Source organism: Urocampus carinirostris, chromosome 6, assembly GCF_059441175.1.
Source record: "Urocampus carinirostris isolate Australia breed hairy pipefish chromosome 6, RoL_Ucar_1.0, whole genome shotgun sequence".
Classification (NCBI taxonomy): Eukaryota; Metazoa; Chordata; class Actinopteri; order Syngnathiformes; family Syngnathidae; genus Urocampus; species Urocampus carinirostris.
Window position 1 is genome coordinate 39,387,360 of NC_142354.1, and position 124,511 is coordinate 39,511,870.

At 39.4% G+C, this 124,511-nt stretch overlaps 3 protein-coding genes and 1 pseudogene across 8 annotated transcripts; 1 reads left to right on the forward strand and 3 right to left on the reverse strand.

Moving 5' to 3' along the window:
• Positions 1-1,968: 1,968 nt before the first annotated feature.
• On the forward strand, positions 1,969-19,897 carry LOC148364773 (protein phosphatase 1 regulatory subunit 12B-like). Its single transcript, XM_088337259.1, has 7 exons — positions 1,969-2,239; positions 12,493-12,509; positions 12,596-12,734; positions 13,834-13,935; positions 13,994-14,047; positions 15,482-15,532; positions 19,660-19,897. The coding sequence occupies exons 1-7, from the start codon at positions 2,135-2,137 to the stop codon at positions 19,744-19,746; spliced, it is 555 nt and encodes a 184-aa protein (XP_088193385.1). The 5' UTR covers positions 1,969-2,134; the 3' UTR covers positions 19,747-19,897.
• A 5,419-nt stretch (positions 19,898-25,316) lies between these two features.
• Positions 25,317-70,334, reverse strand: LOC148364774 (synaptotagmin-2-like). 3 transcript variants are annotated; one of them, XM_088338973.1, is made up of 9 exons: positions 70,235-70,334; positions 45,481-45,709; positions 45,243-45,403; positions 40,498-40,629; positions 38,916-39,083; positions 36,884-37,051; positions 33,744-33,861; positions 31,157-31,290; positions 25,317-28,821 (listed from the first exon to the last, which is right to left on the reverse strand). In XM_088338973.1, the coding sequence occupies exons 2-9, from the start codon at positions 45,680-45,682 to the stop codon at positions 28,606-28,608; spliced, it is 1,299 nt and encodes a 432-aa protein (XP_088195099.1). In that variant the 5' UTR covers positions 45,683-45,709; positions 70,235-70,334; the 3' UTR covers positions 25,317-28,605. The 3 variants fall into 3 exon arrangements, with proteins under 3 accessions (XP_088195099.1, XP_088195100.1, XP_088195098.1); XM_088338974.1 differs by lacking the exon at positions 70,235-70,334 and adding an exon at positions 54,474-54,658 and having other exon boundaries at positions 40,498-40,620; XM_088338972.1 differs by lacking the exon at positions 70,235-70,334 and adding an exon at positions 54,474-54,658.
• A 4,946-nt stretch (positions 70,335-75,280) lies between these two features.
• On the reverse strand, positions 75,281-75,422 carry LOC148364775 (U2 spliceosomal RNA; annotated as a pseudogene).
• Positions 75,423-87,366: 11,944 nt separating this feature from the next.
• Positions 87,367-117,784, reverse strand: mybphb (myosin binding protein Hb). 4 transcript variants are annotated; one of them, XR_015850786.1, is made up of 13 exons: positions 117,475-117,784; positions 108,227-108,295; positions 108,023-108,157; positions 105,481-105,648; positions 100,799-100,887; positions 100,540-100,735; positions 98,165-98,304; positions 97,925-98,084; positions 96,792-96,928; positions 92,047-92,233; positions 91,923-91,973; positions 87,648-87,679; positions 87,367-87,554 (listed from the first exon to the last, which is right to left on the reverse strand). XR_015850786.1 is itself a non-coding variant. In XM_088338976.1 (12 exons), exons 1-12 carry the CDS (start codon positions 117,737-117,739, stop codon positions 87,531-87,533), a joined length of 1,602 nt encoding a protein of 533 aa, XP_088195102.1. In that variant the 5' UTR covers positions 117,740-117,784; the 3' UTR covers positions 87,367-87,530. The 4 variants fall into 4 exon arrangements, 3 of the variants coding, with proteins under 3 accessions (XP_088195102.1, XP_088195104.1, XP_088195105.1); XM_088338976.1 differs by lacking the exon at positions 91,923-91,973; XM_088338978.1 differs by lacking the exon at positions 87,648-87,679.
• Between the last annotated feature and the right edge of the window lie 6,727 nt (positions 117,785-124,511).

Sequence of the window (124,511 nt, forward strand, 5' to 3'; positions counted from 1 at the left end):
TTGGGTAGGGTTACTTTAACTGGATTACTTTCAATTACTTTTGGATTACTCCAATACCAAATATGCTAATAAAAGACAAAAAAAACTAAATATGAAAAAAATGTTGACTCACAACACGTGGTAAGCTTTCTCTCCTGGCTTTGATCTCTTCGATCTCCGGCAAAACTAACATAAAATGCGACAGAAACAAAATGAAAAGAAATCCAAACAGCTTGCCAACATCATTTTTGCCATTCCATGTATTCCGTTACTCCCAAAGCCTGCACAAAATTTAGTGATTTTATTCATATTTAGCTTCTTTTGTCTTTTATTAGCATATTTGGTATTGGAGTAATCCAAAAGTAATTGAAAGTATCCAGTTAAAGTAACCCTACCCAACCCTGCCAACGACGATACAGACGATGCCCTACTTATAAACGAGATAAGTTCCGGACAATTGTTCGTGAGTTGAATTTTTCCGTAAGTTGCTTTATTGCTATATTTTGTATGTTTAGGGTTTGTATAAGAATGTTTAAGGATTGTATAAGTAACCTGTTTTGTTTTATTCTAAGAAAGAGAAGTATGCCTCTGAAAAAACAGTTGGTACTAGGTGCAAATCAACAAAACATTGGTAATTTCTTCAGTGTCGGTAATAAGTCAAAACATAACACAGAAAGTGGTGACAACGGCAATAATTCCGGCACGAAAAAACGGCGGAGAAATTCATCAAAAGACCGTGAAGGCAAGGAAAACACGTGTTTTGAAGCGAACGATTCGACGAAAGAAAATAAACAAAAGAATACTAGCAAGAAAATGACTTTTCTGCCATAATTGACTAAAGTATACTTCTGGTTACGCTATGAGGAGGATGATAATAGATTGGACCTTGAAAAGGCATTACAACTATGGTGGGACAGCAAACCACGAAGAATATATGAACTGAAAAATTTGAAGTTATAACTGCTTTGTATTACCAATTAACTGTGATGATTAAAACTGCATGAATATATATATATTTCAGCAATATTATTTTGTATAGTGTACAATATTGTGAACTGAAAAATCTGAAGTGATAACTGCTTTGTATTACCATTTAACTGTGATGATTAAAATGGAATGAATTTATATATTAATATAATTATTTCAAAAAACATGCATTTCGGGTGAATTGGCCGGTCCAAATTGTCCCTAGGTGTGAATGAGCGAGCGAGTTGTCTGTCCCTGTGTGCCCTGCGATTGGCTGGCAACCAGTTCAGGGTGTCCCCTGCCCACTGCCCGATGATTGCTGGGATGGGCTCCAGCACCCCCGCGACCCTACTGAGGATAAGCGGTGCAGCTGATGAGATGAGATGAGATGAATATGTTAACCCATTTTGTAACAATGACAATAAAGGTCTATTCTATTCTTTTCTATTCTATTCTAATTGCAACATCCTTTTGCTGTCTGGTAATCCTGAAAGGGGGATACCACATGTGCGGTCGTTTCTCAATTATTTCAATAATAATATTTTGTATAATGTACAATATTGTTGTGAACTGAAAAATCTTGAAGTGATAACTGATTTGTATTACCAATAAACTGTGATGAATGTATAGATTTCTATTATATATTTCTCGCCCATTTACAATTTCAACCTCGATCACACTAAATTTTGGGGACCCATAGATCTCTGTTGGGACCCATAAATTTTTGAGCATGCGAGTCCCTGGAACCCATCACTTTTCAGAGGTAAAATGAACACTGTGTGCTGAAACAGGCAGTAAAGGGGCTGGGCGACAGTTTAACTAATCAGAACCAAGAGCACAATGCATGAATATATTTTACAAAGTAGTGAAAGCGCAAAAAGTAAATGCGATATGGCAAGGGATTACATCACATAATACTAAGATTCAATCATTTATAAAGCTCATTTTCATTCCTGTTGAAAACAGTCAAGCATGCTGAATAAGACCTGTCAGATGCACACTGCACAGACGTTGTCCCGCCCACCCTACTATCCCACCAGAGAAACCAACTCTTCTCTTTCAGCATACCAACATAACAGACCCCCTCGCCATTCATGAGGAACTCCTGCAAAATAAGGTTTAAGCCCTCAATCTTGTTTGGCATTTTAAGTAGGAATATTGGCAACGCATGATTTAGAAACCCAAAGCCATGTCGTCCCAACTGTCTAACAGAGGAGATCATCCTTTTGTCAGGAAGTCACCTTCTGACTCTTCTTCTTCGTCTTCGTTTTCCACACCCAGCGGGAGGCAAAGGGTAAGCTTTCAGTTTGTTTTTTGTGGTATATTTACTGTAACAATTAGCCAAAATTTATTTGTATCCTGTGTGGACTGTATTGAAATACATACCCTTTTTGTTGGCCAATAGATTTATACAGATGTGGTGTTACATTGATTGTGTTACAACTGGGTAAGCTTGGTTTAGATAATATTTTGGTGTGTGGTTGGCAACAGGTAAAGCTAAAGTTGGAAAATTGGTTTGTGTGCCTTTTAACCAATGTTCCCTCTAAGCTGCGTGTGTGCGCACTACCCAGAGCTTTTCCGCACACAAGAAAATCTAGCCAGCTCACAAAAATCAGGGCTCGAAATTGCTAATTAAGAAGCGAATTAAGTCAAAGTTACAGTGCATGAAGGTAAAAATACACGGGTTCCCCTGACTCTGTGTTCTATTTGTGGTATTTTGAAGTCAATGTCGAAATAGAACAAAGTTGGGTAAAGTCAGTAGAGGTTTTCAAGAACCGGCTTCTTCGGCTCGGCTCACTAAAAAGAACCGGCTCTTTCGAGTCCCAAACGGCTCTTCAGGTTGTTTTTGCTTCTTTAATCCCTACACGACCAAATATTATGTAAAATTGTGCACAAAATGACTTAAAGGGTGGGGGATATAGAAAAAAAATACCAAAATGAAAAAGTAGTGAAAAGCTGAGAAGAAAACGAAAGAAAAGGTGAGAAAAAGAGCAGAAAAAAATCAGAAAAAAAGCCAGAAGAAAAGAAAGAAGCAAATAAAGGGAAAAAAGTAATAGAGAACAAAAAAGCAAGAAAAATGTAACAGCTAGGAAAAAATAAACACAATGAGATTTTTTTAAAAATGAATTAAAAAAGGAGAAAAAAACATGGAAAAGAGGAAAAAGGTTGTGTTGCATTCAAATAATTTCCAATTATATCAAGTTAATCTTGTTGCCAACATTGTACTTCCACTAAAAAATGTAATTAAAAACAGTTCTGTATCATGCAACCGACACAATAAGCCGCCAAAAATGTTAGTATTATGCGACAAAAGATACCAGGAATAAAAGAAATGGAAAACTTGTGAAAGAATTGTAAAAACAAATGACGTTTGTAGGCCCTGCAACCTTTGCAATCGTACATTAGTTAATTCATTCAAAAGAGAAAAATAATTTTGCATTGCCGGAAACTCAGCAAAATGTAACTTGATGTCAAGTTTTGGACATGTTTGATAATGATTTAGTTGCCACACTGGGGATTATGGTTGCTCACTGTTGTTCCAAGCGTCGCTCACCGACTTTGTGTGATCGCTCAGACCCGTGGAAAATTACAGGGAACATTGCTTACAACACACATGTAAGCCTGGCATTGATACCTGAACGAAGACATTCTATTTATTTATTTTTTATCATTATTCATATTTGCACTAACAATGTAAAAATTGAATACAACAACATTGAAAGGTGTTGAGTTCAAGTTAGTTTTGAGCAGACCGAAACCTTTTTTCCATGAAAGCAAAATATATCACAACAAACGAAGCAAAACCATAATGATAATCTATCGTTATAAAAATAATAATGAACGCCACCCTTGTGAGGAAAAGCGATTGGAACATAAATAAATGAATGAACAGAAATAACAATACAATTGATGATAATAAAATAATCATACAGCTCATGGCTCTAAGGCAGGGGTGTCGAACTCATTTTAACTCGGGGGCCACACGATGAAACAAACATTATGTCGGGTGCCGGACTAGTAAATTAAAGAGAGGGAAAAGGAGAGAGGGCAAGACAAAGACAGAAAAAGAGAGAGAGGGAGAGTACGTGAGAAACAAAAAAGATAAAAAGTCATGAGAGAGGGGGAAAAGAAAGGGAGAGGAAGAAAGAAATCCAAAGAGAAATAGAAAGACAGAAGGAGAGAAAAGAAAGCGCAAAGGGTAAGAAGAGAGAAAGAGAAAAGAGAGAAAAGGAAAAAAGGAAGTTAGAGCAAAAGAAGTTAAAAGACACAGAGAAAGAGAGAGACAAAGAGCAAGAAAGGAAGAGAAAAAGAGAGACACAGAGAGTGAAAGAGACAGAGAGTGGGAGAAAAAGGGTGGAAAAGAGGGAGAGAGAGAAAGAAAAAGAAATACAAGTACAGTGTCTTTGTTCGAGGCTCCTTTCTTTGGCAACATCAAGTTGACATATTTTAACCTGCTGCTTGGCCGGATTCAATCCCTTAGCGGGCCTGATGTGGCCCGCGGACCGCCTGTTTCACACCTGTGACTTAAAGAATTGACAAATAACATAGAACTTCTATGAACCATATTGGAAAGCAAACAACGAGACGTAAAGAAAGTAAGATCGCAAGGCAGAGAAAATGAAGAGAAGCACTTGGATCCACTTGTGGGAACTCAGTGTCCATATTTATGGATGTTTATCTTTCCCGCTCGTCTTGCGGGAAACTCACATTTTCCACTAGGGAATAAACGGTCAGGGGTGCAGTGGTCCCGACGGAGGACGAATCATGACATCTAGGCTTTTTTACAATCAGTCTGTTTATACGTGATATTACTCCCTGTCTGCTGAAGCTTCCAAAGTCCCTTAAACAGCAAGCGGAGATCTTTGAGTGTTTACGCAAGTCGGTTTGTAACTTTATGAGCCGTTTCTTTTTGACCTGCTCAGGCGAGCTCTCTGTTTTTGTCACCATTGAGGGGAATTACAATTTATCTATGCTGGTGATCTCAAACTCAATTTACTAGGGGGACGCTGAAGCTAAGGCCTGGGTGAGGTTGGGCCAAATCAGGTTGTCAACATGTTAACCCCTGAGGAAACATCTCACTGTTCTCAAAAACCTTGTTTTTCAAACAAAATACTACACAAAATAAGATCTAAAATAAAAAAAGATTTGATATGAAAATAAACCGAGCAGCACGGCGACGCAGTGGTTAGCGCGTGTCGGGCACAGTTCTGAGGTCATGGGTTCAAATCCAGCTACCAGACTTCCTGTGCGGAGTTTGTATGTTCTCCTCTTGTTTGCGTTGGTTTCCACCAAACATGCATTTCAGATGAATTGGCCAGTCCAAATCGTCCCTAGGTGTGGATGAGCGAGCGAGTTGTCTGTCCCTGTGAGCCCTGCGATTGGCTGGCAACCAGTTCAGGGTGTCCCCTGCCCACTGCCCGAAGATAGCTGGGATAGGCTGCCCCCCCGCGACCCTACCGAGGATAAGCGGTGCAGATAATGGATGGATGGATGGATGAAAATAAACCAATCAATCAGTAATAAATGAATTCACAACAATCATGGGCTATACTTACGTTAAAGGGTGTGTATTAATTAACCACTAGATATTGCTGTATGGTGTAGTAAAGTCGGAAATCAGTGCTACAAAGAAGAAGAAAAGAACACAGACTACAGCGACTCAAAGTGACCAAACTGCCCTATTTTCTGTTCTCTGTATTTTTGCCCAGCCTTTCACAAAGTTTTTGATTTTTGAATATCCATAGTAGCAAGATGTCGGACAATTCTGTCAGCTCCCTCTACGTGAGCCTCATGTTAATTGTCTTGGGATCAAGGGATCCCAGTTCGAATCCCGGCTCGTCCGTGTTACATGTCGAAGTGTCCTTGGGTAAGACACTGAACCCCTAATACCCCCAATAAGCAGGTTAGCGCCTTACATGGCTGCAAGGCCGCTATTGGGAAATGTAAAGCACATTGTAAAGCGCTTTGGGAAGTCATTGACTTGAAAAGCGCTATATAAATGCAGATCATTTCATTTCATTTCATTAATTATATTAAATGCACATTTCTTATCCTATGAGTGTTTTAAAAAAATGCACATTTATATTATGGTTCATGTATGTTTGCTTAAGTAAGTGGTGTGTTTTTTTTTTTTTTTTATGAATGTGTTTTTCTACCACTATGAGGCCTTGACTAATACACCCTGTTCTTTTTAAGATTTCATATTAGGGTAGGGGCCTTCAAATTATCATCCCGTGGCCCTATGCTATACAATAAACATGAACATTTATCTATCATCAATGACAGCATTTTCAAGAAATTCTGACCTCTTGGCTTTGTCAGGAACCAGAATGGAATCTCGGACCCAATTGCGTTCATTTTAAAGGGATCTTTATTGGATTGAGCTGACAGAGCTTGCTTAGGAAGCCGATGATTGTCGGTCGCTAGCAGCGTTAGACGGAATGGCAGCTCTGTGACAGGTAGGCAGAATCGATACGGCTTAGCCGGCAGGTCGATGGCCAGGGCAGGAGACCAGGTCGTAATCGTGGGGCAGAAACAGGTTGATACCGAAGGCAGGCAGGAATCAAACAGGAAAGGTTTTTGGTACTGGAATCTGGCAAAACACACAAAGAGACACAAGTACGGTCTGACACTCTCCTCTGGGCGCTGACAGCTTAAGAGGAGAGTGCCAGCCAATCAGAGAGCGCGCTCCTGCGTGCCAAACGATTGCCAAAGGTGTCTTCATTTTGGCAATCATGACAGGCTTTGAGTTTGAACTTTGGTTTTTGTGCGTTGGGGGGGGTCTTTTCGGAGGCATTTCATTCAAAATCAGGTGTGTTTCTGTGGTTTATGCCAATGGCTATCTTGTTTTAAATTCAATTAAAAATCATACAACTATTTTGTTAATGTTTTTTATTTTTAGTAATTGCTGTGGTATTATTTAAATTGAGTTCACAATTTAAAATCCACAACATATTACAAAAAAATAAAACCACTATAACATTGGCATATCAGTGAAAAAATGCACGCTATCAGTAAAAACTGGGGTAAAATCAAACACATTGCGCTAAAAAGATGAACAACAAACAAACAAGTATAAAGATGAGTCTACACTTACAATCAAAACATGTGTCATATGAAAAATCTATCTTTGGCCTTTTTTAATAGAAAGTTGCCTTATTCACAGATTTAAAACAGTTTATGCCTAACTTAAAATGACTCGTAAACAACCATTTTTTATTCAAAATAGTGCAACATTCAGAGTGCCATTCATGAAAAAATATATTGATACTGTCATGTCCTGCACGGTTGTCATGGCGCCCAGCTGGCCCCGCCCCTTGACACCGGCTGACCTGCATTTTCCCGATTACTCCTGTGGGTACTTAAACGCACCTTTTCGAACTGCCCGTTGCCAGATCATTGTTTACACTTGTTTGAACCTGTTTATGCTTGTTGTGCTTGTTGGACTTTGTTGCACTTCGGTGTAACATTCTGTGTGATTGCGGCAAGTTCTGTTTAATCCTGTTAAATGCCTAGTCTGTAGTTTTGAAATGAAATGAAATGATCTGCGTTTGTATAGCGCTTTTCAAGTCAGTGACTTCCCAAGGCGCTTTACAATGTGCTCCACATTTCCCAATAGCGGCCTTGCAGCCATGTAAGGTGCTAACCTGCTTATTGGGGGTATTAGGGGTTCAGTGTCTTACCCAAGGACACTTCGACATGTAACACGGACGAGCCGGGATTCGAACTGGGATCCCTTGATCCCAAGACGAGCGCTCAACCTCCTGAGCTACTGCCGCCCGTTTTGACTGCATTTGAGCCTGCTTTGTTTTGTTTTTGGTCCGTTTGTGTGTTGGACAACTTTTCTTTCTCAAATAATGTGACAGATCGTCTACGCAAATGAGGTCCAACTTCCTGCTTCCCGACCCGTTTCGTGACAGATACGTTTAGTAGCTACCCAAAATAAGGAGAGAAGGCATCAACAGATTTTGAACTTGCATGGAGAACAGGAGAGAACTGCACAAAAATACCCACCAATGCAAAATTTCAAATCTGTTCTGAAGGTCCTCCTCCAAGCGGTTACTTTTTGTCAAATATCTTGAGTTACAAAGAGCAAATCAGCCTTAAGGGGTGTGAAACTCAAAGAAGAGCAACATGATTGGCATATAGCAGGGGTCGGGAACCTATGGCTCGCGAGCCATATATGACTCTTTCTATGAGTGTCTGTGGCTCAGAGACAAATTTGATTGCATGCAAAATGTCTACATCTTGTTCAAAACTTGAGTCTTCTATCCTGTTCAGGTACACGCAAAGCCAAACCAAAGCTAAATAATATGACATTACTTCGCAATATATATAGGGCACGTTTTTCACTACAATTTACAGTCAAGGTGTCACACAAAAAAAGGGGGAAAAAAAACTCTTTTGGCTGTACAACGCCAAAGAATCCTTTATATAAAAGTTCACTATATAATCTGTGTTCAGTGTTCAGATACCTTATGATGAATCCACAGAACTGTAAATACGCCAAAACACCGGATGAGAACTTTCATTTGATTGGGTGAGTGGGAGGGATGGGTGGAGCTATGCAAAAAGTGCACTCCCTCCCATCTCTCGCCCTACTCCGTCTGCGCCAAAAGTGAGCTCATCAGGCTCCCTATTTGCAGAATGTTGTGACGTTTTTACACAATACCTGCTTGCATCTGGTTTTGAAACCAATATGTATGAAAAAAGGGTCAAAAGGAGTTTAACCGATCTTGAGTAATTGCAAGAAAGAGACAAGTTTAAAGTGGTATGTTTGTTGATTTTGGGACAGAGGCTCTGGCATTATTCTCTTTTCATAATTTTTATCAAATCATCAAAAATAAATGTGCTGAAGAGTAAGCTTTTGTCTGGGGCGCGGGTTTAGTAATTTAATAAATTTGTCTCATAATATATGGTGTGGCTCTTTCCAAAAATAAAATTAATATTTTTTGTTTTTATGGCTCTTTGAGTCAAAAAGGTTCCCGACCCCTGGCATATAGTGACAAAGCAGCATGCAACAATGGTCAAAATGGTCAAAAAACACTTTTCTTCAATGTGTTTGCTCGTAAAAACAAATCCAAACATCAAATGATTTGCTCCTTCACATGCCACAGAAATAAATTTTAAGCTGTGTTTATTTTCAATGACAAACACAAAAGGATTTCTGTAATATAAATTTTACGACAACTCAAAGTAAGGGCCAAGATGAAAAAGCAGTTTATCTTACTTAGATTCTGAGGTTTAAGACTTTCATTTTCAAGCATCTAATACTAACATCTGATGGTCCTTGGAGGGAGGAATTTTAGTGTTGCACTTTCTTTTTATACAACTGAACGTAGTTGGCCTTACTTACTAGGGAGGCAAAAACATAAATCCAACAGTGAAAGCCACTAGTGCAGCTATGGCCTTTTTTGGGTGCGTTTGCTTCGGGTTTATTTAAGGGATTGTTTCCTCTTGGATGCCTTCGCAGAGCTCGTAATTTTCAAAGTTTTACATCGAAGGAAAGGAGGGGTGAAGAGTCTCGTTGTGTTGAATTTTTGAAGGGACACTAATGCAGATCATTTGTCATAGTGAATACTCTATTAGTTCAACCAAATATGAGGATTACTGTATTTTCCGCACTATAAGACGCACCGGATTATAAGGCGCTACAATGGGAACGTCGACAAAACAGTCAGATAGTTCAGTCAAACGTATTACCCCCTTAACATTCCGAAAGCTTGCAAAGAAGCAAATACGTGTCTCAGACATGTACGGAAACAGTGTCTGTACGATGTCACCAATCACTCAAATGCATCGTTTCAAATATCATTTTTTAGTTTCCATTTTATTTTTTGCTGGCAACTGTGTGGACAGCAAAGTAAGAATTTTATTGTGCAAGGAAACGGAGTTCTTTACTGTGTATATGACAATAAACACTTTGAATTGAATTGAGTTTAAAAGTAGACTCATCACAGAAACATCAAGATCGTTCTAAAACAAGATACCGGGAAAATATAAAGCCGCATAGCTCACCTAAGTTCTCTTGCAGCCATCACGTTCAATAATGATACGTAACCATGGTCTTCTTACAACCGTGAGTGTAGTAAATCCAGGAGAGTAAAATATTTACACATACAGAATAGTAATAAATGTTCTCTCTATGCCGTAGTGCAACCCAACGTGTGATTCACATTCATCTTTTTCGGCCAATTGCAGGCTTTGTTTCGCCCCTTTAGCCTATGCGAGCCTGTAAATGATTAAAAGGATCCGCCCCCTTTACCTCCGAATAACTTTAGCCAATAGTGACTGATTCAAATGATGATTGACACATTGGTTAGGAAATGAAACGCCGGTATATAAATCCCAGCATACACAGCGGACGACTTCGCCTTCGGGGCAAAATCTAGTCGGCGGCTGCTTGCCTTACTTGCAAGACTTTGCGACTTAATATTGATCCATATATAAGGCGCTCTGTATTATAAGGCGCATGGTCAGCTTTTGAAAAAAATAAAGGCTGTTAGGTGCGCCTTATAGTGTGGAAAATACGGTTATAAGAAAAAAGAAATCGTGTTTATTATTCCTTTCTTATTTTTTGGGGGGATTAAAATAACCGTGTGTGTTATTTACCGCCTTCTAGTGGCAAAAAAGACCTCCCCTTCATTGAAAAATGTGTTTTTAAATAGTAAGAAAAAATACATAATATAGCATATGAATATGTATATTTAAAAATAATTAAAACATTCCAGCGACATCTAATGTACACACTGTCCCTTTAAGGTTACCTTAATTAAAAAAAAAAAAAAAGCAAAATGAAAAGGTATTCCCGGTAAAATATACACAAATTATGGTTTAATTTCAAATGTGTGCTGACCAAGTTAAAACTGTACTATTTACTTTAGAGTTAACTTTAAGTTAAAGCTTTAACTCCAGGGTACAAGTTTGGCGCAGTCAAAAGTTCTGGTTTATTTAATTTTTGTTTGTCTTGCTGTATGGTGGGTAACTCAACCCTCTGTCGAAGTGTGTGTGAGAAATTAAAAAAAAAAAGTTGTGTGATTAACTCTGAGCTTTAATGGTGCGAGAATCAAGAGTGAAAGCAGCATTAAAGCTTTAACTCAATGGGTAGACATGTTAAAGCTTTAACTCCAAAGTTAAAGTAATGTGTTCACGCTACTACTTGTTTTAAAGGGAGAGTTTTTGTTATTTAACCACTAGATGTTGCTGTATGGTGTAGTGCACATGTGTCAAACTCCCGGCCCGCGGGCCGCGTCCGGCCCGCCCCGTAATTATATCCAGCCCGCAAGACTATTCTACATTATTGTTATTAATGGCCCGTCAATATGAACAACGTCGTCTCATCCCTGTCTCATCCATTCTGATGTTTTAGTCACTGTACCTATTCCTTCATATATGACGTATACTATACTATATACCAGCTGTCGGGAACCTATGGCCCGCGAGCCAGATATGGCTCTTTCTATGAGTACCTATGGCTCAGAGACAAATTAAATTGCATGCAAATTTTCACTACAATTTACAGTCAAGGTGTCACACAAAAAAAACTTGTTTTGGCTGTACAACGCTAAAGAATCCTTAATGTAAAAGCTCACTATATAATCTGTGTTCAGTGTTCAGATACTTTTTGATAAATCCATGGTACAAATTGTAAATACGCCAAAACACCGGAAGATAACTTAAAGTTATTTGATTGGGTGAGTGGGAGGGATGGGTGGAGCTATGCAAAAAGTGCAAGCACTCCCTCCCATCTCTCGTCCTACTCCGTCTGCGCCAAAGGTAAGCACATCAGGCTCACTGTTCTCAGAATGTTGTGACGTTTTTACAAAATAATTTGTGTAGCATTTTCATATTTCTACTTTTGACAGGAGATATATTAAGGAGAGCAAAATCTTTTAGGATATTTAAGTTTTTTTTAATATATACATTGACATAGGAGAAAAGGTATTTGAATGTTATTTTAATGTTAAGTTGTTTAAGTTAAGTTCTAAGTTGTATCATTTAACAAGATGTTTGTATTTACAGCAAAATAACAAATACTGTATAAGTGATTTAAGGTTTAAATTTATTATTCTTGTCTGTTCTTATTCATATTTATGTTCCAAAAACATTCAGTTTAAGTGTGTTCAATAAATGTTTATCCTGGTTGGCCCGCCGACCTTAAGTGTGTTTTGAATTTTGGCCCCTTGTGCAATTGAGTTTGACATCCCTGGTGTAGTGGAACCAGTGAGTGCTACAAAGCTCAAGAAAGAATACATACTACCAACACTCAAAAGGCAAAAACACACCAACTTACTTCTCGGTTTTTTTGACCCAGCCTTATTGAGCACCCGTAGAAACAAGATGGCGAACAATTATGTCACCTCCTCTTAAGTCAATCAATATTGTTTTTTTTATTTGATTAAGTCTTCTTCACCACTGGGAGGCCCTAATCAATGCATATTATTTTAAAATTATGGATTAGACCTAACCGTTTATTTCACACATTTGTCATGTTTAATTCTTCCAAGAATTTTAACACCATCTTAACATTTGTGTCATCTATTTCAGCATGAGCGACTTTCGAGGTAAGATTTCTTGGTTGTAACTCTCTCAAAATCACATTTAATTTTAAAATTTCAGTCCTGCAAAAATAAGTGTTTTGTTTTTGTAGTCTGAACTCATCCAATGTGTCGGACGACTCAAAGGAGGCGACCAAAAACCACGCCGAGTCTTATTTTTCACGTCGGGAGAACAGATTGTCAGCAAGAAAAAAGGCAGAGGAAGAAATATCACGCAATGATTACAAAAAGGCAGGTAGTCCTTTTTTAAGTTTTGGTTTTGTTTTGGTTGTGTTCAGTTGTTGGCCTGCAACACAGGGGCGATTTCTGTCTGCCATTGATCAGATTCAGATATACTTTACTGTCATTCTTGTACACATGTATGCAGAACGAAATGTCGATACATCTGACCCGCACAGTTTCCTTGAATGTACAGATATAAATAAAATGTTTTATTGAGTTGGAGTATTGAAATACTAATAATATACTAAATAATTATCGCTATGTATAGTATTATACAATAGTGCAAAGAGTCCAAGAGTAGCAGCTAACCAGATGTGCAAAAATGGGCAGTCAGGTAAACAAGTCGCTATACAATAACAATAACAATGGAGTACGGTAGTGCAGAGGAGAACAGATGTGCAAAGGAGTGGCTAGGTATAAGAGAACTGCCAGTAGTGTTAAAAAAACAAAACAAACAGATGTACAGATTAGCAGCTGTGTAGGCTTACTGTGTGTGTGATTGACCATTTAACAGTCTAATGGCCAGGGGGACAAAGCTGTTGCAGAACCTGGTGGTCCTGCACCGCACACTGCAGTACCTCTTCCCAGAGGCTAGCAGAGTGAACAGTCCATGATGGGGGTGAGAGGGGTACCTATTGATGTTCTTGGCTCGGGATAGGCAGCGCTTCTGGCCAATGTCAATAAGCATCTGCTTCTGACTACCCCTTTTCAAACATGTTATGTGACATTATTTTGTTGTTGACTTATTGTTTTTGTCCTGTTTTTGTTTTTATGTTCGAAATAAAAGTTTTCATTCATTCATTCATTCATTCAATGTCCTGAATGGAGGGGAGAGAAGTCCTGATGATTTTCTCTGCTGTCCTCATCACCCTCCTCACACTATCCCAGTCGGAGGCACTGCAGCCTCCACACCACACAGAGATACAGCTTCCCAACACTATTTGACGATGAAGTAATAAAGTACATACAAATTCAAATTCATTTGCAATTGTTTCTCACGCTTCAATTCATTTTAATGCTTTAAACATGTTCACCAAACAATTTCCCATGACTTCGCATGATGACACGATGGAATAAAAAATAAAAAACATCAATTCACATTTTGCAGATGTATGAAAAAGCCATAGCCACAAATCAGAGGCTCAAGTCTCGATTGGAAACCAGTAAACAGGAATTGGTGGTGATCCAAGAGCAGCTGCAGAGAGCTCAGGTAACCTCCACACAAACATAAATACTGCAAAAAAATACATTTTTTTTTTCTCTTGCAGCAAAAGGAGAGGAAGAGTGAACAAGGTGCTAACATGTTTGAAACAGAAAAAAAGGTACCGGATATACCGAAACGCTGATGTGAAGCCATGCCTGGATTCCATCTTTCAAATTATTAAATCGTCCTTTAAGGACATTGGGGTTTTGATTTGAGGGATTGTTAACTTGACTTCCCAAGGTAAAAGCTAAAAATGTTGCACAAACACTACGCAGCTATGTTTTTTTTTTTGTTTAATTGTTAGTGAGCCATTAGTGTGAGATTTATTTGAAGGTACAGTATTTCCAAAGAAAAAATGACCCTTTTCCTATCAACTTATGTTTTTAACTTTTTTCCCCATTGTTAGTTTTACTCTATATACTTGTTTATGAGCAATGTTCCCTCTAATTTTCCACGGGTCTGAGCGTTCACACAAAGTCGGTGAGCAGCGCTTGAAACAACAGTGAGCAACCATAATCCCAAGTGTGGCAAGATAATTCATTATCAAACATGTCCAAAACTTGACATCAAGTTACATTTTGCTGAGTTTCCGGCAATGCAAAATGATTTTTCTCTTTTGAATGAATTGACTCATGTACTATTGCAATTGCTATTGTCGTTTGTTCTTTCACAAGATATCCATTTCTTTTTATTTCCTGATATATTTTGTCGCACAATATTAACATTTTTGGGGGCTTAGTTAGACGGTTGTAAAAACCAGAACTGTACTTAATCACATTTTTTAGTGGAAGTACAATGTTGGCAACAAGATTCACTTGATATAATTTGAAATTATTTGAATGCAACACAAAGTATTTCGTCTTTTTTCCATGTTTTTTTTTTTCTACTTTTTTAAAATTCCTTTAAAAAATATATCATTGTGTTTATTTTTTTTCGAGCTGTTACTTTTTTCTTTTTGTTCTCTATTTACTTTTTTCCTACATTTCTTTCTTTTCTTTTTTTCTGGCTTTTTTCTATATTTTTTCTCTTCCTTTTGTTTCTTTTTTTCTCAGCTTTTCTCTACTTTTTCATTTTGGTATTTGTTTCTTTTTTGTTCCATTTCCCCTGCTTTTGAGTCATTTGTGCATAATTTTACATAATATTTGGTCATGTTTGATTAAAGAAGCAAAAACAACCCGAAGCGCCGTTTAGTACCCGAAAGAGCCGGTTCCTTTTAGTGAGCTGAGCCGAAGAAGCCGGTTCCCCGACAAACTCTACTAACTTTACTCAACTTCGTTCTCTTTCGACTCGACTTCAAAATACCGCATTTAGGACACAATGTCAGGTGAACCTGTGTATTTTTACCTTCATGCACTGTAACTTTGACTTAAGTCGCTTCTTAGTTAGTAATTCTGAGCCCTCATTTTTGTGCGCTGGCTAGATTTTCTTGTGCGCTGAGAATGTGCGAGCAGTGCGCAATTGCGCAAGCGCGCAGCTTAGAGGGGAACACTGTTTATGAGCAGAATTTTTTGGGGGGATTACTCAAGTTTTTTCATATTTTTTCTACTCACAGGACAGTCGGAGTCTTCGGAAGAAGATATCCGACATGGAAGAACAAGTAAAGGTACCTTTATTTAATCACCCTCATGTATTGTAGAGAATATTTGAATGATCACAGACGATCTCTTGACTCGAAATAGATGACCATTTTCTCAGAATACTTTCATACTCTCAGACCTACTTGTTGTCGACCACAACATTATTGTTCTGACACGGCTTGTTACCATTGTCCTCTTGCTGGATCGGTGGCGCAAAAAGCCCCCAGGCTCCCTGCAACTGTCTTCAACATCCGCCATACAACCACTTCTGTGTTCTTATTTGAATCAGACATACGTGGCAGCTCTGGTCTGAGAATAGGCTGGATAGACAGAGATGCACTGTCAGGGTCCGAAGAACGTAATGTGGTGATGTCTCAATTTCCCCGCATATTTTCCGGAGGACCTTACTTGGAACAATGAGAAGACATTGGTGAATGCTACAGCTGTCAAATTCTATGACAGCAGCTGATTAATAAAATGCATCTGTCCTAACCCTAACCCTAACCCTAAAAAAGATCGTACGGATTACAGTTTACTATTACACCAGCCCCTGATCTAAAACCTACAGTAGGGCAAGAAAAAACTAAAAAACCTCAGTGGTATTATGTTTTTTAACTTTGTAGGTATTACTCCACATACTCGTTTGTGAGCTGCATTTATATTTATATTTTGTGTAGCAATCTGTAGGCAGCAAGAGGGCGGGAGGGGGGTCATGAAGAGGAACAGAAGACTGATATTGGAAAACCAATGTGGCAAACATGAGCAATAAACTATGCCTGGAGAAATACAGAAAACTGTTTTATACTGCTGAGTTCAAGCTAATAGGGATTAAGGTCGCTGTATAAACAAGGAACCTGGAACAAGCAAGAAAGTTTGGCCTGTTTTTTTAGAATAAATAGAATCAAACAAACTATGTTTATATCCTTTTTAAATGCACATCAAACCTGTGGTTACTGTGATTGTTAAGCAGATGAAGTAAGGTACCATAAATAGCCTAGTAACAGTATGATAGATAGATAGATAGATACTTTATTCATCCCCGTAGGTAAATTCACACTTTCAGCAGTCTACCCCGTTGTTTATTAACAGATTAACATGATGCCCTAGGGGTGCTTGTAGCGGAGTGGATGACGTCACACGCCAGTCCAAAAGTTCGACATCCCTGCGGCAGATGGAAATCTTTTCTTTGTGTCCAGGGATACACCACCTCGTGTCAGCAAGTCCGCCTCCTCTCCGATTCCCCCCGCAGGCTTTCGTGTCTCTGTATAGCGGCGCTGAAGCCGGATCGCTCCGGGTAGCTCCGGATGGCTACACGTTAGCGTCTGGAATGCTAAACGTGAGCCACGTTTCCGCAAAACACAGCAACTGCGCTCCCTGTGCGCTTTGATGTTTTCCACCAGCACTCGTTGGTCTTATTTGGTAGTGAGTTCACATTTACCATGATTACGGATGGTACCGAAGACTTATAACGCAGCTATTACAAAGCAGATTAGGTGTCATTAGGTGTTGACGGACCCAAACGTGGGAAAGAAGAGACATGGTCTAACCCCACAAGGTGGACGTTTATTTAAACACAACAACAAAAGTATTTACAGGGTGGTGTGATGGGGGTGGGATTGGGATAGCAGAGGAGGGAAGCTTTAGAGGGGTTTTTTGCCTGGCGAGAATTTCGAAAAGGAGACATGGGAATACATTTAAGAAGACGGTTGGAGTGGCAGGTCTTGGAATGAGGAAGTAGAACTTAAGAGGGAGACTTGAGAGGGTATCTTTGGGTGGAGAAAATCTTGAAAAAGGGAGTTGGGAATATGTTTAAGAAGAAGGCAGGTCATGGAGTGGAGTAGGAATTGAGGGTGGAGGTTGTGAGAGGTGAAGCTTGAGGTTTTGGTCGGTGAAAGTCCTCAGGATTCAAAATGGTTAAGCAAAGTGAGGTGGGAGCCCGAGGTATTTATAGCAGAGGTGACTAAATATCAAAATGGAAATACCTATTTCTATCTATCTATCTACCATGGTCATATCCCTCAAGAGGGGTGACCGACAGCAAGACACACACATACAATAACAAAGAAAATAAAAGGGAAATAAATTAAAAAAAAAAAAAAAAAAATTGCCCAAACACTCAAACAAGTTAGGCACCTCGGCACCCAAGTTGGTCATGCTTTCGTCCCTCCAGATGAAACGGAATATATATACTGGACTGTCTCAGAAAATTAGAATATTGTGATAAAGTTCTTTATTTTCTGTAATGCAATTAAAAAAACAAAAATGTCATACATTCTGGATTCATTACACATCAACTGAACTATTTCAAGCCTTTTATTATTTGAATATTGCTGATTTTGTCTTACAGCTGAAAAAAACTCAAAAATCATATCTCAAAATATTAGAATACTTCCTCAGACCAAGTAAAAAAAATAATTTTATAACAGCAAAACTAAATCAAACATTTGAAAATGTCCATTGATGCACTCAGTACTTGGTTTGGAATCCTTTTGCACGGATTACTGCATCAATCCGGCGTGGCATGGAGGCAATCAGCCTGTGGCATTGCTGAGGTGTTATTGATGCCCAGGATGCTTCGAAAGCGGCCTTCAGCTCATTTGCATTCGTAGGTCTGGTGTCTTTCATCTTCTTCTTAACTATACCCCTCAAATTCTCGATGGGGTTCAGGTCAGGGGAATTAGCAGGCCAATCAAGGACAGTGATGCCATGGTCAGTGCACCAGTTACTGGTGGTTTTGGCACTGTGGCCAGGTGCCAGATCATGCTGGAAAATGAAATACTCATCTCCATAGAGTTTTTCAGCAGATGGAAGCATGTAGTGCTCTAAAATCTCTTCGTACACAGTTGCATTTACTCTGGACTTGATGAAACACAGTGGACCAACACCAGCAGCTGACATGGCTCCCCAAACCATTGCTGACTATGGGAACTTCACACTGGATTTCAAGCAACTTGGATTTTGCTCTTCTCCAGCCTTTCTCCAGATTCTGGCGCCTTGACTTCCAAATGAAATGCAAAACTTGCTTTCGTCTGAAAAGAGGACTTTGGACCACTCTGCAACTGTCCAGTGCTTCTTCTCCATAGCCCAAGTCAGACGCTTCTTCCGTTGTCTTGAGTTCAGAAGTGGCTTGACCATGGGAATACGGCTATTGTAGCCCATTTCCCGGACACGTCTGTGAACTGTGGCTTTTGATACCTGGACTCCAGCTTCAGCCCACTGTCTTTGAAGCTCCCTCAAATTCTGGAAGCGGCTCTTCTTCACAATTTTGTTAAGGCTGCGGTCATCTCTCTTGGTTGTGCAGTGTTTCCGGCCACATTTTTCCCTTCCAACAGACTTTTTGTGGATATGCTTTGAAACTGCACTCTGTGAACAGCCTGCTCTTTGAGAAATTTCTTTTTGTGTCTTACCCTCCTGATGGAGGGTATCAATGATGGTCCTCTGGACAGCAGACAGATCAGTAGTCTTCCCCATACTTGTGATTTAGTTTACTGAACCAAGCTGAGTGATTTTAAGGCTCAGGAAACCCTCGCAAGGTGTTTCGAGTTAATTAGATGATTCAGGTGATTAGTTGAATAGCCTACTTGTATACTTTTTCATGATATTCTAATATTTTGAGATAGGATTTTTGAGTTTTCTTAAGCTGTAAGCCAAATTCAGCAATATTCAAATAATAAAAGGCTTGAAATTGTTCAGTTGATGTGTAATTAATCCAGAATGTATGACATTTTTGTTTTTTTAATTGCATTACAGAAAATAAAGAACTTTATCACAATATTCTAATTTTCTGAGACAGTCCAGTATATATATATATATATATCTATATATATATATATATATATATATATATATATATATATATATATATATATATATATATATATATATATATATATATATATATATATATATATATATATATATATATATGTATATATATATATATGTGGTCTTCTAAAATCACTTTCATTTTCAAAAGTTCAGATCTTTGCATGTGCAGAAAACTTTTCAAATATAAATGAGTGATTGGTTATGAAACAGATTTCTGGAGACCCTGAAGACCTTTTGTGCCATTTTAAATGCAATTCCTGATATTTTCTCTGAGCAACTGAAAAAAAAACAAGAATCCATTGTTTCCCACATGTTTTCTCTGCAGGTCAAAGCAGAACTCAGCACGGAAAACCAAAGACTGAAGGATGAAAATGGAGCGTTGATCAGAGTCATCACAAAACTATCCAAGTGATTTCATCTCTAAGGATCACGAACTTCCTGTTATGACTCATGAAATCATCATGGGCAATCCCTCGGATTTAGATGAGACAACATTGATTAGCGTACATAGTAAAGATTAGCATTACTCATCATTCAAACATAAACTTAAATGCATTCCTAGACTTAAAGTGTTCTTCATTCATCACTATGGAAACTGTGACTTATTGTAGTTAATTGAGTCCACATAGAAGCTATTATAATTTCTGTGTGAATGGGATGCCAGAATTTCCCTACACTCTGCAACCACTGACGGAGCGAACAAAGGACATTTATTTCTCATGCAAAACACAAACTAGCTTCCTGCATCCGTGTGTTCTTTAGTTCAGGATTGTAGTACAGTAATCCCTCGGTTATCGCGGTTAATAGGGACTGAGACCACCCGCGAAAATTGAAAATCCGCAAAGTAGCGGCCCCCCCTTGTATACAGGTATACAGCTTTTGGTATAATAAAGTAGAACTTGAGATGAAATGTGACAGAAGAGAATATACTTACGTCGCGTCGCCGAGTTCCTACATGATAAACTGAGCGCCACATAAGAAAGGGGTGCTGTGGGAGGAGTTGAAGGAGGGCGTGAGCGAAGCGGTAACTCACCATGACTAAGCATTGTATCAGGGCCTCCCCCTCCCCTTCACAATAAGAGTGTCCACACCGTGTCCTCAGTTGACATAAGCTTGCACTCAATGGCGTCAAGTCAATAAATGCGTTTATTGAGAAGGTTAGGTATATTTTTTAGACCCACGAAGCTCTGAACCAGCAAAAGTGGAACCGCGAACTAGCGAAGTTCCACTGTATTTGTTTTCTATGTTTTCCATCATTTTAGTATAGCCATGTTGTGTACTATGTAGGCCAGTTGTGTCGAAACCTTTCGGAAAGCAGGCCAGATTTAGAAAGCTGAAAATGTGTGCGGTCCGACTGTTCAGCCTGGCATTCTATGATTAGTCTTTAATGAATTCACCCTCTGTGAAAGATTTGAATTGCTTTGCTATCGGTGTTGCAACCTCGTAGCGTGCTTCTGTAGCATTTTCACTTGAAAAATTGTTGCTGTGCCGTTAAAACAGCTTCCTGTTGCTTCACCCTTTCACAGCGTTTATTGCCAGTTTTCTATAGTCAGCATGTTTTGCTCGGCAGTGCCTCTCTATATTATTCATCCATCCATTATCTGCACCGCTTATCTTCAGTAGGGTCATGGGGGTGCTGGAGCCCATCCCAGCTGTCTTTGGGCAGTGGACGGTGGACAGCCAGGACTGGTTTTCAGTCAATTGCAGTGCACACAGAGACAGACAACTCCCTCGCTCATTCACACCTAGGTACAATTTGCTCTCAGTCTTACCAAAAAAAGCCTTTTTGGCTCCATTGCCATTGTTACAATAGATTAACCGGTCTTTGTTTAGGAATGGGTGCACTTTTTGGTTGCAGCTCGTTGCTCTTTCTGAGCTGTCTTAGGGGCAAGTGAGAGAGAAGGTTGCGCTATCTGCTCAGGAGAGCAGCGCTTTGAAGAAATTTGAGTAAAGTATCGATCAAAACACAATAGTATTGGTTGGACCAAGTACTTGCCTGGTATCAATAATCTTAAAAAAAATGGATCGATCTGCCCACCCAGAGGTGTCCACACGACTTTTCTTTGTGTTAAGTGACAAAAAAGGATGCTAGCTAAGGTCACATGAAAATTGTATGAATTTATGAAATACACTAAATTCAATCAACCCAGCATGTAAATAATATCTCTTTATTCTTTTATATTAAAAATGTTTGATAATTAAAAGCAGAGGCATAAAAGACAATTGTAGAGTAATAGGATTGATTGTGTTGCAGAGTATAAATCAGCCAGTGAATCGTTGCACGATTTCTTTAGAGGTTTTTATTATATAAAAAAATGACACAAGGACACAAAAACAACTTGAAATCATGTTACTGGCACCTGAAAACATGCAGCTATTTACATCATCTTGTACATGAATACATGCATGCTGTAGCTTATTACCAAGTGAGCTTGATGGTTGAAGAACACGGACCTCCTTGCCTGTTGAGGAAAGTGTTTCCGTGACAACAATATAACGCTGCCAGGCAAACTATATTCTGCCTCTTCTTGGAGTTTTCTTTTTGTGACTGAGACCAAACAGGCCAGGACAAATATCACGTTAATTAAAAGTTTGACCAACTCATTGAAAACCTTTGCGCTTGAAAAGATGATAGCTAAACCGGAGCGATAGCTAAACGACATTTTTCTGATCCTATTTTCTTCAAACGTCGTAATTCTAGAGATTTGCTGTTCAACAATTATCAGAAATTCAGCAACATACTGTTTTGTTTTCCTTTTCTCTTTTTCCTTGCGCCTCTTTTTGTTCTACAAAAAAAAGCAATGGGACATGGAACCAATGCTGCATAGCATCTGAGTTAGCTCAAGGTGTCTTTGAAGCCTCCTCAAACACATGAAAACAAAATCTTCAAAAAATTCCTGGATATTCTCATCCAGAATTCGTAGCCTAGATGGTAAGGCGCCCGCTTTGAGACTGGGAGGTCGGTGGTTCGCGCCCCGGCCAAGTCATTCCTAAGACTTAAAAAGTGGTCGGCGGCGCCCTCTGTTGGCTGCGGCTGCATCGGCTCGCTACAACGGGTCAGGTGCAATCGACATTTCGTTCTGTGTACATTGTTACACAGAATGACAATACAAGGAAATTATTATTATTATTATTATTATTATATTGTAATTTAATCCAGCAATGTTTGTTCCCTACTGGTTGGCATCGGTATTGTCACATATTTTCATGTAAACTCCAAGGTTAAGCAACTTGAAAACAATGTATCCTATAACTGTGGATGATTGTGTTATGACCACTGCCCCAAGCATAGGAAACATTAAAGTAAACCAATTGTAACAAGTATAGACAAAGAAGAAGTTAAGAATTTAGTAGTACCTTAATTTAAACATGTCATTTGAGTTGCAAGTGATTGGATCTTTAAGAAAAAAACAAACAAAACCAAAATAATATAAGAAGCTACTTAGAAAACTAGAAAACTAATCATATACCTAATTGGTAAAATGGCGGCGCCCTCTGTTGGCTGCGGCTGCATCGGCTCGCTACAACGGGTCAGGTGTATCGACATTTCGTTCTGTGTACATTGTTACAAAGAATGACAATACAAAGGAAATTATTATTATTATTATTATTATTAAATAAAGTGAAATATACGTTGAAAGGGTTGTTCTATCTTCAGAATGTGATACCATCTTGTTGCTGGCAAACAGTGGGAATACACTAATGCAGGGGTGTCAAACTCATTTTAACTCGGGGGCCACACAATAGAACAAACATTCTGTCAGGGGCCGGACTAATATATTGAAGAGAAAAAAAAAGAGAGATAAAGAAATAAGAGAAAGAGGGAGGGAAAAGGAGAGAGGGCGGGACAAAGAAAAAAGAGAGAGAGAGATGGAGAGAGAGATGGAGAGAGCGTGACATACAAAAGATAAAAAGTCGTGAGAGAGGGGGAAAAGAAAGGGAGAGGAAGAAAGAAAGACGGAAGGAGAGAAAAGAAAGCGCGAAGGGTATGAAGAGAGAAAGAGAAAAGAGAGAAAAGGAAGTTAGAGCAAAAGATGTTAAAAGACAAAGAGAGAGAAAGAGACAAAGAGCAACAAAGGAAGAGAAAAAGAGACACAGAGAGTGAAAGAGACAGAGACAGAGTGGGAAAAAAGGGGTGGAAAAGAAAGAGAGAGAGAGAGAGAGAGAGAAATAAATACAAGTACAGTGTCTTTGTGAAAGGCACCTGGCTTTGGCAACATCAAGTTGACATATTTCAACCTGCAGCTTGTTTTTTTCTTGCGCTTCTCTGAGTGTCGTCTCGCGGGCCAGAATAAATCCCTTAACGGGCCCGATCTGGCCCGCGGGCCGCCTGATTGACACCTGTGCACTAATGCATCCAGCATCAATGCTGTTGTATTTTTACCTTTTAATTATGTACATGTGAGTTGGACACATGCTGACAACGCAGAAAACACGATTTTTGGGTGTAAATTTATAATAAGGGTTGGGTAAGGTTACTTTAACTGGATTACTTTCAATTACTTTTGGATTACTCCAATACCAAATATGCTAAAAAAAGACAAAAGAAACTAAATATGGATAAAATGACTACATTTTGTGCAGGCTTGGGGAGTAACGGAATACATGGAAGGGCAAAAATGATGTTGGCAAGCTGTTTGGATTTATTTTCATTTTGTTTCTGTCGCATTTTATGTTAGTTTTGCCGGAGATCAAAGAGATCAAAGCCAGGAGAGAAAGCTTACCACGTGTTTGGAGTCATGATTTTATTCATATTTAGTTTATTTTGTCTTTTATTAGCATATTTGGTATTGGAGTAATCCAAAAGTAATTGAAAGTAATCCAGTTAAAGTAACCCTACCCAACCCAGCTCAGTAGCCTAGATGGTAGTGTGCCCGCTTTGAGACTGGGAGGTCGCTGATTCGCGCCTCGGCCGACTCATACCTAATTGGTAAAATGGCGGCGCCCTCTGTTGGCTGCGGCTGCATCGGCTCGCTACAACGGGTCAGGTGTATCGACATTTCGTTCTGTGTACATTGTTACAAAGGATGACAATACAAAGGAAATTATTATTATTATAATTTATCACTAATTCTAGTTAAGTCAGCCATCCTGCCATATATTTCTCAACAGAATGTCTGTCCCCTGGTGGCCAAAATGGGAACTTGACAGAGCGAAAATGTATTTGGAATCAATAAACTACATTGAACATAAATGAATACAGTGATAAAAAATATCTCCCCCTGTTGCTGGAAACACCTTTCTAAAGTGTAATTTTTTGTTTCATCGCGCTGTATCAATTAAGTCCTGCCAACCAATTTACCAATTCATTTCTAAAGGGCATACCTGACCCCTAGCGGCCAAATGCGGAAACGCAGGTATTTGGGATGACTGAACTGCAATGCTTATAAATTAATAATTTGATAAATAAATATCTTGCCCTGTTAGAAAATAATTTAATCCACGTAATTTCTTGTTTTATTCCTCATTTTACAGTATATGTTGAATAAGTGTCCGTAGAGTCATGAAACCCTCCCTTTCAATTTAATTTTAACTCTTAATCTCAAACATTGGTCCATATGCCTGTGGAACTAATACTGAGCTCTTCAACAGTGCTAATTTTAAAATGGACATTATGAAGAAGGGAATTAGCGAGTGGGGCTAGGTGATTTATAGGCCACCATTTCCTGAATTTTGGTGGCTTAATGATCAGCTCAAAGAGACGGATTTTTCCCACTAATTGAATCGCTGATCTAATATCTCTGAAAATACATTATTGAACAAAATACTGATTAGCCTGCAAGGATTTCTTTGCAGGGTCTTACATTTAAAAACATATTTTTATTGTAAAGTGCTACTTTTATTATTCTTAAACTGCTAAGATGGAATGACATTTTTTTCTTCAATTTTGAGAGATGTTATGAGATAGAAGTTTTTTTTTTTGTTACAAGCAGGGTTGGGTAGGGTTACTTTAATTTGATTACTTTCAATTACTTTTGGATTTCTCCAATACCAAATATGCTAATAAAAGACAAAATAAACTAATTATGAATAAAATGACTAAATTTTGTGCAGGCTTGGGGAGTAATGGAATACATGGAACGGCAAAAATGATCTTGGCAAGCTCATCTCATTAGCCGTACCGCTTATCCTCATTAGGGTCACGGGAGCCCATCCCAGCCATCTCCGGCAGTGGGCAGGGGACACCCTGAACTGGTTGCCATCCAATCGCAGGGCACACGGGGACCGACAACGCACTCGGCCATTCACACATAGGGACAATTTTTGGACCGGCCAATTCACCTGATATGCATGTTTTTGGAATGTGGGAGGAAACCGGAGTACCCGGAGGAAACCCACGCAAGCACGGGGAGAACATACAAACTCCGCACAGGAAGTCTGGAGCTGGATTTGAACCCACGCAGGAGGTTCCCAAGACCTTAGAACTGTGTCGCACACGCGCTAACCACTGCGCCGCCGTGCTGTTGGCAAGCTGTTTGGATTTATCTTCACTTTGTTTCTGTCGCATTTTATGTTAGTTTTGCCGGAGATCAAAGAGATCAAAGCCAGGAGAGAAAGCTTACCACGTGTTGTGAGTCATCGTTTTATTCATATTTAGGTTTTTTTGTCTTTTATTAGCATAGTTGGTATTGGAGTAATCCAAAAGTAATTGAAAGTAATCTAGTTAAAGTAACCCTACCCAACCCTGGTTACAAGTTTGACCAAATAAATTAACTAAGGCACCCCTGTACTAAAACATTACAAATACTCTTTGTTACTTTCCATGCGCGTTCTAGTGGTTTGGATCATTTGAATAAAACGAACCTCAGTGAATGTCAAAGCTGCTGGTGGATCAAGGGTTGGTTGTATGTGATAACGTGATGCAGGAGTAGTTAGTTGTCAGGGCACACTGTAAATCCATTTCTGCATTCAAAATGTAGTTGAATAACACAGTGTTGCACCATTTAGTTGAGTAACTGACAATATAAAGAGAAAAGGCTCTCCTGGAGTAAATTTACCTTGACATTGCTGCTTTTACCTGCCGCCTTTCTCAGTCTGAGGCTAAGAGACTGAGAGAAGAGGCCCAGGCTGCACCATGCTACTTCTGAGACAAGGGAATGAGAATTTGGCCCACAAAACACGAGATGTATTCACCCTATGTTTCTGCCCACAGCTTTTGCTCAGAAAATGCTGGTCTATAGGTGTTCCCAAGAGACAAGAAGAAATCCTCAGGTTCGAGAGCCGTCTCTCGGATTCCACTTTAGCTTCAACCTCAGTGGAACTATTTAAATCTAGGCTTAAAACACTAATATTCAATTGCTTCTGAATGACCTTTGTTTCATGTTGATGATGTCTGTGTATTGTTTGTTGATGCTTTTTGTTTTCCCTTGCCTTCATGTAGGTTTTGGATCAGGGGATGGTGTAGTAATAGTCTAGTCTGTACAGCCCTTTGGGACTTCTCGTGATTAAGGGCTACACAAATAAGCATGACTTGATTTGACTGGACTATATACATTTGATGTACGCATTAACAGTGTATGTTTCCTTACTTATGTTTTCCCAATATTAAAAAAAAAGAATGGAAATCACAGAAACCAGTTTTTTACTCTTTTCAAGATCACTATTCTATAATGACAAATTATTTTGTGACATACTCGACTTGCCAAATCCAGTCCCTTCATTTCTTATGCTAACTAAAACCCAAATCAAGCCCAATCGAAAACACTAATATTGCACATTTATAATTATGCTCGATTTAAGGTGAGTCGGGTTTTTACATCCATGCGGTCGTTTCGATTGGCACAATTTCAGTGTCCTAGTCTACATGTCACTGATATTCACTCAATCCTGGAAGCGCATCTCAAAAACATTGGATTATCCCCCGTTGCATCCAGATGCATAGACTAACAAGCCACCTTGGGTGACTTTTAATACCCCATCGTAAAGGAGGACTACCGTAAATTCCGGACTATAAGCCAATACTTTTTTCCCAAATGTTCAGCCCTGCGGCTTATCCGGTGAAGCGGCCAATTTATGTAATTTTTCTAACGGCCGCTCATGACGAGGAAGACTTGAACTCCTTAGATTATGCAAAAAATGTCTCTATGACGAATCTTTCAGATGGCGAAGAGACCTTTTATAGCGACAGTTACAGAGAGGAAGATGAGGACGGAATGCCGCGAACTTAACAATTACAGTATGCTTTTTTAACAGATACGTTTGATATGTTGCGTGCGTGTTAATATTAGCGTGTTGGTACCTTTCAAAGGCACAGTTTGGGATGAAAGTTATATTATTATTATTAAAGCTATGAAAACTCTCTCGGTGTACCGTCTTTCTTTGTAAATATGTGTAACCATATATAATATGTATTTGCAACTGTATATTTTTGTAATGTATTTATTTGTATTTATTTGAGACACTTATGCTGATTTTCACGAGCGAATAAGAAAGAAGGAGCGGAGCAAACGCGGGCTGATGGGAACTGGGGACGGGTAAAGGTGAGTGTTTGTGAACGCAGGAGACAATAGTGGATATATATTTTTCCCAGCCTTACCTTTGGAAATATACACTTTTTTTCCTTGGATTACTTTCAATGGGTACCGTGACTCTGCAGGTCTGCATCAAATGATAAGTAGCTTGCTCTGTTCACTCCTAGGATCAGCCCGGTACAGCAGTATCACCAGGAATGATGCAATAGCACTGATAGTTTCTTGGATCTTGGACTAGGATCTTTACTCAGTTCCTTGATTGGGACCAAGCATCACGGTCTGTTGGTTTTGTAGAATATCATGAAATGACCAATAGTAGAGAGTAGACGGTTGATAAAAAACATGTGTCAATAAATGTATATAAAGTCCCCCGTCATCAGAATGGTGTACCAGTGCGGCTTATGTATGTACTAAGTCGGTTTTCCTCCCGAAATGCAGCTTGTGTATTTACTAAGTCGGTTTTCCTCCCGAAATGCGGTGGCTCCAGCTTATAATCAGGTGCGCCTTATAGTCCGGAATTTACGGTATGTCTTTTATTAAGCCTTCATAGAGCCAATTTTCTTCGGGAAACGTGAGGTGTGCAAAGTTCTTTGTCTAGTGGGCGAAGCATGCTCTACAAACTAAGGCAAACTTTAAGACTTCTGTCTAGATGAATCACTGCAATCTCATGTTGGGTAAGCAGCCGACACTGATGGGATAGCTTGAAAACCCAAACTGAAGCATTCGGTTTCATGTCGGGTTCAGTCATGCAAAGTTTCAGTAATTGAAGGACGGGCTCGTGTGTTTTGGGATTCTGCCGGTTACTTCTTTGCCGCCAAGGAAGCCAGCTGGCCATCGATGTCCTCCTCTGGTTGCAACGCGTGCCATTGGGCGATTGGGCGGCGCGGGTTGGCAAGCATGTCGGACCAGTGTTTGAGACCCAGCCCGGTGGCCTTGCTGCCCACGAAGATCTTCCCGATGGCATCATTTTTTCCGATCTTGTCGTAGTCAAACACCGTGACAGCGACCAGGATTTTCTGCAATTGTTATAATTGTATTGCAACATTAGAACAGCAAACCAGACACCCGTGCCGTTCTCATAACGGTCCATCTAAATCTATCTAAATTTAGTTTTTCAGGAAATCCTGCAACACTTATTTGCATCCGCAGAGGCTGAACAGAGGCAACTCAATCTTCTTGTTGCAATTTTGAATCGGAAATACTTTTTTAGTACTAAATAAAAGATTGAATTGGATAAAATGATCAAAACAACCAACTGGGACTAGAAGGTTGCTGGTTTGAACCTCGGCCGAGTTATACCTAGGAATTACATCATTTGTACCCATTGCCCTATAAACACAATAGTATTGATCGGACCCAAGTACTTGCCTCGTATCAATAATCTTAAAAAAAAAATGGATACATCTGCCCACCAGTAAATATAAATATAGAATCAATATGCAGTACTTTTCAGAAGATATAGGGCACGTTTAACTACAATTTACAGTCAAGGTGTCACACAAAAAAAAAACTCGTTTTGGCTGTACAACGCTAAAGAATCCTTTATATAAAAGCTCACTATATAATCTGTGTTCAGTGTTCAGACACTTTTTGATGAATCCACGGAACAAATTGTAAATACACCAAAACACCGGAAGAGAACTTAAAGTTATTTGATTGGATGAGTGGAAGGGATGGGCTATGCAAAAAGTGCAAACAATCCCTCCCATCTCTCGCCCTACTCCGTCTGCGCCAAAGGTAAGCACATCAGGCTCCCTGTTTTCAGAATGTTGTGACGTTTTTACAAAATAATTTGTGTAGCATTTTCATATTTCTACTTTTGACAGGAGATATATTAAGGAGAGCAAAATCTTTAGGCATATTTAAGTTTTTTTTAATATATGCATTGACATAGGAGCAAAGGAATTTGAATGTTATTGTAATGTTAAGTTGTTTAAGTTCAGTTCTGAGTTGTATAATTTAACAAGATATTTTTATTTACAACAAAATAATAAATACTGTTTAAGTGATTTAAGGTTTAGATTTAATATTCTTGTCTGTTTTTATTCATTTTTATGTTCTAAAAACACTCAGTTTGTGTGTTCAATAAATGTTTATCCTGGTTGGCCCGCGACCTTAAGTGTGTTTTGAATTTTGGCCCCTTGTGCAATTGTGTTTGACATCCCTGCTCTAAAACATATCTCAAAAGGGCTGCCACCAACAGTTGAACAGTGGTTATTAATGTATATTCCACATTCATAAATGCTTTAGAACTAGTAGGGCAGGGGTCGGGAACCTATGGCTCGCGAGCCATATATGGCTCTTTCTATGAGTATCTGTGGCTCAGAGACCAATTTGATTGCATGCAAAAGTTCTCCTTCTTGTTCATAACCGGAGTAATCTATCCTATTCAGGTACACGTAAAGCCAAACCAAAGTTAAACTTGAAAGTAACACTTCGCAGTATATATAGGGCACGTTTTCACTATAATTTACAGTCAAGGTGTCACACAAAAAAAGGGGGAAAAAAAACTCGTTTTGGCTGTACAACGCTAAAGAATCCTTTATTTAAAAGTTCACTATATAATCTGTGTTCAGTGTTCAGATACTTTATGATGAATCCACAGAACTGTAAATACGCCAAAACACCGGAAGAGAACTTAGTCATTTGATTGGGTGAGTGGGAGGGATCGGTGGAGCTATGCAAAAAGTACAAGCATTCCCTCCCATCTCTCGCCAAAGGTAAGCACATAAGGCTCCCTATTCTCAGAATGTTGTGACGTTTTTACAAAATAACTGCTTGCATCTGGTTTTGAAACCAATATGTATGAAAAAAAGGGTCAAAAGGAGTTTATCCGATCTTGAGTAATTGCAAGAAAGAGACAAGTTTAAAGTGGTCTGTTTGTTGAATTTGGGACAGGGGCTCTGGCACTATTCTCTTTTCATAATTTTTATCAAATCATTAAAAATAAATGTGCTAAAGACTAAGCTTTTGTCTGGGGCGCCGGTTTAGCAATTTAGTAAATTTGTCTCATAATATATGGTGTGGCTCTTTCCCAAAATAAAATTAATATTTTTTGCTTTTATGGCTCTTTGAGTCAAAAAGGTTCCCGACCCCTGTAGTAGGGGCTTGTGTAACATGATACTGTCAGAGAAGCCTCTGTGTTAACCTCCGCTTTAAAGTGTAATAAATCTGAGTAAAGTAGGATTTTTACAATCATCTTTTTAGAAAAACTGCCTTGCCATCTTAAACTTTGACTTTTTTAATAAGTAAATGTTATAAGTCAGTACTGCGCTAATCACTAGCAAGTCAAGCTCATCGAATTGTTCAGTGGATATGTTACAAAAGCATCAAGTTTGACTTTGACTGTACCTGCATCTGCTCCAGAGGTATTTCAAAGCTGAATGATTCATTATAGTATGGGTTGAGAGTATTCTTCTTCACCGTTGTTTTCTTCTTTTTCAGGCGCTTACCACCCTGCAGCAACTGGATCTTCACATAAGGATCTATGAAAGATGGTATTATAAATAAGGCGTCCTCAGTGTCCACTTGTTTCAGATAATCACAGAAGTAGTGGTCATTTGACCAAGAGTGATGCTTCCTTTGCTTGTTTCCTATTCTTGGACTAGGAACATGTGACCCTCATCTAAAATTGCAATTCTTGACCCTAAGTTTTAAAGGGGAAGTGCAAAAAAATGAAATCCAATGAAACTGAAAATTCTGTCTAGATTAGGATTTTCCAACCTTTTTAAAACTTTTTGAGTTTCCCAAATTAGCACACAGTTGCCTCTCGTCTCAATAAAATGGTGAGGAAAGCGAGCTCTATTTTGGGCACAGAGCTGGACAGCCTGACAACAGTAGCTGAGAGACGGGCACTGGAAAAGCTGCGGTCAATCATGGACAATTCATCACATCCACTACACAGCATTAACTCCAGACAAAAGAGAAGCTTCAGCGACAGACTGCTGTCACAGTCTTGTACCACGGACAGACTGAGGAGATCTTCTTTTCCTCATGCCATGAGGCTCTTTAACACCACCTGGCGGAGTAAAGGCCCACCTTAAACCACACACCCCACATTGCATATTACCGTATTTTTATTGCAGTGTACATTCTGTGTAGCACTATCTAGATACTCCATATAACACATAAGTGTGAATTTCCCTGTGGGGATGAATAAAGTATCTATCTATCTATCTATCTATCTATCTATCTATCTATCTATCTATCTATCTATCTATCTTTCTATCCATCCATCTATCTATCTATCTATCTATCTATCTATCTATCTATCTATCTATCTATCTATCTATCTATCTATCTATCTATCTATCTATCTATCTATCTATCTATCTATCTATCTATCTATCTATCTATCTATCTATCTATCTATCTATCTATCTATCTGTCTATCTGTCTATCAGTTGTATATGCATTTCTAAAACAACATTTCGACATGTTATTACTATATTGTTACTATGTCATTACGAGGTTCATTGCTGAAGTAGAATAGACTTATTCAATCACTAAAAAAATGATTTTACTAGAAAATCCTGATGACCCAGCACTAGTAAGCTCTTTTCCCACAGGTCCGCGGGTATCTCAGCAGTCCTTAGGGAGGCATCCTACTTTGGAGAACAGTTGTCTAGATACCTTCTCAAAGTTTCTTCATTTTCCTCATGTTGAGGTTTCGAGTTTTTCCTTGCCCTCATGTTGGTTCCAGATCAGGGGATGGTGTGATAATAGTCTGAAAAAATAGTCTGTGTAATAACCTGTGAAGCCCTTTGAGACTCTTTGTGATTAAGGGCTATACAAATAAAAATGACTTGATTTGACTTGACTTCATCTGTAACCATTTCAAACAATTTTTTTGAAAATCACACTTAAAAGAGTAGGACCTTCTTTCAAATGTAATCTAAAATGGGATGTTTGAAATGTTTGACAATAAGACAAATAAATGTGACAGAAATACATTAGCTCATACCGTATTTTCCGCACTATAAGGCGCACCGGGTTATAGGGCGCACCCCCAAAAAATAGTTTATGGTCGTATATTTTCCATACATAAGGCACACCGGATTATAAGGCGCTACAATGGGAACGTCGACAAAACAGTCAGATAGTTCAGTCAAACGTATTACCCCCTTAACATTCTGAAAGCTTGCAAAGAAGCAAATACGTGTCGTAGACACGTGCGGATGCGGTGTCCGTACGATGTCACCAAACAAACATTTCTTAGTTTCCATTTTACTTTTTGCTGGCAACTGTGTGGACAGCAAAGTAAGAATTTTATTCCGCAGGGAAACGGGGTTCTTTACTGTGCATATGACAATAGACACTTTGAATTGAATTTAGTTTAAAAATACACTCACCTAAGTTCTCTTGCAGCCATCACGTTCAATAATGATACGTAACCATGGTCTTCTTACAACCGTGAGTGTAGTAAATCCAGGAGAGTAAAATATTTACAAATACAGAATAGTAAAAAATGTTCTCTATGTCGTAGTGCAACCCAACGTGTGATTCACATTCATCTTTTTCGGCCAATTGCAGGCTTTGTTTCCCTCCTTTAGCCTATGCGAGCCTGTAAATGATAAAAAGTATCCGCCCCCTTTACCTCCGAATAACTTTAGCCAATTGCGACTGATTCAAATGATGATTGACACATTGGTTAGGAAATGAAACGCCGGTATATAAATCTCAGCATACACCGCGGACGACTTCGCCTTCGGGGGACAATCTAGTCGGCGGCTGCTTGCTTTAGTTGCAAGACTTTGCGAATGTTGATCCACATATTAGGGGCACTGTATTATAAGGCGCATGGTCAGCTTTTGAAAAAAAATAAAGGCTTTTAGGTGCGCCTTATAGTGCGGAAAATACGGTACCTAAATACACATTGAAGCTAAAGCATGGTAATGGGTAAGTGTTATATTTTGTTTCTGATATAATCTCTTTTTACCTGATAATCCGCAAGCATCCATTTTTTTCAGGTTCTTGGCCTCAAGGATGCAGACGGTGAGCTTGCCAGCAGTGGGGACGTAACGCAAGGAGATGCAGATGTCTCCGAGTTTCTCAGGCTAAAAAAGTACAGAGGTCCCACTTGTCAGGTAAGATGGTCTCTAATTGAGAATATTGAAGAAATAACGGAAATGTTGTCATTGCTTTCAGCAGCTGTGTTACTTCTCCCTTGACGGTTCAACTAATATTTTTGAAATCTTCCATATAGTATGGTGATGACCAGTGTTCCCTCTAAGTTGCGCGCGTGCGCAATTGCGCACTGCTCGCACATTCTCGGCGCACAAGAAAATCTAGCCAGCGCACAAAAATCAAGGCTCAAAATTACTAATTAAGAAGCGAATTAAGTCATAGTTACAGTGCATGAAGGTAAAAATACACGGGTTCCCCTGACGTTGTGTCCTAAATGCGGTATTTTGAAGTCGAGTCAAAGTGGAACGAAGTTGAGTAAAGTTAGTTGAGAACCGGCTTCTTTGGCTCGGCTCACTAAAAGGAACCGTTTTTTTCGGGTCCTAAACGGCTCTTCAGGTTGTTTTTGCTTCTTTAATCCCAACATGACCAAATATTAAGTAAAATTATGCACAAAATGACTTAAAGGAAGGGGGGAATAGAACAAAAAAGAAAAAAAAAAAACACCAAAATGAAAAAGTAGTGAAAAGCTGAGAAAAAAAGAAGGAACAATTTAGAAAAAAGCCAGGAAAAAAAAGAAAGAAATGTAGGAAAAAAGTAAATAGAGAACAAAAAGGTAAAAGTAACAGCTCGGAAAAAAATAAACACAATGAGATTTTTTTTAAAGGAATTAAAAAAAGAGTAGAAAAAAAAACACAGAAAAAAGAATAAAAAGTTTGTGTTGCATTCAAATAATTTCCAATTCTCATTTCGATAAATAGATATCGGGCAGAGCCGTGTAAATAAAAAGTAAATCTTGTTGCCAACATTGTACTTCCACTAAAAAATGTGATTAAGTACAGTTCTGTATCTTACAACCGACTAAATAAGCCCCCAAAAATGTTAATATTATGCGACAAAATATATCAGGAAATAAAAAGAAATGGATATCTTGTGAAAGAATTGTAAGAAGCCCTACAACCTTTGCAATAGTACATGAGTCAATTCATTCAAAAGAGAAAAAAAAATTAGCATTGCCGGAATCTCGGCAAAATGTCAAGTTTCGGACATGTTTGATCATTAATTATCTTGCCACACTTGGGATTGTGGTTGCTCACTGTAGTTTCAAGCATTGCTCACCGACTTTGTGTGAACGCTCAGACCCGTGGAAAATTAGAGGGAACATCGGTGATGAGATCAAGCAAAAAGCAATAAAAAAAAAAAAAAACATACTAACCTAAATAAATAGTTGAGTATTTTAAGAAGAAATTCAAGTCTGTTGCTTATTTTTTAGAAGATTTTCTGTGAGTAACCCCTTAAGTGTCACCGGATTGTAAGAGGGGGACATTTGCAAAACACTGTTTATAGAAATTAAGGTATGCTAAATTGTGATTTTAGTATAATGTCTCAGTTGGTAACAGTATTTGAGAACTGTCTCATGATGCATGTTGTAAAAGTACTTTCCCCCTCTTGTAATTATCTCTTCACTTATATTTTTTGGGGTGGAGAGTGTTTCGCAACATTGTTTGAGCCAAGGCGCACACACTTTCCAGATAAAATTCTAAGCAGGCCCTCCGTCAAAAATCCCTCAAATTATTCAGGCATTTTTTTCCTGGTTTTTATTTTTCGTTTGTGTGTTTTTGTTTTTTTGTTTAATATTAAATATTATCTTGGCTAAATTGACAGTATTAAGTGTTCATTTGTGGTGTTTGTGACTTAGGAGTTAATACAGGTTATTGATTTTTAAGACCTTTCCTGATATTTTATATTTTGCAACATTTTTACTTGTTTTTCAAGTTTAAATATTTTTTCCCTAGGAAAATTACAAAGATAATATTTAAAATGTGCAAGAATAATCTGCCAGTGGAACAATATTATCTTTTTTTTAAGTAGAATAATCAATAATAATAAATACATAAAAATGGTGTATAAATAATAATAACATAAATAATAATGGTTTAATTATGTGCAGTATTTTTTACTTTTTTGATTTCTTGTTTTTTGCAGTGCAGTCTTTAAGAGCCCCATCAAACCTAAAAAGCTTTTGAATAAATTTCCCCTCATGAGCAGATAATTATTATATATCGTTATAAAAATATTTATTTATATCTATATTCACATATTTAATTACAAAAAAGATCTACTGTCCTCTGCTGACATGAATAATTGTTACAATTTTTTGACAGATCACCGGAAGACACTAAAAGATGGCATGCTATTTTGCAATGATAAATTTGTCATTTTATGTGACACATGAGACAAAGTTTCAAGGCACACTAGTTGAAAAACAATGTTTTGGTAGATACTTGTCATGTCCTGCACAGTTGCCATGGCGCCCAGCTGGCCCCGCCCCTTGTCACCGGCTGAGACGCATTGGACTGATTGCTCTTGGAGTACTTAAGCGCGCTCCTTTGTACTGTGCGTGGCTGGAACGTTTCTTAAACCTGGTTAAACTCCGTGAGACTTCTTTGAGACTTCTGTTAAAAGCTGTTAAATGCCGAGTTCTGTGAATCTGCCCGTATTTGATCCTATTTTGTTTTTGGTCTGATCCGTTTGTTTGTTTTTGACAACTTTTCTTTTGTTTGGATTTCTAATCAACTCCGTGACCATCGATCCCCGGATCGAGTGTGCACACCCTCCTCATCCTTCACCCAATAGATTGTGAGTACGTCTATGCGAATGGGTCATTTTTTGGGCTCCGCTTCGTGACAATACTTAAACACACGCACTGCACGGAAATTTAAAACAAGTAGCTGGTCACTTGGTTGAATGGTTTTAGCTCAGCCGCAAATTAAACTGAAGTTATTCAAGGTCAGCCCAGTTCAAGGTCATTCTAGACAGTTGTTAGCGTAAACATATTAAGTGCCATTGACCTCAAAGCTCTGTTTTCATTCTGAATAACCTGGCTGTGAATTTTTTCATAATTTGATGTCAAACTTTGAAATCCAATGACAAGATTTAGGTTTAAGTGTCCACCTCCTCTTGATCAGCACTCTCAAGGTCCCGCCACTCCTCTATGGGGCGCCCAAGGTCGATGGTGTTCATGGGCAGCTTTACTTCACCAATGATGTCGTGCTTGGAGAACCGGTCATAATCGAAAACGGACATCACCAAAGTTTTGCCGCCGAGTTCTTCATAAGGCACCTAGCAGGATCAACAAACATCTGGAATCAGGAAACATTGTTTTGCCTCTTACCCAATCGCAAAAGTAGCCTTTTGATAAGCCATTTTGTTTTATTCTAGGAATTGGACAATGTAATCAATTTTTGAAAATGCGAGGAACCCAGAATACCCGCAGAAATCTATTCGAGAGCATGCCAACTCTAAACTGGAACCCCAAAACTTATATCAAAACACTAGCCCTGTGACAGCGAGGCAGCTACAAATCAATAGATCAATTCCTCCACTTTTGTATGAGTGCTTGACCTAATTTACTCATTTACAGCCTGCCCAGCCATATATCTTGGCTTCTACAGTGTTCATTTCACCTGTGAAAAGTGATGGGTCCCGGGGACTCGCATGCTCAAAAATCAATGGGTCCCAACAGAGATCTATGGCTCCCCAAAATTGAGTGTTATCGAGGTTGAAATTGTATATCTGCGACAAATATATAAATAAATATATGAATCTACATATTCATTCAGTTATAATCATCACACTTAATTGGTAATACAAAGCAGTTGTCACTTCAGATTTTTCAGTTCACAAAAATATTGTACATTGTACAAAATAATATTGCTGAAATATTAGTCTTTATATTCGTGCAGTTTTAATCACTTCAGATTTTTCAGTTCATATATTCTTTGTGGTTTGCTGTCCCGCCACAGTTGTAATGCCTTCTCAAGGTCCAATTGCAGAAACAGAATTTCCATAGCTAATTTGTGGTTTTCATTGTCGTTGTGCCGATCCAATGTGCTTTTCTGAAAGTTCGTATTGCGAAATGATTTATGCAATCCAGTTTTTTTGTCACGCTGGGTGCACGCATCACAGAACATGTAGCCTCCATTATCATCCTCCTCATAGCGTAACCAGGAATATAATTGAGTCCATTTTGGCAGAAAAGTCCTTTTCTTGCTAGGAGTATTCTTTTGTTTATCTTAATCGTTCGCTTCAAAACACGTGTTTTCCTTGCCTTCGCGGTCTTCTGAAGAATTTCTCCGCCGTTTTTTCGTGCCGGAATTATTGCCGTTGTTACCACTTTCTGTATTATGTTTCGACTTATTACCGACACTGAAGAACTTACCAATGTTTTGTTGATTTGCACTGAATACCAACTGTTTTTACGGAGGCATACTTCTCTTTCACTCGACAAGTGCCACAACCATGACGAGATCACGAAGCAACGAGATCTCGTTTGCCGAGATTGGCGCGAGACCAAAACAACAATGGCGAATCTGCCTGACGAAAATTTTGGAGTGCGATAAATCTTTGTTAAAAAAAAGAAAGTAATCGGGTAATAATGACAATTTGGTGTCAAAAAAGTTCCGTCCCGGGGAAGCACGTTGATTTGACACAATGCGTCCCCAGCAAAAATGATGCGTCTAGGACGCAGGGACGCAGGCAAACCAGAACACTGCTTCTATAGCTGAGTCTTCTGTTTACAGACATGGGACACAACACATTGACATTTCTGACAAGAGGGTGAGTAAAACTCCAGCTTACACCATAATGGACCACAATAAGAAATAAAGGAAATGCTTTTGGGTATGTGCAATTATTCTATCAATTTCTTTGTTCACCCTTTAGTTCCTGTGAAAGACCGAGCTGCAATACTCCAAGCGCATCACTAAACATTGAACGGGGAAAATGAATTGATGTTCCTCTCACAAGATTAACTGCAGTAATGTAATGTCAGATTGGCTCTGCATCTGCAGCAAATGCGCAAATAGTCACATATTTCAATCAAGTCCCTGCAGACCTTATTAAGCAGCATAAGAAACCCAGCATAGCCCATTCTTAATTGACATTGGGTCTCTCATCTACTTGGTAATTTACAAGCCTACAGTACCTTGAAGACGAAAGTCTCATTGAAAACTGGGTTGAGTGTTTTCTTATGGACTTTGGTGTCAAACTTCTTCTTCTTGTCAGGAAAAAGCAGGACTCGAACGTACGGGTCTGACGTCCCGCCCGAATCCATGGACAAAAGGTCTGCCGCTTGAAGGATACCGACAGTGAGCTGTGAATGGAAATAGAAAGGGAGCCGTGGCTTGATTTAGGCCATTTTACTTTGTGGCAAAAAGTATTTGAGGATGTCCACAAAGTATTACAATTTGTCAATAATTGACACTCTCAACTGTCAGGGGATGCATTAAATTATTGCTGTGATAAACTGTAGAAAAACAACTGTCGCGGCACATCCTTTCCTTTTTTTTTTGCCTGCCATGACTTGTTAGACCCATCCTAAATTATTATTTTAGTTTGTATTTGGATATGACCCTGGTTAGGCAGTGGCGAATAAGCACTCCATTATCTTGTCATCTCCTGTCCAATCTCATTACTCAGCACACGCCGCTACTCACTACTCATGGATTACAACCAGGGTCTCCAACCTTTTCCCAGCTAAGAGTTACTTTTTGCTACTTATTAGTGCAAAGGGCACCCAGCTTGATAAACATTTCTAAAATAATAACGTATCTTGTACTAATTACTATGTTGTTACTACGGACAGACTGAAGAGATCTTTTCTTCCTCATGCCATGAGGCTCTTTAACTCCACCCGGCAGAGTAAAACCCCACATTAAACCACACCACCTACATTGCATATTACCGAATGTTATTGCAATATGTATTCTGTGTAGCACTATTTAGATATTCTATATAACATGCTACAGTGGGCATTTGCACGTCACACTGGGTATTTGTATATTGTATTCTTTTTGCTTTTTTATTGTATTGTTCTCAGCTCAGGGATGCTGCTGGAAATGTGAATTTTCCTCCGGGGATGAATAAAGTATCTATCTATCTATCTATCTATCTATCTATCTATCTATCTATCTATCTATCTATCTATCTATCTATCTATCTATCTATCTATCTATCTATCTATCTATCTATCTATCTATCTATCTATCTATCTATCTATCTATCTATCTATCTATCTATCTATCTATCTATCTATCTATCTATCTATCTATCTATCTATCTATCTATCTATCTATCTATCTATCTATCTATCTATCTATCTATCTATCTATCTATCTATCTATCATTCTATCTATCTATCTAATGCCTTGTAATTTGTAGTCCCCACTTTAGTGGTAAATTGTCAGCATTAGTGTTTTTTCTTTAGATTCAGCCATGCAAACTGAAAATACAACTCCGAGCAAAAAGTATGGAATCGCCAATCTTGGGCAAGCCCTCACTCAAACATTTTGTTCTATAGAAAAAAAATAGATAAAAATCATGAAACAATCAGTGGGTCATCCCAAAGTGCAACATTTTGGCATTCAGAAACACTAAAAGAAATAAAGAAAAACATTGCAATGGTAATTGTAGTCTGGGACTAACCCATAATTGTACATGTATTGAAATTTTACCATGAATTGAATCAATTAGACCCTAATTCAAGGACTTAATAGAGTGCAACGGACCTTAGTGTTTTCAAAGTCGTAGTCAATAGAATACTGCAGCTTGCCCAGCTTTTCTTGCTCTTTCTCCTCTTCCTCTTTCTCCTCTTCCGTGAGGCCAGTCTCCCCTTCATCGTCATCATCGTCCTGCAGTTTCTGCAGAGGAAATAAAGTGATGATACAAAATGTCAAAGGAATATCAAGCTCAATGCACTGGGGTCCCCCGTAAATTGCTGGCATGCTGAGGGTTTGTGTTAGTCTGTAAACGTGATTACTCTGTATGAACAGTTTTTTGCCTTTTTCGTTTTTTCTGGCATGCTAGTGCAGGACAGGGGCAACCAGTCAGAGGAGGCATCGCATGCGCGTTTCATTTGCATTCCATCCTTCTCCTGAGCCTCCTGTTCAAGAGGCTCAAGGTGTAACGTTTAACAGACAAGTGGTTAACTTGTTTCTTTTCACTGCAAGGAGATGATTGTTAGGCTAATCTCCAGGGTGGAGTTGTATGGTTCATGCCACGTTTCCACTCCACAGTACTGGCAATGCTTAACTCATTAAGGAGCCATTTTGTTTTTAAAGCTCAAAGTAGGTAAGAAGCGAACCTCACAACCCTGGAAACATCAAAGTACCATATTTTCCGCACTATAAGGAGCACCTAAAAGCCTTTATTTTTTTCAAAAGCTGACCATGCGCCTTATAATACAGTGCGCCTTATATATGGATCAATATTAAGTCGCAAAGTCTTGAAACTAAGGCAGGCAGCCGCCGACTGGATTTTCCCCCGAAGGCGAAGTAGTCCGCGGTGTATGCTGGGATTTATATACCGGCGTTTCATTTCCTAACCAATGTGTTAATCATCATTTGAATCAGTCACTATTGGCTAAAGTTATTCGGAGGTAAAGGGGGCGGATCCTTTTTATCATTTACAGGCTCGCATAGGCTAAAGGGGCGAAACAAAGCCTGCAATTGGCCAAAAAAGATGAATGTAAATCACACGTTGGGTTGCACTACGGCATAGAGAAAACACTTTTTACTATTCTGTATTTGTAAATATTTTACTCTCCTGGATTTATTACACTCACGGTTGTAAGAAGACCATGGTTACGTAACATTATTGAACGTGATGACTGCAAGAGAACTTAGGTGAGCTATGCGGCTTTATATTTTCCCGGTATCTTGTTTTAGAACGATCTTGATGTTTCTGTGATGAGTCTATTTTTAAACTAAATTCAATTCAAAGTGTTTATTGTCATATGCACAGTAAAGAACCTCGTTTCACTGCAAAATAAAATTCTTACTTTGCTGTCCACACAGTTGCCCGCAAAAAATAAAATGGAAACTAAGAAATGTTTCGCATCTCTTGAATCCCAAGACTTTAACCTTACGAATGATATTTGGAACGATGCATTTGAGTGACATCGTACAGAAACTGTTTCCGTACATGTCTGAGACACGTATTTGCTTCTTTGCAAGCTTTCGGAATGTTAAGGGGGTAATTAGTTTGACTGAACTATTTGACCGTTTCCATTGTAGCACCTTATAATCCGGTGCGCCTTATGTATGGAAAATATAGGACCAAAAACTATGTTTTGGGGGTGCGCCCTATAACCCGGTGCGCCCTATAGTGCGGAAAATACGGTAATTGTAACCAACAAAGCCTATGGATGGGTCCTCTCTATTTTATTCTGTTAGCCCTATTGAGAATAAAAACATTTCCAAAAGCGGAAGCAGCATGTAAAAGAAGATCACGGCAGAAAAGTGGAAACCATGGAGGGGACGTATTTCTCTTGTTTTGACTTAGAATGGAGATTGTGGAGAATAATCAAATTTTACTGCATTTATTAATGATAAGTAAGAGGCACAACTTATAAGGTGACTGGGTGTAACAAGAAACCTGATGGCCCCAGCTATGTTAGGACAATAAGCTGTGATTACTTCTCCTAAGGTACAAAGAAACAAAGAAAACTAAGGGGGAGGGGGATTTTGTAGAGGTTTATTGTTCTATATTTTTTATCAATTATCCATTATCCATTATCGGTCAAATCATTATGCACTACAAAGCCAATAGGCCGAGACACTTGCTCCCAGCCAAGAGGCTGAGTCAAGGTCCCAGCCCACAAGGGCCAAGAAGCGATCAGTGCGAATGCACCGTCAATCACAACCGACACTAGGGAATAGCTCTAGCTTGCCTGGCTGGGAGCATAGGTTTGCAAATGGTCTGACAAAGAAAACTAAGGGCAACAAGAAAATGGATTGTTGCAGTCAAAGGGAGACTGCGAAGGAGTTTAAGAATTGATGGCTGTTGACCATATGGTGTACCATTTTAACAGCACCACAATTATGTTGCAAAAGTTAGTACGCATATATGTTCTGGTATTTCTAGCAGTGATCCCCAAGATATAAACCTGCACCATAGACGAAAAAATGAGCTGCTGAGCTCTTTGAACTCGGGTGACTAAGTACTAGAAACAGCATGTGACGGAATAAAGGCTTCAGATAAACAGTTCTCCACTTTGGTGTTGTAGGACCACAATGGGAACGCGTGCATTCAGATCACCAATATTGATTGAGACAAAACTTTTCTTGGCAGAATTACTTTTTTTAACCATGGGCCCTTTCCAGCTAACTTTTGGTAGGATGCAGGTTCAATCAGAGAGTAGACTTTGTATTCTAAAGATAAAGCTTTAATTGTTGTTAATGTCTTAGTAAGTGGTTGGGATTCATGCAGTCATCTTCATAATGTCCCATAAATCCACCAAAACATGCCCTGTAGCACATGCATTGACTAATATTGTTAGACTGTCTCTCTCTGGTCCATATACAATGAAAATGTTAGACAGACTCCTTCTTTGGAGCAGGCCACAACCTTCCCAGGTATTAAAAAAGGGTGTCAAAATAAAAGAGTAGCCATTCCAGAGATCCAACCAATCCCCCCCACAGCAGCCAATCCACCTACCGTAAAATGGCGGTCCACCATGGTCAAGAAACACAAGGCAGACACATGGACACAAAACAGGAAGGAAAGCAAAGAGAGGGAGAGATTCAACTCATTTTGGATGATGGCAAACTCATCCATTACATCCGTTGCTTAGAAAAATGACACACTCTTGTAGGAGCTTCATTGAAGTAAATTAAGTGGTTTATCTAAGGAGCCATGTTCAGTCAATGTGGGCGTTGGTTAATTGGGGCCTGGATAAATTAACATGTATGGTATTCATTTATCAAATGCAGCATGTTTCTGTCCCCCACGTGACAGTCGTAACCAAGGATGTACCGTAAATTCCATACTATAAGCTGCTACTTTTTTCCCAAACGTTCAACCCTGCGGCTTATTCAATGATGCGGCCAATTTATGTAATTTTTCTAACAGCCGCCAGCGGCGCTCGAGTACAAAAGGTAAGATTTAGACCGGTGGATTATATGCGCCGAGGAAGACTGCAACTTCTTAGCTTGTGCACAAAATAAATTACCGTAGACATACCCTCATCATGCAAATTGCAAAAAGAAAGGCACATGACGCAGCTTTCAAGCTAAACGCAATCGAGCAGTCCGATAAAGAAGAAAACAGAGCTACTGCACGTAAACTTTACTTTGCGAGCGTGTTGCTAGCGTGTTTTTGAATAAGGGAGCGTGGGACGACGTCTATATGACAAAGTCTCTTTCCCATATTGAAGAAAGACGACTTTGATGACGTCAGTTATAAGGAGGAAGATGAGGACAGTTTACCGTGATTTCTACATGTACGGTATGTTTTTTTCAAACATACCCATTTACTGTGTTGCGAGCGTGTTGATAGTAGCGTTTTGCTATCCTTCACAGGCACGGTTTGGAATGAAAGTTATAATATTATTATTAAAGCTTTAAAAACTCTCTCGGTGTACCGTCTTTCTTTGTAAATATGTGTAACCATGTATAATATGTATTTGTAACTGTATATTTTTGTAATGTATTTATTCTAGAGACTTATTCTGATATGTTTTCCACGGGCGAATCAAAAAGAAGGGGCAAAAACAACGGGGGCTGACGGGAAGTGGAGTATAGGTGAGACGTGTTTGTGGACGCAGCGGACAATAGTGGATGTATATTTTTCCCACCCTTACCTTTGGAAATATACAATTTTTTCTCCTTGGATTATTTTCAACGGGACCCGGACTTGGTGGGTCTGCATCAAACCTTAAGTACCGGTATCATTTTCCGTTCATTTTGCCAGCTGTGGTTTTTGGACTGGGTCCAGTTTGGGTTAATTGTGATTGTGTTACAAGTTTTAATGTGGGCGCATGCGGCTTATATACAGGTGCGGCTTGTGTAAGTACAAAAGCGGTTATCCTCTTAAAATGTGGTGAGTGCGGCTTATAATCAGGTGCGCTCTATAGTCCGGAATTTACGGTAATTTATTGTTGTGACGAGCGAATCAGTGAAAAGTAAGGTTGAGTCCTCTGAACTACTACCAGACAAGCAAAAATGTGGTAAATTACTTGATGGCTAACACATACAATACGTCATAGCATTATTGGGTTGTGTTAAGTGTGGTGTAGTAAGGGTTTGGCGTGAGTGTTGTTTTTTTTTTTTTTAATTGGGGATTGAGATGGATGTTCCAATCCTGGATTATTATTGAAAACCCGCTTACAGTTAAAATGAGGGGGAGCATTATGGTTAAAAAAATAAATTTAGTCTTGAAGTTGAGAGTAAGACTTGGAGGTCAAGGATTGTAAAATGTTTGGTCCAGGTTTAACAAGATGGGTGGGTGTTGGTGTTATTGTCAGGAGTCATACCTCACCACCCTCCATGTTCTTCATGTTAAAGCCATCCTTTCCCTTTTTGCCCTTCTTATTTTTCTTTTTTTTGCAGCAGCATTTTTTGATGATGCAGAAGCAACAGGTGAGGACCAGTAAGGCAGCCACTACGGCAATGGCGATCAGAGCCCAAGGAGGCACTAGGGCCACAAACAAAAACGTTAGACTAAGCATATGTCAGGTAACAACTTTGGAATAAAAATAGTCCCTCACTTACATGGGATTTTGTCAATTTCATTCAAAAACTTGCTCTTGATCTCCTCAAACATGTCATTTTTGCTGATCTCCGTGTTGTTGCCGGAGCTTTCGGCCACCGTGGAGATCACAGCAGGAGTAGGGGCCATAGTGGCGGCGGGTGTGACTCCAGTGGGTTCAGCAGGGGCCACCGGCTGTGGCCTCCTGAAAAGGTTGAACTTCATTGCCACAGGAGAAGAGTCACAACGTCCCTGGGTGAAAAAGTGGATAGATAACAAGGATGTGACAAATGGACATGGACGGTTTTTGTAATGGGTCTAGCTCAGGAGTGAAGGTTGTGCAATGTAGTTACAGCTACTAGGTTAGTTATAAGCAGGGTTGGGTAGGGTTACTTTAACTGGATTACTTTCAATTACTTTTGGATAACTCCAATACCAAATATGCTAATAAAAGACAAAAGAAACTAAATATGAATAAAATGATGACTCACAACACGTGGTAAGCTTTCTCTCCTGGCTTTGATCTCTTTGATCCCCGGCAAAACTAACATAAAATGCGACAGAAACAAAATGAAAATAAATCCAAACAGCTTGCCAACATCATTTTTGCCGTTCCGTGTATTCCGTTAATCCCCAAGCCTGCACAAAATTTAGTAATTGTATTCATATTTAGTGTCTTTTGTCTTTTATTAGCATATTTGGTATTGGAGTAATCCAAAAGTCATTGAAAGTAATCCAGTTAAAGTAACCCTACCCAACCCTGGTTATAAGTACTGATTTTGGTGAGGGATCTTATTTTTCGGATGAGTAAGGATAATATTTAGGGGTTGAGGTATTGGGTTTGGCTATGCGACACTATTAGAATAAATATTGTGTTAATTGTCATCGGTAACAACGTAGTCAACATCATAAATGAATCACCAGGATAAACAACGTAATAAAGACTCAAAAGAGAAAAATTTAAGGATAGCAGTAAAAAATATATACAAGATAGTGCTTGTAGACTGGCCTAAGTTGTAAGTGCATCATGCTAATAGTGCAATTTAAAATAGTGCAGCATAATAATAGTACTATGAAAAATAGCTCAATTATATTTAGCAGCAACAAAATTTCCAAATAAGTCGATATATAACAAAGAATACCCGTTTGTCTCCACAATACCCGTTTTTTTCAATGCAGCTGGCAAGTTAAATATTTTTTTACAGTCGTGCACTCTTGTTTAGGGTAGTGATGACCCCGGGGAAGAAACTGTCTTAGAGCATGTCTTCGTGTTAAGGGACCTGGAGCACCTACGAAAGGGCTGAAGATCAAAGGGACACAAAACAGGAAAACCTAATACATTTCCGGGCTGTGTTCATTATTCTCTGTATAGTTAATTATAGGTTGAGCTTAGAGTTGGATGAACTCGATTAAAAATAATACGTCAAATTTTTAAGAAGCAATTACCTAATTTGAACTGATGAAGCACTTTCAATACCAATGTTATTGTGGCTTACGACATTACATGACTGAAGTCCAGAATCAAGAGTCTTCAGCTGGTACAAAATGCTGCAGCGAGGCTTTTAACTAGGACAAAATAGTCCGATCACATCACACCGATTTTGGCTAACCTCCATTGGCTTCCTGTTAGCCCAAGATGTGATTTCAAGGTTCTCTTAGTATTATACAAAATCATACATGGACTTGCTCCCTCATATCTTTCAGATTTGATTTCCCCCTATGTTCCGGTCCGAAGCCTTCATTCTGAAAGCGCCGGTCTACTGGTGATCCCAAGAACCAAGAAGTGTTCCGCATGTTCGAGAGTGTTCTCCATCCGGGCACCGGTGTTGTGGAATGCTCTTCCCCCTGAAATCCGATCTGCAACCTCAGTGGAAATGTTTAAATCAAGTCAAGTCAAGTCAAGTCATTTTTATTTGTATAGCCCTTAATCACAAAGAGTCTCAAAGGGCTTCACAGGTTATAACACATGAGCAGTTTAGGTTATTCATATGCTATAGAGTAGAAGTGAGTTTTAAGCTTAGATTTAAACATTTCCACTGAGGTTGCAGATCGGATTTCAGGGGGAAGAGCATTCCACAACAACGGTGCCCGGATGGAGAACGCTCTCGAACCAGCGGAACACTTCTTGTCTCTCGGGATCACCAGAAGACCGGCGCTCTCAGAGCGAAGGCTTCGGGCCGGAACATAGGGGGAGATCAGATCTGAAAGATATGAGGGGAAATGTCCATGTATGATTTTGTATAATAATAAGAGAACCTTGAAATCACATCTTAGGCTAACAGGGAGCCAATGCAGGTTAGCCAAAATTGGGGTGATCTGATCGGACTTTTTTGTCCTAGTTAAAAGCCTCGCTGCAGCATTTTGTACCAGCTGAAGACTCTTGAGTCTGGTCATCGGAAGACCGGAGAGTAGTGCATTACAGTATCGAGACGGGAGGTAACAAACGCATGAATTATAATCTCCGCATCCGACTGAGACAGTATAGGACGAATTTTAGCAATGTTACGAAAATCTAAGCTTAAAACACACTTCTACTCTATAGCATATGAATAACCTATACTTTTGTGGACAATATCTCTGTATCATTTGTAATTGCAACATCCTTTGCCTGGTAATCCTGAAAGGAGGATACCACATGTGCGGTCCCTTCCCAAGGTTTCTTCATGTTCCTCATGTTGAGGTTTTTGAGTTTTTCCTTGCCCTCATGTTGGTTCCAGATCAGGGGATGGTGTAATCATAGTCTAAAATAATAGTCTGTGTAATAACCTGACTTTACATTTCAAACGTTTCTTCAGTGTTAAAAACAATCCACTAGTAAGGATATCCAGAAAACATCGATGAATAATAATTCGTACAACACATTATCACAAGTGATGGATCAAAACAGATACCCGAGTGGAGCATGAACACACGTTCTTCTTTTGGATGATCGCAAACTCATCCATTACATCCGCAGATGGGAGAGTTTACTGTCCCGGTGACGAATGGCCAGAAAGTCGCAGCCTACCCGGGCATAATGTTCCAGAAGAGATGGATGAGACCGACTCAATCATATAATTAAAGAATCCTATGGGTGCAGGTGAGGTGAAGACAGGGAGGACAGCCATATACTTTAATTTGAGACTTTTCATCATGATGAGGTAGCACCATAGCTGAGTTGAAAGAAATGGCTATCGGTTAAATAGAAGTTTTCAGGGGAGTTTCTCTATGCAGGGTTGATTTCCCAGCAGGCAGACGAAAGAACAGGGCAGAAATTGAGGGTCCTTGAACTCTCAAATATAAGAAAAATCAACACACTGGACAGAAAACCTTCAAAATCTCTCTGAAATCTAAGGGGACTCTGAAGAGAAGAAAGTAAAATAAAGGAAATGATTGGAAAGAGCCCAGAGACGATGGCTCATTTCTGTTGTAATTTTCATTTGTTTAAAGTGAACACCAATGTTCCCTCTAAGCTGCACGCGTACGCAATTGCGCACTGCTTGCACATTCACAGCGCACGAGGAAATCTAGCCAGCGCACAAAAATGAGGGATCAAAGTTACTAATTAAGAAGCGACTTAAGTTAAAGTTACAGTGCAAAAAGGTAAAAATACACGGGTTCCCCTGACGTTGTGTCCTAAATGCGGTATTTTGAAGTCAATGTCGAACGAAGTTGAAAAGTAAAGTTAGTAGAGTTTGTCGAGAACCGGCTTTTTCGGCTCGGCTCACTAAAAGGAACGGGCTCTTCCGTTCCTAAACGGCTCTTCGGGTAGTTTTTGCTTCTTTAATCCCAACATGACCAAATGTTATGTAAAACTATGCACAAAATGACTTAAAAGAAGGGAGGAATAGAACAAAAAAGAAAAAAATACCAAATTAAAAAAGTAGTGAAAAGCTGGGAAAAGAAGAAACAAAAGGAAGAGTAAAAAGAAGGAAAAAATTTGAAAAAAGCCTGAAAAAATGAAAAGAAAGAAACATAGGAAAAAAGTAAATGGAAAACAAAAAAAAAAGTAACAGCTCGGAAAAAATAAACACAATGAGACTTTTTCTAAAGGAATTCAAAAAAAGTAGAAAAAAAACACGGAAAAAAGAAGAAAAAGTTTGTGTTGCATTCAAATAATTTCCAATTGTATCAAGTCACCGAGTTTGTGTGAATAATCAGACCCGTGGAAAATTAGAGGGAACATTGGTGAACACCATGAATAGCTCTCAACCTCGGCCAATTTCTCCACTTATTAATGACTGCAATTCCCCTTATGAATTGGAAATAAATCTTACAAACACAACACGGCACCTATTTACTTACAGCAAGACGAAGACGAATAAAAATAATGCACAAATTGTTTTTGTGTAAAAATGTTTTATTATTATTACTATTTTTAATCTTATTTTGTTTTATATACTACACATCACTATAAAAGGTTTATTGGTTTATCACAAGACGTACTGTACTAATTTCTTGCATATTTGGCAAAAAAATCCAGGACCAACAGGAGAAACATTGAGAAAAACAGCCAATAGGAAGTCTGATGACAAAATATTCAAATTGCCAAATACTCAGCACGTCAGCTTGTCACGGTTTTAACGACGTTCTGCATCAAAATGCTTTACAGTTCCAAATATGCATTTTTCAAGTCATGATTTTTGGACCGAGGCTGAGCTGAGTCATTTTAAAGACGTACGATAAATATGGTTTTGTCATAAAAACTAAATGCATTAAAAGCAATATAAAACCCCTAAATACTTTGAATGACTGCTCCATTCTGTTTGTTTTGTTTTGTACGTGATATGATTATTCCTCTGGTCGTTCTCATTGATGCAAAACATAAACAGTGGGAGCGAGCAATAACTTGAGCTGCTGGGCTCCATTATCATGCCTATTGAATTGAGTGATAAGCAAAATATGCAAGGTAAACATTTTCATCAAAACTCATACAAAAATCACATTCACTGAAGTGTAAGATTCATTTCGAACTTTGTCACTCGTCAAATAAGAAGTGAACGCCTTCAAGGCCTCTTCTGTTGACCTTGATATCTGAATCTATCCATCCATCCATTTTCTGCACCGCTTATGCTCAGTAGGGCCGCGGGGGTGCTGGAGCCCATCCCAGCTATCTTCGGGCAGTGGGCAGGGGACACCCTGAACTGGTTGCCAGCCAGTCCCAGGGCACACAGAGACAGACAACTCACACCTAGGGCCAATTTGGACCGGCTGATTAACCTGACTTGCACGTCTTTGGAAAGTGGGAGGAAACCAGAGTGCCCTGAGGAAAACCCACGAAAGCACAGGGAGAACATGCAAACTCCGCACAGGAAGGTTTGATCCCATGATCTCAGAACTGTGCCGCACACGCGCTAACCACTGCGGTGCCGTGCTGCCCAATATCTGAATCATGTGATGTTATTTATACATACCTGTCAACCTCCACGGCTCCATGCCCGTACAAACTGTTGTATTTTCCCATACAAAATACAAAATAATCGTACACCATATTCTTTTTTTTCGGGAATGATGCATGATGGGAAATCCCTAGGCGGCAGATGCATGCGCACAGTAGCATCAAACCGCTCGCTTCGTTTGCAACGAAAAATATGACACCGAAACTCCTTTGACTTGATTGATTTGCCGTTTCGTGGTAGTCGGTTAATACCGGATGGTACCCATCATTGACAAATTTGCGTTTTTCCATACAAATTTTCTTGTACGTCGTACTCGTCTTAAAATGCATACAAAACGTACTTTGTACGGCAAAACCGTACAGGTTGACAGGTATTTTAATATTTTGTCCATCAATACTTATTAAATGATTCCAATTCGTCTATCAGGATACTTTTAGTTGTTGCTGAGCTCAGAAATCTAGCCAGAGGCCTTCACAGAAAACTCTGAAGGCCGTTTTTGAAAAAGTTGTTAGTTTAGCCAGTCAGGTTTCAAGTTAGCATCAGAACGCTTTCTCTAGATGGCCTTGAAAAAAAAGTGCTAAATAGCACAATGAACACAAACTATGGAGACTCAAAGTGACCAAAACACACCATTACTTATTTTAATTTATTTTTTGCCCAACCACTGATGTTTTTTGGATACGCTGTTGCAAGGTGAGCCTCATTTTATTTAAAATAAATGCTAATTTAAGAATTGTACAAAATGTTTCAATAACCCATATGTTTTTATGATAGGTAATGTATTTTTGCTTATTATTTAAATTAATATTGTTTTTATCAATGAATTAAGTTTTTTTACTACTAGAAGGTGCTAAAAAATACTCAAAGTCTCTTTAAAATATATGCTCTGTAACGACATAAGTTACTGCAATGTACTACTCTACGGTCTCCCAATTGCATCAAAAGTTTGCAGCTAATTCAAAATGTTGCAGCGAAGCTTCTAATGAGGACAAGAAAGTTTTATCATATTATTCCGATTTTAGCTGACCTGCACTGACTCCCAGTCAGTTTTAGATGTGATTTTAAGGTTCTGTTGGTGACGTATAGCATTTTGCATGGAATTTCCTCCTTAAATCTTTCTGATTGAATTTCCCCATATACTGTTGCTCGGAGGCTTTGCTCAAATGCTGGTTCCAAGAGCCAAAAAGAAGTCCACAGGTTAGAGAGCTTTCTCTATTCGTGCCCTTGTGCTGTGGAATGTGGAACCTCAGTCTCAGTGTTTATATTTTGTTCTATGGCTTATGCGTGATGTTGATCTCACATTCTTGTCTTCTTGTCCTTATGGGAGAAGGAAGAGCCTGAATGTTGCACGGTGCATTCCTTCTGAGCTATCATACCCGCATTTCGGCCGGATGTAGAACCTGCTACATCAATCAAGAATTTGGGGCAGGAAGTTGTTAACTGGACCTTCTGTTAATATCTGTATTTAATGTTGATTATGACTGTGTATTGTCTATTGAGTTCATTGCAACATCCATTGCATCTGGGTCATCCAGGAAAGCCGACGTCTTGTGCAACCTCGTGCTGAGGTTTTTGAATTTTTCCTTGCCCTGATGTAGGTTTTAGATTAGGGGAGGTTATAATGGTGGTTTGCAACCCTTTTATGATGTTTGCGGGCCAAACAAACAAACAGGACTTGTCCAAAAAGCACCAAACGACTATGAGGAATCACTTGACACACTATTATATATCCTATGAAAGACCTATATTTCCTGTTGATGATATCTGTGTATTGTTATTACAACATCCATTACTGACCGGTCATCCCTCTTGTCGCGGTCCCTTCTCAAGGTTTCTTAATTTTCCTCATTCTGAGGTTTTTGAGTTTTTCCTTGCCCTCATGTAGGTTTTAGATCAGGGGATGGTGTAATAACTGTCTGTGGTTTGCAATACAGTGGAACCTCGCTAGTTCGCGGTTCCACTTTTGCTGGTTCAGAGCTTCGCGGGTCTAAAAAATATGCCTTACCTTCTCAATAAATGCATTTATTGACTTGACGCCATTGAGCGCAGGCTTATGTCAACTGAGGACACGATGTGGACACTCTTATTGTGAAGGGGGAGGGGGAGGCCCTGACACAAGGCTTAGTCATGGTGAGTTACCGCTTCGCTTTCCCCCCCTCCTCTTGCTCCTCCCACCTCACCCCCTTCTTATGTGGCGCTCAGTTTATCATGGAGGAACTCGGCGACGCGACGTAAGTATATTCTCTTCAGTCACATTTCATCTCAAGTTTGACTTTATTATACCAAAAGTGAGCGGTTGTTTGTACTACCTAAACACGGCTAATTGTGTGTGGTTTTGTATTTGTTGTAAAAGCCGTTCGATGCCGCTAGCTAAAGTATGTTGTTATTGTCAGAAAGTAGCTCTTTCACTTTCATTAAAGTGAACACAGACCATTTTTTTTAACTGTTGTTTCCCAAAACGCTTCACAAACACTCATCAAATATCACATTTTCACAGTTTTTATTTTCAATATGTAATCGGTAGTGTTAACAAGCGAAATAAACTGCGATTGCTGCATGTGGTTGAGAGCGGTTAATACAATCATACTGAATGGTTTGTAGTGGTTTCGCTCCAGTCCTATTGCGTGTACATACAACATATCTTACAGGTTTTTTTGTTTTGTTATAACATGAATTTCACTCTCTCTCTCTACCCGTATTCTAAATGGTGTACTGTATACAGGGGGGGTATACTGTATACCTGTATACATTTTTTAAGCACTTTTGAAGGGGCGCCGCTACTTTGCAGGTTTTCAGTTTTCGCGGTAGGTCTTGGTCCCTATTAACCGCGATAACCGAGGGATTACTGTAGTCTGTGGTCTGTGCTGCCCTTTGAGACTCCTTGTGATTAAGGACTATACAAATAAACATGACTTGACATGACTTGACTTGACTTGACATAACTTGAAAGAAGCAAAATGCATATGACATTCATATATGTTAAAAACGTCAAAAACAACATCAACATGCAATTCACCTCCATGTAATCTAATCAAAATTCATACCACTGATCACGCAGAGTCAGTGAGACATCAGGAAGTAACTGGAACACTATTGTCACATTGTGTGAGATTCATATGATTCCCTGGGGTCCAATCAAAGATCCAAATTATATTAACACCTGATAAGGACAAATCTTTCCTGATAAAACTGCTGTTCCACTACCATCAACGCTAATCATCCCTGAAGATATTGTGATGATTTCTCATTGTGAATTCAATCCCACTTTGGTCCAGTTATCGATAAAAATACGAGAGAGACGCACCCGCATCGTCAGCAGGTGCCGCCGTCCAGCCACCGGCCTTTTGGTTTTGTTGCTAAGCAATCCTGAAAGTAGCCGTCAGCCTCGGGTTAGCCAATTACCCGCAAACCCCTGTGAGCTTGCCAGCCAATCGTCTCACTGCCGAGTCCAATCATTAAAACTACAAATTTAAGTTCCCCTTTGCTATTTTTACTTGCAACCAACAGTCATAGCCAAACATAAACCTCTTAGCTGCAAACATGTCAACTTCCATAACTTGGGTCTGTGTGATTAAAAGCATTTCCAAACAAAGAGTTGTACAGATAGGTACACACATGCATATGCTAATCCAACTCACCAGGTAAATGTAGTGGTAGCGGTGGTGCAGGCCCCCACTTACTCCTGTCCCCAGCAGTTAGGGGCTATACTTATTCGCAAACATAGTCGCATTCCTTCTGTCAAGCGTAGACTGCAGTCGACTCTCACACTTTGCTCCACTGCAGCATCACCACCACCCTCACCCTTTCCTCTCCCTCCTCCACCTCAGGATCCACCAATACGCACCATCTCCTAAGACACGTACACATAAACACACAAAAATGCTCTGCGACTACACTTTTACCTCACTTTTACGCTAGGTTTCATTGAGATGTAGTTCACACACAATGCAATGTGTCACTTTTGTTTTAGATTTTTAAATCAATAATGCCACAAAGTGACATCCATGTAGTCACAGCTCCCTGATGGAAAGAGCAGGCCCATTAGGTTGATGGGTTCTTAAACTCATTCTGTTTTCGTGCCAAAATGCGTCACAACAGAGCATGTGCGGTGGCTTTCTTCTATGATTGGCCGCGGCCGACGTAGGAATGAAGACCATCACAGTCCTTAATTTTCCAGTAGTTTTAGATTAATTTTAGTCTAAGGTAACGGGATACACCCGGAACTGTTTGCGAAGGTTAAGGCACTAATAGGCAATCTGCAGGGTTGGGTAGGGTTACTTTAACTTGATTACTTTCAACTACTTTTGGATTACTCCAATACCAAATATGCTAATAAAAGACAAAATAAACTAAATATGAATACAATTACTAAATTTTGTGCAGGCTTGGGGAGTAACGGAATACATGGAACGGCAAAAATGATGTCGGCAAGCTATTTGGATTTTCAAAGAGATCAAAGCCAGGAGAGAAAGCTTACCACGTGTTGTGAGTCATCATTTTATTCATATTTAGTTTCTCTTGTCTTTTATTAGCATATTTGGTATTGGAGTAATCCAAAAGTAATTAAAAGTAATCCAGTTAAAGTAACCCTACCCAACCCTGCTTATGAACGGTGTTGGGAATAACGCAGTTCTAAATAATGCTGTTACGTAACAGTATTCTACGTATTTTTTTTTTGTAACCAGGTAATGTAACCAATGGTTTTGTCGGACGTTACAATGTCAAAAGCGGTGCTTTAATTGGGTTGTAGAACGGCAACGGTGGCATATGCCCCTTGGCACACCTGACGCGTTTGGCAGCACAGTTTTCTGTACTCCTCTGAGTTGTCTTTTCAGATCACGTCACCATTGAAAATAGTGACTACCATACACAGTGAAGTCTCGGTTATTGCGGTAAATGAGGACCGAGACCACCCGCGAAAACTGAAAATCCGCGAAGTAGCGGCGCCCCTTCAAAAATGCTTTAAAAAACGTATACAGGTATACAGTATACCCCCCCTGTATACAGTACACCATATAGAATACGGGTAGAGAGAGAGAGTGAAATTCATGTTTTAACATTAAAAACAAAAAACTGTAAAAAAGCACTACAATTAGTTAACATAATTAGTCCGTCATTTTGCGCAACAAATTAACATTTACATTTTCTATTTCTGGGGGTTTAAGATTACAGTAATACCTGTACATGAATAAAATTGTACCATATATATATATATATATATATATATATATATATATATATATATATATGTATATATTGTTTTCAAATGAAATGAAATGAATCTTGTAAAATAAAGTCATTTCTAATTTTAATTGAATATTTTCCATTTTTACTGTACGTGCATTTCTTTGTGTATTCTATCAGTAATAATAAAGATTAGAACCCAACATTTACTTGATTTACTTAACTCCTTCCCTTGTGTATGACAATTCAGTGAAAGGAAGGTTGAATTTGAATTGTTTGATTACACTGTTTTCGTATTTACTCAAAGTGTCACGTTGAATATTATCGGGGACCATGGACTGTTCACTCTGCTAGCCTCTGGGAAGAGGTACTGCAGTGTGCGGTGCAGGACCACCAGGTTCCGCAGTAGTCTAGTCCCCCTGGCCATTAGACTGTTAAATGGTCAATCTAACATATAGTTAACCTAAATCTAAACGGCTGCTAATCTGACTTTTTGCACTGCTGGCAGTTCTACATAGCTTGCCACTCCTTGCACATTTGCTCTCTGCACTATTGTACTTACAGCGTTATTGTTACAGTGTTAATGTTACTGTTTACCTAACTTGTTAACCTGACTGCCCATTTTGCACATCTGGTTAGCTACTCCTCTTGCACTATCGGCACTATGGTAAAATACTATACGTAGCCATAATACAATACAACTTTTACTTATATCTGTACATTCAAGGAAACTGTGCGGGTCAGATGTATCGACATTTCGTTCTGTATACACGTGTACTAGAATGACAATAAAGTAGATCTGAATCTAAATCTGAATCTGAATGCAAACAATGCTAATGATGACATCACAACAAAACAAGGCAACCTACTAAAAAGGAAAGCATTTTTCTTCCTCGTGTTCATCTACATTCGTGCTGTGAGAGGGGTGAAAAAAAAAGCACTGGTGCTGAGATGAGGACGTTTTATTAAAGCAGAATATTCTGGGCACAAAAATGAACTACAGGAAGATGACTTTTAGGATTCACAAGTGCGCCAACAACGTTGCTGACACTTACTTTTATCCTGGAAATGCAGGCCATGACAAAAACTAAACTTTTGAGGTAAATAAATAAATAAATAAATAAATGCACATCCTGGGCAGCACGGCGGCGCAGTGGTTAGCGCGTGTGCGGCACAGTTCTAAGGTCCTGGGAACCTCCTGTGTGGGTTCAAATCCAGTTACCAGACTTCCTGTGCGGTGTTTGTATGTTCTCCCCGTGCTTGCATGGGTTTCCTCCAGGCACTCCGGTTTCCTCCCACATTCCAAAGACATGCATTTCAGGTGGATTGGCCGGTCCAAATTGTCCCTAGTTGTGAATGAGCGAGCGAGTTGTCTGTCCCTGTGTGCCCTGCGATTGGCTGGCAACCAGTTCAGGGTGTCCCCTGCCCACTGCCCGATGATTGGTGGGATGGGAACCAGCACCCCCGCGACCGTACTGAGGATAAGCGGTGCTACTTGTAAGTCTGGGTACTAAACTTAGCGTCTGAAATACAATTTGTTTCCCGGCAAGCAAAAAAATATAGATGAGAATGTCACATGACTGTGAATATTTTGAACATCCTGTTCCTTTTTGTAAACGGTGACCAGGATTCTGTTGATTATTTGAGTGTCTACATGTGTAAATTCAGGTTGCTTATCAGTGCCTTAATCTTCACAAACAGTTCAGGGTGTATCCCTAGCATTTGGGCCTGGTTTGGGAACATTGAATTCAAACCTAACCTATATTCAAGACAAATCCTGGTGTGAGAATATATAAATTACTCGCATCACAGTAGTCATTTGCCATGATTGCATGGATCAGTGTTTCTTAACTGGTGGGTCGGTGACCAAAAGTAGATTGCGGATCTAGAAAGAAGAAAAAAACGGAGGGTCAATTGCACAGTAGATTGCGATATTGGCCCGTTCGTTCTCTTCCTGTTTAGACAATTGTTTCAGTCGTGTTTGACAGGGATCATATCTAATTTCATTGTGATTTTGTTTGTTTTATTTCTCTTTTCTTCCCATGAAAATGGGTCCCAAGAAGGCTGGTGATAAGGGGAAGGAAGTATCTGCATTGAAGCACAGCTTCAAAGTACAATAAATAATGTTTTATTTACTAGCTTTTTTTTTACCAGTAAATTAATTTTATCATCCACACAAGTATGTAATTAATGTTTTTTAGGGACAAGATTTTTTTGATGGTTGGGTACGAATGTCACTTGACTGTGAATGTTTTGAACATTCTGTTCCTTTTCATAAATGGTGACCATGATGGTCGATTTTATTTTTTGACTGTCTACATGTGTAAATGCAGATTGCCAGGGTTGGGTAGGGTTACTTTAACTGGATTACTTTCAATTACTTTTGGATTACTCCAATACCAAATATGCTAATAAAAGAAAAAAGAAACTAAATATGAAAAAAATATGACTCACAACACGTGGCAAGCTTTCTCTCCTGGCGTTGATCTCTTTGATCTCCGGCAAAACTAACATAAAATGTGACAGTAATTTTATATATATTTAGTTTCTTTTGTCTTTTATTAGCATATTTGGTATTGGAGTAATCCAAAAGTAATTGAAAGTAATCCAGTTAAAGTAACCCTACCCAACCCTACTTACAAGACATGAATTTGTTTGACTGCAGTGGAAATTTACAACCTGGCACTGCACATTCTAATCCGAAAAAGGTTGTTCAGTTGTAGTTATTCAGTTTTATATTTCTACAAACTACATACAAGTTGTGCTACCCAATCATAATGGTATCACATAGACACCATCCTCTGAGCAACCCCCAAGACTCATGACTCAACAGTTTTGGTAATGATAGAAGCAAAGTTGCCGCGTCACCACATACGCACTCACCAAGTACAATAAGGTTGAATAATTTAAGTGCAATGCATTGTGGGATATTGACCTGCATCTAACCCATCCCCAAAGTCTTCGGGGACACATCCGAGAAGTAATACGTCTCCCAAAATCTCCCCGCCACCACCGAGGCCGGAGGACAAGTGGGGGTATCATAGCTCCAGATGAGTGGGTGGGTGAGTGTGTTAGTGTGCAGCGAGGCTGCGGGATGGATAAAAAAGACTGCACCCTCTGTGCTGCAATGCAGGGGAGCAACACGGCAAGCAAGTAATAGTGAGGCAATCGGGCCAAAAAGCCCACCGACCTACGTCGTCCTGCTCTCTCTCATTCAGTCGACACAAATGACGACAGGCCGTTTGAAAGACTTCTACGGTACATTCCTTGAAAGACTATCGTCTGTATTTGTTGATACCATATCACTTATCTCTGTTGAAATTGAAATTGATACTGGTGTGACTGGATCAATACGTGTCTTTTCCTTTCCACTCTTCTGTCGCCTGTGTATGGGTTCTGTTTTTTTTTTTTTTTAATCAAATGTTATACATATGGCAGCACGGCGGCGCAGTGGTTAGCACGTGTGCAGGCACAGTTCTAAGGTCTTGGGAACCTCCTGTGTGGGTTCAAATCCAGCTACCGGACTTCCTGTGCGGAGTTTGTATGTTCTCCCCGTGCTTGCGTGGGTTTCCTCCGGGCACTCCGGTTTCCTCCCACATTCCAAAGACATGCATTTTAGGTGGATTGGCCGGTCCAAATTGTCCCAAGGTGTGAATGAGCGATCGAGTTGTCTGTCTGCCCTGCGATTGGCTGGCAACCAGTTCAGGGTGTCCCCTGCCCACTGCCCGATGATTGGTGGGATGGGGTCCAGCACCCCTGCGACCCTACTGAGGATAAGCGGTGCAGCTAATGAATGAATGTTATACATATAACTTTACGTATTAATATGAAGGTCAGGACTACAATCAGACCATCAACAAAATAAGTATTATTTTTGTACTAACTTGAAAGCAATAGCCAGGGTATGAGCTATGGCAGAGGTTCTCAAGTGGTCTGACTTGCTGTTAAAAGTGTCGATAAATACCGATAAAAATTGTTCAAACCTCATATTGTTAGAATATGATATAATCAAACTGTAAATGTATTTAATTGCTGTTAAAAGTGTCGATAAAAACTCATATTGTATTGAGATGTATAAGGAAATTGTGTGTTTAATTGCTGTCAAAAATGTCGGAAAAAAATGTTAAAACGACATTGTCAGATATAACGAAATAGTGAATATGCTTAATTGCTGTTAAGATTGTCGAGAAAAATTGTTCAAACCTCACATTGTTTATTTGCTGTTAATAGTGTCAATAAAATTGTTCAAACCAAAAAAAACAAATAAAGTAAAAAAAGTCCACTTCTCATATTTACCGCATGAAAGAATTGCGCAGTTTAAAGCCAAGATAGTAGTATGTATTCACGTCCTTTTTTTTTTTTTTTTCAAAAAACATAAAAAAAAAAAACTAATTGTACATACTCACATATAAGCCTATATCACTTAAGAAACCCCCTAAACCCGTTCTGAAAAAAAAACAAGGACTAAAAAGCGTTCATATCCAAAATATTAAAAAGTGGTGTATCAAAAAAAAAACCCTACTTACATAGGTGTTTGGATAATACAATTAATATACTGGTAAAAAAGCTGCATCAATGGCAGATACTTTCTTCCCCTTATCACCAACTTTCTTTGGGCCCATTATCTTGGGAAGAAAAAGGAAATAAAACAAACAAAATCACAAAAAAACGAGAAATGTTCCCTTTCAAGCTCGACGGAACGAATTGTCTGAACAGGAAAAAGAGATTGAACATGGCATTATCACCATCTACTCTGTAATGGTCCCCTATTTTTTCATCTCCCTCGATTTATTTTGCCAGGGCAAAAGCCTGCCACCCACCGAAAACGGATGTAGGACCCACTTTTGGTTCCCAACCCACCAGTTGAGAAACACTAAAGCATGGGACCATGACCAATGACTACTATGATGCAATTAATATATAATATCCAACCTCTCACACCAGGACATTTATCTACGTTAGGATAAAATCAAGATCCCAAACCTGTCCGAAAGAATGTCCTAAAAGCCCCAATCTTAAGGTTCGCATTTCGAAGTTTACAGCTAGGTCATTTCAAAAACTGGGGTGGAATTTACATTTAAGACTAGTTTCCAGACAATGAGTCTCCAACATGGTGCCTGCGAGCTCCAGGGTCCCCCTCAGGATATCTAAGGTACCCGCCGACCTATTCTGAAATTAGCTCACCAGTGCTGGGTCAATGTGATTTTCTAGTCAAATGTTTTTTAGTGGTTGACTGAGTCTATTTACCCTACTTTCAATATAAACATGGTCATTAAATAGTAAAAACATAGTAACAGCATACTAATAACATGATACCTTGTTATTCAAGAAATGCATACAAGACATGTTGCCCTCTGCAGTGATTAGTAACAAAAAGTAGCTTTTGCCTTAAAAATGGTTGGAGAGATCTGTTCTAGACTAAGGTTAGGCAGAAAGCTAACACTGATGATAAGGGCTAAATTTGATTCCTGGTGCAAAATCTTTAAACGACGGTCTGTAGACAGTGACAGATCAGGAATAAGTCACCTTCCCTTAGAACAAAACACTCGACAAGGAATAGGACAGGGTTTTGAGCCGATGACTTAGACCAAGTCATTCAATTCAAAGAGTGGTTACATTAGCAAACAACACATATTAAATGGATGGATGAATGGATGGATTAATGGATTGGTCTCTCAGGAAACATCCTCTTATGGTTCAGATCCTACCTCTCAGATAGGACGCACTGTGTTAAATATGGCGAAATGACATCTGAGCCCTTTAGTGTTACCTGTGGTGTTCCGCAGGGTTCAGTGCTTGGCCCCCTTCTTTTCAGCATCTACATGCTTCCATTAGGTGATATTATTCGCAAGTATAATATCAGTTTCCATTGCTACGCAGATGACACTCAACTATACCTCCCGATGGAAGAATCTGCCACACTAAACTGTGCAAATTTGGAGGCCTGCCTTACTGAGATAAAAGAGTGGATGTCACTCAATTTCTTGCGTCTTAACTCTGAAAAGACCGAAATGTTAGTTTTTGGTCCATCTAAATGCCGCGACTTATTCTCTAAAACTGCTGTGAACATTGACAAATTCAGATTCAGATTCAGATCTACTTTATTGTCATTCTAGTACACGTGTATACAGAACGAAATGTCGATGCATCTGACCCCCACAGTTTCCTTGAATGTACAGATATAAATAAAGTTGTATTGTAATTGGCTACGTATAGTATTTTACCATAGTGCCGATAGTGCAAGAAGAGTAGCTAACCAGATGTGCAAAATGGGCAGTCAGGTTAACAAGTCAGGTACACAGTAACATTAACACTGTAACAATAACGCTGTAATTACCATAGTGCAGAGAGCAATGTGCAATGAGTGGCAAGCTATAAAAAACTGCCAGTAGTGCAAAAAGTCAGATTAGCAGCCGTTTAGATTTGAGTTAACTATATGTTAGATTGACCATTTAACAGTCTAATGGCCAGGGGGACTAGACTATTGCGGAGCCTGGTGGTCCTGCACCGCACACTGCAGAACCTCTTCCCAGAGGCTAGCAGAGTGAACAGTCCATGATGGGGGTGAGAGGGGTCCCCGGTAATGTTCTTAGCATGGGATAGGCAGCGCTTCTGGCCAATGTCCTGAATGGAGGGAAGTGTAGTCCCGATTATTTTCTCTGCTGTCCTCGTTACCCTCCTCACACTACCCCAGTCGGTAGCGCTGCAGCCTCCACACCACACAGAGATACAGCTGGTCAGGATACTCTCTATGGTGCCCCTGTAGAATGTGATGAGGGAGGGTGGGGGCAGGTGGGCTCTCCTCATCCTCCGCAGGAAGTACAGGCGCTGCTGTGCCCTCTTAACCAGTGATGCAGTGTTCACGGACCAGGTGAGTTTGTTTGTAATGTGCACCCCTAGGAACTTGATACTGCTGACAACCTCCACAGCCTTGTTGTTGATGCAAAGTGGGGCATGGTTGGGCTGGTTTTTCCTAAAGTCGACAATGATCTCTTTAGTTTTGTCAACATTCAGGACCAGGCTGTTGTCCCTGCACCAGCCCACCAACTGCTCCACCTCCTCTCTGTAGGCTAGGTCGTTGTCATCCCTGATGAGGCCCACCACTGTTGTGTCGTCAGCATACTTCACGATGTGGTTTGTGGCGGACCTAGGGACGCAGTCGTGTGTCATCAAGGTGAACAGCAAGGGGCTTAGGACGCAGCCTTGGGGGGAGCCCGTGCTGAGGTAGATGACATCTGAACTGTTCTGACCTATCCGCACTGATTGGGGTCTGTCACAGAGAAATGCCACATCATACAGAGTGACTCACTTAAAAATGTAGGTATCACATTTGACCCCGATCTGTCCTTTCAAACACATGTGAAGAAAATTACTAGAACCGCTTTCTTCCATCTTCGTAACATTGCTAAAATTCGTCCTATACTGTCTCAGTCGGATGCGGAGATTATAATTCACGCTTTTGTTACCTCCCGTCTCGATTACTGTAATGCACTACTCTCCGGTCTTCCGATGACCAGACTCAAGAGTCTTCATCTTGTACAAAATGCGGCAGGGAGGCTTTTAACTAGGACAGAAAAGTCCGATCACATCACCCCGATTTTGGCTAACCTGCATTGGCTCCCAGTTAGCCTAAGATGTGATTTCAAGGTTCTCTTATTAGTATACAAAATCATACATGGACTTTCCCCCTCATATTATTCAGATCTGATTTCCTCCTATGTTCCGGCCCGAAGCCTTCGTTCTGAGAGCGCCGGTCTTCTGGTGACCCCAAGAGCCAAGAAGGTTTCCGCAGGTTCGAGAGCGTTCTCCATCCGGGCACCGGTGTTGTGGAATGCTCTTCCCCCTGAGATCCGATCTGCAACCTCAGTGGAAATGTTCAAATCTAAGCTTAAAACTCACTTCTACTCTATACCATATGAATAACCTAAACTGCTTATGCGTATTAACCTGTGAAGCCCTTTGAGACTCTTTGCGATTAAGGGCTATACAAATAAAAATGACTTGACTTGACTTGACTTGATGAATGGATGGATGGATGGATGGATGGATGGATGGATGGATGGATGGATGGATGGATAGATGGATGGATAGATGGAGACAGAGTGGCATTAGCTCAGGAGGTAGAGCGCTCATCTTGGCATCAAAAGGTCGCAGGTTTGATTCCCGCCTCATCCGTGTTATATGTCGAAGTGTCCTTGGGCAAGACACTGAATCCCTAATGCCCCCAATAAGCAGGTAGGCGCCTTGCATGGCTGACTCCCTATCGGTGTGTGAGTGTGTGTGTGTGTGAAGGACATTGTAAAGCGCTTTGGGTGGTTGAAAAGCGCTATATAAATGCAGACCATTTACATTTAGTATGTCTTATTTTAACATCCATACCTGTTTTTATGGGTTTATTTAAATGTCACAGATATGCGTAGGTTTTAAGTCTTGTATAGCTGTTGTCCCCAAATTTTGTCATGATTGCTAACTCTGGTCACCTGGAGCAATCATGTGGAAGCCTTCTGATTGGCTAACGCTTCTTTCTTTAGCGCGCTGCGCCCAGACCTCTTCGTCAGAGGATATGTTTGTAACTCTGTGTGACTCTCCTGATCACCCGTTCTGTCTATAACTCTGTTTACCTGTTTCTGCCTGCCTCCGATCTGACCCGCTTCCGTCCCACGGTACGAACTTCTCTCCTGCCCCGGTAAACTTGACCTGCTTGACTTCCGCACTCCGATTGGCTACTTGATCCGAAGCTATCTTCCCGCCTCGCTGCTGACGTCTGACAGACATCACGTCTCCCGCAAGCCCTCAACGCTTCCCTAATAAAGAACTGTAACGAATACTCTGGGGTTTCCTGGTCTGTTCTGGTCTCTTGATACTTTATGTATACCACAGACTAGTTTAATGTCTGACATGTTTTCATTGCCTGGCCTAAAGTCTACATAATTAAAAAAACACCATAAGTAATAATAATGATAGCAAGTATAATAACCACAATAATTAAAATATACGTAAATCCACTGTGCAATCATGTGCACTATTTTGGTCTATAATATCACTTGACATTGGAAACTCTGAGCTAACACTCTGGTCGCTATGGTAATGTTTAACGGAAAATGACACATCACGCAGTGTACAAAGTTATCAAAAATACAAAGTTGTCAAATAAAGTGTGTTGGTGTTGCGTGGTCTCTATGTTGTTCTTGAAATAGGGATCCATGCATCCTTGAACTGCAATGATTATCTTTCCTTCATTGCCGAACGTTTTCCAATGGCCATTAGTATGTGGTCCTATCTTCCAACAGTTCCCCATTCTCCACAAAGATTAGCTATAACAGAAAAGTCATATTTGATTCCTCCTTTGCTGTGTATTTGACAGGCAGGGATCCTCGCTTTCAATGTGACAGTTGCACCACCCACCAAGCAACTGTGCCCGCCCAGGCCACATTCAGTGTGACTGTAGTGGTGACAATAAAATAATAATAACCCAAAAAATAATGGAACCCATTTTCCTTTCTGTGCGGCCCTGTACCAGTCCTTGACCCAGTGGTTGTGGAGCACTGTTTTATAGGACCAAAACTATGGCTGGGCCAAAATTACTTGCAAGATCTACAGCTTGGAATATACCCAAGGTCAAGGACTATGACCAGAAATCTTTTACGATTCTTCTTTTTTTAGAGTTTTAAAAATATCGAACCAACAATAATTTCCATCATACATATACAGAGACCCCTTGCTACTCTGCGCTTGGTTATTGCTGCTTCACTGCTTCGCAAATATTGAATTTAAATGATTTTGTCATTATTGTCATTGATATAATTTTATCATGCATAGTGTTATGATAGACTGCAGAGAGCAGGGGCAGATTAAGAAGAGTGTTGGGTGTAACTGTCTGTGTGTGTGGCTGTGATAGGCTGGTGTCAGTTAAACATCAGACAGGCGCTTCTTCCCAACTCCGGAGCATACCGACTGCTCGCTTTTAAATGCTCATTACATTGAAAATAAATTCATCAAGTAAATCGGACTCTTAGGAAAGCCATAAGAACTCATCAAAATAGTGATCACCAGCGGGTGGTTCGTGGATTATTATCGGGTTCCAGAAGCAAATGGGGCTGCGTCGGGGAGAAGTCAGGAGCGTTGCTGCTGGTCCGACCTAATGCTAACGGCTCTGCTAACAAAGCTTAACGCGGGGTCCATTAACCATCAACGGATGGCAAGGAGCTACAACTCATGGAAAACCGCTACATTCGGGACAGTTTTCCTTTAATGATCGTGGAGACCTGACTCAATTCAAGGACAACCGATGCTAGCGTACAAATAGCCAGCCACTGTCTAAAAAGCTTTCTTACACTGAATGGAGGAGCCCTCCAATTTTGTCTTCTTTTATATAATGAAAATACAACCATTCACTCAACTCCAATTCTGTGTTGTGTGCTATAATTTGTAGATTTATAATTCTTATTTATTACAATTGTATACAATTGAGGGTTTTTATGAAGGTGTGATTCTACTTCCCGGATTTTCAATTTTCGCAGGTGGTTGTGGTCCCCATTAACCACGATCTCTGGACCACTGAAAGCAATTTGTTAGTAAGAGTAATAGAAATGTCTGGCTGTTACAGTGTATACTATTCTGCAGCTCTATAAGCTTTGTAAATATTCTTCAGTTCTCATTATTATTCACCACATTCACTACACAGCATTATATCCAGACAGAAGAGCAGCTTCAGCGACAGACTGCTGTCACAGTCTTGTACCACGGACAGACTGAAGAGATCTTTTCTTCCTCATGCCATGAGGCTCTTTATCTCCACCCGGCGGAGTAAAGGCCCACATTAAACCACACCCCCTACATTGCATATTACTGTATTTTATTGCAATGTGTATTCTGTGTAGCACTATTTCGATACTCTATATAACACTCTACAGTGGGTATTAGCACGTCACATTGGGTAGTTGTATATTGTATTCTTTTTGCTTTATTATTGTATTGTTTCTCAGCACAGGGATGCTGCTGGAAATGTAAATTTCCCTGCGGGGATGAATAAAGTATCTATCTATCTATCTATCTATCTATCTATCTATCTATCTATCTATCTATCTATCTATCTATCTATCTATCTATCTATCCATCTATCTATCTATCTATCTATCTATCTATCTATCTATCTATCTATCTATCTATCTATCTATCTATCTATCTATCTATCTATCTATCTATCTATCTATCTATCTATCTATCTATCTATCTATCTATCTATCTATCTATTAAGCACACATGTGCACACCTTATGTGGCTGACATCAACACGTACACACACTGATACTGAGTTGTGATGTCTGCTGGGAATTCCACATGCTCTGGCCCAATTCCATCACCGAGTGTCATTCCAGATATCAGGAAAACACCTTTCATTTGAAAGCCAATGAACTGCTTTGACAAAGCACCATGTGGCTCATGGACTTTGCCGGGGTTTATGGAGCACAACTAGAATTAAAGTTAAGGCCGGGATAAGGGACTAAAGGAAGAGAGGATGAACAAGCTAGGATCAGCAGGGGGGTAAAGATCAGGACAGGGGCTGGTGATCCAAAGAGCCAAGAAGAAAACCACAATTCGAGAGCGTTCTCCATTCGGGCCCCAATGTTGAGGAATGCTTTGCCCCCTGAGATTCGATCTGCAACCTCAGTGGAACTTTTAAAATCCAAGCCTAAAACACACTTGTATTCTCAAGCTTATAAATGAACTATATTTCCTATTGAAAATATCTGTGCACTATTTATTATTGCAACATCCATTGCAGCCTGGTCATCCTGGAAGGGGGATTACCTCATGTGCGGTCCCTTCTCAAGTTGTCTTCATTTTCCTTATGTTGAGGTTTTTGAGTTTTTTCCTTGCCTTCATGTAAGTATTAGATCAGTTGGTGTAATAATAGTCTGTAGTTTGCAATAATCTGTGGTCTGTGCAGCCCTTTGAGACTCTTTGTGATTAAGGGCTATTCAATTAAACATGACTTGACTTGAGTTAATAAACTAAGGTGCAGAGAAAGGACTAAGACTAAACTATAGACATAACTTATACTGACTTTAGTCAAAGTCTATGGCGAAGAACCACAGATAAACCTGAGCTAAGACCATTATAGTCAATAGAACTAGAAAAGTGATTATAATAAGGTCTGAGAACTACATGAAAGGACGGAGACAAGGGGAAATTAAAGACTGTGATCTATTCCTATTATTGGAGGCAGGACTCTTGGTACATCCATCTGCTTTGCTATAAGGTCCAAGCTGTTAACAAATATGGTAGGTTGTCGAAGTAAGCAGTCATGCTAAGGTCTGAGTGGAGGAGGTAGACTGATGTCAAAAATACAAAACCCTGCTGCAGTCTGGCCCCAATCGGCACCAAACACCTTCACTAAAGCTAAACTTTTAAAAATTGTAATTTTATGGACCTGGATGTGCCACCTCTTTGACCGAGGCAACATGTCAATGTTTGTAATTCATCAATGTCAAGGGACACATTTAAGGTTGAAGGACTACATCTGTCCAGTCCATAATTCTTGGACCCAACAAATCAACAGGGTTGGGTAGGGTTACTTTAACTGGATTACTTTCAATTACTTTTGGATTACTCCAATACCAAATATGCTAATAAAAGACAAAAAAAACTAAATATGAATCTACCACCATCTCGGTGGCCTTGGGGGTATGGCGCCCGCCCCGAGACTGGGAGGTTCAAGCCTCGGCCGAGTCATACCTAAGACTTAAACATTGGTACCCGTTGCCTCCCTGCTTGGTGTTCAGCATTAGGGGTTGGAATTGGGGGGTTTGGTCACCTAATGACTCCCAACACCTTAGTTGGGTTGAGCGAGGGGGCTGGGAATCCCCTCCTCTGAATCAATCTCCCAAAAAGAGTCAGAAATGACTCTAGCCACCTCCCACTAGGGAGATATGGCTGCGGTATATAATAATATACTTTTGGATTACTCCAATACCAAATATGCTAATAAAAGACAAAATAAACTAAATATGCAGGCTCGGGAAGTAACGGAATACATGGAACGGCAAAAATGATGTTGGCAAGCTGTTTGGATTTATTTTCATTTTCGTTTCTGTCGCATTTTATGTTAGTTTTGCCGAAGATCAAAGAGATCAAAGCCAGGAGAGAAAGCTTACCACGTGTTGTGAGTCATAATTGTATTCATATTTAGTTTCTTTTTTCTTTTATTAGCACATTTGGCATTGGAGTCACGTAAAAGTAATTGAAAGTAATCAAGTTAAAGTAACCTTACCCAACCCTGCAAATCAAGACACCACAATGACAACGAAATAAGCATAAGGGCAAGGAGTGAGGACCAATACAACGACTTTACCGAAAATCCAAAGTTGACAAACAGGACTCGATCCAAGGTCCAACCAATGTTTCTAATTCATACTATAACGTTACTGGATTTTTGAATAATGGACACCCTCATGTTTGGTCATCACACATTTACAATTACTGGCATGTACTGGACTAGTGGGCTGCATCAAGTGTGACGTAGGCCGTCCTTTAGTAGATGCTTGCTAAGCACATTTGACATCTGCAGACGCATATCACAATGAAGCAAATCTCCTTTTATGAAGTTGATTGAAACAACTCAAAGTACTCAATTCATCCTCTCCCTAACACATTTGCAGGGTTGAGTAGGGTTACTTTAACTGGATTACTTTCAATTACTTTTGGAAACTAAATATGAATAAAATGACTAAATTTTGTGCCGGCTTGGGGAGTAACGGAATACATGGACCGGCAAAAATGATGTTGGCAAGCTGTTTGGATTTATTTTCATTTCGTTTCTGTCGCATTTTGTGTTAGTTTTGCCGGAGATCAAAGAGATCAAAGCCAGGAGAGAAAGCTTACCATGTGTTGTGAGCCATCATTTTATTCATATATAGTTTTTTTTGTCTTTTATTAGCATATTTGGTATGGGAGTAATCCAAAAGTAATTGAAAGTAATCCAGTTAAAGTAACCCTACCCACCCCTGCACGTTTGTCTTTGTTATGTAACATTACACTGCAGTGGGCAGCACTGTGAGGCTACGCAGGCACTCCCCCGCCTCATCCCCCACCCGCCAGCCCCATGCAGCAAAAGTTCCACTCATGCAGATGAAAGTGTAATCTTCTATAATAACGTCCTAATTCTGTCTCATTGTGACTTTAATGAGGTTAGGAGCCTCTGAGACTCGTCTTACCTGGGATGTGTGTTGAGAGGACAGGAAAAAAGGAGAGACCACCCCCCTCCCCTCAAAAAAATAGACAAAATCAAATAAAACACCGTCCAAGCATCACCTGCCTTTTTTTCAGCTCTCAATTGACGCTTTGCAAAAACTCAAAACATTTTCCCGTCCCACTGACAGAACGCCGGCGTTGTTCCTCTGCTGTATTTCCCGGCACTCTTCGCTCATTGGCCCATCGGAGAAGAGTGGGAGGGGTCCACATCTGTATGCTGCATTCACTACTGTTCTCCTTCTTCATCGTCCATGCAAATGATGCTGAGCTGGGACAATTGAGGAGAGAGACAGAGCGTGAAAGGGAGAGATGATAGGAGGAAGGAGGTCCAGCTGGTGCCTGTGCGGGATGCATGTACCCATCAACATGAGATCCCTGATGTGTAGTGAAGTAGAGAGTTGGTGGCTGCTGGCCATGCTGCGGTGTTAAACATTTCCCACAATAAATATTTCCTGTTGTTTCCACCAGAAAAAGGCATTTTCGGGTTTAGAGACAAGGACTAGGTTCAAAGTTTAGGCCAGAGCCAGAATTACGGTTTAGCTTACGAGAACTTGGACCAGATATCAAGCTTAATATTTAACCAGTAATTGAATTAAAAGTAATTGAAAGTAATGAAGTTAAAGTAACCCTACCCAACCCTGTGATTGGGACACAGGGTTGGGTAGGGTTACTTTAACTGGATTACTTTCAATTACTTTTGGATTGCTCCAATACCAAATATGCTAATAAAAGACAAAACAAACTAAATATGAATAAAATGACTAAATTTTGTGCAGGCTTCGGGAGTAACGGAACGCATGGAACGGCAAAAATGATGTTGGCAAGCTGTTTGGATCTATTTTCATTTTGTTTCTGTCGCATTTTATGTTAGTTTTGCCGGAGATCAAAGAGATTAAAGCCAGGAGAGAAAGCTTACCACGTGTTGTGAGTCATCATTTTTTTCGACATGCATTTTCAGGTGGATTGGCCGGTCCAAATTGTCCCTAGGTGTGAATGAGCGAGCGAGTTGTCTGTCCCTGTGTGCCCTGCGATTGGCTGGCAACCAGTTCAGGGTGTCCCCTGCCCACTGCCCGATGATTGCTGGGATGGGCTCCAGCACCCCCGCGACCCTACTGAGGATAAGCGGTGCAGCTAATGAGATGAGATGATTATATTTTGTCTTTTATTAGCATATTTGGTATTGGAGTAATCCAAAAGTAATTAAAAGTAATCTAGTTAAAGTAACCCTACCCAGCCCTGTTGGGACATAAGCACATAGGCTCAACCGGGAACACAAGTCAGGCATTTTCCACTATAATGACTGGTTCCTGTTTTAACTATTTAATTTTAATCACATTAAAGAGTACTTTACCACATTAAAATGAAGAAAACTGTCTTGTGTGTCCTTTGATGCAAAATGTCAACGGGTATAATTGCTTTTGGCAGCCTCTAGCGGCAAGGATGGAAATTCAGTGTTGGAGTTGACATCCCACTTTCATACAAACTTGCTCTGGACTTCTGTGCAGGAGAGAAAAAACAACGTAGTTAAAAAATGAGATGATTAATTGATCATTATTTTCAGTAAAATGTCCCTTCAGATGCAGATTATTTGGTTCAATTAAAAAATACCTCCGGTTGACTGCATTTTTCAACGAACATACTCCTCTTTCAAATAAATCCTTCACTTCCTATAAACAATACGCCATTTAGAAAATTACTCCGTACATAAACACACTGTAAATGTATGAGGAAATAACATTCTCTTTCTTTTTATTTTCATGCATGTCTCCTCTTTCTTATATTCTGAGATGCAATTGATTGAATCTTGAATTATGTCTGGTTGGGATGGAGAAATACTCATACTAAGTATTAGTATCAATGCAGATACAAATAAAAATCAGGAACCTGAAATTAAAGGAATACTAAATTGACTTTAAATGCAATATTGAGGGGGCATTGTGTCTTATTTTGCGCCTTGCTATAAAGCAGGGGTCGGGAACCTTTTTGACTCAAAGAGCCATAAAAGCAAAAAATATTAATTTTATTTTGGGAAAGAGCCACACCATATATTATGAGACAAATTTACTAAATTGCTAAACCCGCGCCCCAGACAAAAGCTTAGTCTTCAGCACATTTATTTTTGATGATTTGATAAAAATTATGAAAAGAGAATAATGCCAGAGCCCCTGTCCCAAAATCAACAAACAGACCACTTTAAACTTGTCTCTTTCTTGCAATTACTCAAGATCGGTTAAACTCCTTTTGACCCTTTTTTTCATACATATTGGTTTCAAAACCAGATGCAAGCATTTATTTTGTAAAAACGTCACAACATTCTGAGAATAGGGAGCCTTATGTGCTTACCTTTGGCGAGAGATGGGAGGGAATGCTTGTACTTTTTGCATAGCTCCACCCATCCCTCCCACTCACCCAATCAAATGACTAAGTTCTCTTCCGGTGTTTTGGCGTATTTACAGTTCTGTGGATTCATCATAAAGTATCTGAACACTGAACACAGATTATATAGTGAACTTTTAAATAAAGGATTCTTTAGCGTTGTACAGCCAAAACGAGTTTTTTTTCCCCCTTTTTTTGTGTGACACTTTGACTGTAAATTGTAGTGAAAAACGTGCCCTATATATACTGCGAAGTGTTTCCATTACATTTAGTTTTGGTTTGGCTTTACGTGTACCTGAATAGCATAGACATTCCCGGTTTTGAACAAGATGGAGAAATTTTGCATGCAATCAAATTGGTCTCTGAGCCATAGGTACTCATAGAAAGAGCCATATATGGCTCGCGAGCCATAGGTTCCAGACCCCTGCTATAAAGTAATTCTCACATGGGGCGGCAGTGGCTCAGGAGGTAGGGCGCTCGTTTTGGGATCAAGAGATCGCAGTTCGAATCCCGGCTCCTCCGTGTTACATGTGGAAGTGTCCTTGGGTAAGACACTGAACCCCTAATAGCCCCAGTAAGCAGATTAGCGCCTTACATGGCTGCACGACCGCTATTGGGAAATGTGAAGCACACTGTAAAGCGCTTTGAGAAGTCTTGACTTGAAAAGCGCTATATAAATGCAGATCATTTTATTTCATTTCATTTACATGAAAAAAAAAAACAATATATATTTGAATAAAAAAATCGAAAATACATCAGCTACCACATCACTGTGCATTTATTTTTTTAAATAACATCTGGTTGAGAAATTTGTATTTGTTTCACATATTATGAGCCTCACCAGGAGGGAGCAACAGATTTCAGCCATATATTTGCTACGGGTACCCCCAAAAACCAAAAGTCTTGTGAAATTGTGTCCAAAAAAAAGGAGAATAAATACAGTGTGCTTTGGTCACTTTGAGTCGACGGATTTTGTATTCCTTCTTGTGCTTTGTAGCACTCATTTTCTGTTGCATACACAGTACAGCAACATTTATTGGTCAAAGATGACATTGTGTCCCTTTAAGGAAAACATTTGTGTTGGGATTCAAGGGTATTTTTTAAATTTTATACCGTAAATTCCGGACTATAGAGCACACCTGATTATAAGCCGCACCCGCCACTTTTTGGGAGATTTGCCACGTGTGTACTTACACAAGCCGCACCCATGTATAAGCCGCCTGCATAATACTTGTGACATGATCACAAGTTTAGCCCAGATCAGGATGTCAGATCCACGATCGTAACTTCATAGATACACCATTCTAGAACCACAGTTGGCATCATAAATGGAAAATGATACCCATGATTAATGTATGATGCAGACTTGTAAAGTCCGGGTCCCGTTGAAAGTAATCCAAGGAAATACCCCCAATAAGCAGGTTAGCGTCTTACATGGCTGCAATACAAGGCCGCTATTGTAAAGTCCGGGTCCCGTTGAAAGTAATCCAAGGAAACAGGATGTATATTTCCAAAGTTAAGGGTAGGAAAAATATATATGCACTATTGTCCGCTGGGACAACAGACAGATCTACCGGTAACTCAGCTTTCAAATCCCGGCTTGTCCGTGTTACATGTCGAAGTGTCCTTGGGTAAGACACTGAACCCCTAATACCCCCAATAAGCAGGTTAGCGTCTTACATGGCTGCAATACAAGGCCGCAATTGTAAAGTCCGGGTCCTGTTGAAAGTAATCCAAGGAAACAGGATGTATATTTCCAAAGTTAAGGGTGGGAAAAATATATATCCACTATTGTCCGCTGCGACAACAGACAGATCTACCGGTAACTCAGCTTTACCCCAATTCCCATCAGCCCGCGTTTGCTCCGCCCCTTCTTTTTTATTTGTCCGTAGAACACATAACAGAATAAATCTCTAAAATAAATACATTACAAAAATATACAGTTGCAAATACATATTATACATGGTTACACATATTTACGAAGAAAGACGGTAGTAGTAATAAAGCTCCAGCAATTCTGCTCTTTCTCAAAAACGCTGCCTTTAGAATTTTTGTTTGTCTTTACTTCTTTAAAGGTTAATAAACAGTTGACTGAAAAAATGATAATCATTTGTCTAAAGTGTTGCTACGCGCGGCAAAATTCATTCCACTCATGACATGGAAAACATCCAATTTCTGTCCCATAAACCCCATTGCAGATCCTGATCTTTGATCAGTTTTAAACCTGTTCTTCAAAATGTTGAAAAACCTTTTATGAAAAGAAGTAAAATTGTGCTCGATATGTGCATGTTTCAAATGTACCGTAAATCCCGGACTATAGAGTGCACCCACCACATTTTAAGAAAACCGATTTTGTACTTACACAAGCCGCACCTGTATATAAGCCGCATGCGCCCACATTAAAAAAATGTAACACAAACACAAAGTTAACCAAAAACCCGACTTTAAGTCCCGCGATTAAAACTGAATGGGGTTTGGGGTTTTTAAGGGTTATTGATCTATCTTCGTTATTCATTATCCATTATCCGTTATCGGTCAGTTCATAATACGCTACAAAGCCTAGGAGCCGGGACACTTACTCTCAGCCAAAAGGCCAAGCTAATGTCCTAGCCCTAAAGCCTTGCTGCGATCATTGCGAAAGCACCGTTCCCGGAGGTACTGCAATACCGGGCCGATGCGTGGAGTGGACAGAGCAAGCTCATATTCCATCTCCGAAATGCAAAAATCAAAGATAGTGACTTCATAGAAACACATTTCACAAGTCAAAAAAGCTTTTATTAGTTAACAACCCTAGAACAATGTCCTACATAAAAGTACACAGTCCAAAAATCACAGCCGGCAAAATGAACGGAAAATGATACCGGTACTTAAAGTTTGATGCAGACCTGCAGAGTCCAGGTCCCGTTGAAAGTAATCCAAGGAAAAAGGTCTATATTTCCAAAGGTAAGGTTGGGAAAAATATACATCCACTATTGTCCGCCGCGTCCACAAACACTCCCCTCTACCGGTCCCCACTTCCCGTCACCCCACGTTTGTTTCGCCCCTTCTTTTTTATTCGCCCGTGCAAAACATACAAGAATAAGTGTCTAAAATAAATACATTACAAAAATATACAGTTGCAAATACATATTATACATGGTTACACATATTTACAAAGAAAGACGGCACACCGAGAGAGTTTTCAAAGCTTTAATAATAATAATAATATAACTTTCATCCCAAACCGTGCCTTTGAAAGGTACCAACACGCTACTAGGATCACACTCGCAAGGTATCAAACGTGCCTGTTAGAAAAAAGCATCCCATAATTGTGAGATTCATGGAAGATCATCCTCGAATTCTTCCTCATAACTATCGCCATCAAGGGCGTCCTCCTCACTATCGGAATGTACCTTAACTTTACAGACAACGTATGCTTAAACTTAGAAGTTGCAGTCTTTCTTGGCGCACAAATTCTACTGGTCTTAATCTTACCTTTTACACTCCAGCACCACTGGTGGCCGTTAGAATAATTCCATAAACTGGCCGCTTCACTGAATAAGCCGCAGGGCTGAACATTTGGGGAAAAAGTAGCGGCTTATAGTCCGGAATTTACGGTACATATCTTTAAATAATATAAAAATATAAAAAATATAAATATTTTTCTAATGGAGAAGGGCGAGAGTGAGAGCAATGATGCGACGAATAACATGCTGGCAATTTTCCCATGTGGGGCTTTAATACGCGTAATGGCGCAACTGGCACTAGCAGCGAGCAATGCGTCATTGAGTCTCATTGATTGATGTTTAGCTCGGGCGGATGGCCTTTCACTTGGGCCAGACTGGGACAACTGTCACTTTGATGTCTCTTTAGAATTGTACTGTGAGGGGCACCCATTCAAGAAACCAGTTTGGCATTTGGAACAGAAGGGCTGTCGACAGGGCTCTCTGCTACATTTGGTTTTATGATGAATACAGTTGAGTCACGGTCCAAACTGGTAAGTGGGCTCGGAGTTGCTACACGCTCTGTCTAAATTTGAAAGAAATCTCCACCAGAAGAGGTTTCATTGTTTTGCCATAGTCTGATTCTATGGACTGGTCACACTTCAAATGATAGAATAGAATAGAATAGAATAGAATAGAATAGAAGCACGGCGGCGCAGTGGTTAGCGCTTGTGCGGCACAGTTCTAAGGTCTTGGGAACCTCCTGCGTGGGTTCAAATCCAGCTCCAGACTTCCTGTGCGGAGTTTGTATGTTCTCCCCGTGCTTGCGTGGGTTTCCTCCGGGCACTCCGGTTTCCTCCCACATTCCAAAAACATGCATTTCAGGTGAATTGGCCGGTCCAAATTGTCCCTAAGTGAGAATGAGCGAATTAGTTGTCTGTCCCTGTGTGCCCTGCGATTGGCTGGCAACCAGTTGAGGGTGTCCCCTGCCCACTGCCCGGAGATGGCTGGGATGGGCTCCAGCCCCCCCGCGACCCTAATGAGGATAAGCGGTACGGCTAATGAGATGAGATGAGATGAGATGAGATGAGAATAGAATAGAATAGAATAGAATAGAATAGAATAGAATGTACCTTTATTGTCATTGTTACAAAATGGGTTAACATATTGTGTCAACGAAATTGGGCATGACACTCCAGTTTCACACATTCACAGTGAGGTAAAGAGCCAAGAAGATAAAGGAACAGAGAAGATAAGGTTATAAAACAAGGAGGATAAGGCTATAGTTATAATTTACATGATATTTACACAAGAAATGTCGGCATGTAGAATGTTACATAAAGTTGGTATCGTAATACAGTTGGTATCGTAAGGGTTGTGCAATTTTGCATTTGGTGCAAAAGTAATCATAGTGCAAAAAAAATGGTCAACATATGCATTGGTGCAAACAAAGTCATCATAGTGCAGAAAAAAATTGGTCAACATTGTGCAAGGTGAGCAGTAAACATAGTGCAGTCAACATGTGCAAGAACATAGACGTGAGTACCATTTTACATTCGTGTGAGGTAGTGTTTTTGCAAGAGTTTTTCAGTTTTTTGTGCGGTGTCTGTTTAGGGTGGTAATGGCAGTGGGGAAGAAACTGTCTCTGAGTCTGTTTGTTTTTGCTTTGTGTGACCTGTAGCGCTTGCCGGAAGGCAGCAGGTCGAAGAGGTGGTGGCCGGGGTGAGAAAAGTCCTCGATGATGTTTTCTGCTCTGCTGAGGGAGCGAGAGCAGGCAATGTCCTCCAGACTGGGCAGAGAGCAACCGACGATTTTCTGGGCTGTTTTGATGACCCTCTGTAGCGTTTTCCTGTCTGCTGCTGTGCACCCAGCATTCCACACCGTAATGCAATATGTTAGCCACTGTGGCTTTGTAAAAGGACACCAGCAGCTGCTGTTTTAGATTATTTTTCCTGAGCACTCTCAGGAAATGCAGTCGCTGCTGGGCCTTCCCTACCACCGCTCTGGTGTTTGCAGACCAGGAGAGGTTGTCGGAGATGTGCACACCCAGAAATTTGAAGGAGTGGACTCTCTTTACACAGTCTCCTTTTATGATGAGTGGTTCTGGATTCCTGCCATTCCTTCTGAAGTCCAGTATCAGTTCTTTTGTTTTTGTGGTGTTCAGTATGAGGTGGTTTTCGAAACACCACGTTGACAGTGACTCCACCTCATCCCTGTATGCCGCCTCGTCCCCTACATACAGTTTCAATGTACGTTGCCTGATCATGTTTGCCTGCAGTCTGAGCAAGTCCCAAGACAGACGGTTTTGTGTTAGGAAATCAAAAAGAAAACCTTTTTTTTAAACAACTAAAGCTGGTTATCGGTTATCTTGCAAAGGAAACAGCTTGACCGAGTGTCCTTATGCTTAATGTGTACTAAATCCCCCTGAGGATGCTGCAGCTATAATGGCTCTCTTCAGCCAAAAAGCCCGAGCTGCGCATTGATTTCAGATCCCACAAAGGATGAATGCCACCTCATTGCATCCATTTAATTAGAACGGTTGCATGGATTGCTCAGAAGCCAGTGATAACCCATGATTGCTTGCTCTTCTCAGTAAATCAGGGCTTATCCAAAATAAGATTTGTTTATTTTATGTACAGTTTTTTTCATTTGTAAACCCAGTTTATATGGGCCACAATGCCCTTAAATCTTCTGTTTAGCATACAAGCTAGCCATTTAGAACTTGTCCAGAAGGGTGTTCTGACCAAAGCAAAGGCCTGAACATCTCGTGTGATTATAGATAATGGCAATCGAAGACTATGGTTCCATGATTGAAAAAAGACAGCTCATCAGCAAGCTCTTCAAAACCTGAAAACAATATTGAAATTTCATTCAGGAGTGTTGAACACAGAAAAAAGCATCTTAAACATTTAGACTTATAGATCTTGAGCCCAGTGAAGGCAAGTCACATTTATTTATACAGCCCTTAATCACAAAAATGTCTCAAAGGACTGCACAGGATTACAATTACAAAATTGCACAATTACCTGATCTTAAACCAGCATGCGGGCAAGGAACAACTCAAAAACCTCAGTGTGAGGGAAAAAAGTGAAAGGACCTCACATGTGGTAATCCCCTTCCTGCAAATATTAAATGTTAATAAGAGAACCTTAAAGTCACATCTTAAGTGGACTGGGAGCCAGTGCAAGTTGGCCAATACAGGAGTAATATGCTCAAACCTTTTGGTCTTAGTCAAAAGTTTAGCTGCCGCATTCAGAACCAGCTGCAAACTTTTAATGCTAGACACCGGGAGACCAGAAAGCAATACATTACAGTAATCAAGCCGAGAAGTAACAAACGCATGAATTAAAACCTCTGCATCTGATTGGGACAGCATCAAGCAAATCTTCGCAATATTACGGAGGTGGTAGAAAGCTATTCTAGTAATATTTTTCACGTGTAACTGAAACGACAGATTAGGATCAAATATAACACCTAGATTTTTGACCGAGTCACTATGGGTGATATTACATTTGTCTAGGTTCCGGGTAGTGTTTGAAAACAACTGACGACAGTGAGCTGGACCAATAATCAACATTTCAGTTTTTTCTGGGTTAAGGTGTAAAAAATTAAGTGACATCCATCTTTGAATCTCAGTAAGGCAAGCCTCCAGATTTCTACGACTTAAGTGTCCAGATTTTTCCAGTGGCACATACAGTAGAATGTCATCTGCATAGCAATGGAAACTAATATTATACTTGCGGATAATGTCACCAAGCGGGATCGTATAAATACTAAAAAGAAGGGGGCCAAGTACAGAGCCTTGAGGAACACCACAGGGGACATTAGATTGTTTAGAGGTCAGATTGACATAGTTAACACATTGCATCCTATCTGACAGGTAGGACCTAAACCACGAGAGTACAATTCCTGAGATACCAATGCGTTCTAGACGAACCAGTAATATGTTGTGCTCGACAGTATCAAAAGCAGCGCTAAGATCCAGCAGCAGTAACATTGATGAGGCACCGGAATCTATTGCTAAAAGGAGATCATTGGTTACTTTAGCAAGGGCTGTCTCAGTAGAGTGATTTGCCCTAAATGCTGACTGGACAGTTTCAAAGAGGTTATTTTCTGACATGAAGTCATTTAGCTGCTGTGCAACGTCTGTGTTCAAATCTTTATTCTTTGTTGTTTTTGTAGCACTAGTCTAAACATAAATATAATTCTTGTCTTTCCTTGAGATTCAGGATCAGGCCCAAGTCTTAAGCTTTGTCAGAATTTAGGCCTGGACCAATATAATACATAATAATAGCAATGGTTAATCATAACTTTCTGTTTTAATAGACCCTAGAAATAAGGAGAGAAGGCATCAATGGATTTGGATCTTGAAAGGATATTAGTAAACACAGCCCAAACCTCGGATACGAAATTACAACCTGTTCTAAAAGCTCTTCTCTAAGCCCTTTCTTTTTTCTTAAATCTCCTTGGTTACAAAAACAGATCCACCTAAGAGGGATTGGGAATCAATCACATGATTGGCCGATAGTGACAACGATGAAAAAAGTGCATCATAGTCAAAACAACAAACAACAGTGCACAACCATAGTAAAAATAACGAACTGCCATCTCGTGCTTTCCCCGTGTACAATTTTAAAAACAGACTACCGTATTTTCCGCACTATAAGGCGCACCTAAAAGTCTTTTTTTTTTCAAAAGCTGACCATGCGCCTTATAATACAGTGCGCCTTATATATGGCTCAATATTAAAGTAAGAAGACCATGATTGCGTATCATTATTGAACGTATCATTATTGAACGTGAGAAATTAGGTGAGTTATGCGGCTTTATATTTTCCTGGTATCTTGTTTTAGAACGATTTTGATGTTGCTGTGATGAGTTGAGTGAATTAAACTAAATTCCAAGTGTTTATTGTCATATGCACAGTAAAGTTGCGAGCGAAAAAGAAAATAGAAACTAAGGAATGGTTGCCATTTCTTGAATTCCAAGACTTTAACCTTCCGAATGATATTTGAAATGACGCATTTAAGTGACATTGTACGGACACCGCATCCACACGTGTCTACGACACGTATTTGCTTCTTTGCAAGCTTTGGGAATGTTAAGTTGGACTGAACTATCTGACTGTTTTGTCCACGTTCCCATTGTAGCGCCTTATAATCCGGTGCGTCTTGTGTATGTCAAAAATAGGACCAAAAACTATTTTTTCGGGGTGCGCCCTATAACCCGGTGCGCCTTATAGTGCGGAAAATACAGTAAATGTATCAAATAGCCTTGGCCTTGTATTGGCCTAAGTTAAATACAGGGTTGGGTAGGGTTACTTTAACTTGATTGCTTTCAATTACTTTTGGATTACTCCAATCCCAAATATGCTAATAAAAGACAAAAGAAACTAAATATGAATAAAATGACTAAATGTTGTGCAGGCTTGGGGAGTAACAGAATACATGGAGCTGTTTGGATTTATTTTCCATTTTGTTTCTGTCGCATTTTATGTTAGTTTTGCCGGAGATCAAAAAGATCAAAGCCAGGAGAGAAAGCTTACCACATGTTGTGAGTCATCATTTTATTCATATTTAGTTTCTTTTGTCTTTTATTAGCATATTTGGTGTTGGAGTTATCCAAAAGTAATTGAAAGTAATCAAGTTAAAGTAACCCTACCCAACCCTGCCCAATCATCACTATGCCGAGAAGTTGAAGAGTGCATAGGGACATGCACACGGTTACGTGATTCTAAAATGAGAGCCAGATGCCAAACTGCTTGGTGCCCTCACAGCAATGCAGTCAATTTACTGCCGCTGCGTGCTCTCGAATTAGTTGACAAGCAGATTGGTATGAGGAGATTGTGAAAAGGTACACTGTAAAAATAACACAAGGGCAAAATATTACTCACATGAGAGGTTGGCAAACATTTTCTTAGCACGGGTCTCATTGGGTTAAAAAATGTGGATAAAGAAGGACCGGGAGGAAAAAAATATTGATTTTTTGTTTCTAGAGATCAGAGGTAAGATCAGGCTTGGATAATCTAGCCCGACCCGACCCATGCTGAGAGTATCAAAGCCTGAGCCTGAACAATTAACAGGAATTGCAGGACCAAGCCCAAAGCAAACACGAAATTTCTGATTCATTTGTGAGGACTCAGGAGGAGGAGAGATAATTTATGATGAAAAAATTAAAGCCTATCTTTTGTAAAGAAATCTAAGTTAATAAGACCGTATAAACATTTACATCTTTTTTTATATCTGTGTCTGCACAGGTTATGTTAACCAACAATTTTCCATTATTGTCAGTTTTTTTAAGAGTTGATAGGAACATTTTAGGACCGTATGTCATTTTGAAGGGTTAAAAAAATTGGGCCATGAACCACAGTAGCAGTTTGTTCTTAAAAGGTACAGTGTGTAATATTTTTTGCTTACAAGTGCAAAAAAACTTTCATCCAGTAAAAAAAACAAAAGATTGATGTGAATACTGGGAAAATATACATGAACAATCACACAAATGTGAAAAAGTTATTAAAACAACTATAGCTTACTAAATTGTATTTCTTTTTCACCGTAGAATCCTTTCTTTAACCGGGCCATTCTTTTAAGGCTCTGCTGTGTATTACTGGCCCTTGCTTGTACCAGACAACAGAGTGCCATCTAGTAATAATACACATTGGAGCTTTGAGAATCTACCACATCACTTGAGGAGAGAATGAGGCAGAGAGACAAATATGAACCGTGGTGGGTGGGGAAAAAAGGCAATGAGAGAGAAGACTGGTCCAACCCAAACGTAATGATTGACATTTTAGGCCCAACCAGGTCTGGCTCAGGCTTAAAATCGTACCCATGCTACAGATACAGTCAATCTGATTCATTAGCAAAACATGAGGGAAAACAATAATGTAGACCTATCTTTTTTGTGGGCATTTTTTAGATATTTTTTTCATGTTTTTTGCAGATTATATCAAATAAAGAAGGCAGAAAAATGTCAAAACGTCTTTTCAGAATATCAGTGACAATATGCATTTGTGAATGTACAAACATGCATACAGTTACAAATACAAGGTATATTCATTTTGTTTTGTCCATAAATAAACCATTTCATCAAATTGGTTTTAAAATGCTCGGAATTAAAACAAAATTAAAAAACTCCCTTTTTGAAGAACTTAACTTGATAGTATGCATTGAAAAATTCCAAATGATATACAGCTAGTACATAAGTTTGTGTTTTGTTCATTATATTAGATTGATATAACGATCAATTAAAAAATACATGATAGAAATAGGGTAGCACGGCGTGCTTAGGTGGGTTTCCTCCGGGTACTCCAGTTTCCTCCCACATTCCAAAAACATGTATGTCAGGTTAATTGGCCGGTTCAAATTGTCCCTAGGTGTGAATGAGCGAGTGACTTGTCTGTCTCTGTGGGCAACCAGTTCAGGGTGTCCCCTGCCCATTGCCCGAAGATAGCTGGGATGGGCTCCCGCATCCCTGTGACCCTACTGATGACAAGCGGTGCAGATAATGGATGGACAGATGGTACAACTCTGAGTCCTGAGTCCTGCCACGTGCAGAAGTTTGCTGATGACACTGCTATCGTGGGATGTATCAGAAGTGGGCAGGAGGAGGAGTACAGGAAATTGATTCAGGACTTTGTCCAATGGAGCGATGCAAACCACCTGCACCTGAACACCAGCAAGACCAGGGAGATGGTGGTGGACTTCAGGAGAACTACAACTCACCTGGTTCTTGTAACCATCAAAGGAGAATGTGTAGAATTTGTCCAGACCTACAAATACCTGGGTGTGCAGCTGGATAATAAACTGGACTGGAATGCCAATACAGAAGCTCTATGCAGGAAAGGTCAAAGCCGACTTTACTTCCTCAGATGGTTGGCGTCCTTCAACATCTGCAAAAAGGTCCTACAAATGTTCTATGAGACTGTTGTGGCAAGCGCCCTCTTCTATGCGGAAGGGTGTTGGGGAGGCAGCGTCAAGAAGAAGGATGCCTCTCGTCTCAATAAACTGGTGAGGAAAGCGAGCTCTATTGTGGGCACAGAGCTGGACAGCCTGACAACAGTAGCTGAGAGACGGGCACTGGAAAAGCTGCGGTCAATCGTGGACAATTCATCACATCCACTACACAGCATCATCTCCAGACAGAAGAGCAGCTTCAGCGACAGACTGCTGTCACAGTCTTGTACCACGGACAGACTGAGGAGATCTTCTTTTCCTCATGCCATGAGGCTCTTTAACTCCACCCGGCGGAGTAAAGGCCCGCATTAAACCACACCCCCCACATTGAATATTACCGTATTTTTATTGCAGTGTGTATTCTGTGTTGCACTATCCAGATACTCTATATAACACGCTACATTGGGTATCAACACGTCACATTGGCTATTTGTGTATTGTATTCTTTTTGCTTTATTATTGTTTTGTTCTTTAGCGCAGGGATGCTGCTGGAAGTGTGAATTTCCAAGCGGGGATGAATAAAGTATCTATCTATCTATCTATCTATCTATCTATCTATCTATCTATCTATCTATCTATCTATCTATCTATCTATCTATCTATCCTTCTGATAGAAATAGAAAGTAAAAACAATTGTAGCAAGCTATTACACTGCCGATGTCACCAGGGGACAAGAGTGGCACCAAATCAACACGCTTTTATTATCTTTTTAATTAATTTCACACATATAATCGTTATAATTTTAACATGTTTGTTTGGCGGAACAGATGAAAAATCTTAACAGGCCGCATGTGGCCCACAAGCTTTAGTTTGCTCACCCCTGACTAGAATTTGGCACTGTGGGTTCAAAAACATATTTTGATCTTAAAGCAGATTCAGTGATGTGTGTTTTGATAATCTGTAACAGAGGATGGTCATTAAAAGGCGGGGTATGTTGTTTGAGGTGTTGTTAAAATGTTAAGTTAAATATGTTTTCGATTGAGTATGTGTTAACAATGCTCAACTGTGTTTAAAGAGCCCTTATGTTTTATTCTCCATTTGCACCTATTAACTTTCATCCCACTTTTCACAGAGCACAAACACATGACGGCATGCTCGCCCCGCAGTTTTTTTTTTTTTTTTCTATTTGTTAGTGGAGCATACAAATTGTGAAAGTAAGAAATTGTCTGCTTCTAGTAGAAGTACAAACGCCAAACCAAACCCCCAAAAAGATGAAAAAGGGAGTTTATTTGAGCACGCCTGAGAAATTCATTCATTTTTCATTCAGGCTTAATAAGGCTAAATCATGACTTTCAGCCAGGAGATGGCGACAGAGAGTAATAACGTCTTCAAATTCCACCTTTACCAAAATACATAAAGTATCTGGCTTGTATTCTAATACATTATACATTTAAGAGCTAGGTTTATTATGCAGGGTGTTTCAAACTTGTTGCTATATTTTGAGACATTAATATCATAGACATTAAATTAATAAAGCTGATCAAATACAATAGTATTAATGTTAAAGATCAGATAATGTAATCTGAATGAAAATTTCCAAAGCATGTGGATGATGTGAATAATTACAAAATAGTTCAATATGCACACAGATTTATTTTCATTTTGTTTCATTTTATGACAGTTTTGCCGGAGATCAAAGAGATCAAAGCCAGGAGAGAAAGCTTACCATGTGTTGTGAGTCATCATTTTATTCATATTTAGTTTATTTTGTCTTTTATTAGCATATTTGGTATTAGAGTAATCCAAAAGTAATTGAAAGTAATCAAGTTAAAGTAACCCTACCCAACCCTGCACACCGACTGAGACACGGCATGCGTCGTGTCAGTATTCTTCCGCCAAACACACTGAAGCATCTTGGGTGACAGTTTCTAACAGATTATTTTTCTTTTTATACGCAAATTATCTGCTCCTGAGTTAGTGCAGGGAAACACAAATATTTATCCTAATAAGTGTTAATATATAAAGGATATCACATTTTTTTGAAACACCCTGCATATTAGTTTAGTTCCTCAAAAGCAGACAGCTCTCAAGTATTTGTTTGGACGAGGCTTCTAAATAGGAGAATATCGTCCATCTTGTTGCTATGGAGACCTGCGACCAATGTTCCCTGTAATTTTCCACGGGTCTGAGCATTCACACAAAGCCGGTGAGCAACGCTTGAAACAACAGTGAGCAACAGCAATCCCAAGTGTCGCAACTAAGTCATTATCAAACATGTCCAAAACTTGACATCACGTTACATTTTGCAGTTTCCGGCAATTCAAAAAATATTTTCACTTTTGAATGAATTGATTCATGTACTATTGCAAAGGTTGTACGGCCTACAAACGTAGTTTGTTCTTACAATTTTTTCACAAGATATCCATTTCTTTTGATTTCCTGATATATTTTGTCGCATAATATTAACATTTTTAGGGGCTTATTGAGTCGGTTGTAAGATACAGAACTGTACTGAATCATATTTTTGAGTGGAAGTACAATGTTGGCAACAAGATTCACTTGATATAATTGGAAATTATTTGAATGCAACACAAACTTTTTCTTCTTTTTTCTGTGTTTTTTTTTTACTTTTTTTAAAATTCTTTTAAAAAAAAATCTCATTGTGTTTATTTTTTCCGACCTGTTACTTTTTTGTTTTTGTTCTCTATTTACTTTTTTCCTACATTTCTTTGTTTTCTTTTTTCTGGCTTTTTTCTAAATGTGTCCTTCTTTTTTTTCTCTTCCTTTTGTTTCTTTTTTCTCAGCTTTTCACTACTTTTTCATTTTGGTATTTTTTTTCCTGTTTTGTTCTATTCCCCCTTTTTTTAAGTCATTTTGTGCATAATTTTACATAACATTTGGTCATGTTGGGATCAAAGTAGCAAAAACAACCTGAAGAGCCGTTTAGGACCCAAAAGAGCCGATTCCTTTTAGTGAGCCGAGCCAAAGAAGCCGGTTCTCGACAAACTCTACTAACTTTACTCAACTTCGTTTTACTTTGACTCGACTTCAAAATACCGCCTTTAGGACACAACGTCAGGGGAACCCGTGTATTTTTACCTTCATGCGCTGTAACTTTGACTTAAATCGCTTCTTAATTAATAATTTTGAGCCCTGATTTTTGTGCGCTGGCTAAATTTTCTTGTGCGCTGAGAATTTGCGAGCAGTGCGCAATTTCGCACGCGCGCAGCTTAGAGGGAACACTGCCTGCGACCATCTCTTTTGACTGAGCCTGGACTGTGTCATACCCTATTCAACACTAAACACTGTGGCTTGGTTTTTACAATAAGGAACATTTACCAGCATCACAACACTCAGAAAAAAGGATCAGACCAAGTTTATAGGGTACATACATTCTCTTTGCATACATGTGTTAACTTTGTGTGCCCATTTTATTTTCGGATTGGTAAATTACAGTAGAGAGGATAACAAAAACAATAATTTACACCAACATGTGGAGTTTGTTGATAGTTGAAGAAAAATACTTGGATGGATGTGTGGTGATTGGCCATGTGTACTGTACACGTTCATTTAAGGAATCCAGGAGTTTCCTGTAGAGGGTAGAGAAAGAATTTCAATAAAGCAAAGGCGTAGATCATGCGAGGGGAGGTGTAATTTTAGACGCGGCTATAAGTGTCACACACCTTATGCTGCGAAGGCTTCGCTGCCTCTGCTCCTAATTTGGGAAAAGAACACACACGGACGAACCACCGCAAGAACAACAGGTGTTAAACTCGCTCGGCATGGCAACAAGTTCGATGCATGCTTTACTTTGGTACATGAATGAAACAATCCACTGAATAGCCTCAATCTTGAAATCCAGAAAATATCTGTTGAGTTTGCTTAAAACGAGTGGGCCCAGTCATTGACATCTGAGAGGTTCGATTACCAATTTCATGGATGCTTCTCTTCCCAGTTTAAATCCTGTTCTATCTTTGGAAAAGAACAACATGGGGTCACCTGGACCAGAATTACAGCAGGGAGAGTTCATGTCAGGTTTTAGAATAAATCCATATTATAGCACTGAAAATCAACAACTAGGTTTTATGACAATGTACTCCATGTCTACCGATGGGATGAGAATTAAGTTGTTGGATTTGAGTGTGGGATGGTGTCTAGAAAACAAGATTCAACTAGTTTTCATCCGCTTAGCCGCTACTTTTTTCCCTAACTTTCAACCCTGCGGCTTATTCAGTGATGCGGCCAATTTATGTAATTTTTCTAACGGCCGCTAGCGGCGCTCGAGTGTTGCTACCATTAACTGCCCTGTCAAAGCCATATTATTATTATTAAAGCTTTGAAAACTCTCTCGGTGTACCGTCTTTCTTTGTAAATATGTGTAACCCATGTATAATATGTATTTGCAACTGTATATTTTTGTAATGTATTCAGTTTAGACACTTATTCTGATATGTTTTGCACGGATGAACGAAAAATGAGGGGCGGAACAAACGCCGGGTGCCGAGTTTAAGTGGGGACCGCTAAAGGTGAGGGACAGACAAGGAAAGAAGAGGGGGTGAAAAGTTGGTTAAAGAAAAAGGAGTTGTGTGAGTAAATGTGTTCATCTGATATATTTTTCCCACCCTTACCTTTGGAAATATACACTTTTTTCCTTGGATTAGTTTCAACGGGACCCGGACTCTGCAGGTCTGCATCAAACCTTAACTACCGGTATCATTTTCTGTTCATTTTGCCGGCTGTGATTTTTGGACTGCGGACTTTAATGAAGGACATTTAGTTTCAATCGCGGGACTTGAAGTCGGGTTTGGGTTAATTTTGTGTTGTGTTACATGTTTAAATGTGGGCGCATGCGGCTTATATACAGGTGCGGCTTGTGTATGTACAAAATCGATTTTCCTCTTAAAATGTGGTGGGTGCGGCTTACAATCAGGTGCGCTCTATAGTCCGGAATTTACGGTATTCATATTAAGAAATATATTCCAGGGGACACATTTACGCCCTTTTTTGTGTTAAGAAAGGTTTTTAATCAAATAGTTTCGGTCTATTTAAAGAGATTTGTACGTGCCTCAAAAAACACAACAGATATGAATATGAAGTCTGGTTTTGAGTAGAAGTCGACATTAAAATCGAAAAGCAAAACTCCTTACGACAATAAGCTGATTATTGGAGTATGGGCAGCACGGCGACACAGTGGTTAGCGCATGTGCGGCACAGTTCTGAGGTCATGAGATCGAACCTTCCTGTGTGGAGTTTACATGTTCTCCCCGTGCTTGAGTGGGTTTTCTCTGGGCACTCCGGTTTCCTCCCACATTCCCAAAACATGCATGTCAGGTTAATTGGCCGGTCCAAATTGTCCCTAGGTGTGAATTGATTGTATGTCCCTGTGTGCCCTGCGACCTGCGGCAACCAGTTAAGGGTGATCCCTGCCCGCTGCCTGAGGATAGCTGGGATGGGCTCCAGCACCCCCGCGACCCTACTGAGGATAAGCGGTGTAGCTAAGGGATGGCTGGATGGATGGTGAGAGTATTTGAAGCAAGGCAAATATATGACTAACAGGTGATTACTGGATAGCATTTTCTCACGTATATGTCACACAATATACAGTAGTAGCTACTAGCGCTGCTGCCACACAAGATGTAGCAAACATATTGAGTCAGCCTAGTCATGTGTCAGATGTATCACAGGTTCAGGTGGTTACACAGAGAAAGGTTAAGGAACCACCATCATTTATTGGGGATGGCTCAGACTCAATAAATTATATGAGTAGGAAGATCTAATGAGGACATTTATTAAGAAGAGTAATGTGAGGCTTGAAGAGCAGGCCGAGGAAATCATTATGCATTTGAGAGAAAAAGCTAAAGATTGTATATGATGTATACATCTGTTTCAGTGGTAATATTTGCTTTCAAACAGTGAACTGGTTTAACATTTCACCCTTAGAGGTCGCAGTAGGGTGAGTGAAGCAAATGCCGTGCATTCAAATAAGTTACCCTACAGAAGCTCAAACAGATCACATTTTGCAAAATTCTCATGCCAACTTCACAATCTCCATTAATGTCATCAAACATGCATTTTGGTAAGTGGGTGGACATGAACGTTGGTTTGATGTTAACCAAAATCGATAACAAGAGCAGCTCAATAGAGTTGGTCATAGCTGGAGTAGACAGCGGTCAAGAGGTTAACTAATATAAGAAGGCCAGTAACAGCATATAAGAGCCAAGGAGCGGGCCAAATAGGAATCATTGTTGACACTCTTACCCTCTTCAATGAGGCGAGGGAATTGCGTGCCTCAATGTGGATCAGCAGACGCTAAGCACAACACTTTCCAATGTGAAATTCAGATATTTTGAAAAAGAAAATCCCCGAATTGTAAAGTAAAATGAGAAAAAAATACTATCACTAAGTATAACCATATAATATATTTTTAATTTCAAGTTTTATGCTTTGCTTACATCCCCTGACTACACGTCACTGCCTCCAGACAAGTGGCTAACTCTAGCTGTTAGGTAGTAACTTAGCTAGTAAATGAGTGAAAAAAGGCTGGTAAGGGTAAGGTTACTTTAACTGGATTAATTTCAATTACTTTTGGATTACTCCAATACCAAATATGCTCATACCGTGAAACCTCGGTTTTCGAACGCCTCTCAGTTCGGACAAATCGGTGTTCGACCAAAAATGTAGAGAAATTCTTGCTTTGCTGTTCGGTCAAAATATCAGAGTTTGAACGCCGGTACGCTAGGGTGCGATGCTGAGCGGCGTACGGGTGTTTTAGCCCCTAATTAAGAAGGTCGGTGCAAGCAGGACAGGTGAAAAAAAAAAGTTGTTCGTCCAACTATTGCCTTTAAGAAAGACATAATAGCTAAATATGAAAGAGGTGTACGAATTTCCGATCTTGCTAGTGAATACAGCATGGCTAAATCTACTATCAGTACGATAGTAAAGAATAAGGAGGCTTTGAAATCGAGTGATGCGGCTAAGGAAGTTAGCGCTATAAGCAAGCAACTGCCGCAAGTTTTGGAAGAGGTTGAAAAACTTTTGATGATTTTTCTCTCCACACCGTCCACCACAAAGGTAAGAAATCCTATTCATAATCCTTTTTTTTTATTTTTACACGTTCATGTTAGCGTAATCTTTCGTACGGAAGATTACGCTAACGCGAACAAACGATTAGCCTGGGTTAGCTTCATGTTTACGTTCATGGTAAACATTCAGGGTGTTGGAACGGACTAAAACGATTTTACATTACTTTTAATGGGAAAAAAACGATTTCGGTGATTGAACAAATCGGTTTTCGAACAGGGTTCTGGAACGGATTATGGTCGAGAAACGAGGTTCCACTGTAAAAGACAAAGATAAACTAAATATGAATAAAATGATGACTCACAACATGTGGTAAACTTTCTCTCCTGGCTTTGATCTCTTTGATCTCCGGCAAAACTAACATAAAATGCGACAGAAACAAAATGAAAATAAATCCAAACAGCTTGCTGTTCCATGTATTCCGTTACTCCCCAAGCCTGCACAAAATTTAGTCATTTGATTCATATTTAGTTTCTTTTGTCTTTTATTAGCATATTTGGTATTGGAGTCATCCAAAAGTAATTGAAAGTAATCAAGTTAAAGTAACCCTGCCCAACCCTGCTGGTAACATCGTGTAAGTGCAAGTGCCAGATGCTTGAATAACAAACCCTAGCAAAAATCACATGCAGGGCTCAGCATTTGAAGTAAAGGTTAAACCGGGGCTTAAGTATTCTGTTAAAATAATGTTTTTTGGTTTTTTTGGGGGTTCCATTTCAGAAGATGATGATATTTTTTGGAAATAATATACATAAATGTATCAAATGTGAATTGATCGCTTAAGATAAAACCATGCATGTATCATTTACGGTTAAAATAATGTATTTGTGCTACTCTTAATAAACAGTCTTCCCAAATTGCAAGTCAGCAGTACAACTTACCAGCGAGAGAGACAACTGCCTATTTCTTTTCTGCCTCTACAACAATCGGCTCTATTTGCAACAAGGTCAAAGGGTTAGTCTTCACCAGATCTTAACCCCAAAAGGAATGGTGTGATTCACGTACGTCGGACTTCCAGCTTGCAACTGACGGTGACCTCTCCGTGGTTGTTTTTGGCTCGGCAGGTGTAAACACCTCCGTCGAAGCTCACAGGCTTGCGGATCTCCAGGGAGCAGATGCCCTGCACGCAGATCTGCCGAAATTTGGGGTCGTCGCCGATGACCATTTGGTTCTTCAGCCATTCGATCTTGGGCTGCGGGCGAGAGGAAAATGTATTACATTGAATAAAGATTCAGTCTTCACATGTACCGTAAATTCCGGACTATAAGGCGCACCCGATTATAAGCCGCACCTACCGCATTTCGGGGTGAAAACCGACTTAGTACATACACAAGCCGCACCGGTATATTAGCCGCATGCGCCCACATTAAATAATGGATGTTTTTTTGAATGAACTATTCTGTTGAGGGGGCGGGGGATTCTGCATAGGTTTATTAATAAATATTCTTTATTAATCGTCCTCTATCTATTATTAGTCAGTTCATGATACATTTCAAAGCCAATAGGCCGAGACACTTGCTCCCAGTCAAGGAACTGTGTCAAGGTCCTAGCCATAGGGCCAAGATACTATCAGTGCTATTTTTTTTTTCACAATTTCACCATATCATATGGTTTGAATAAATTTATTGACACTAATGACAGAAAACAATACAATCTCAACAGCAATCAAGCACATTCACAATATTGCATCGTTCCCGGGGATTCTGCAATACCGGGTCAATACGTGAAGTGAACAGAGCAAGCTACTTATCATTTGATGCAGACCTGCAGAGTCGGGCTACCCGTTGAAAGTAATCCAAGGAATATGTATATTTCCAAAGGTAAGGGTGGGAAAAATATATATCCACTATTGTCTCCTGCGTTCACAAACACTCACCATTACCCGTCCCCAGTTCCCATCAGCCCGCGTTTGCTCCGCCCCTTCTTTCTTATTCGCTCGTGAAAATCAGCATAAGTGTCTCAAATAAATACAAATAAATACATTACAAAAATATACAGTTGCAAATACATATTATACATGGTTACACATATTTACAAAGAAAGACGGTACACCGAGAGAGTTTTCAAAGCTTTAATAATAATAATAATATAAATTTCATCCCAAACTGTGCCTTTAAAAGGTACCAACACGCTACTATGAACACGCACGCAACGCATCAAACGTATCTATTAAAGGAGCATACCGTAATTGATGAATTCACGGTATACCATCCTCATCTTCCTCCCTATAACTGTCGCTATAAAAGGCGTCTCCTCGCAATCTGAAGGAACCTTTGTCATATAGACAGATTTTGCATAATTTAAGAAGGAGTTTAAGTCTTCCTCGTCATAAGCGGCCGTTAGAAAAATTACATAAATTTGCCGCTTCACCGGATAAGCCGCAGGGTTGAACATTTGGAAAAAAAAATGGCGGAATTTACAGTATTTATTAGATGTAAGGTATTGTCCTTGAGTTGAGGTCTTTGTTTCTCAAACCCACACATGTTTAACTTTCATGATGTCGTGTGATAGTCATTTAAATACAGTGGAACCTCGGTTTTGGAACGACTCACAGTTCGAACAAATCGGAGTCCGAACAAAAAATTTTAGAAATTCTTGCTTCGTAGTTCGAACAAAAATACAGGCAGTTGCAGGACACACAGGGACAGAGAATTCACTCGCTCATTCACACCTAGGGACCATTTGGACCGGCCAATTAACCTAACACGCATGTTTTTGGAATGTGGGAGGAAACCGGAGGGCCCGGAGGAAACCCACGCAAGCACGGGGAGAACATGCAAACTCCACGCAGGAGGTTCGATCTCATGACCTCAGGACTGTGCCGCACATGCGCTAACCACTGCTCCACCGTACTGCCATAATGATATTAAAATCAATATTGTTTATTTTTTCATGAATGCACTTTTTAACCACTAGGGGGGCTTAAATAAAGTACCTTTTAGGCTAACTGAAAAAAATATGTTTCAAAAGTGGCCGATTTTACTCATTTAAATTGGCTAATCTTTGAAAAGCCCTAATTATCTGTAAGAAAAATGAATACCTTTATGTTATTTTGGGTAAGCAATATGCTTATATGGAAAACAAATAATTTATATTGTTAATTAAAGTCAGCCATTCAGAATCGTGATAATCAAGATCTTTAAGTAACCGGATACGAAAATGTAAAGTGCTTAAAAAACATTTGATGATTTAGTTTCTCATTGAGCTGTGGCGTTGAAAGACATTTGCTCAGAGGGTAAAGCACTTATGTACAGATCTTTGTTAAAGTAGAAATATATTAAATAAACAAACTACCGTAAATTCCGGACTATAAGCCGCTACTTTTTTCCCAAACGTTCAACCCTGCGGCGCTCGAGTACAGAAGGTAAGATTTAGACCGGTGGAATATATGCGCCGAGGAAGACTGAAATTTCTTAGCTTGTGCAAAAATTAAATTAGCGTAAACATACCCTCATCATGCAAAATGCAAAAAGAAAGGCACATGACGCAGCTTTCAAGCTAAAAGCAATCGAGCAGTCCGATAAAGAAGGAGCGTGTTGCTAGTGTGTTTTGGAATAAGGGAGCGTGGGACAACGTCTATATTACACTGTTTCTTTCCGACACTGAGAAAGACTTTGAGGACGGTTTACCGTGATTTTTACAAGTATGGTATGTTTTTTAACAGACCCGTATACTGTAATGCGAGCGTGTTGCTAGCATGTTGCTAGCGTGTTGATACCATTAACTGCCCTGTCACAGGCACCGTTTGGGAGGAAAGTTATATTATTATTATTAAAGCTTTGAAAACTCTCTTGGTGTACCGTCTTTCTTTGTAAATATGTCTAACCATGTATAATATGTATTTGCAACTGTATATTTTTGTAATGTATTTATTTTAGACACTTATTCTGGTATGTTTTGCACGGGCGAATCAAAAGGAAGGGGCGAAACAAACGCGGGGTGACGGGAAGTTGGGACCGGTAAAGATGAGTGTTTGTGGACGCGGCGGACAATAGTGGATATATATTTTTCCCAACCTTACCTTTGGAAATATAGACTTTTTCCCTTGGATTACCTTTAACGGGACCCGGACTCTGCAGGTCTGCATCAAACCTTAAGTACAGGTATCATTTTCCGTTCATTTTGCCGGCTGTGATTTTTGGACTGTGTACTTTTATGAAGGACATTCAGTTTCAATCGTAGGACTTAAAGTCAGGTTTTTGGTTAATTTTGTGTTTGTGTTAATTTTTTTTAATGTGGGCGCATGCGGCTTATATACAGGTGCGGCTTGTGTAAGTACAAAATCGGTTTTCTTAAAATGTGGTGGGTGCGCTCTATAGTCCGGAAATTTATGGTACATTTAAAACATGCACATATCGAGCACAATTTTACTTCTTTTCATAAAAGGTTTTTCAACATTTTGAAGAACAGGTTTAAAACTGATCAAAGATCAGGATCTGCAATGGGGTTTATGGGACAAAAATCGGATGTTTTCCATGTCATGAGTGGAATGAATTTTATGATTATTATTTTTTCAGTCAACTGTTTAATAACCTTTAAAGAAGTGAAGACAAACAGAAATTCTAAAGGCAGCGTTTTTGAGAAAGAGCAGAATTGCAGGAGCTCTATTACTACAACCCAGTGTACTTCTGTACACACCCTTGATTTATGAACAGATGCCCCACCCGTTCTGGAGTTTTGGCATGGTGAGACCCCCTGAGAATTCCACGCAAGCCCCTTTCTCACGCCGTTCAAACTAATACATCACCAAGCCACACCCGTCACCTACTTACATACTCTCTACAAACTACTCTCAACCAATGTTCCCTGTAATTTTCCACGGGTCTGAGCGTTCACACAAAGCCGGTGAGCAACGCTTGAAACAACAGTGGGCAACAGCAATCTCAAGTGTGGCAATTAAGTCATGATCAAACATGTCCAAAACTTGACATCAAGTTACATTTTGCTAAGTTCCCGGCAATGCAAAAAATGTTTTTCACTTTGAAAGAATTGATTAATGTATTATTGCAAATGTTGTACGGCCTACAAACGTCATTTGTTTTTACAACAATTCTTTCACAAGATTTGCATTTCTTTTTTTTTCTGGTATCTTTTGTCGCATAATACTAACATTTTGGGGGGCTCATTTAGTCGGTTGCACGATACAGAACTGTATTTAATCACATTTTTTAATGGAAGTACAATGTTGGCAACGAGATTCACTTGATATAATTGGAAATTATTTGAATGCAACACAAACTTTTTCTTCTTTCCTTTCTTTTTTTCTGGCATTTTTTCTGAATTGTTCCTTCTTTTTTCTCTTCCTTTTTTTTCTTTTTTCACTACTTTTTCATTTTGGTATTTTTTTCTTTTTTGTTCTATTGAACCCCCCCCTTCCTTCAAGTCATTTTGTGCATAATTTTAGATAATATTTGGTCGTGTAGGGATTAAAGAAGCAAAAACAACCCGAAGAGCCGTTTGGGACCCGAAAGAGCCGGTTCTTTTGAGTGAGCCGAGCCAAAGAAGCCGGTTCTCGAAAAACTCTACTGACCTTACTCAACTTTGTTCTACTTCGACCTTGACTTCAAAATACCACATTTAGAACACAGCGTTAGGGGAACCCGTGTATTTTTACCTTCAAGCACTGTAACTTTGACTTAATTCGCTTTTTAATTAGCAATTTTGAGCCCTGATTTTTGTGAGCTGGCTAGATTTTCCCACGCCGATCCTAACTCATTGGGTTCAGCTGATGTCAGCAGATTAAAGTCTACCTTGGGGAATCCCCTGACGGAGCACAGCAGCTTGGTACTGTATCCCACCGTGGTGGCCCGGTTGGCCAGAGAAGTTGTGAACTTAGGGGCCTCGGTGAAGTCGTGCTCCTGGTACTCCGGGGCCTTGTACTCGATTCCTGCGTTGGCCAGAGGATAAAATGAATGAGATGCCTTTCATCTTGAATAACCATTTCAATTTTTTAACATCTGGCTCGAAAGAAGGGAAGGGCAAATTGTATTAAGTTGCAGGCAGCATTGGGTTAAATATGTTTGGCAGATTGGAGAGGTTGGGAAGAAAAAAACAATTGATTTGTATCTGCCGATACAGACTCTCTAATCCGATACCGCTGCAATACTTCAGGGATAAAAAAGGGGCACAGATGGTAAGAGTGGCACAAAAACAACTTTTTTTAAATTAGAGGTACTGTATTTACCATTGCTGATCTGCAACCTCAGTGGAAATGTTTAAATCTAAGCTTAAAACACACTTATTGAAAGTGCACCAACCGCAAGAGGAATTCGGTCTCCACGCTTTTGGCAGCAGAATGCCTACAGCGCCATTCCCCCCACACACATGATGTCGTTTTCAGCTGTGCCATTTTCTTTTACAAGTTGTTTACGTTACCCAGTGTTGGGTAGGGTTACTTTAACTTGATTACTTTCAATTACTTTTGGATTACGCCAATACCAAATATACTAATAAAAGACAAAATAAACTAAATATGAATAAAATTACAAAATTTTGTGCAGGCTTGGGGAGTAACGGAACACATGGAACGGCAAAAAGGATGTTGGCAAGCTGTTTGGATTTATTTTCATTTTGTTTCTGTCGCATTTGATGTTCGTTTTGCCGGAGATCAAAGAGATCAAAGCCAGGAGAGAAAACTTACCACGTGTTGTGAGTCATCATTTTATTCATATTTAGTTTCTTTTGCCTTTTATTAGCATATTTGGTATTGGAGTAATCCAAAAGTAATTGAAAGTAATCAAGTTAAACTTACCCTACCCAACCCTGCCTGGTACCAAAACCAAAATACGACAGATATAAGCATTGCTTTAAATGAATACATGTTTTTTTCCCCACGTTGCTTGAACGTAATAATGGTCACACTCAGAAAAAATAACCATCTCACCCGTCTTGAGGATTTTGGCCTCATCCTTGGTGATGGCTGCCTCCTCGCTGATTCCGCACTTGTTTTCAGAGAAGACCCGGAACTTGTACGTGTTGCCCATGATGAGGTCTGAGATGGTGGCGTTGAGTCGATGGTAGTGCTCCATTACGGTGAACCAGTCCTGCCCACAAAGCAACAATCCTTGTCAGGATACAGGGATAAACTCCAGTAAACCCAGCAGAACTCCCGTGCAATTCTTACTCCGGTCTTTTTGTCAGCTTTCTGGATGGTATAACCGGTGATCTCTGTGTTACCGTTGTCTTTGGGTGGGGTCCACTCCAGAGCCACGTTGAAACCCCAAGTGTCCACAATTTTCAAACTGGCTGGAGGCCCGGGCAGTTCTGACAACCATATAAGATTCAAGTTTACTTAGCAGAATATGATTAAATAATTAAATAGAAAAATAATCTATTTAGAGCTATACACTGTATTTTTTGTTTTTTGATTGTATATCTCGTTAGTTTGTGGGATTAAGAGCCTTTTATGGCTTTTTAAAAAATAAATAAATAAATAAATAAATAAAAAGAAATAAATCTCACACACACACACACACACATATATATATATATATATATATATATATATATATATATATATATATATATATATATATATATATATATATATATATATATATATATATATATATATATATATATATATATATATATATATATATATATATATATATATATATATATATATATGTATATATATATATATATATATTGTCACAGTGTCATAATTGCCCTATTTAGAACACCTGTGGCAGCTTGATTGGCGCCAAAAGCCTGGACAAGCTGATTGGTGGCCACACCCTTCTTAAGCCCCCGACTTCAGTTCAAACTTTGTCAGATCGTTGCGAGCTGTTGTGTTTCACTCAGTGAGCCTTCCCGTCCAACTTTGTCCCTGTTAAAACCTGCCTGATTCCCGTTTTTCGACCCGTTTCCGAACCTGAATACGCCTGTTTTGCCTGCCGCCTGCCTACGACCACTATTACGAACTTTATATCGCCTCTGATCTCCAGCCCTGGTCAAACGATTTGCCATTCCCGCCTGTCTTTTTGCGACACGCCAGTCCTCAGATCAAGCAATCAAGCAAGCCTTACTCTCACTGTCTTTCAATAAAATCTGAGAAACGCATGCAATTGAGTCCTGTCTTTGTTCTGGTCTGTGACACACGGTTGCACTGCGCCAAATTGGTCCCGGCCGTGCGGCACCAGGTTCTGTCACGGTTGCCATGGTGCCCAATTGGCCCTGCCCATGGACACCAGCTGAAACGCGTTGACAGATTGCTCCCTGGGAGTACTTAAACGCCTTCCTTTGAGTCGTTTGTTGTCAAAGCGTCTGCGAAACTCCCACTAAACTCTGTTGTGATATGCCAATCTCCGTGAATCTCCATTTTGCCTGTGTTTTGATCCTGTTTTGTTTTCGGCCCCATCTGTTTGATTTTGACCACTTCCTCGTACTGAGCAATTTACTTCCGCAACCATGGATCCCCGGATTGAGTGTGGGCTCATTTCTCTTCTTCCCAATAAACTGTGAGCAACGTTACGCGATTGGGTTTTCCTTCCTGTATCCTGTTTTGGTTTGTGATATATATACATATATATATATATATATATATATATATATGACTATGCTTTACCCAACAAGAAGCTCACTGTGATTGAGACAAGTGTCTTGTTGTTTTTTAAGTTGCTGTTTCAAATAAAGATAAGGAGCAATTAAATATATCCTGAAATCCTACTCAAATGCATATGACTTGAAATAAAACCCCAAAGAGTAATGCCACCTAATTTCCATAGGTATATTTTGATCAATACAGAGTACTATTTTTGCACTATGATGACTTTGCACCAAATGCAATATTGCACAACCGTTACGATACCAACGTTATCACGACAACCCTGTATGTAACATTCCACATGCCGACATTTCTTGTGTAAATACCATGTAAATTATAACTATAGCCTTATCCCCCTTGTCTTATAACATTATCTTCTCTGTTCCTTTATCTTGCTCATACCTCACTATGAATGTGTAAAACTGGAGTGTCATGCCCAATTTCGTTGTCACAATATGTTAGCCCATTTGTAACAATGACAATAAAGGTATATTCTATTCTATTCTACTATGGTGGGGCAGCACGGCGGGGCAGTGGTTAGCGCGTGTGCGGCACAGTTCTGATGTCATGGGTTCAAATCCAGCTACCAGCCTTCCTGTGTGGAGTTTGCATGTTTTTCCCATGCTTGCGTGGGTTTCCTCCGGGCACTCCGGTTCCCTCCCACATTACCAAAAACATGCATGTCAGGTTAATTGGCCCGTCCAAATTGTCCCTAGGTGTGAATGAGCAAGTGTTGTCTGTCCATGTGTGCCCTGCGACTGGCTGGCAACCAGTTCAGGGTGTCCCCTGCCCACTGCCCGGAGATAGCTGGGATGGGCTCCAACACCCCCGCGACCCTAATGAGGATAAGTGGTGCACATAATGAATGAATGAGTACCATGGTTTGATTTGATTTTACATAAAACACAACAAAAAATAACAACAGCAACAAGAAGGCTATGTTGGCCTACCAACAATCTGCAGAGTGATCAAGGCTCTGTCCTCAAAGTCATCCACTTTGACACACATCTCATAGTTGCCGGAGTCTTCCCTCTCGGCTGCCCGGATGAACAAGATGCTGTCCCTGTCCGTGCTGCGAATGTTTACCTTTCCTCTCTCCAGTGGCTGTCCGTTTTTGCTCCAGCTCACCACAGGTTTGGGTTTTCCCTAAAACATGCCAAGACGCCTGAGTCCCGCTTAGGACCATCTCCTGATTTCAAAATGCCTTACTGTGAATGGGATGGTTAGGTTGATCTTGTCGCCGACATTAGCCACATAACGCTGCCTGAGGTAGCGAGGCAGCCGCACCTTGGGTCGATCTTCATAGACGAGAAAGAAGAGAAGGAAAAGCTTTTCAAATTGAGAACAAAGATGGCTTAGCTGAATGTCAAAGTGAATAGAGACAACTCATTCCAGATTATTGCTGTGGCAAAGGTAAAGGTTTTGTAGCACATTATTTTTTGCATTGGGGCGGCAGTAGCTCAGGAGGTAGAGCTCCTCTTGGGATCAAGGGATCCCAGTTCGAATCCCGGCTCGTCCGCGTTACATGTCGAAGTGTCCTTGGGTAAAACACTAAACCGCTGCTACCCCCAATAAGCAGGTTAGCGCCTTACATGGCTGCAAGGCCGCTATTGGGAAATGTGGAGCACATTGTAAAGCGCTTTGGGAAGTCATTGACTTGAAAAGCGCTATATAAATGCATTTCATTTCATTTCATTGCATTCGGAGCTTTCTGTCCGTCTGCTTGTCTGTCGGTCTGTCCGTCTGTCTGTCTGCAGTGTTCTGGTTTGCCCGCGTCCCTGCGTCCTAGACGCATCATTTTTGCTGGGGACGCATCGTCTCAAATCAACGTGCGTCCCCGGGACGCAACTTTTTTGACACAAAATTATCATCATTACCCGATGATTTTTTTTTAACAAAGATTTAGCGCACTCCAAACTTTTCGTCAGGCAGATCCGCCATTGTTGTTTTGGTCTCGCGGTTCGAGTTTTCGTCTGCACGCCGATCTCGGCAAACGAGATCTCGTTGCTTCGAGATGACGTCATTGTTGTGGTGCTTATCGTCGAGTTAAGGTGAATATCAACACAAAATTAGTAATTTCTTCAGTGTCGGTAAAAAGTCCAAACATAATGCAGAAAGTGATAACAACGGCAATAATTCCGGCACGAAAAAACCGTGGAGATATTCTTCAGAAGATCGCAAAGGCAAGGAAAACACGTGTGTTGAAGCGAACGATTCGACGAAAGAAAATAAAAGAATACTCCTAGCAAGAAAAGGACTTTTCTGCCAAAATGGACAAAATGATATTCCTGGTTACGCTATGAGAAGGATGATAATGGAGGCTACATGTTCTTTGATGCGTGTACCCAGCGTGACAAAAAAACTGGATTGCATAAATCCTCTTGCAATACGAACTTTCAGAAAAGCACATTGGATCGGCACAACGACAATGACAACCACAAATTAGCTATGGAAATTCTGTTGCTGCAGGAAGAGAGAGGCAAGTATGAACGGATACGACATCAAAAAGAAGAATTGGCCATGCTTTCACTGCTAGTGAAGATAGTTAAGTGGATGGCAGTATTTTCAGTATTTTGTATAATGTACAATATTGTGAACTGAAAAATCTGACGCGATTAACTGTGATGATTAAAACTGAATGAAAATATAGATTTATATAATTATTTCAGCAATATTATTTTGTTTAATTTACAATATTGTTGTGAACTGAAAAATCTTGAAGAGATAAGTGATTTGTATTACCCATTAACTGTGATGATTAAAACTGAATGAATATATAGATTTATATTATATATTTGTCGCCGATTTACGATTTCAACCGAGATAACACTAAATTTTGGGGACCCATAGATCTCTGTTGGGACCCATAGATTTTTGAGCATGCGAGTCCCCGGGACCCATCACTTTTCACAGGTAAAATGAACACTGCTATTGGCTCACACTTTATGATAAGTTTGTGTAACATATTCTTGACAGAACTTACTCTCCGTCATATTAAATTTACATCCAAGTGGTGAATTATAGCTCCAGTAATTCTTCAAGATGAGTGTCATAAAAAGTGTCACAATTGACAGCAAGACATATGACTTCTCTATGTCGCTACCCGATGTATTTATTGGTATTCTGCCAACAGACAAGATTTATGGCCTACTTTGAGATTTCAAATACAGTATGAACAACTTCCTAAGATTTCATAGGAGGACCCACCTGCTGTGTCACAGCATTTGTCGGGAACTGTATATAGCGCGTGGGGGAGGTTGCAGCATTCATTGGAAGCCACCAAACATCTCCATAAAGCCAAGCAGGGCTGGGTAGGGTTACTTTAGCTTGATTACTTTCAATTACCGTGTTTTCCGCACTGTAAGGCGCACCGGGTTATAGGGCGCACCCCCAAAAAATAGTTTTTGGTCCTATATTTTCCATACATAAGGCGCACCGGATTATAAGGCGCTACAATGGGAACATCGACATAACAGTCTGATAGTTCAGTCAAACTTATTAACCCCTTAACGTTCCGAAAGCTTGAAAGGAAGCAAATACGTGTCTCAGACATGTATGGAAACAGTGTCTGTACAATGTCACCAATCACTCAAATGCATCGTTCCAAATATAATTCGGAAGGTTAAAGTCTTGGGATTCAAGAAATGCCAAACATTTCTTAGTTTCCATTTTATTTTTGCTGGCAACTGTGTGGACAGATAGTAAGAATTGTATTGTGCAGGGAAACGGGGTTCTTTACTGTGCATATGACAATAAACACTTTGAATTGAATTTAGTTTAAAAATAGACTCATCACAGAAACATCCAGATCGTTCTAAAACAAGATACCGGGAATATATAAAGCCGCATAGCTCACCTAAGTTCTCTTGCAGCCATCACGTTCAATAATGATACGTAACCATGGTATTATTACAACCGTGAGTGTAGTAAATCCAGGAGAGTAAAATATTTACAAATACACAATAGTAAAAAATGTTTTATCTATGCCGTAGCGCAACCCAACGTGTGATTCCCATTCATCTTTTTCGGCCAATTGCAGGCTTTGTTTCGCCACTTTAGCCTATGCGAGCCTGTAAATGATAAAAAGGATCCGCCCCTTTTACCTCCGAATAACTTTAGCCAATAGTGACTGATTCAAATGATGATTGACACATTGGTTAGGAAATGAAACGCCGGTATATAAATCCCAGCATACACCGCGGACTACTTCGCCTTCGGGGGAAAATCTAGTCGGCGGCTGCTTGCCTTAGTTGCAAGACTTTGCGACTTAATATTGATCCATATATAAGGCGCACTGTATTATAAAGCGCATGGTCAGCTTTTGAAAAAAATAAAGGCTTTTAGGTGCGCCTTATAGTGCGGAAAATACGGCAAGTCTGCACAAAATTTAGTAATTGTATTCATATTTAGTTTCTTTTGTCTTTTATTAGCATATTTGGTATTGGAGTAATCCAAAAGTAATCAAGTTAAAGTAACCCTACCCAACCCTGAAGCCAAGTTAGTTGCTCACTTGTAGATTCAAACGAGCATGGCCGATGCGCAAAGCAGCGGAAACGCAAGTCATTCTGAGTCACATTATCGTGTCACTTATAGCGGATTAGCTCAGCAAAATTACTGTGTAACAGATTTGACTCTATCCAAAATAAACAGCATGGCTGAGATTTCAAGTGTCACCTGAGAATAGTCAACCCTGTGACTGTGCTCCGGCAGGAATTTCAAGCTCAACACTACCAGGGCCTTGCACCTGCTCGCCCCCAGCTCACTCGACACAATCCATCCCCATTGGGTTACGCTTTGGGGGAACTGTGTTAATGAGTGCCGACATCTCAGCTATTTTTTCCGCGGCTTTGCGAGCGTTTTAAGTAAAGTATTCGTAAATGCTTAAGATTATTCCCGCTCCTGTCCAAACGTTAACCGCAATTGTATTGTTAGTCGGCTCGTCACAGATCATGTCTCAATTTGTAGCCCAAAAATCCATTTGTAGCCAGAAAGTTTTATTCTTTTTTTTTGTGGCCATGAAACTGCTGTATTTTCAAGAATGAATGTGAAGACAATGCAGATGTAAATTTCATATACACAAACACACAAACATTGCTCTTTAAAGCAGTGTTTCCCAACTTTTTTCACTATTTTTAAGTTAAAGAATTTTAAGGCACAACTACCATCGAAAATGCATAAAAATGTATTCATAACCCCCTTTTCTTTTTTTTTCGAAGTATAGCTTAAACTATCATGAAGTCTAAATTGACTGTATAATCGTTCTTATTATTTGTGGTAAACGTTGCTCAGGAGATATTCAGGGTTGGGTAGGGTTACTTTAACTTGATTACTTTCAATTACTTTTGGATTACTCCAATACCAAATATGCTAATAAGAGACAAACAAACTAAATATGAATAAAATGATGACTCACAACACGTGGTAAGCTTTCTCTCCTGGCTTTGATCTCTTTGATCTCCGGCAAAACTAACAGAAAATGCGACAGAAACAAAATGAAAATAAATCCAAACAGCTTGCCAACATCATTTTTGCCGTTCCATGTATTCCGTTACTCCCCAAGCCTGCACAAAATTTAGTAATTGTATTCATATTTAGTTTATTTTGTCTTTTATTAGCATATTTGGTATTGGAGTAATCCAAAAGTAACTGAAAGTAATCAAGTTAAAGTAACCCTACCCAACCCTGTAAACCATTGCAGCCTTGTTCTGTACTCACAAGCCCAGAATATTCAGTTTGATTATTTTCTTAAATGCGTTTTTTATTTCAACAAAAATCCTTAACTGAACTTCTCAACTCCAGCACTTGTTTTTACCATTCTTGTCTAGCGAACCCGATGTTGACTCGATCACGTTGAAATAAAAAAAGTCTGAAGTGTGGAGATCATGTCTTACCGGCAACCTCCTTTACCACAACAGCCTCTGGGAGGGCGACTGGCGGACTTCGGCCTCCAGCGTTTAGAGCAACTACACGGATCTTCAGCCGTTCTCCAGTTGTCAGGTTTTTGATGACGCAACGGGTGGACTTCTGCAGCTCTTCGTTCACTGCTTTCCATTCATCAGCTGGAAAGACAAGTTTTAGGTTCAGAATAGAGTTTGGTCCAAGGCAATGTTCCCTCTAATTTTCCATGGGTCTGAGCGTTTACAACGCTTGAAACAACAGTGAGCAACAGCAATCCCAAGTGTGGCAGGATAATTAATTATCAAACATGTCCAAAACTTGACATCACGATACATTTTGCTGAGTTTCCGGCAATGCAAAATGATTTTTCTCTTTTGAATGAATTGACTCATGTACTATTGCAAAGGTTGTACGGCCTACAAACGTCATTTGTTCTTACAATTCTTTCACAAGATATCCATTTCTTTTTATTTCCTGACATATTTTGTCACATAATATTAACATTTTTGGGGGCTTATTTCGTCGGTTGTAAGATACAGAACTGTACTTAATCAGATTTTTTAGTGGAAGTACAATGTTGGCAACAAGATTCATTTGATATAATTGGAAATTATTTGAATGCAACACAAACTTTTTCTTCTTTTTTTTTTTTTTCTATTTTTTTGTTACTTTTTTTTTCTCTATTTACTTTTTTTCCTAGATTTCTTTCTTTTCTTTTTTTTCTGGCTTTTTTTCTAAATGATTCCTTCTTTTTTTCTCTTCCTTTTTTTCTTTTTTTCTCAGCTTTACACAACTTTTTCATTTTGGTATTTTTTTCTTTTTTGTTCTATTCCCCCTTCCTTTAAGTCATGTTTTGCATAATTTTACATAATATTTGGTCATGTTGGGATAAAAGATGCAACACAACCTGAAGAGCCGATTAGGACCCGAAAGAGCCGGTTCATTTTAGTGAGCCGAGCCGAAGAAGCCAGTTCTCTACTAACTTGACTCAACTTCGTTCTCCTTCGACTCGACTTCAAAATACCGCATTTAGGACACAACGTCAGGGGAACCCTTGTTTTTTACCTTCATGCACTGTAACTTTGACTTAAATCGCTTCTTAATTAGTAATTTTGAGCCCTCATTTTTGTGCGCTGGCTAGATATTCTTGTGCGCTGAGAATGTGCGAGCAGTGCGCAATTGCGCACGCACGCAGCTTAGAGGGAACACTGGTCCAAAGGTATGACAGCAATTTGAGTCTTTTGTCCTCATTTACATAAATACAATAATTTCCAGACTATAATCTTCCTTGACTATAAGCCACACCTAATTTATTTTTAAGGGAAAAACATTTTGCACATACATAATCTGCACCTTACTATAAATCTTATGCGCCTATGTGCACAGTTGAAACACCTTAGCCATCTTCTCTTTGAGCGTTTAAGGAGCCTTCAAGAATGTGTTCTAGTTTGGGTCACCTGCTTTTGTTACCCCTGAAAGCTTTATTTAACTTTTTATTTAACTTTTGACATTGTTCCAGTTCTTCCCGCTGATGTTTCCAGTATTTTTACCCTAAAATGCTTCTGTATTTGAAAGGAAAAAATTGTACTTAGAGTTAAACCCGAACACATCTAAATCTTCTTAGCTACTCTAGCATCAGTCAGGAGCAGGGTTGGGTAGGGGTACTTGATTGGATTACTTCAATACCAAATATGCTAATAAAAGACAAAATGAATAGAGAACAAAAAGAAAAAGTAACAGCTAGGAAAAATGAACAAAATGAGATTTTTTAAAGGAATTTTAAAACATTGAAAAAAAAAACGGGGAAAAATAAGTAAAAGTTGCTGATGCATTAAAATAATTTCCAATTTTACCATGTCAATCTTGTTGCCAACATTGGACTTCCACTAAAAAATGTGATTAAATACAGTTGTGTATCGTGCAACCGACTCAATAATCCCCCCAAAATGTTAGTATTATGCGACAAAAGATACCAGGAAAAAAAAGAAATGGAAATCTTGTGAAAGAATTGTTGTAAAAACAAATTAGGCTGCACAACCTTTGCAATAACACATAAATCAATTCATTCAAAAGTGAATTTTTTTTTTGCATTGAAACTCAGTAAAATGTAACGTGATGTCAAGTTTTGGACATGTTTGATAATAACTTAGTTGCCACACTTGGGATTGCCGTTGCTCACTGTTGTTTCAAGCGTTGCTCACCGACTTTGTGTGAACGCTCAGACCCGTGGAAAATTACAGGCAACATTGCCTATGACACAATTAAAGGGAAAAAAAAGCACATTTCTGAAAATAATCACGAAAAACACTATTCAACTACTCATATAGATGTTAAAACAGAATAAAACAACTCTAACCCTATGAAATATGACTTATTTCTATCTTTTTAATTATTTTTTTAAAGCACAAACCTGTGCGTTGCGCACAAAGACAAAAACAGCTTCCACCACTGAAACGTTCCTGCTAATTGAAGGGTCAACTGAGCTAGCGAACGGTGTATAAATATAACCGGGTGACCTCATAGGGATGGACTCACTTCCGTCCTGACACACCTCCACGGTGTATCCGTCCAGACCGGACGGGCCCACAACCTCGGGCTGACTCCAGATGATTGTCACCGAAGTGTCATTCTTATCCTCTACGAACAGATCCACAGGGGCGCTGGTTGGCTCTACACAGAATAAAAGTCGGGTTAAGGACATTTTTGGAAGAAAATCTTGGCTTTGTGATGCAGACTCACCTTTGGGTGGAGGTGGCGGTGGAGTGGGCGCTTTTGGCTCTTCAGGCTCGGCTGCTTCACTGGCTTCAGCTAAATATTTAGGCAGGGTTGTGAGCAGCAGCAAGAACAAACGGAAACAATATAATGCATACACAGGGTTGGGTAGGGTTACTTTAACTTGATTTCTTTCAATTACTTTTGAATTACTCCAATACCAAATATGCTAATAAAAGACAAAAGAAACTAAATATGAATAAAGTGACTAAATTTTGTGCAGACTTGGGGAGTAACGGAATACATGGAACGGCAAAAATGATGTTGGCAAGCTGTTTGGATTTATTTTCATTTTGTTCCTGTCGCATTTTATGTTAGTTTTGCCGGAGACCAAAGCCAGGAGAGAAAGCTTACCACGTGTTGTGAGTCATCATTTGATCCATATTTAGTTTCTTTTGTCTTTTATTAGCATATTTGATATTGGAGTAATCCAAAAGTAATTGAAAGTAATCCAGTTAAAGTAACTCTACCCAACCCTGGTCAGGAGATATTGTCTATCCGACAACACGTGTTTAGAATTTATTGTGATGTGTGGGTTTTGTGTTTTATTGCCTATTTTTGCTGATAATAATGAGTCCCAAGAAAATTATTGATAAGGGGAAGTCAAGTCATGTTTATTTGTATAGCTCTTAATCAGAAGGAGCCTAAAAGGGCTGAACAGACCACAGATTATTGCAAACTACAGACTGGTGTTACACCATCCCCTGATCTAAAAGATACACGAGGGCAAGGAAAAACTCAAAAACCTCCATAAAAAGGAAAAAGAGGGAACGATTATGTTGAAAAAGTAAATTATTGCGATATATGAGAATGGTGTTCGAGCGTCTGCCATCTGACTGTGTCATGTCCTGCACGGTTGTCATGGCGCCCAGCTGGCCCCGCCCCTTGACAGCAGCTGACCTGCATTTCCTGATTACTCCTATGGGCACTTAAGCGCGCCTTTTGGAACTGCCCTTTGCCAGATCGTTGTTTACCCTTGTTGAAAACCTGTTCATGACTGTTTGATATCTGTTTATTCTTGTTGTGCTTGTTGGACTTTGTTGCACTTCGGTGTAACATTCTGAGAGATTCCTGAAAGTTCGGTTTAATCCCGTTAAATGCCTAGTCTGTAGCTTTTTCTGCATTTGAGCCTGCTTTGTTTGGTCTTTGGTCCGTTTGTGTGTTGGACAACTTTTCTGGTAAACAAATATTTCGTATTCAAACAAGTCTGTGTTCGAACATTGATCCTTAAGGCAGTGTTTTTCAACCAGTGTGCTGGGGCACACTCGTGTGCCGTGAGACCTTGTCGAGTGTGCCGCTGGAATTTGCCCAATATTATCTTTCCAAAAATCAGGCCATTATTCAGTATTTTTGCTATATTCAGATGAGGAACTGTAATAGTCATCGATATCAGTAGGTGGCAGTAGATTTTTATATACTTTTTATATACTAATTATCTGCTAATGAGATAGATAGATAGATAGATAGATAGATAGATAGATAGATAGATAGATAGATAGATAGATAGATAGATAGATAGATAGATAGATAGATAGATAGATAGATAGATAGATAGATAGATAGATAGATAGATAGATAGATAGATAGATAGATAGATAGATAGATAGATAGATAGATAGATAGATAGATACTTTATTCATCCCCGTAGGGAAATTCACACTTCCAGCAGTCTACTCTGTTGTTTATTAACAGATGAACATGATGCCCTAGGGGTGCTTGTAGCGGAGTGGATGACGTCACACGCTAGTCCAAAAGTTCGACATCCCTGCGGCAGATGAAAATCTTTTTCTTTGTGTCCAGGGATACACCACCTCGTGTTAGCGAGTCCGTCTCCTCTCCGATTCCCGTAGGCTTTCGTGTCTCTGTATAGCGGCGCTGAAGCCGGATGGCTCCGGGTAGCTCCGGGTGGCTACACGTTAGCGTCCGGGGTGCTAAACGTGAGCCACGTTTCCGCAAAACACAGCAACTGCACTCCCTGTGCGCTTCAGTGTTTTCCACCAGCACTCGTTGGTCTTATTTGGTAGTGAGTTCACATTTACCATGATTACGGATGGTACCGAAGACTTATAACGCCGCTAGCCGCTTAGCTAGCTCCGGCTCTTCTTCCACCATAGGGCCCAGCACAGTACATTAATAATAACCATTTGTTTAACAAAAGCGGTTTAAGATTGCGCTGTAAAAAACAAAAACATACATAAAGCACATCATTCTTTTTTATTTTAAGTATTACATTCTTCTTTATATATACGAATTATCTGCTTATGAGGTAGTACAGTGAAATATTTGCCGTAAATTAATTTTCAAACTTTTTCCACGGACGGTGTGCTTCGGAACTTTTTTATAAATAAAAGTGTGACATGGTTCAAAAAAGGGTTGAAAAACACTGCCCTAAGGGATTATGGTTGAGTACTTGTACTTGATCTTAACCAACTAGTTCTAACTTGTTTTACTACCTCAATTGGAAAATAGAAAGGGTTGGGTAGGGTTACTTTAACTTGATTACTTTCAATTACTTTTGGATGACTCCAATACCAAATATGCTAATAAAAGACAAAAGAAACTAAATATGAATAAAATGATGACTCACAACACGTGTTAAGCTTTCTCTCCTGGCTTTGATCTCTGGCAAAACTACCATAAAATGCGACAGAAACAAAATGAAAATAAATCCAAACAGCTTGCCAACATCATTTTTGCCGTTCCATGTGCTCCGTTACTCCCCAAGCCTGCACGGAATTTAGTTATTTTATTCATATTTAGTTTATTTTGTCTTTTATTAGCATATTTGGTATTGGAGTAATCCAAAAGTAATTGAAAGTATGCCAGTTAAAGTAACCCTACCCAACGCTGAAAATAGATGACTAATACAATTTAAAAAGTGTTTCATAAAATTATGAATTTTATCTAATATGGAAACTTTTTCCTAAAGCTGTTATAAAAATAGTTCTAAAAATAAGAAAGGCAGTATCTAAAAATAAGCTCCCAGGTGAAACAAGATACTGTACATTTATATGAACATGTGGTTAATTTATTTTGTGACTTCTATTTTTTTACGGAATATTTCGATTTCTTTTTTTTTTAATCGTTTTTCACATTCTACTATGTACATATTTAATAGTGACATGAGAAAAATAATTCTTAACTAAAAAAAATATGAAAATGAAACAATATTTCTCATTTCATCTTTTCTTATAACATAAGAAGAAACCTTAATATAAGAAGGATTATATATATATATATATCTTGTTAACTTTAAGTACGCAAAAAACAACAAATGACATACATAATAAAATAAGAAGAAATACCTAAAACAAGCTATATTTTCTGCTTACGGGATAAAGTCATTAATACGTGTTAAAAAATACTTTGGTTTTGTACACAAATGATGGAGGTAACAAAATTCGGAATATTTTTCATTGATTTGTACGTTTCATTCTATTGTGGTGGGTTACAGCTATTAATAACCGTATGCGAAAAAATGTGTACGTCACTGGCAGACAGGTGTGGCTAAAGGGAAACTATGTATGCAGGACTGATCCTTCCATATGTAGAAATAAATGTATAAATATATAAATACTGTATTTAATTGCAATGTGAAAGAAAGGTTTTTTTTTTTTTGCTTAATAAACTATACTATGTGGTTAAAATTTGAGCATTTTCTTTGTAGGACTACAAGCAACTACCTGACCTTGGTTTCCTCTATTTCTTTTACAAGGTTACACTTTTGATTTGTCTTACACAAAATTGAGTCATTTTATTCGTATTTACCGTATTTTCCGCACTATAAGGCGCACCTAAAAGTCTTAATTTTCTTCAAAAGCCGACCATGCGCCTTATAACACAGTGCGCCTTATTTATGGCTCAATATTAAATCGCAAAGTCTTCAAACTAACTTGCGGCCGCCGACTAGATTTTCACCGGAACGCCAAGTAGTCCGCGGTGTATGCTGGGATTTATTTACCGGCGTTTAATCGGCTAACCAATGTGTCAATCATCATTTGAATCGATCACTATTGGCTAAAGTTATTCGGAGGTCAAGGGGCGGATCTTTTTTATTATTTACAGGCTGGCATTGGCTTGAACTGTAAAACAAAGCCTGCAATTGGCCGAAAAAGATGAGTCAATCATCAGTTGAATCGATCACTATTGGCTAAAGTTATTCGGAGGTCAAGGGGCGGATCCTTTTTATCATTTACAGGCTGGCATTGGCTGAAGCGGCAAAACAAAGCCTGCAATTGGCCGAAAAAGATGAATGCGTATAGCACGTGGTTTGACGGCATACAGAAAGCATTTTTTTACTATTCTGTATTTGTAAATATTTTATTCTCCTAGATTTACTAAACTCACGGATATAAGAGGACCATGGCTGCACATTATTATTGAACACAACGACTTCGGTGAGCTACTCTGGCTATATATTTTCCCAGTATCTTGTTTCAGACTGAACTCGATGTTTCTGTGATAAGCGGTGCAGATAATGGATGGAATGGAGTGTCTATTTTTAAATTAAACTCAATTCCAAGTGTTTATTGTCATATGCACAGTAAAGTTGCGAGCGAAAAAGAAAATAGAAACTAAGGAATGGTTGGCATTTCTTGAATCCCAAGACTTTAACCTTCCGAATGATATTTGAAACGATGCATTTGAGTGACATCGTACGGACACCGCATCCGCACGTGTCTACGACACGTATTTTCTTCTGTGCAAGCTTTCGGAATGTTAAGGGGGTAATAAGTTTGACTCATTCATCTGAGTGTTTTGTCGTAGTTCCCATTGTAGCGCCTTATAATCCGGTGCGCCTTATCTATGGAAGATATAGGACCAAAAACTATTTTTGGGGGGTGCGCCCTATAACCCGGTGCGCCCTATAGTGCGGAAAACACGGTAGTTTCTTTTGTCTTGTATTAGCATATTTGATGTTGGAGTAATCCAAAAGTCATTGAAAATAATCAAGTTACATTACTGTAATATGATGGTACTTGGATTACGTTACTGACTACATTTTTCAACAGGTAACTAGTGACTGTATCGGAATACATTTTTAAAGTAACCCTCCCAACGCTGTAAATACATACATGGGATATAAATATATGAGAACATAAATATATCACGCAATAAATAAATATATGACATGAATGCAATGTATTCGTTTTATTCATGCATTCTGCATTTTATTTCATTATTTAGTATTCTGTTGTGTATATTCTGTGTAATGTATTTTGTCGTATATTTTTATTATAAATTTTTTGTGTGTATTTTTTCACAACAATATTGTTTTCATTTAACATTTCAAATATAAAACAAAATACCTGACAAAATACATAACGCATAACCCGAACTACTAAACTACATTTCTGACCAAGTTTAACTACCCTTTATATTCATTAGCTCACTTAAGATTATTAAAATGTCACTCAATTCGAAATGTTTGGAATAATGTTTTCTCAAAAAATGTGTACTTAGAATCTCATTTAATCCGTGGATGTCATGTCCTGCACGGTTGTCATGGCGCCCAGCTGGCCCCGCCCCTTGACACCGGCTGACCTGCATTTCCCGATTACTTCTATGGGTACTTAAACGCACCTTTTGGAACTGCCCTTTGCCAGTTCGTTGTTTACCCTTGTCGAAAACCTGTTCATCCCTGTTTGATACCTGTTTATTCTTGTGGTGCTTGTTGGACTTTGTTGCACTTCGGTGTAACATTCTGAGAGATTCCTGAAAGTTCTGTTTAATCCCGTTAAATGCCTCGTCTATAGTTTTGCCTGCATTTGAGCCTGCTTTGTTTTGTTTTTGGTCCGTTCGTGTGTTGGACAACTTTTCTTTCTCAATTAAAGTGACAGATCGTCTACGCAAATGAGGTCCAACTTCCTGCTTCCCGACCCGTTTCTTGACCACAGAAAGGATTACAATCAGTGTTTTGAGTAACGTGTTACAAAGAAATGCGTTCCAGGAACTTTTACTTCACTCAGTAACTAATAATTGTACGTGCCGTTAATACAGTTTTATATTTGATAGTTTGATAGTTCCTCCTTCGCTCACAAAGTAGTATAAAGCCCTCAACACAACGCTGAATACAAGTACTGAATAGGGTGGGCATAATCATAAACAGAGTTGGGTAGGGTTACTTTAACTGGATTACTTTGGTTTTGGTGTGCAATTTATTTTCAACATTGATTACAAATTGCACTGTTAAAGGCTAAATATTGTAGCATTTCTAAAATATTATTTTCAATGCTTGGCAGCTATCTTTTACAGTTTACAGTCTGTGCCATCACCGCAGAGCGTGCGCCAAATGACCAGGCGATCTCCCATCCAAGTATCAACAAGGCCTCTGCTTAGCTTACAAAGATCGGGTGTTCTCAGAGTGGCTGTTAACGGGTCCATAGTTCTTCAGTCTGTCATCATGCATGTACTTCATCATCAGGGTTGGGTAGGGTTACTTTAACCAGATTACTTTCAATTACTTTTGGATTACTCCAATCCCAAATATGCTAATAAAAGACAAAAGAAACTAAATATGAATAAAATGATGACTCGCAACACGTGGTAAGCTTTCTCTCCTGGCTTTGATCTCTTTGATCTCCGGCAAAACTAACATGAAATGTGACAGAAACAAAATGAAAATAAATCCGAACAGCTTGCCAACATCATTTTTGCCGTTCCATGTGTTCCGTTACTCCCCAAGCCTGCACAAAATTTAGTTATTTTATTCATATTTAGTTTCTTTTGTCTTTTATTAGCATATTTGGAATTGGAGTAATCCAAAAGTAATTGAAAGTAATCCAGTTAAAGTATTTTTACCCAACCCTGCGTATATACAACTATAAACTAAAATGTAGAAATCGGGAGGTTGATTCATTTGTGCATATTCGGTTGTGTGTCGGTGGGTGAGTGGTTATCACGTCCGTGGCACCGTTCTAAGGTCATGGGATCCAATCCAGCCACTGACCTTCCTATGCAGAGTTTGTATGTTCTCCCCGTGCTTGTGTGGGTTCCTCCAGGCACTCCGATCACCTCCCACATTCCAAAAACATGGATGTCAGGTTTATTGGCCGGTCCACAATTGTCCCTAGGCTTGAATGTGAGTGAGTTGTCTGTCTCTGTGTGCCCTGCGACTGGCTGGCAACCAGTTCAGGGTGTCCCCTGCCTACTGCCTGAACACAGCTGTGTTGGGCTCCACTAGCCCCGCGACCCTAATGAGGATAAGCAGCGCAGAAAATGAATGAATGAATGAATGAATGGTTGTGTGCAGGGTTGAGTAGGGTTATCTAAACTTGATTACTTTCAATTACTTTTGGATTACTCCAATACCAAATATGCTAATAGAAGACAAAAGAAACTAAATATGAATAAAATGATGACTCACAACACGTGGTAAGCTTTCTCTCCTGGCTTTGATCTCTTTGATCTCCGGCAAAACGAACATAAAATGCGACCGAAACAAAATGAACAGCTTGCCAACATCATTTTTGCCGTTCCATGTGTTCCGTTACTCCCCAAGCCTGCACAAAATTTAGTTATTTTATTCATATTTAGTTTCTTTTGTCTTTTATTAGCCTATTTGGTATTGGAGTAATCCAAAAGTAATTGAAAGTAATCAACTTAAAGTAACCCTACCCAACCCTGGTTGTGTGTCAACAGTAAACAGCGTTTGGAGAGGTAGCGTGGCTTACAGATTTATAAAACAATGAAAATCAACGGGGGAAACATGATTACATTTGCAGTAAAATAGTGTTTCATTTTGGTCTTTTTATCTGTAAATTGTTTTTGTTCAACAGCATCGGTGGAGAGAAATAAAATGGACATTTTTGAGTGGTTGGAGTAAAAAGACAAAATTGCTATGGAGTATCTCTGCCGTGTTAGTTTGCAAGCTCTCAAGATAGCACATGCCAAGAAATATGCAGAGCTAACCACTCCCACAGGTCATTATACACGTTTTCTATTTTGTTCATTATGTGACTATTTAGCAGTTTTAGGGGGTTCAATTTGAGTTTATACGGCAATTTGTAGCTAGATTGTTACTTTGAGAGTAACATTACTTTCAGGTGTCAGTAAACTCAGAGGTAACACATTTACTTTTTAAGTAAAGTAACTAGTAACTGTAATTGATTACTTTCCTCAGTAGTGTGCCCAATGCTGTTTAGATTTTTTTCACCTAGTCTCAATACTTCCCCTTCATTTGATATCTAACTTTATATTCCTTTGTATTCTTAAAATCTCACTTCACTTGATTGAAGGGATTTAAAACACTGTTTCCTCAAAGAATTGTTACTTTTATTTTGGAATATATTTACATACCACGTAAGTACCAGGGTTGGGTAGGGTTACTTTAACTTGATTACTTTCAATTACTTTTGGATTACTACAAGACAAAAAAGGCTAATCGTACGAAAAAAAAGACAAAAGAAACTAAATATGAATAAAATGATGACTCACAACACGTGGTAAGCTTTCTCCCCTGGCTTTGATCTTTTTGATCTCCGGCAAAACTAACATGAAATGTGACAGAAACAAAATGAAAATAAATCCAAACAGCTTGCCAACATCATTTTTGCAGTTCCATGTGTTCCGTTACTCCCCAAGCTTGCACAAAATTTAGTCATTTTATTCATATTTAGAGGCAGCACGGCGGCGCAGTGGTTAGCGCATGTGCGGCACATTTCATGTCTTGGGAACCTCCTGCGTGGGTTCAAATCCAGCTCCAGACTTCCTGTGCGGAGTTTGTATGTTCTCCCCGTGCTTGCGTGGGTTTCCTCCGGGCACTCCGGTTTCCTCCCTCATTCCAAAGACGTGCATTTCAGGTGAATTGGCCGGTCCAAATTGTCCCTAGGTGTGAATGAGCGAGTGAGTTGTCTGTCCCCGTGTGCCCTGCGATTGGCTGCCAACCAGTTCAGGGTGTCCCCTGCCCACTGCCCGATGATTGCTGGGATGGGCTCCAGCACCCCCCGCGACCCTACTAGCAGTGTAGCTAATGAGATGAGATGAGATTCATATTTAGTTTTTTTTGTCTATTATTAGCATATTTGGGATTGGAGTAATCCAAAAGTAATTGAAAGTAATCAAGTTAAAGTAACCCTACCCAATCCTGGTAAGTACATATAAAAAAATCGAATCAATCCAGGGAAACTAGCATTTTTTCGAATAACGAGTGTACAATCAAATACATTGTCTTTTCAAGACACTAACATTCGAATCAAAGGGAAACTAGTTCTTACTGTCTATAGGTGGGGCATCCTCCCCTTCAGCAGGAGGGGCCACGGGGCCCTCGCCCTCCAACGCAGGAGCGGCAGCCTCGACAGGTGGCGCTCCCTCAGCGGGTGCAGCCTCCACCGGAACCTCAGATGCGGGGGCCTCCACGACAGGGGGAGGTTCAGGGGCCGTCTCGGGAGCTGGAGCTGGATCTGGTTTAGGTGCAGGCTCCGGTGCCTTTTCCACTTTTTTTCCGGGTTTCTTCTTGATGGGAGCGGGCTTGGCCGGCATGATGGCAGGTAATTCCCGAGAGGCTCACTAACACAGAAAAAAAGTCCTGCCAGTATCCAATACCGACGTCTGCAGAGGAAAGAAGCATTATATAGACACCAGAAGAGAGGCCCAGCCCCCTTGGGAAGGGGCGGAACTGACTCCTCAGCACAACTAGACGTAATGTCTTTTTACAATGGGTTTAATAGCAAAGATGGCTGTTAAAAATATTGTTAAAAAAATAAATTTGTGAACCAGTTATATTTCACAACAATTAAAAATAAGGCAACATTTTTTTCATGTCACATAAAACATAATTATTTAACAAGTATCGTAAATTCCGGACTATAAACCGCTTCCTTTTTCCCAAACGTTCAACCCTGCGGCTTATTCAGTGATGTGGCCAATTTATGGCGCTCGAGTACAAAAGGTAAGATTTAGACCGGTGGAATATATGCGCCGAGGAAGACTGCAACTTCTTGGCTTGTGCAAAAATTAAATTAGCGTAAACATACCCTCATCATGCAAAATGCAAAAAGAAAGGCACATGACGCAGCTTTCAAGCTAAAAGCAATCGAGCAGTCCGATAAAGAAAGAAACAGCTACTGCACGTGAACTTGACGTAAACGAATCGATGGTGAGACTTTGATGGCTTCAGTTCTAAGGAGGAAGATGAGGACGGTTTACCGTGATTTTTACAAGTACGGTATGTATTTTTACCAGACCCGTTTACTGTGTTGCGAGCGTGTTGCTAGCGTGTTGACAGTGCAATTTTTAATCAATGTTGAAAATAAATTGCACACCAAACCTGATGTTACTACAAGTGTCCAAGATGGCACTAATGCACCATGTATAACCAAGGAACAATCATTTTTGCCAATACAAAAAGGAACTGCATGATCTTTTCTTTTTTAATTGAAAATGTCATAGTTTTCATGTAAAACGCATATTCTGCAATTTGGTATGAGCTGGTTTAGTAAATGACAGAAGATTCACAGTATTTGGTAGCACTGGTGAAGTGAGATATATTTTATTTCATTGATGTTTTTCAATTTTAAGAACATAACACTACCCTAAACAGTGTTCTGGTTTGCCCGCGTCCCTGCGTCCTAGACGCATGATTTTTGCTGGGGACGCATAGTCTCAAATCAACGTGCGTTCCCGGGACGCAACCCTTTTGATGCAAAATTGTCATTATTAACCGATTACTTTTTTTTAAACAAAGATTTACCGCACTCCAAACTTTTCGTCAGGCAGATCCGCCATTGTTGTTTTGGTCTCGCGGTTCGAGTCTTTGTCTGCACGCCGATCTCGGCAAACAAGATCTCATTGCTTCGAGAATACGTCATTGCTGTGGTGGTTGTTGTCGAGGGAAGGTGAAAATCAACACAAAATTGGTAATTTCAGTGTCAGTAATAAGTCGAAACGTAATGCAGAAAGTGATAACAACGGCAATAATTCCGGCACGAAAAAACGGCGGAGATATTCTACGGAAGATCGTGGAGACTAGGAAAACACGTGTGCTGAAGCGGACAACTCGACGAAAGAAAATAAACAAAAGAATACTCCTAGCAAGAAAAGGACTTTTCTGCCAAAATGGACTAAATTATAATCCTGGTTACGCTATGAGGAGAATGATAATGGATTGGACCTTGAGAAGGCATTACAACTGTGGCTGGACAGCAAACCACGAAGAATATATGAACTGAAAATTCTGAAGTGATAACTGCTTTGTATATTACCAATTAACTGTGATGATTAAAACTGAATGAAAATATAGATTAATATAATCATTTCAGCAATATTATTTTGTATAATGTACAATATTGTTGTGAACTGAAACATGTTGAAGTGATAACTGATTTGTATTACCAATAAACTGTGCTGATTAAAACTGAATGAATATAAAGATTTATATCAGATATTTGTCGCCGATTTACAATTTCAACCGCGATAACACTAAATTTTGGGGACCCATAGATCTCTGTTGGGACCCATAGATTTTTGAGCATGCCAGTCCCCAGGACCCATCACTTTTCACAGGTAAAATGAACACTGCCTAAATAAATGTGAGTCATAAGTCCAAAATGCTACCTTCAATTCATTGCTACCGTGCAGGATTTTCCTTTTCAGGGTTCAATAAAGTGACAAGAAACAAGTGATGAAATATAACATGTACTTTATTGATTTGATCAAACATTGCTAGTATGCCAAGATGGTGGATGAACAGTATGGAGCCCGCCTTGCGCTTTTCGTGAAACCCTTTTTTGTCGCAACCCGTTCGTTGGCCGTGCATCCAGAATGCTGCCGTATTTACAATCTTTACAACCACATTTCGTACAAAATAGACAACATAACCTTTATAAAGAATTCTTAGAAAAGAAGAGAACATAGAAAATATCGGAGTAGTAAAAAGAAAACAAAATACTAGCGAGTTTACATGCACATACAACAAATCAAATCCTTTTAAGAAATCTTTTTTTCCTCTCCGATATTTACTGCTCAGTCAATGTCGACTTTCAGAAAAAATATGACTGTTCAGTGACCTCTAATTTGAGTTTTTGGGTGCTTTTTCCAACATTTAGGAACTAAAAGTTCCATTGTAAATAAGGATCTTGACCAACTTGATTTACCCTGTTTCCAACACAACGCCCCTGACCGTACCATATTTTAAGGCTCACTGGGTTATCCCTTCTCTCCCGAATTAAGAACTCAAACGTCCGACATTGAAGAAAAGTTAGGCAGCATTTGCCGCTTAATCCGCATACAAAAGCTACGACACGTCGACAAGCACAACAGTCCGTGAGATGAAATGTTCCTGAAAATGGATTTGTTTTCTATTGTTTCATTTTCTTGTAACATGGCTATCCATGTCACAAATTTATAAAAACAGCTTTAAATTCCATTTTCTGGGAGAGGGTAGGGAAATTCATCTTGCTATTCTCTACTTTGACCAATTTTAGTCGGCGATTCACAACCAAAACGACCGTTTTAACCTTGTATACTTGAACATTCATTTACAATTTCAATCAACATCAAACGCTCATAGCGGCTTTACACATCATGAAAATTAAGCCTCATTTGAGCTTTTATTTTTTCTTAACAATCTCATAACCCTTGTACAGTGGAAACTCGGTTTTCGAACGCCTCTCAGTTCAGTCCGACCAAAAATTTTGAGAAATTTTTGCTTCGCTGTTCGGTCCAAAAATCGGAGTTCGAACGCCGGTAATGCGTGAGTGCGTATGCTAGGGTGCGATGCTGAGCGGCGTACGGGTGTAGATCGCTCTTTTGGTGACCAACTGTTATCGCGTGCGGACGTGCTTCGTTTTGCTTTCGCTTTTAATATAGGTGTACAAAGTGTATTAGTCCCTAATTATGCCTCCGAAGAAAGTCAGTGCAAGCAGCAAAGTTGCTACAGGTGAAAAAAGAAAAGTAGTGCGTACAACTATTGCATTTAAGAAAGAAATAATAGCAAAATATGAAGGAAGTGTGCGCGTCCACCTGCGCCTTCTGCTGACCACCACAAAGGTAAGAAATCCTATGCATAATTATTTTCTTTATCCTTTTTTTTTTATTTTTACACGTTCACGTTAGCGTAATCTTTCGTACGGAAGATTACGCTAACGCGAACGTACGATTAGCCTGGGTTAGCTTCATGTTTACGTTAAACATTCAAGGTAAACATTCAGGGTGTTGTAACGGAGCCCAACATTTAGGGTGTTGGGACGAAGCCCCCTTTCCAATGAACCGCTCACCACTTGTTGTGGAGACCCGGGTGCTAAATGACTTGTAAACCACCTGATTTTTTTTATTTTTACACGTCCATGCTAGCGTAATCTTACAATAACGCGGACGTACAATTAGCCTGGGTTAGCTTTATGTTTACATTAAACATTCAAGGGAAACATTCAGGGTGTTGGAACGGATTAAAACGATTTACATTATTTTTAATGGGAAAAATGATTTCGGTGATCGAACAAATCGGTTTTCGAACAGGGTTCTGGAACGGATTATGGTCGAGAGCCGAGGTTCCACTGTATTTCTACAATGCTTAGCATAATGACAGTCATTTACCATTTAAGGGACAATCTTTACTTTAACACACCTGAAAAATAAATACAAGAAGCACCTCAAATAGTGTTACAAATAAAATCATTTGCACTCTTAAGCCCAGCGCAAATACTGTAGCAAGAACATGGTCGTAAAAACGGAATGACAACCCACAATTCTTAAATCGATACAACACCAACAATCTGGTGTGTGGCATTGATTTTACACATCAATCAATGCATTTCTTGCATTTCTCTCTCTTTTTTTGTACTGATTCTGCTGTGAAAGATGCAATGTGATTGCAGGATGAAGCGAGTGCAGGTGGCTTAAAAGTACATTTCACCTGCTGTGTGTTGTATTATTAGCAAGCTAGTTTGGCTACATGTTTGATCGTTTCCTCTTCTTTTTTCATAAAATGTTGTCTCTATAATTAATATGTACTTACGCATGATTTGGAACAGTGACTTTACATATAAATTAATTTGGCTAAGGAGTATTAGGGCCACACAGAAACATGCAATCTTGGTGTCATGTGCAGTGTTCTCGTTTGCCCGCGTCCCTGCGTCCTAGACGCAGCATTTTTGTTGGGGACGCATCGTGTCAAATCAACGTGCGTCCCCAGGACGTATCGTTTTTGACACCAAATTGTCATTATTACCCGATTACTTTTTTTTTTTAACAAAGATTTACCGCACTACAAATTTTTCGTCAGGCAGATCCGCCATTGTTGTTTTGGTCTCGCGCCGATCTCGGCAAACGAGATCTCGTTGCTTCGAGATGACGTCATTGTTGTGGCGGTTGTGGTGGTAACAACGGCAATAATTCCTGCACAAAAAAACGGCGGAGACCGCGAAGGCAAGGAAAACAGGTGTTTTGAAGCAAACGATTCGACGAAAGAAACAAAAGAACACTAGCAAGAAAAGGATTTTTCTGCGAAAATGGACTAAATTATACTACTGGTTACGCTATGAGGAGGATGATAATGGATTGGACTTTGAGAAGGCAATTCCAACTATGCCGGGACAGCAAACCACGAAGAATATTTGAACTGAAAAATTTAAAGTGATAACTGCTTTGTATTACCAATTAACTGTGATGATTAAAACTGAATGAAAATATAGATTCATATAATTATCTCAGCAATATTATTTTGTATAATGTACAATATTGTTATGAACTGAAAAAGAGATAACTGATTTGTATTACCAACGAAGAATATATGAACTGAAAAATCTGAAGTGATAACTGCTTTGTATTACCAATTAACTGTGATAATTAAAACTGCATGAATATAAAGACAAATATTTCAGCATAATGTACAATATTGTTGTGAACTGAAAAATCTTGAAGTGATAACTGATTTGTATTACCAATAAACTGTGCTGATTAAAACTGAATGAATATAAAGATTTATATTATATATTTGTCGCCGATTTACAATTTCAACCGCGATAACACTAAATTTTGGGGACCCATAGATCTCTGTTGGGACCCATAGATTTTTGAGCATGCGAGTCCCCGGGACCCATCACTTTTCACAGGTTCCTGCCACAGTGTTTAATATGAATAAAATATGTAAGGGTTGGTCTTGATTCAATTTAGATTTGATCTTTGTTGTGCATTAAAGACCAGATGACCGTTTAGCTGTGTGATTGATGTACACAGTAGATGCTTCATTTTTCAGATTCATGCCAATGTTTTTTGTTTACCAACTAGAATGTAATTTGGGAGACAATTTTAAAAATATTTGATACAACCTAATTTACCAGTAATAATGGATAGCAGTATAAACATCTAATCTAAAAAATAACCATGTAAATAAGTACTTAAAATATGACAATTTAGCAATAATGTACAAATGTTCCTCCTCACAATGGTTATAAAAAGCCTGTTTTAACATATTCCTATAATTACCAATGGCATTGAAGTCCAAAGATATAGACACATTGGAATATTTAATTATTTTGAATTAATTAAAAATCATTGAATATCTTAAATGCAACACACCCAAAAGCTGGGGCTCTCCTTTGATCGACAGAATACTAAAAATGCTGTAGAAAATTTCATATGGAATGTGGTTATTTTGAGTACTCAAATATATTGAGTACCAATAAACACAAACAAGAATAAACACAAAAAGAAATGTACAGTACCTAATGTATAAAAACACAGAGTGCCACCTACTGCTAGTAAGGGCTTTAGTTATAAATATATTGTTTTTGCCTTGAATGGAAACTGTAATGTTTGACTACTAGATGTCACTGCAACCAAAAACGAGTGCTACTAAGCACAAGGAAGAAAATAAATTATCGAGACTCAAAGTGACCAGATCACAATCTTCTTACCCAGCCTTTTACAAGCTTTTTTGATTCTTATTTTTGAGGTACCCGTTGCTGCAAAATGCCAGACAATGTTATAAAAAAATAGTTACATGTCTTGACCTATAAATACTTTTTTAAAAAATGCATGTTTATATGTGTGTTTCAGTTTATTATTTAAATCAGTATAATATTTAAATGAATAAAGTTATTTTCCTACTAGGAGACGCTAAATAATACACAATGTCCCTGTATCATTGGCAGTACAGTTTTACCAAAATTAGATTGGTATCAGCACCGATATATATTGTAGCTCATTCGTCCCTAATCAAAATAAGTATAACGGTAATTAAAAACACATAACTTATACCGTAAATTCCGGACTATAAGCCGCTACTTTTTTCCCAAAAGTTCAACCCTGCGGC

Bases quoted from the DNA above. Each gene is read 5' to 3' on its own strand.
- LOC148364773 (XM_088337259.1), top strand. From the start codon at position 2,135: ATGTCGTCCCAACTGTCTAACAGAGGAGATCATCCTTTTGTCAGGAAG. The intron at 12,735-13,833 runs GCAGGTAGTCCT...CACATTTTGCAG, and splicing joins CACGCAATGATTACAAAAAG to ATGTATGAAAAAGCCATAGC. The intron at 13,936-13,993 runs GTAACCTCCACA...TTTCTCTTGCAG, and splicing joins AGCAGCTGCAGAGAGCTCAG to CAAAAGGAGAGGAAGAGTGA.
- LOC148364774 (XM_088338973.1), bottom strand. From the start codon at position 45,682: ATGAAGTTCAACCTTTTCAGGAGGCCACAGCCGGTGGCCCCTGCTGAA. The intron at 37,052-38,915 runs GTACTGTAGGCT...TGATCCTGCTAG, and splicing joins ATGAGACTTTCGTCTTCAAG to GTGCCTTATGAAGAACTCGG. The intron at 33,862-36,883 runs GTGGACACTTAA...GTACTTTTTTAG, and splicing joins AGAGTGCTGATCAAGAGGAG to CCTGAGAAACTCGGAGACAT.
- mybphb (XM_088338976.1), bottom strand. From the start codon at position 117,739: ATGCCGGCCAAGCCCGCTCCCATCAAGAAGAAACCCGGAAAAAAAGTG. The intron at 98,085-98,164 runs GTAAGAATTGCA...CTTTGTGGGCAG, and splicing joins AAGCTGACAAAAAGACCGGA to GACTGGTTCACCGTAATGGA. The intron at 87,555-87,647 runs GTGTGTGACACT...TACCCTCTACAG, and splicing joins CGAAGCCTTCGCAGCATAAG to GAAACTCCTGGATTCCTTAA.